This window comes from Pan paniscus, chromosome 10, assembly GCF_029289425.2.
Source record: "Pan paniscus chromosome 10, NHGRI_mPanPan1-v2.0_pri, whole genome shotgun sequence".
NCBI lineage: Eukaryota > Metazoa > Chordata > Mammalia > Primates > Hominidae > Pan > Pan paniscus.
Genome location: NC_073259.2, coordinates 119709178 through 119834725, shown reverse-complemented (window position 1 = coordinate 119834725; position 125548 = coordinate 119709178). Strand labels below are relative to the sequence as shown.

The window sequence follows — 125548 nt, the reverse complement described above, 5'->3', positions numbered from 1 at the left end:
ACTAGCTGCTCATGTCTCTGACTCACTTTTCTATTGGATTGTTGGTCTTTCTGAAATTGATTTGTAGGTGCTTTATATGTATCCAGGCAATTAACATTTTGTCTATCATATATGGCACAAATACATCCTGCCAGTCATCTTTTTACTACTAAGTAACCGTAAGTAGCTATTTCTGAACTACTGTATATTCTGTGTCATTGATCTCTGTATGCGTGTGCCAGTATGACACTGTTTTCATCACTGTAGCTTTCTCCTAAGTCTTCTTGTTTTTTTCCCCAAGACCAGGGTCTCGCTGTCACCCAGGCTGGAGTGCAGTAGCACAATCATGACTCACTGCAGCCTCGACCTCCCAGGCTCAATTGATCCTCCCACCTCAGCCTCCTGAGTAGTTGTGATTACAGGTGCATGCCACCATGCCTGACTGATATGGTTTCACTGCGTCCCTACCCAAATCTCATCTAGAATTGTAACTCCCACAATTCCCACATGTTATGGGAAGAACCTGGTGGGAGGTGACTGAATTATGGGGGCAGGTCTTTACTGCACTGTTCTTTTGATAGTGAATGAGTCTCACAAGATCTGATGGTTTTAAAAACGGGAGTTTCCCTGCACAAGCTCTTTTTCTGCCTGCGGCCATTTATGTAAGACGTGACTTGCTCCTCCTTGCCTTCTGCCATGATTGTGAGGCCTCCCCAGCTATGTGGAACTATAAGTCCATTAAACTTCTTTTCTTTTCTTTTTTTTTGAGACACAGTCTAGCTCTGTCCCTCAGGCTGCAGTGCAGTGGTGCTATCTTGGCTCACTGCAACCTCCGCCTCCCAGATTCAAGCGATTCTCCTTCCTCAGCCTTCCAAGTAGTTAGGATTACAGACGTACCACCAGGACTGGCTAATTTTTGTATTTTTTAGTAGAGATGGGGTTTCAACATGTTGGCCAGGCTAGTCTCGAACTCCTGACCTCAGGTGATCCACCTGCCTTGGCCTCCCAAAGTGCTGGGATTACAGGCATGAGCCACCGCACCTGGCCTAAACCTCTTTTGTAAATTGCCCAGTCTCAGGTATGTCTTTATCAGCAGCATGAAAACGGACTAAGGCACCAACTAATTTTTTTTTTTTTTTTTTTTTTGTAGAGATAGGGTCTCTTTATGTTGCCCATGCTGGTCTTGAACTCCTGGGCTCAAGCAGTCAGCCCACCTTGGCCTCCCAAAATGCTGAGACTACAGGCATGTGCCACCATGCCCGGCCGCCTCCTAAGTCTTAATAGCTTGTACTAATATTTCTCTTAACCAAGATTTTTCAGCCTGGAAGTGATGAGGTTGCACATGTGCCTTCGAGGGACTCCTCTGAGAACTGCATGGAAACTCAGTTGTAGTGGGGAGGCAGGCCAGAGGCAGAGAGATGAGGAGGGCTCAGTTGGCAGAAAGAGTGTGAAGGTGGAATTGACAGGTAGCTGTGTGGAGATGAGGGCGAGAGAGGAGAGGAGGGGGTGCTGAGGTTCTTACCATGTGCTATTCCCCAGGACGGGGAGCCAGGAGCAGCAGTAAACTTGGTTGTGGGGAGGGGAAGGAGAAAATGAGCTGACTTATCCACATTCGCATACATCGATACCATGTGGGCAACGTGCTTCGTCCCTGTTGGTGTGCGTGGTGTGTGTCTCAGTGCAGGACACGCTGGTCCACAGGTTCGTTTATTCTGGTTTGTCTGTAGTCTGTGGTGCTCACCATAATCCTAACCAGCAGCTCTCTCATCCCTGGTGCCCTACTGTTGGTGCACCTGTTCCACCCATGTCCTGCCCTCTCTCCTTATGGAAATCTTCCCTATCAAGATCCAGCCCAAGTCCCATCTTCTGGGAAGTCTTTTGTGACCATAGTAGCCTTCCTTAGCTGCTTTTTTTTTTTTTTTTTTTGAGACGTCAAAAACTCTGTTTTTGACAAAATGCTGGGATTACAGGTGTGAGCCACCACATTCGGCCTCAGCTGCTTTCACACAGTCCTCAACCAAATACTGCAGACCAAGATCACCTGGATGTGCTGAAACGCTATTGTAATTATGGCTCCTTGTGGCTCAGTCTCTCCAAAGCATGAACTAAAACTTAACTCTCAACCTAGATTTCACCCTGACAGTCTGAGGCTTTCCTCTCTTCCACGTTTCTTTCCATCTGTTTCCTGGTTCTTCATCGCCCCTTGTCTGTGGGCTCACTGGCAGGAATGGGGCCGGCAGAAGCAGAGGCATTCTCATGGTGCTGAGAGACCTTCGGTGGAAGCACCTCAAGCCACTTAACTTCCTCTAAGATATTCAAATTCCTAGCTTTCAACTACTCTGAAACCTTTCATTGTTAGGGCACAACTGATGTGCTTTCAGGCTTTAAAAAACCCTAATTCCACTTGCTCTCCAACAAAGGTGGTGACTGAGGTCTCCTTCAGGGTCACTGACTGGTGAGATTCTAGATGTTTGGTTGTTTAGTCCCCGTTCTGGGACACTGACTCTGTCTATGGAAGCTCTTTGTTGCTGTTGTTGCAAACAATGATGTTAGGTGAGGAATTTAAAGCCCCATTTTAACAGGAAGACATCTGGCTGGGGGCAGTGGCTCAGCCTGTAATCCAACACTTTGAGGCCGAGGCGGGCGGATCATCTGAAGTTGGGAGTTCTAGACCAGCCTGACCAACATGGAGAAACCCCATCTCTACTAAAAATACAAAATTAGCCAGGTGTAGTGGTGCATGCCTGTAATCCCAGCTACTTGGGAGGCTGAGGAAGGAGAATCGCTTTAACCCGAGAGGCGGAGGTTGCGGTGAGCTGAGATAATGCCATTGCACTCCAGCCTGGGCAACAAGAGCAAAACTCCGTCTCAAAAGCAAAACAAAACAAAACACAGTAAGACATCTGCCCTCACAGGTAGGAGGAAAAATATGGTCAGCCCTGAGCCCCAGTTCTGCCCTCCTTGTTTGCATATGTACACACACACACACACACACAATCTCTCTCTCTCTCAGACACACAGCTGGCTTGACACTCCACAGGCAGCCAGGGCCACAGGGCAGACACCCCCATCATGGAGCCTGACCCCCTAAGAGGCAGTCGGGGGGGCATCCCGGAGATTATTCTGGAAGCATCAGAAGCTCATGCACTTCTTGAGGGCACAGCACGCTCTCCTTGGTGACATGAGCCTCATCATCTTCCTCCTTTCCTAGGTGAGGAGGCCAGTACCTCACAGAGGTGATCTTAACGATCCATGCCATGGAGTAGAAAGAGCTCTGGGATCTTCTGAATTTAGGTTTGAATTCACTGACAAGCTGTGTGATCTTAAGCAAGTTGCACAACTCCTTTGAACCTCTGTCTCCTCATCTCTAGCAGGGGCAGAATAAAAGGATCTGCCAATTGTTATAGGGTTCAAAATAACTGGCCAGGCGCAGTGGCCATGCCTGTAATCCCAGCACTTTAGGAGGCTGAGGTGGGTCAATCACCTGTCAGGAGTTCAAGACAAGCCTGGCCAACATGGTGAAACCGTCTCTACTAAAATTACAAAAATTAGCCAGGTGTGGTGGTGCGTGCCTGTAGTCCCAGCTACTCAGGAAGCTGAGACAGGAAAATCACTTGAACCCGGGAGGCAGAGGCTGCAGTGAGCTGAGATCGTACCACTGCACTCCAGCCTGCACAACAGAGTGAGACTCTGTCTCAAAAAACAATAATAATAATAATAATAATAATAATAATATACAGATAGTTCTTGGCACCTGGTATGTACTAAATACCCAGTAGCTCTTATGATTCTAGCAAGGCGGTGTCCGCTCATTCTGCCTCCCCTGGGGATCAGGTTAGGGAAGTCAAGCCCTTCTCACCCTCGCTTCTCAAAGTGGGTCCCAAAACAAGGAGCATGACCTGCAAGTGTGTTAGGAAGGCAGGCCCACCACACCACGCTCTGCATTTTAACCCGATCGCAGGGGCATTCCTTTGCTAGTTGAGTGTGAGAAGCATGGCATCTTATGTGGTCCAGGCTAGTCCTCAGCCCAGATGAGGCCCCACATTCTTGCACTCCAATGTGAGCACAGCCGCCTCCTCTTTAGCCGGTCCCGCTCCTGACTCCAGCCACACACGAACAGCTGGTGTGTGCTGTGGCTTATGGTAAGCCACACATCATCCCATTTAATCCTCAGGTGATTCTGGGAGGCAAGGACTGGTCTACTCATTTTTCAAATGAGAAATCTGGCCGGGTGTGGTGGCGCATGCTTATAATCCCAGCACTTTGGGAGGCTGAGGTAGGAGGATTGCTTGAGCTCAGGAGTTTGAGACCAGCCTGGCCAACATGGTGAGACCTCCGTTTCTAAAAAAAATTTAAATAAATAAATAAAACGAGAGGTCTAAGTCTCTAAGATGAAGGAACATTTCCAAAGGTTGCCCAGCTACTCTGTCACAGAGCCAGGATTTAAACCCATTTGAATTTGGGCCATTTGAATCTAGAGCCACAGTCCTGACAAAAATTCTCTCCTTGAGCACACTCTCGCCAGCCTTCCTCTGAGCTCCCATCTCCACTAGACCTCAAACTTGGCATATTAAAACTGCAGACTTTCAGCACAAATGCTTAAGTCCACACCCCCATACTCCCATGAAAAGACTTAACAGTTACATGGTGCCCAACATCTCAAGACCACATCTGTGGGATGCCCGTACCTGCCTGAGAAAGCCCAAAGCTGCTGAAAGAAACTACTGTTTGTTCCAGCAACACTAGAAGATGGACCCTGTCCCCCAGCCTCCGAGGGAGGGCAGGAGCCTAACCCTAAGCGCCAGTTAGCAAACCCAGACGGGTGTCACGCCAACCACGCTCCTTCCTGCTCTCTCTAGTTCCCCTTCCTGACTCTTGAGCCCCACTCCCAACCACCACCCCTCCCATCACCTCCGCACAAATCCAAGTGGAGCTCAGTTCCCACTGGGCCCTGCTCTCTAAAGCAATGGCTTATGACTGATTAAAACCTGTCCCTGCTGGGCACAGTGGCTCACGCCTATAATCCCAGCACTTTGGGAGGTTGAGGCAGGCAGATCACTTGAAATCGGGAGTTCAAGACCAGCCTGGTCAACATGGCAAAACCCTGTCTCTACTAAAAATACAAAAATTAGCCAGGCATGGTGGTGCATGCTTGTAATCCCAGCTACTCGGAAGGCTGAGGTAGGAGAACTGCTTAAACCCGGGAGGTGGAGGTTGCAGTGAGCCAAGATGGCACCAATGCACTCCAGCCTGGGCAACAGAGTGAGACTCTGTCTCAGAAAAATAAATAAAACCTGTCCCTACCACTTTAGTGTCCGCCTTTACCTCTGACAGCTCTTCACCACTGTGTCATCCGTCTAACACTGATAGGACAGAAAATCCCCTGGGCCATTTCTCCACTCAGTCAACTTGATTAAAAGAAACCCTGTCCCAGGTTACTTGCAGGTGTGGGCCCCAGGCTGCTGGAGTCCGGGACTCACCTGTCCCAACGCGCATCCATTTTGGTAAAATGGACGAAGGGGAGAAATTTGTACCTATGTCGCAGCAGGGAGGGCAGCAGAAATACCAACAAGAGGGGTCTCTGAGTGACAGCCTTGGCACGCCCGAGGCATCCCTGGGGAACTCTGAAGCCCTGGGTGGTGACCGACAACCCTGGGGGACTGACAATGGGTGCAAGCAGCAGAGATCACTGGAGCCTGTTCTTTCGGTGTCACTCCCAGCTGCCGTCTTGAAGGGGCCCTGCCCAGACAAGTTGCCTGGAAGTGTCTCTTTGCAGCCTCTGTAGGATTGTTGTGGAATGATCTGACAGTATCTGAAATCAGGCCTTGGCGAGCACAGGTCTTGGCATCCAGACACCATCTGGCCTCCCGAAGTGCTGGCATTATGTGTGTGACCCGCGGCGCCCAGCCTGCCCTTTCTTCTTGTCAGGCAGGTTTGGCTGAGACACCTCTTCTGGAAAGAGTCCTCCCCTCAGCCTCCAGCCCCAGCAGTGCTTGCCCCATCACACACCCAGGCCTCTGGGGCACTAACCGCCATCCCCTACTTGAGATGCAAACCCCCAAAGGCCAGCAGTTGTCCTGTTTTGTTTACTTGCACATTCCCCAAGGCCTGGACTCCTGCTGGGCCCAGAGCTGAGGCTCCCTCGACAGTGGTGGGCAGAATGATCTAGCAGAGGTGGAGGGCCTGGGGGGGACCTGCCTGTCTGCAGGCAGCATTCCTGGGGCCCCCGGGGCCTCTAGCCCTCAAGGCAGAGGATCTGAGGGAGATATGGGGGTACCCACAGCCTGACTCCCATTTTCCTCTCTGCAGCTGCGTTACTGAACAGGCAAGGTTAACCTCAGAGGCCAAGAAAGACATTCTTAGGCCCGTGAGACAGGCCAGGCCACGACCACTTCCTTTTTTTTGAAGAAAACCTCTCCTCCCGGAGCCTGAGGGAGCACTCATCTGCTGCGCTCCTGCCAGCTTGGCAGTGGGCTCCTGGCCAGTGTGGCTGGCATTGTGACAGGCATTTGTTTGGGGTTTAACTTCCTTGAGCAACAAGCAGTTTCTCAAGTGTGGTGAAGGGGGACCTGCCTCCCCAGACCCCTGGGCACGTGGGTCTGAGGAGCCCATTCACGGGCCCCTCGTGGTGCTGATCCTGGCTGGCCATTCTCAGGGAAGGCAGTTCCCACAGGGTCACCTCTGCAAGGTGGCAGCCGGGGGGGATGGTTCCTGCCCGTCTGGTCTAACTTGAGACGAGTTTTGGCTACCCCACCACGAGTTATGAGATGAGCAGGCTGGGTCCTCACTGCCCCTGGCTCACCTCTGCATGTCGCTGGGTTTCTCAAGAAGCTCAGACTGCAAGTGAGTAAGCATTTCCACTCTCCTCAGAGAAGAGAGATTGCGCTCCAAAGTGTAATGGCGAATGGGCCACCACCTCCCCTTCGCCCAGATATTCTGACTATGGAGCAGGTGGAGGCTGCAGGGGCCTCACATGCCAGCTCCTGGGTAAAGTATGTATGAGCACAGAGCCCCGGGCTACATAGTGAGGGAAGGCAGCCAACTCGGGACTTATCGGACCCGTGGCCTCTGTGCTCCCAGCATGTATGGGGCTGAGATGATGGCCTGGACCTCGAGGAAACACAGGCGGGAGGAGGCATGAAGGCGCTGAAGGGAACCTCTCCACTCGATTCTCTTTGTATGACACAGAAAGTCCACAAAGCCTCCGAGATGTGTTTACTTATTCTTCTGTGTCCCCAAAACCCCTTTCCAAAATAACATTTAAATGATTGTTGTGTGTCAAATGGAGATAATCAGATGCCAGTGGCTTTACAATGTGGGTTGCATTCCATTTTCCCAGGCGCCCAGGTCCTGGGTCTCTAGGCCACCGCCCGTCATGGCCGCCCCTCTGCTCACCAGGGAGGCCAGACAGGAACCCTGCAGCTGCCAGAGCAAGCACGTCCCACAGCCTCGGGAGGCCTCCCAAAATGTGTCCAGATTCCCACAGGCAGAGAGAGAGGGACTGAAAGGCTGAAGTGAAGTGACCGTGCCTGCCCAGCCTGGGACTGAGAGCCTGAAGACCAGCTTTCCAGACTCTGACCCAGAACCCCCTTGGCCCTCAGCAAATCCCCTCCTCCTGGCCTGAAACAGACTCCAGGCTTCTTGCAGAGACGTCTTCTGTGGAGAACCAGAAAGCTTGAGTCCACCCTGACTGTCCCGGGACAGAGCTGCTGAGCAGGGTGCAGGAGCCACAAACACCGGATCTTTCGAGGCACAACAGTGACAGATCTGGGCACAGCTGGACCAGCCAGGACATTGAGCCACTGCAGCCCCAAGGCTCTAAATGCGGTGCTTCAGCTCTAGCTTGGCCACCGTGGCCCGGTGCACCTCGTCAGGGCCGTCAGCAAAGCGCAGGGCTCGGGCCCAGGTGAAGAACTGAGCCAGTGGGTAGTCACTGCTCAGGCCTGCTGCTCCAAAGGCCTGGCAGACACAGAGTGGAGGGAGGCGGCCCTGGGTCAGCCCTTGTCTCCGAGAGCCCCAGGAATGATAGCCTGCTCTTGATGGCCCATAACAACCATCTTCCCGGACTTCCCTGTGGCACCTATGTGATACAATCACTAATATTCCAGAGGGCTTCCATGGGGCCACACCTGCCATCCCACGGCCTCCAGACTCCCCAGGCCCACTCTGCAGGTGCCTTCTGCCCTGTGCTGGGGCCGGGGGTTAGGATCTAAGGAGGTGGCCCCCCTGCATGGGAAAGAGCCTGGGCTCTGGGCTTATGAAAACCCAAGTTCATGTGAATTTGAGGTCAGCTACTTGCAAGCTCAGTGACCTGGACAAGTCACTTCACTTTTCTGTGCCTGTTTCCTCACATTCAAAATGGGGGTACGATGGCACCTCCCACCTTGCTGGGTCATTCTGAAGAGGAAAAGGAAAATTGCATGCATGGTGAGTGGGTGACACAGGGCATCTGCCAGGGTCTATGGGAGGCTGGACGGCTGAAGATAGGAGAGTTTGGCATCTGGTTTTGATGGTTCAAATAAGCCAACTGTCTGGTCTGTGCTCACCTGAATCGCACGGTCAATCACTCGGGAGGCCATGGACGGGGCGACCATTTTAATCATGGCTATATCCAAGGCTGCAGCCTGTAAGGAGGAGGAGATGCGATTATAAAAGACCCGAGGGCAGCCTGGGTGGCAGAGTGAGGCCCCCCCGCCCCCCATCTCTACTAAAAATACAAAAACTAGCAGGGTGTGGTAGCATGTGCTTGTAGTCCCAGCTACTCAGGAGGCTGAGGTGAGAGGATTGTTTGAGTCTGGGAAGTTGGGGCTGCGGTAAGCTGAGATTGCAACACTGCACTCAAGCCTGGACAACAGAGTGAGACCCCCTCTCAAAAACAAACAACAGGCCAGGCGCGGTGGTTCAGGCCTGTGATTCCAGCACTTTGGGAGGCCGAGGCGGGCAGATCACCTGAGGTCAGGAGTTTGAGACCAACCTGGCCAACATATAGTGAAACCCAGTCTCTACTAAAAAATACAAAAATTAGCTGGGCATGGTAGTGCACACCTGTAGTCCCAGCTACTTGGGAAACTGAGGCAAGAGAGCTGCTTGAACCCGGGAGGCGGAGGTTGCAGTGAGCCAAGATTGTGCCACTCTACTCCAGCCTGGGCCACCGAGTGAGACTCTCTCTCAAAAACAAAACAAAAAACTAAACCACAAAAAAGACCCGAAGGCAGAAAGCCTGGAAGAATGATCAGATTCCCAGCAGGAAGTCAAACACCACCGTCCAAAACAGAGGCCCCAAGGTCTCGCTGATGTGAGCTGGGTGAGGCTGCCCCTGCCTGGTGTACGGCTTGACAGCACCCAGGGATGAAGGGCGCCATGTTGGCAACTATTATCTTATGTCACAAGATGCGAAGCAAGTGCTGGCAGAATGTGGCTGTCTTCCCAGATGACAGGGAACACAGCCAGCACACACTGAAGGGATAAGGGGAGGGTCCTGTGCTTTGCTCAGGGTCATGGCCAGCTCTGCCTCCAAGCAGCAGTGGACCAAGGCCACTCAGGGCTCTGGGAAACCGAGCTACAGTGATCTGCCCTGGGGCAGGGTGTTCAAGGGAGACACCCAGCAGCCTCCACCATATCTAGCACGCCAGCGTCAAAGAACCAGGAACTGTGAGCGTGGGTTGGTCCCTGACGGTTGAGGGTCTTGGGCGGGGTTGGAGGCTGCCCCACAGAAAGCTGGACAAAGCAAGGTCAACATGGCATTGTGCTTGGTCATCACAGGCACTTAGAAAGAGCCTTAGTTAGCCTGGGCAACATGGTGAGAGCTGGTCTCTACAAAAAATAAAGAATTAGCTGGGCATGGAGGTATGCGCCCGGAGTCCCAGCTACTTGGGAGGCTGAGGCTTCAGTGAGCCATGATGTACCACTGCATTCCAGCCTGGCTACAGAGCAAGGCCCTGTCTCAAAAAATAAATAAATAAAAGGTTAAAAAGAGCCTTAGTGAATGACTAATGTCACACTTGAAAATAAGCTTCTATTTTTGTTAATTCAATATTCAGATGAAGGCCAGCAGAGGGTCCCTTTTCCCTGCCTTACTCTTAGGTTGCCCAACACCTCCACCAATGGCCCTGGGAGTCCAGGGCCACCCAGGGGCCCTGTGGCCCCATCAGACCCACTGCCTTGGACTAAGCAGCTCACCAGGTCAGTAAAACACAAAGGCCAGTCCTCTCTTCTTGTGCCTTTCCAATTTTTGAAAAACTGCCCAAACAGCTCCAAGTAGAGGTGAAATAAAGTTTCTAATGTCAAGAAGCCAGGCTCTCATGCTTTGCTGAGTGAGGAGGAAGAATCTCTGCCCCTGGGAGGCCCCCTCGTGCCCCTGCCCCTACCTTGTTTCCTGCCAGGTCCATGAGGTGGGCAGCTCTCAGCACCAGCAGCCGTGCCTGCTCAATCTCCACGCGCGACTGCGCGATGTCCGCCAGCACTGTGCCCTGCTCCACCAGGGGCTTCCCAAAAGCCACGCGGGACTTCACCTGTCAACACAGGAGATGTGCGGCTGAGGACATGCTGGGCTGGGGGTGGCCACGAGAGGTGGGGGCTGGTGGCCTGCAGAGCTGGGTGGAAGCAGACAGGACAGGGCAGGGGAGGAGAGTGAAAGCAGGACTGTGCATCTTCTCAGCCAAGGTGCCTGTGTGCAGCCATGCGCCATGTCCAGGGAGTAGGTCTGACACACAACCTTCACGTGTGCCACAGCCAGCCACAGCCCACAGGGTGCCTGTAACAAATTGCTTCCAAGAACCCTTTATTCCAGCCATTGCACATCTGGGCAGGCTTGGCTACCAGACAGGAGCAGTTATAGATCTGAGCCAGCATCTGACCCAAGGCTACTCCTGGGAATGAGGGAGTGACTGCAGGCACTGCACACGGCGCAGGCGAAGGGTGCCCTCTGCTGACCGCAGCACCCCTTCCCGCCCTGCAGCTCCAATGGGAGCAAGGTCCCCTCAGCCCCCTGTCTCGCTCCCGGCCTTCCGCCGTGGGTGGCCTTATCTGCAATGGGGATTTTAAATTCTGAAAGTCACAAGGCATCAGAAAAGGTTCTAAGTATTCCTTTTTTTTCTTGTTTTATTTATTCTTTTTCCTTCTTTTTTTTATTTTTTTTTGGAGACAGGGTCTCACTTTGTTGCGCAGGCTGGAGTGCAGTGGCGTGATCTTGGCTCACTGCAACCTCCGCCTTCCGGGCTCAAGCAATCTTCCTACCTCAGCCTCCTGAGTAGCTGGGACCACAGGCAAGAACCACCACATCTAGCTAACTTTCCAATTTTTTGTAGAGACAGGGTCTCACTACATTGCCCAGACTGGTCTCAAACTCTTAGACTCAGGCAATCCTCCTGCCTTGGTCTCCCCAAGTGTTGGGATTACAGGCATGAACCACCACACCCAGCCTAGTTTTTTTTTTTTTTTTTCACTAAAAACAATCTACACAAATAATTTATCTCATGGCAGAAAAACTACCTGTTTTCAGAACAAAAAAAGAGAAGACAGTAAGAGCACCTAGAATCCCACCATCTAGTCACCTCTAGTTAATATTTGGTGGATATTCTCCTCTATCCTTCTATACTTTTTTAATATATACTTATTTTTTCCAAAAACGGGAGCCACACTCTATATATTGTTTTGTAGCCTTTTTGTTTGTTTGTTTGAGACAGAGTTTCGCTTTTGTTGCCCAGGCTGGAGTGCAGTGGCGCGATCTCGGCTCACTGCAACCTCTGCCTCCCGGGTTCAAGTGATTCTCCTGCTTCAGCCTCCCAAGTAGCTGGGATTACAGGCACCTGCCACCACACCTGGCTAATTTTTGTATTTTTTAAATAGAGATGGGGTGTTTCATAATTTTGGCCTGACTGGTCTTGAACTCCTGACCTCAGGTGATCTGCCTGCCTTGGCCTCTCAAAGTGCTGGGATTACAGGCATGAACCACAGCACCCGGCCAGCCTGCTTAAAACAACAACAACAACAACAACAACAACAAAACATTATTTTGCATCAAAGCTAACAGCCTGTTTTTGTTTTGTTTTGTTTTTTTCCCAGACAGGGTATTGCTCTGTTACCCAGGCTGCAGTGCAATGGCACACTCACAGGTCGCTGCAGCCTCGACCTCCCAGGCTCAGGAGATCCTCCCACCTCAGCCTCCTGAGTAGCTAGGACTATAAATGCGTGCCACCACACCTGGCTAATTTTTTTTTTTTTGAGACAGAGTATCGCTCTTGTTGCCCAGGCTGGAGTGCAATGGTGCGATCTCGGCTCACCGCAACCTCCACCTCCCGGGTTCAGGCGATTCTCCTGCCTCAGCCTCCCAAGTAGCTGGGATTACAGGCATGCGCCACCACGTCCAACTAATTTTATATTTTTAGTAGAGACAAGGTTTCTCCATGTTGGTCAGGCTGGACTCAAACTCCCGACCTCAGGTGATCTGCCCACCTCGGCCTCCCAAAGTGCTGGAATTACAGGTATGAGCCACCACACCCAGCCCCACCTGGCTACTATTTTTAATTTTTTAATTTTAATTTTTTTTTTTTGAGATGGAGTCCTGCTTTGTCACTCCGGCTACAGTGCAGTGGTGCAATCTCAGCTCAGTGCAACCTCTGCCTCCTGGATTCAAGTGATCCTCCTGCCTCAGCCTCCCAAGTAGCTGGGATTACAGGCATGTGCCACCATGCCCAGCTAACTTCTGTATTTTTAGTAGAGACGGGGTATCACCATGTTGGCGAGGCTGGTCTTAAACTCCTAACCTGAAGTGATCCGCCCACCTCAGCCTCCCAAAGTGCTGAGATTACAGGCGTTAGCCACCGCGCCCAGCCTTATTTTTTATAGAGATGAGGTTTTGCCGTATTGCCCAGGCTAGTTTCAAATTCCTGGGCTCAAGCAATCTGCCTGCCTCGGCCTCTCAGAGTGCTGGGAGTGTCACCACACCTGGCCACAGTCTTTTTTTTTAAATTTAAGTGTATATAGTGAGCAATTTCTCCATGTTAAGGAATAGATTTCCACAGCATCATTTAAAGTCTCACTGTATGCCATCTTGTGTTTTATTTGGCCAACAGTCATTGTTAGCCTTATAGGTTGTTCAGAATTTTGCTATTTCAATGAGCACTGTGGTGAACCTCCTTGTAGCAAATCTTTTGTAGATTCCTAATTACTCCAACCAAGTCTTCAGTGGAGGTGCCATGTTCATGCTATGCACTTTCTGGAGACTTCTGTCTGACTCATTCAGTCCAATTATTCTGCCAGAAGGCTGAATTTAATTCCATGTGGGGCTGAAGCACCATACCTGAGTCCATAGACAGGAGCGTTTTACTTAGAAAGAAAAAATAACTGGTCAGTCTTAACTCAAAAGGGTGTAAATCACAGGTTTGCTCAGTAATAAAAAATTCAGACTGCCTCTGTTCTTTCAATAGCAGTTCTTGTGAGACACTGGTTTTGGTCTCAGGGTTTGCGTCACCTTTCTGAAAATGATAATCACCAATCTGAATTTCTGTCCTGGAAGCAGCTGTCTTTTAACCTAGGTTTCCAAACTTTGGGGGTGGTGGGATCATGGCCGAATGAAGTTTTCTGGATGTGCTGTGGAGGAGGGTGGTACAGGCCAGATGATGGAAGCCTAGGGACAAAAACAAGCAACATGGGATCTCCCTGGTGTCTGATTTTTATTTATTTATTTATTTTTAAAGAGACAGGGTCTCACTCTGTCACCCAGGCTGGAGTGCAGTGGTGTGATCACTGCTCACTGCAGCCCTAAACTCCTGGGCTCAAGCGATCCTTCTGCCTCAGCCTCCTGAGTAGCTGGGACTAGAGACACATGCTACCATGCCTGGCACTTAAAACTTTTTCTTTTTGGCCAGGCACGGTGGCTCACGCCAGTAATCCCAGCAAATTGGGAGGCTGAGGTGGGCGGATCATGAGGTCAGGAGATCGAGACCATCCTGGCTAACACAGTGAGATCGAAACCATCCTGGCTAACATGGTGAAACCCCATCTCTACTAAAAATACAAAAAATTAGCCAGGCATGGTGGCGGGTGCCTGTAGTCCCAGCTACTCGGGAGGCTGAGGCAAGAGAATGGTGTGAACCCGGTAGGCAGAGGTTGCAGTGAGCCAAGATCGTGCCACTGCACTCCAGCCTAGGCAACAGAGTGAGATTCCGTCTCAAAAAAAAAAAAAATTTTTTTCTTTTTTTTGCCGGGCACGGTGGCTCACACCTGTAATCCCAGCACTTTGGGAGCCCAAGGCAGGCAGATCACGAGGTCAAGGGATCGAGACCTTCCTGGCCAACATGGTGAAACCCTGTCTCTACTAAAAATACAAAAATTAGCTGGGCGTGGTGGCACGTGCCTGTAGTCCCAGCTACTTGGGAGGCTAAGGCAGGAGAATTGCTTGAACCCGGGAGGTGGAGGTTTCAGTGAGCCGAGATCACACCACTGAACTCCAGCCTGGTGACAGAGCAAGACTCCATCTCAAAAAAAAAAAAAAAAAATTTTTTTTTTTGTAGAGACTGAGTCTTTTTCGCCTAGGCTGGTCTCAAATGCTTGGCTTCAAGCAACCCTCCTACCTAGACCTCCCAAAGTACTGGGATTATAGCCGTGAGCCATTGTACCCAGACTGATTTTTAATAATGTGCTAGCAGCATGACCTTTACACCTTGGAACCTTGCCCTCTGCTGCTACAGAGCCTGGCCTTTCCCTTCAGGTCACCTCGACAGAGTGGGGTCCATTCTGCTCTGAATCCAAACTGCAGCAAAGTAGCAGATGCAAAGCAGACAGGAACGCAACTTCTTGGCAAGGACATCACCTTGCTTCACCTGCTAGGACTGCACTCAGAAAACAGGTAGGAATTGAAGTCCGACAGCAAAGCAGAAGGTGGTGGTTCTGAGTCAGTGCTGGGTGCGGGGGAAAGCACTCACGCGGGCCTTCATGAGTGCCAGGGCCCTCTCTGAGAACCCGATCAGCCTCATGCAGTGATGGATCCTGCCGGGGCCCAGTCTGCCCTGGGCGATCTCAAAGCCTCGGCCAGGGCCCAGGACCATGTTCTCTTTGGGCACACGCACGTGCTCAAATCGGACTTCGCCATGGCCACCTGAAAGACCCAAACGATCACCATGAGCAATAGCCATAGTCATTTTCCTTGGATGTGTTTATTCCTCACCTCAGTCTGGGTTATCTGCTGGCAATGTCCCTGCCCTTTATTTAGCCTTCTTACTGGGACATGGTTAAAGGGAAAAGGACGGCAGGAAACAGCCTGTTAAACACAGAAAATAAATCACTGATTTATAATGGCAAATGACTATTCTGTGATTCCTTTTATAAAAACATAAAAATGCCACCTTAAGCTGAAGCTCCTAGTGGTTTGTGACAATGTAGTGATCCTATGAAAACACTGAAAGTAAAAATGTGAACACTATTAGCAGAGAAGCAAACTGGGAGCGGACCAAACCAGGGCTGTGGCCTAGAGGTCAGCTGTTCACACTGGGGCCTGGAAGAGTAGGTTTGGGGTCCACTTCCTGCGTCTGCCCTGTATGGCTTCCTGTGTCACAGACTCCTGATTACTTTCTAAGTTTAGAAGAGGGAAAAAAATCCATAAATGTCTGTCTGAAATCTGCCTGCATGGTTGATATTCATGTATGGAAAGGAAATGCAGGAGCATGTGACTCCAAATGTCATCATACCCTCAGACGTGGGATGTGGCAAGTCCTGAACAAGAGCAGGGGCCCCTCAGTGGTGTTTCCTGGGGACCAGACCCACACCCAGGGGTGACCCGCCCCTGGAGGTCTCACCTGGTGCATCTTCCAGTCCATATACCGTCAGAGGCCGGATGATTTTTATCCCTGGGGTATCCATGGGAACCAAGAGCACAGACTGCTGCCGGTGTCTTGGTGCATGTGGGTCTGTTTTTCCCATAAACACACAGAGTTGGCAACGAGGATCCAGGATGCCTGCCAGGAAAGGAGAGAGACAGATCCCATCATCTGACACCAGGGCCATCAAATCTCTACACACGTGGTCCTGGCCCAAGAAAGGCACAGTAAGGAAGCAGACAGAGCTCTTTAAGGCTCCATGTAATCAGATGAGCATCTGCAGACTGCTGACCAGAAATAAGAGCAAATTGGGTTTTGTCCCAGTGAGGAATGAATCCAACATCATAAGAGCAAGTTTTTAAAAGCATCACATAGAGTAGAAAAGATAATTTAGAGACAAGAGGATGAAAACCGCTACTTGATCTCTGCCAGCTGGCTCGGCTCCCACAGGTGGTGCACACATAACGGCTCTGGGCCCGGGCCTTGGAATCAGGTGAACCTTTGACTCTGGCTTCTCTACTTGCTGGCTGGGGGCTCATACCCCAGGCAAGGGACCTAAGTCTGAGTGCGGTTTCCTCCTTTGCAAAATGGGGATGCTCATTCTTAATGTCCAGGGAGGTATGGGCTCCGGGAGGTAAGCTCCACGGCTACTTGTAGGGGCCCTGCAGAAGTAACACTGGACAATCCCTAAAAGTCAGGATTGTCATTAGCCCTTAGGATGTAACACACCTGATCGAGGAGCCAGGAAGCCACCAAGGAAGGGGAGCTGCCCAAAGCAGAATGAACAGCAGGAAGTGGAGAGATTCCTGGGGTCACATGTGCAGGGAGGCATCCGTCCATGTGTGGGCACCAGGGGACGTCCCTGCCCTGTGAAGCGCCACCTCTGAGAACAGTGTGCTCCACGGAGTACCCTCCTATTCTCCCAGCTGCCTCTGCTGGGGGCGCTAAGTGACAGAATCTCCTTTGTGTCAACTTGAAAAAGCAGAGGCTCCTCCCAGGCATTGAGAGACGCACCTAACAGCACAGACTCCCTGATGTGCATTTGAAAAGTGCATTTTAGGCCAAATACCTGTGATCCACCATTTGTGACCGTTTATGACATAGAAGCTGTCCTCCTCTCTGATGGAAGCCTCAATGTTGGTGGCATCTGAAGAGGCAACCTGAGTGGGGAGCATATTCCAGTCAGAGCCGCCAGCAGACAGCCCGTGTTCCCTGTGGGGCCGACAACAACAGGGCCAGGCAAGTGGGTGGCAGCCCCGGTGAGGTACCTGGGGCTCGGTCATAGCAAAACAGGAGCGGGCTTTCCCCTCCAGCAGAGGAATCAGCCAGCGAGCCTTCTGCGCTTCGGTGCCATACCTCACCAGCAGCTCCATGTTGCCCGTGTCAGGCGCAGAGCAGTTACATACCTGAGAAGGAAAAGGAGCGTGACCATGACTGTCATGTCCTCTTCTAAAAAAAACAGAGTCAAGCTCTGTCACCCAGGCTGGAGTATCGTGGCACGATCATGGCTCACTGCAGCCTCGACTTCCTCAGCTCAAGCCATCCTCCCGTGCCTCAGCTTCCCAAGCAGCTGAGACTACAGGTATGCACCACCACACCCGATTAATTTTTTATTTTTTTGTACATACAGAGTTCTCACTATGTTGCACACGCTGGTGTCGAACTCCTGGCCTCAAGTGATCCCCCACACTTCGGCCTCCAAAAGTACTGGGATTACAGGTGTGAGCCACCATGGCTGGCCTTCTCACATCAATATTTCAAGCTTCAAATTGGATGGGCATGGTGGCTCATGCCTGTAATCCCAGCACTTTGTGGGGCCAGGGTAGGTGGATCACCTGAGGTCAGGAGTTCGAGACCAGTCTGGCCAACATGGTAAAACCCTGTATCTACTAAAAATACAAAAATTAGCCAGGTGTGGTGGCACGTGCCTGTAGTCCCAGCTACTTGGGAAGCTGAGGCAGGAGAACCACTTGAACCCAGGAGGCAGGGGTTGCAGAGCGCCAAGATTTCGCCACTACACTCCAGCCTGGGTGACAGAGCGAGACTCCATCTCAAAAAAAAAAAATTCAAGTTCATGCCAGTGCTTCTGAATCTGGTTTATCTGTTTAGGATTGAGTTCTTATGAAGATCAGGATGTTCCCACACACTGAGGAAAACTTTAAAGAAGGTACCTCGGGGGCATACAGGGACGTGCCCATGAGCTCACACAGATGTGCATATTCCACATTGGTCAGTCCTGCTCCGTATTTTTTCTCGGGATCAGCCTCTAAGGGTAGGAAAAGGTTCCAAAGTCCTTCAGCTTTGGCTTTCTCCTATCATGGGGAAAATAAGTCAGGAAACCACAGTGGAAGATTTCATTTTATTTTGAACCGTGGAAAACAATGAAAGGGATTGGAGGAAACAAGGCAGACAACCAAACATGCACGTGTGCCCAAAAAAATGATATGAGGAGCTGGGCATGGTGGCTGTGCCTGTGGTCCCAGCTACACAGGAGGCTGAGGTGGGAGGATCACATGAGCCCAGGAGGTTGAGACTGCAGTGAGCTATGATCACACCACTGCACTCCACCCTGGGTGACAAAGCGAGACCCTGTCTCAAAAAAAAAAAAAAAAAAGAGAGAGAGATGGTGGCTCACGCCTGTAATCCCAGCACTTTCGGAGGCCGAGGCGGGCGGATCACAAGGTCAGGAGTTCAAGACCAGCCTGAACAACATGGTGAAACCCCATCTCCACTAAAAATACAAAAATTAGCTGGGCATGGTGGCATGTGCCTATAATCCCAGTTACTCGGGAGGCTGAGGCAGGAGAATCGCTTGAACCTGGGAGGCGGAAGTTGCACAGAGCAAGACTCCGTCTCAAAAAAAAAGAGAAAAAAAGAAAAGTAGATGATGATTGCATTATGCTCCTGAAGATCTCAAGTAATTTCAAAACTAACACAATCCAAGGTTCATGTGATAAGGAACAGCGGGTGTTTCTGTTTATCAGCTGAAGTGACAGCACTGGGAGACAACACAGAAACTCAGCTCACAGTGGATCTGGCCCTCTAGCTGTGATATTACGGGTTCTCTAGAGAGAGATTTATTAGCTGATACAGCACTGTTCCAAATTTACATAATTCAAATACCCATCAGATAGGCCTAACCTGCCCTGGCTTTCTAAGGCCAAGCATTCCACTGCCTGGGCTGTGCAGTCACACCTGAGCCATCTGCCTGTGACACAGGCACAGCAAGAGCAAGAGATGGAAACTGAGTCATGAAGAGCTGGCTCTTTCTGAGACGATGGAAGCAAAGATCATTCAACTCGGAGCTCCTGTATCTTCACTGCCTGGGATGGTTCAGGTGAGCCCAGTGGGGTCGGGGAGGGTATGCCATGGTATTGGGGTCTTACCACCTCACCATGGCTGCTTTACCTTGAGGTCTTCGATCAGTGAGGAGGGGCTCCACCTGGCTGCTGAGGCCTGGTGACTCTGCAGCTCTGGCTCTGCAGGGTACACACGTTGCTCCATGAAGTGCTTCAGCCGGTGATACAGCTCTCTGACAGGTGGAGAGAGGCTCTCTGGAGAGATAACCAGACCTCCCCTTGAGGTATGAGCTGGGGAAGCTTCTGGAACGGAGCTATAACTCCTGCTGCCTGTGGGGCACCACTGGGACTGGGGCCTGGCCCACGTGTGGTAGGACCTTGTTAACGGATTTGTGAAGGGCATCTCTTTGAAAACCCGGAACCCTTCTTTGACTGCGAAATCCCACGCCAGGTTAGACACAAATTCGGTCAGCTTTCCAGTTTGTTCCGCATATGTGGAGCTTGCTTGCCCTAAGCAGAATCAAAGAAAAACAGTGATTACTCCCACACAACCCATCATAGGGATGTTAACATGTGATGACACTGTCACTTCAGCAGCTATTGCCATTTGCTGAGCACTTGCTAAGTACCAAACACTGTGCTAAGAGCCACTATAGCTCACTGAATCCCCAAAGCAACACAACTGCTTTCACCTGCACTTTGCAGGCAAGAAAACTGAGTCTTAGAGAAGGAGGTGATTTGGACGAGCTGGAAGTTAGGGGGCTGGGGGCCAGAGTCCAACTTAGGTCTGCCTGCTCCCTGCTCTTGATCTCTGCTTTCCTAAAAGACTACATTTAATCAGTAACACCCCAGATCACCTCTGCCGTTGCCAGTGGGCTATAAGAAGTCCTGCATCCTAGACCACCCTTGCTACAAAATTGATAACAGCAATGCCACAACTGACTAAAGGAAGAGCCAATTTCTAGACACCACTGTCTCTGGAGGGAATCAACACCAGCATCACTCAGCTCACTATTTGGCTCTCACAGCATCTCTTTCTTCTTGTAAAATGTGCATCAAGACTTTTTTTACAAACACATTTTTTCCCCATTAAAAAAAATTAAGGTGGCCAGGTGCGGCGGCTCACACCTGTAACCTCAGCACTTTGGGAGGCTGAGGTGGGCGGATCACTTGAGGTCGGGAGTTCAAGACCAGCCTGGCCAACATGGAGAAACCCCCATCTCTACTAAAAATACAAAAATTAGCCAGGCATGGTGGTGTGTGCCTGTAATCTCAGCTACTCAGGAGGCTAAGGCAGGAGAATCACTTGAACCTGGGAGGCAGAGGTTGCAGTGAGCCGAGATCGTGCCATTGCACTCCAGCCTGGGAGAGAGTGAGGCACCCATCTCAAAAAAATAAATAAATAAAAATAAAAAAATTAAGGAGTGGTGTACATACACCTCCTTAATGTAGAACTCTGCAAGTCTTAACAAATCCATAGTTGGGTAACTACCATTGCCATCAAGATACAGAATACTTCGGCCAGGCGCAATGGCTCACACCTGTAATCTCAGCACTTTGGAGGCTGAGGCTGGTGGATCACCAGAGGTCAGGAGTTTGAGACCAGCCTGGGCAACATGGTGAAACCTGTCTCTACTAAAAATACAAAAATTAGCCAGGCATGGTGGCACATGCCTGTAGTCCCAGCTACTTGGGAGCCTGAGGTAGGAGAATCACTTGAACCCGAGAGGCGGAGGTTGCCTGGGCAACAGAGCAAGACTCCATTTCAAAAAAAAAAAAAAAAAAACCAGAATATTTCCATCATCTGGAAATTTTCCCAGTGTACTTTTGTACTCAACCCCTGCCCCCCTGATCCCCAGCACCCACTGATCTCTGCTCCTGTAGTCTGTCTCTTCCAGGATGTCCCATAAATACATATGTCACTCAGCATGTGGCCTTTTCAGTATGGCCTCCATCACTCAGAGCCCTGCATCTGAGACACATCCAGATTGCTATGTGTACAATGTCTCCTCACAGTGAACTTTTTCACAGCCAGCTCTCCTGGATTACTTCTAGCACTTCCATGTCCCCAAGAGACTGTACCCAATAAATGGATAAACTGATAGTTCTAAAGAGACAGCCGTTTTCTTTTTTTAAATGATTTCATTTTAGGCTGGGTGCTTTGGCTCACGCCTGTAACCCCAGCACTTTGGGAGGCTGAGGCGGGTGGATTACTGGAGGTCAGGAGTTCGAGACCAGCCTGGGCAACATGGTGAAACCCTGTCTCTACTAAAAGTACAAAATTTAGCCAGGTGTGGTGATGCACGCCTGTAATCTTAGCTACCAGGGAGGCTGAGGCAGGAGAATCGCTTGAACCCAGGAGGTGGAGGTTGCCGTGGGCCGAGATCATGCCATTGCACTCCAGCCTGGGTGACAAGAGCAAAATTCTGTCTCAAAAAAATAAATATTTTATTTATTTTTAAATAAGAGATGGGGCCTTACTACGTTGCCCAAACTGGTCTCGAACTTCTGGCCTCAAACAATCCTCCTGTCTCAGTCTACCAAACTGCTGGGATTACAGGCATGAGCCACCATGTCCAGCTGAGACAGCCATTTTCATGCAGCTTTGGTGTTAAAGATAGTTTAAACTATTCCTTACAGAGTTAGGAACAAACTCAGAGCAAATTCTTTGCTACCCTGCAGAGAGTTAGCCTACTGGACCTCAATAGGTCTCTACTGAGGACCTTCTGGGTGCTAGGTATGAACCTAACCCAGGGAAGTCAGTCAGAAACCAGATAGCCCCTTCCCTGCAGACACACAGTGGGGGCTTATTCCTTATTCCTCGGACTGCACACAGCACATTGAAGGGAAAGATACTCCCTTATGTTCCTTATTATTCATAAGGATTTTCTTCTTCTAACAGAGTAAGAGGTGTATTCTTAATTTTCTTCTATTTGGTTGGCTCCCACTCTGAGACTGCTACTTTGTCTCTGAAAAAAGTCACTTGTATAAGCTTGGATTGATTTAGATCTATTGCTTCTGGTATATTTTCCAAATGTAGTTCCAGCAGAAGAGACCACATCACTGGTGTCCACTTAACTTGCAGTCATAAGCACTTTATAGAATTTCAGTGGCCATCTACCAGAAATCTAATTTCTGCACCCACTTATTAAGGAAGGAGAAGGACACATGGGCTGGGCAGGTACATACTGTTAATCTTCTGCTCACTGGGCTCTGGTCTCTCTCATCCCCTTCCCAATCTAATGCTGATTTGAAGTCTTTTGTAAATGACACCATAGAGAGAATATCTTGGAAACAGATACCCCTTCTCTAAGCTCCAGTTTTCCTGGCCAGTACCAAATATCTCAGCTGTTCAAACAAAAATGATTTTAAAGCTAATTGTAGAAGACAAATGTACAGAAGTAATATTTATGTTTGTATAGTTGGTTTTTTCCCCATTCATCATACATTTTTATATTATTCTTTCAAAAAATGGATTTTGTTGTTTTTACGTGAGAAAACTAAGCCATTTCCTCAGTGTGTCTGGCTGGCTTCCCAGAGGGAGGGAAAGGAGTGCACAGTAAGATAAGAGGAATAAAGGCCTGAACAAACAGACATTTTTCTGTCTGGTGGCAAACAGGTGGGGTGTTTTAGCTCTGGGCCGAGAGAAACCAGAAGCCACAACGATGGCTCACAGGATCTTAAAAACATGTCAAAGGGCTTCCTGAGAGACAGGCTGAGGACACTCAGTGTGGAGACTCTAAAATGGGCAGTCTATTAAGCTTTCCCCAGGTCACTGGAGCAGAGCAGGGAGAAAACGTGGCAGCCGGCTAGGAAATATCAGAGGCGACCAGGACTATATCACCATAAGGACTTAGCAGCCATTCTGTTTAAGTAAATATTTCTGGTTAGTGTTTATTGGAAAACTATAAAAAAAATAGGAAATAGTGGCTTACAGCTGATAGTGTATTTTCCTAAAAGAGGGAAAATATTGTTTCCAGAAATTCCTGCTTCCAGCATCCCCTGCTTATCAGACCAGGTACAGTTAAACTAGAAATTCTCTGGGTACTGGTTTTTCTCCGGGCAGTTTTTCTCATGACTGTGTATCTCCAGGACCACCTAGCACAGTGCTGGCTTTTAGTAGAGGCTCATATACTTGGAAATGAATGATCAATTCCCCTACTGCAACTGCTTCTCTCAGAAGACTCTGGCAACCTGGCTGAGAACACAGGCTGCCAGCAAGCTTGGGGTGTCACTGACTGCAAAGCTAAACACTCCATCAGCACTAGCAAATCCCATGATGAATTCCTTTCTCCTTCTTTCTCCTTGCCTTTTGTTTTTAAGTTTTGCTTTTGGAAAATTTCTTTTTCTTTTCTTTTTTTTTTTTTTTGAGATGGAGTCTCGCTCTGTCACCAGGCTGGAGTGAACAGTGGCGCAATCTCGGCTCACTGCAACCTCTGACTCCCTGGTTCAAGCTATTCATCTGCCTCAGCCTCCCTAGTAGCTGGGATTACAGGCACCTAGTAGCTGGGATTACAGGCACACACCACCAAGCCCAGCTAATTTTTGTATTTTTAGTAGAGACGGGGTTTCATCATGTTGGCCAGGATGGTCTTGATCTCCTGACCTCGTGATCCCCCCACCTCGGCCTCTCAAAGTGCTGGGATTACAGGCATGAGCCACCGCACCCGGCCTTTTTTTTTTTTTTTTTTTTTTTGAGATGGAGTCTTGCTCTGTCACCCAGGCTGGAGTGTAGTGGCACGATCTCTGCTCACTGCAACCTCTGCCTCCCGGGTTCAAGTGATTCTCCTGCCTCAGCCTCCCATGTAGCTGGGATTATAGGCGGCATCACCACACCCGGGCAATTTTTGTATTTTTAGTGGAGACGGGGTTTCACCATGTTGGCCAGGGGTCTCAAACTCCCGACCTCAGGTGATCCACCTACTTCGGCCTCCCAATGTGCTAGGATTACCGGCGTGAGCCATCATGACTGGCCTCCTTTTGGAAAATTTCAAAGACACACAGGAGTAGAGAGGAGAGAATAACAAGCCTACGGGTTCTACTGCTCGCCTTCCGCAATGATCGATGCCGGCCCAGTCTGGTTTCATTCCCTGCCATCCCCACTCCCACTGTCCTGGATTTTTTGGAGTAAATCCCAAATATCTCATCTAGGATTCTTTCAAAACTCTAAAAACAAGTACTTTTTTAAAAACCCACAATACTATTATCACCCTTAAAAAATCGTTAACTGTTAACTTCTTCATATCATTGACTATCCACTCAGAATTCAAGTTTCAGTGACTATCATCAAAATTTTTTCCAAATAATTTGTTCAAGAAAGGATCCAAATAAGGTCCCAACACTGTAACTGGCTAACGTATCTTTTAAGTCTCTCCCCGCTCCCCTCACCTTTTTTTTTTCTGAGACAGTCTCACTTTGTTGCCCAGGCTAGACTGCAGTGATGCAATCATGGCTAGCCACAACCTCTGCCTCCTGGGTTCAAGCAATTCTCCTATCTCAGCCTCCCGAGTAGCTGGGATTACAGGTGCCCGCCACCAGGCCTGGCTAATTTTTATATTTTTTAGTAGAGACAGGGTTTCCCCATGTTGGCCAGGCTGGTCTCAAACTCCTGACCTCAGGTGATCCACCCACCTCGGTTTCCCACAGTGCTGGGATTACAGGCGTGAGCCACCACGCCCAGCCTGATGTTTCTTTTAAGTCTCTCTCAATCTACAGGTTCCTTTTTCACCCTTTTCCTCCCCTTGAAATGTAAGTGTTTGAAGAAACTGAGTTGTTTGCCCTGTGATGTTTTCCAGAATCTGGATTTTGTGAGTGCTGTGCCCAGGGTGCTGCTGAACATGTCCCTCTGAACCCTGTGTTTCCCATGAGTTGGCAGCTAGCACTGGAGACCTGGGCAGAGTCGGTGTGACTTTTGAGGGAAGCATCAGGAGGTATATAATGTCTGGCTGTCTGTCTCTCAGTGGTGTTGGCTTTCATTGAAGCTTATTGCCCACATCCATTAATGCATTAGGAGTTGCAAATTGGTGATATGCAAATTCTATATTATTCTGTCCAGGATACTTCTCTAGAGAGAAACATTCCCTCATTGATTATTTGGATAGCCTACAGTATCATTTGTACAGGAAAGACAGGACAAATGCTTGATTCCCCACCCCCCCACTCCATTTTCCAATTTTCAGAATAATAAGTTGCTTTCCTGGCAACCTCTGAGGTCATCAATGAGACTTTGTCTCTTTGTTTTTGTATCACTACTCATGGACTTATTTATTTAATTTTTATTTTTGGGGGGACAGTGTCTTGCTCAGTCACCCAGGCTGCAGTGCACAGGCACGATCTCAGCTCACTGCAACCTCTGCCCCCTGGGTTCAAGTGATTCTCTCTCCTGCCTCAGTCCCCTGAGTAGCTGGGATTTTAGGCGCCCGCCATCACACCTGGCTAATTTTTGTATTTTTAGTAGAGATGTGGTTTCACCATGTTGGCCAGGCTGGTCTTGAATCCCTAACCTCAAGTGATCTGCTCACCTTGGCCTCCCAAAGTGCTGGGATTACAGGCCTGAGCCACCATGCCCGGCTACTACTCATGGATTTAAACATACCTGATGCATTTCATCCATTTCAGCTATCATCCTTGGTGATGCCCAAAGTTTCCTATTGTTAGCAAGTGGAGCCTGTTCAGGTTGGCTCCCAAGTCTTTTTTTTTTTTTTTTTGAGACAGAGTCTCATTCTTGTCGCCCAGGCTGGAGTGTAGTGGCACGATCTTGGCTCACTGCAACCTCCCCGTCCCAGGTTCAAGTGAGTCTCCTGCCTCAGTCTCCCAAGTAGCTGGGATTACAGGCACCCGCCACCATGCCCGGCTAATTTTTGTATTTTTAGTAGAGACACAGTTTCACCATGTTTGGTAGGCTGGATAGACAAGATGAACCTGGAACATTTTGTCATACTAGCGAGCAAGGAAGTTGTCAAAGCCCACAGGGGTTTTACCTAAAGACTTGGGGACTGGCCGGGCTCAGTGGCTCATGCCTGTAATCCCAGCACTTTGGGAGGCCGAGGTGGATGGATCATCTGAGGTCAGGAGTTCGAAACCAGCCTGGTCAACATGGCAAAACCCCATCTCTACTAAAAACAAACAAAAAAATGACCCGGGTATGGTGGCATGTGCCTATAATCCCAGCTTCTTGGGAGGCTGAAGCATGAGAATTGCGAGCTGGTGAGGTGGAGGTTGCAGTGAGCCAAGATCGCACCACTGCACTCCAGCCTGGGCGACAGAGTGAGAAACTGTCTCAACACACACACACACACACACACACACACACACACACCAAGAAATTTGCCTCATATAGTTGTTAAATATGCAAATGGTCACACACATATTTCACAGAAATTCTTAAGCTTACAAAATTTTAAAATCAAAGTACCGAAAAATACACATAGGATGATCACATTTGTGTAAAAGTAGGAGGAGAGAGAGAAGACAGATAAACAGAAAAACTGGAGGGCCCAGGAAACTCTTAACAGTAACATTTATCTTTGAGGAATGGTGTTGAAAAGGGTGAGATACAATTTTACATAATTCTATATGACCAAATTTTGATCATGTGCATGAATGCTTTAACTGGAAAAATTTCTTTGTGCATTACTTTAATAATTAAAAAACAAGTTTAAATATTGTAAAGAGGCTGGGCATGGTGGCTCACACCTGTAATCCCAGCACTTTGGGAGGCCAAGGCAGACGGATCACTTGAGGCCCGGAGTTCGAGACCAGCTTGGCCAACATGGTGAAACTTCATCTCTACTAAAAATACAAAAAAAAATTAGCCAGGCGTGGTGGTGCAGGCCTGTAGTCCCAGCTACCCTGGAGGCTGAGGCAGGAGAATCGCTTGAACCCAGAAGGTAGAGATTACAGTGAGCCAGGATCGAACCACTGGACTCCAGCCAGGGTGACAAAGCAAGACCCTGTCTCAAAAACAAATAATAAATAAATAAATATTGTAAAGAAAATATTTATGGACAAATGGTTAGATTAACTGAACCTCAGAGAATCCTGGCCAAACCGGTCTCTCCAAAGCCTCTGTGGCCCTGAGAGGGTTTCCAGGTGGAGGCACGGTCCTTGCTGTGAGTCACCCAGCAGTGGCTCTTCAGGGCAGCCATCCCATTACCTGTGAGCGATCGCTTGTAGACTCCCTGTAGGATTGCAGCCACACGGAAAAAGGAAAAAGCCATATAGAAGTTCCAGTTCTCAGTGGGAGGGAGCCCCATTTGGAGACAGTACATCCTAAAATACTCCTCTGCAGCAGGGATTCCCAGCTGTGTCAAGTCACAGTCATTAATACCTGCGAGAAAGACAGAGCCATTCATGGGTAGTCACTGACGTGACACGCCCCTGTGGCTGGCAAATATTTAAATTCTGAAAATCGCCATGTCCCTTGCAAATTAGTTTCACGACCAGTTCCATGGGTTAGCTTATTCCTGCATTGGCTCTTGCTCCTTTAGATGGCTGGGGATCCAGGCATGAAGTCATTATTCACAAATTGGCTCTTACAGGTTTCAGACTCGATTGGCAGTAAAGGAAGGAATGGGAGCTTCCAATTCCATCTGGCCACAGTTAAGGGTGGATGCATATTATCTTCAACGAGTCATTTGATCAAAAATGATGTGGAAAGAGTGATCTCAGGTCGAGCACAGTGGCTCATGCCTGTAATCCCAGCACTTTGGGAGGCTGAGTTAGGTGGATCACCTGAGGTCAGGAGTTCAAGACCGGCCTGACCAATATGGTGAAACCCTGTCTCTACTAAAAATACAAAAATTAGCCAGGCATGGTGGCGTGCACCTGTAATCCCAGCTACCTGGGAGGGAGGCTGAGACAGGAGAATTGCATGAATCCAGGAGGCAGAGGTTGCAATGAGCTGAGATCACGCCACTGCACTCCAGCCTGGGTGACAGAGCAAGACTCCATCTCAAAAAAAAAAAAAAAACAAAAAACAATTGGCTGGGTGCAGTGGCTCATGCCTCTAATCCCAGCACTTTAGGAGGCCGAGGAGGGCAGATCATTTGAGGTCAGGAGGTCGACACCAGCCTGGCCAACATGGTGAAAACCCTGTCTCTACTAAAAATATAAAAATTAGCCAGACATTGTGGCACACGCCTGTAATCCCAGCTACTCAGGAGGCCGAGGCCGGAGAATCGCTTGAACCCGGGAGGCAGAGGTTGCAGTGAGCCGAGATTGCGCCACTGTGGTCCAGCCTGGGCGACAGAGTGAGACTCCATCTCAAAAATAAATAAAACGAGTGACAGAGGGAGACTCCATCTCAAAAATAAATAAACAAATAAACAAATAAATAAATAAATATAAAAATAAAAAGATCTCACCAAATTATGAAAATGATAATTATAGCAAATAAAATAATTTCACGGGCCAGGCGCAGTGGCTCACGCCTGTAATCCTAGCACTTTGGGAGGCCGAGGAGGGCGGATCATGAGATCAGGAGATCAAGACCATCCTGGCTAACACGGTGAAACCCCATGTCTACTACAAAAACAAAAATTTAGCCGGGTGTGGTGGTGGGTGCCTGTAGTCCCAGCTACTTAGGAGGCTGAGGCAGGAGAATGGTGTGAACCTGGGAGGTGGAGCTTGCAGTGAGCTGAGATCGCGCCACTGCACTCTAGCCTGGGCAACAGAGTGAGACTCCGTCTAAAAAAAAAAAAAAATTCACTTATTTCCTCCAGTTGTGACATTTTCATGATTTAGAAGCATGTAATATATTCCATTCCTAGGTATTAATCTTAGGAGTATACCTTATATGTAGGCAAATATATTACTACAAGGATGTTCACTGCCTTTTTTTCATGGAAGTAGGGGAAGTAATACTAAAAAATTGGAAACAAATTAAATATCTAAATAGGAATTAACCCAAATGTCTTCCCTTAATGCTTTTTTTTTTTTTTTTTGAGATGGAGTCTCGCTCTGTTGCCTAGGCTCGAGTGCAGTGGCACCATCTCAGCTCATTGCAAGCTCCGCCTCCCGGGTTCACACCATTCTCCTGCCTCAGCCTCCTGAGTAGCTGGGACTACAGGTGCCCACCACCACGCCCAGCTAATTTTTTTGTATTTTTAGTAGAGACGGGGTTTCACCATGTTAGCCAGGATGGTCTCGATCTCCTGACCTCGTGATCCGCCCGTCTTGGCCTCCCAAAGTGCTGGGATTACAGGCGTGGGCCACCGCGCCCGGCTGTCTTCCCTTAATTCTATACAATAAAATTATATGCTCTCATTAAAAATTATGCTATAGAAGAAATACTTAATGTCATGAAAACATGTCTACAGTATACAATGAAGTGAAAAAAAGCATGTCATTAGATCATGTTACATTTTTGTTTTGTTTTAGGAAATGTACATATACACACAGAAGAAAAGATGACATGGATAGATACTGAAATGTCAGCAAATGGTTATCTCTGGGACTACTAATGATTTTAACTGTTTTGTTGTTGTTGCTATCTGTTGGCTCTAGTATTTTCACAATAAATGTGGTTTGTTTTTGTTTTTTTTGAGATGGAGTCTCGCCCTGTTGCCCAGGCTGGAGTGCAATGGCATGATCTCAGCTGACTGCAACCTCTGCCTCCCAGGTTCAAACAATTCTCCTGCCTCAGCCTCCCGAGTAGCTGGGGTTACAGGCACACGCCACCACGTCCAGCTAATTTTGTATTTTTAGTAGAGACAGGGTTCACCATGTTGGCCAGGCTGGTCTGGAACTCCTGACCTTGTGATCCACCCGCCTTGGCCTCCCAAAGTGCTGGGATTACAGGCATGAGACACCACACCCAGCCACAATGAATGTGTTTTTAATTTAAAACCCTAAATAGAAGTTAGCTGTGTAAAAGCATAAGCGGTACCTATACAGGCATACTTTTCACTTAAAACACATCCTATATCCACTTTCCCGTAAATGTGACAGGACTGCATTCCAGTTATGTTTCCCACCAGAACCACCAGGACCTCACTTTCACTTCCCCCGCCCAATCACGGACTACTTCAGCTGAGTTTGCTCCCAAATGCTTTGAGAACTGGCTTGCTCCCCCACTATCCTCCAGCAGCAGTTCCTACCTCTCAGCACGGGAAAACTGGACGGCAGGTAATGAGCCAGGCAGCTGTAGGCCACATCGGCAAGGGGGTCGCCCAAGGTAGAAAGTTCCCAGTCAAGGACAGCAAGCACCTCTGGCTCTTCTGGATGAAACACCAGGTTGTCGAGCCTGAAAAGTCGCAGGAGGAATAGAGACAGCACTAAGAAAACTGCCGGCTAGGGTGGATTCTGCGTGGTCTGTTTGCCCTTCAGGCTTGGCTCCCCACCCTCCCATCCCCTCTGTGCCCGGGTGCCTGAGCTCCCTGGGCTGTGTGCTCCAAAGGCTCCCTTGCCCTCTGGCTTCCAGCTGGACTCAGCCAATCAAAAGCAGGAGATGGGAAGGGGCCTGGTTATTTATTTCCCCAGCTCCTTCTCTGCAGCCTTCCCCAGAGAGCTAGCCTCTCTGGGTTCAGGGAATTACTCCCTCCCTGTGATGGTTTTAAAACAGATCTGTAAATCCTTTGACACTCCTCCCACAAAAGGTAGAGTCTAATGCTTGGCCCAGTGAAGCATCTTGCTTCTAACAGATATAAGACACGTGGAAGTGATGCTGAGGGATTCCTGAAACTAGACTAGGTCAGAAAACGTGATACAGCTTCTGCCCAGCCCTCTGTCTCTTGAAACACACTATTTTGGAGCCCTGAGCCCCCAGGTAAGAAGTCCAGGGCTGAGAGCAATGGTTCATGCCTGTAATCCCCACATTTTCGGAGGACTGCTTAAGCTCAGGAGTTCAAGACCAGCCCGGGCAACATAACAAGATCCTATCTCTACAAAAAAAATTTAAAAATTAGCTGAGCGTGGTAGTGCACGCCCGTAGTCCCAGCTACTCAGGAGGCTAAGGTGGGAGCATCACTGAGCCCAGGAGTTGGTGGCTGCAGTGAGTTATGTTCCAGCCTATGAATTGCCACTACACTCCAGCCTGGGTGACAGTGCAAGATCCTGTCTCAAAAAAAAAAAAAGTCCAGTTACCCAGAAGTTGCCATGCTGGAGAGACCATGTGGGAACCACAAAGAGACAGAAAGAGAGGCCCAAGGAGCCCGGCTGTTCATATCTTCTCTGCCCAGGGCCAGCATGCTAGCAAGTCTTCAGAAGATTCAGCCCCACCCGACAGCCGCCCTACTTTGAAATAAGCTGTCCTGTCCCCAGACTGCAAAGATTCATAAGCAAAATGACTGCTGTCGTTGTTGACAGCCACTCAGTTCTGACAAAGTTTGTTGTGGAGTAGCAATAACCACAGCACATGCTTGCCCTGTCAGACTGACCCCTCACTGTTACCGGCCCCGGGACTCCACGCTGTTCTTCAGCGGTTCCTCTAAACCACGCTATATTGAACTAAATAACCCTATATTGAACTCTCCCCAGATAGCCTCTTTCATGCTTTCTGTTTCCTGCCAGGGCTGTCTGTAATGCATGCTTTATTTAAAAGAAAAAGTAAACATCAAGCATGCAGAAAAATACAGAGAATGACATAATGACAGAACTCATGTGTCCATCTTCCAGATTTAACAGATATTGTATCTGCTTTTTTGTTACATTTGCTTCAGATTTTTAAAAAATGAGATTTACTGCTACCCTGAAGTTGGTACATATCAGTCTCAGACATTTCTATATTTCTCTTATCTATACCTGTACCTATATACTACATATAGTGTTCTTTCAATTATTTTTAAATTTTCATAAATGATATATTACCCTTTTGAAACTTTTTTCTACTTCGATTATCTTTTTTGAGACTTATGACTTATGTACAGCAAATTGGTTTATTTTACTCACTAAATAGAATTCCAACATATGGCCAAACTACACTTTATTTATCATGTATTATAATTACAAGCATGACCAAAACAAACATCTTCGCCTGAGTCTCTTGGTGCAAAGCTGCAGCAGATGCTTCTTTACAAGAAACGATGGGTTGTAGCATATTCCCATCTTCCATGTTACTGCCCATTACTTTTCTTTTTTTGTTGTTTTTTGAGATGGAGTCTCACTCTGTCACCCAGGCTGGAGTGCAGTGGTGCGGTCTTGGCTCACTGCAACCTCTGCCTCCCGGGTTCAAGTGATTCTCCTGCCTCACCCTCCCGAGTAGCTGGGATTACAGGGGCACCACCACACTTGGGTAATTTTTATATTTTTAGTAGACATGGGATTTTGGCATGTTGGCCAGGCTGGTCTTGAACTCCTGACCTCAAGTGATCTGCCTGCTTTGGCCTCCCAAAGTGCTGGGATTACACGCGTGAGTCACCATGCCTGGCCACTGCCTACTACTTTTCAAAGTAGCTGCAGCAGTTTATGCTCCCACCACTGCTGATTCACTCCACTAGCAAGAAATGTTCTTCCATCCATCAAAAGACAGAACTATCTCTGACTGTGTTGATCAATAAGCAGCAGCACGCTCTCTAAAATCAGAGGATGCCTTTCCTGGAGGCAACATCCTAAATGATCATCATACTTCACTATAGCTAGGGGAGGGGGTGCTCAGACTGCACTGGATATCTCCTGCCTGCTGTATACTTGATCACATTCGTGGATTGTTGAGGTGCCAAGAGAAGCAAAGACAAGGTCCACGGAGCAGCTGTTGTGGGCTGGTGACACAAAGGCCACCTGAGGTCTTCCCCGCCAAAGGAAATACATGGCAATGGCTGGCAAGGAAAGTGTTGTCAGGCAAGTGCTCTAGAATCCCAAGTGGAGAAAGAAGATGGAGGAGGGGGTCAAATGCAGCCCAACTGCATGCCAAGTTCAAGGCAGTGTGGGGGAAGCACTTGGCCCCGTCAGTCTCTGATGCAGAAGCAGGTTCCTCAAGCTCCCGTGATGACCACATTACAAAGAAAGCTCAGCTGTCCACTCTCAGACCCAGGGGGATCCCCAAAGGTGGCTGGCTAACGGAAGAAGCTGGGAGCGAGGGACACCGGTCAAGCCAATGAAGAGAGGCCAATCAAATTTGGAAGGCAAAGAAATGTCTTTAAGGCTGGGCATGGTGGCTCATGCCTATAATCCCAGCACTCTGGGAGGCCAAAGTGGGCAGATCACTTGAGGGCAGGAGTTTGAGACCAGCCTGATCAACATGATGAAACCCCATCTCACATTTTTGTATTACTAAAAATGTATTGTATTTTTGGATTACCAAAAATACAAAAGTTAGCCGCACATGGTGGTGCACACCTGTAATCCCAGCTGCTCGGGAGGCTGGGGCGGGAGAATTGCTTGAACCCAGGAGGTGGGGTAGGCAGTGAGCTGAGATCACGCCACTGCACTCCAGCCTGGGCGACTGAGTGAGACGATGTCTAAAAAAAAAAAAAAGAAACAGAAATGTCTTTAAAATTAGCCTTCACTGTCTAGCCTTGTTTAATAAAAGGCCTGAGTCCCCAGATGGGCAAGAAGACAAGCCAAATAAGGCATGCTTGCATCAAAAGCAGGTCTCCAGGTGCTGCGAAGCAGAAAACACTATAAACACTACCCTATAAAAGTACCTAATGGGCAGTTTTCACAGCAAGAGATGATAAGATAAAGCTAGACACTGCCACCAGACGCCAGGCATACTGAAGTTCCCATTTTAGCCGTGCTACAGACTCATCACATACCCCCAGAGACCCTGTCACTCTCTTTCAATCCTTTCACTACACCCAGTGAGAATGTCCATCCCCAGGCCTCTTGGGAGGTGAGTGGCACCCTCGCTCTGCCTTACTTTCAGATGAGATCGGGCCTGTTCAGGGTGGTATGGCCATAGACTCTGCCTTACTTTCAAACAGTGGGTCTCAACAGAGGAATGCTGCCCTCCCTGGGAACACTGGACCAGGTCTGCGAAGATTTTTGGTTGTCACACTCTGTGGGGAGGGGTGCTACTGTCATCGAGTGGGTTGAGGCCAGGGATGATGCCTGACATCCTGCAATGCACAGTAGCTCCCACCACAAAAACTTATCCAATTCAACATGTCACAGTGCCAGAGCTGAGAAACCCTGCCTGAAAAGGCCACACACAGACAGGTGCTTTGTAATAGGAATAATTCCCAGCTGTAAATTGCACCAAGACCAATTGCTCAATTCCCCCTTGGAGCATCCTTGCTGTCATTTTTCAGCTCTCCCTGCCACCACATCTACCTGAAGTCCCCGTGCACCACTGTGGTCCTCTGCTGACGGGGAAGATGGAGGGGCAGCCATTCGATCAGCCTCTCCATGGCTGGGATGGTGCTAGTTTCGGAAGCTCGATACTGCTTAACCCAGGTTCGTACCTGGCGTGGAATATAGTCCCCTGCGGGAAACAGGATTAGAACTTGGTGTGCAATTTCAGCAACCTCTGAAAGTAGTGGAAAAAAAAACCAGTGCAGTGAAACCCTTTGTCATGCTCTGCACTGGGTGGTGCAGTGTCTTTGAACACGTTCCTATGACTGGAGAATTTCCCACATGATGCTCCTGCTGCCCCAAGGTGGAAGTCACCAGCTCTTTGGCTGGATTAGTGTGGTCTGGGTGCTGTTCCTAGCTGTATGGTCTCCAAGAATGATCTCTGGTCCTCTTAAAGACCTTGTGGCCGGGCATGGTGGCTCACACCTGTAATCCCAGCACTTTGGGAGGCCAACGCAGGCAGGAGGTCAGGAGTTCGAGACTGGCCTGTCCAACATGGCGAAAGCGCATCTCTACTGAAAAATACAAAAATTAGCCAGGTGTGGTGGTGGGTGCCTGTGATCCCAGCTACTTGAGAGGCTGAGGCAGGAAAATCGCTTGAACCTGGGAGGCGGAGGTTGAAGTGAGCCGAGATTGTGCCATTGCACTCCGGCCTGGGTGACAAGAGCAAAACTCCATCTCAAAAAAAAAGATCTTCTGTGTTTCCTAATAGCCTTTCATAAATCACTTTTTGGCTAAACAACAGTGGTTAGCTGAGCACATGAACCCTGGAGCCAGACTGCCAGGCTATGAAACCCAGCTCTGTTGTTCTCTAGCTCTGTGATCTCAGGCAGGTTACTTAACATCTCTATGCTTTAGTTTCCTCATCTTGAGATGGTCCTCATAGAGCTGTTGGAAGAATAAAATATGTAAAGCCCTTAGAACTATTCTTGGCATGTGGTAAGAACTACATGAGGGCTGGCTGCAGAGGCTCATGCCTGTAATCCCAACACTTTGGGAGGCCAAATCACTTGAGCGCAGGAGTTTGGGTAGAGCCTGGGCAACGTGGCAAAAACCTGTCTCTGCTAAAAATACAAAAATTAGCTGGGCATGGTGGTGCGTACCTGTAGTCCCAGCTACTCAAGAGGGAGAGGCGGGAGGATTGCTTGAGCCCAAGAGGTTGAGGCTGCAGTGAGCCGAGATCACACCACTACACTCCAGTGTGGGCGACAGAGAGAGACCCTGTCTCAAAAAACAAACAAACAAAAAAACTATCCCTGTTGAAACTGGACACGGTGGCACATGCCCAGAGTCCCAACTACTTGGGAGGCTGAGACAGGAGGATGGCTTGAGCCCAGAAGTTTGAGACCAGCCTGGGCAACACAGTGAGACCCCCATCTCAAAAAATACATATATTCCTGTTGAAAAGAATATTTAGGGGAAAGGGTAAAAAACGGAGAAAAATACATTTTAAATACCTATGGTCAGTATCAGAAAAAAAATTTAAATAGTCTAGTGAGATAAAAGTTGCAGGGAATTGGATAGCAGAATATTTAAGGGAAAAAAAGAAAAAATGAAAAAAAAAGTTGCAGGGAAGAAAGACTGTGTAGTTCATAAAGGGATTTATTGAAGGCCCAAATGCCTAAGTCAGCAACACCTCCATTAAAACTAAACTGGATTTCCAAGGAAGAAGCTAAGTCTGCCTTACGCTTGGTGTGCTAATACTCAAAACGACCCAAAACGATTCAGATCCTAAAAGCAGAAGCACTAGTGATGAAACAACCAGCATGGGAGACGTGGCCTCCTGCTCACCTTGCTTCCCATAGTCTTCAAGTCCCACAGCCTGCAGATCCACACTGTGAATTTTGCACAGGACTGTGTTCATGGCAGTGTATATGGCTCGCCTGTGGCTGGGCTCCAAGCCTGGCAGGGAAGGGTCTTTGTAGATGAGACCTGGGCAGTACTCCATCACATAGAAGGGGGTGCCAATGACACTGGGAGGAACACAGAAGGGGTTTCAGGGATCAGAGTCATAATGTGGCAGGCTGTTAGTCATGACCCTATTCTTTGTCACTTTCCCTGGGTATACAGGTTGAGAGCTGGTGAAGAGTTCAGACCCAGAGCACTGGATACTTCCTTTTTCCTTTCACATAAGCACAGTGCATTAGAAGTATCCTCTCTTGCAATGGATCGATCCACATACATGCACACACACATATACATACACACGTGCACACACATGCACACCCATCTATGCTTCTTGGACAGCATGCTTTTCTCTTCTCCCTGGTTCATTTGTGTAAGCCACAGGAATGGATTCAAAGTGTAATAATGTAGCAAGCAGCAAGGCTCAGAGAAGGACCTCTGGAGTCACACCGAACCAGGTTTTTATTTTTTATTTATTTATTTATTTATTTATTTATTTATTTTTTGAGACGGAGTCTCGCTCTGTCGCCCAGGCTGGAGTGCAGTGGCGCTATCTTGGCTCACTGCAAGCTCCGCCTCCCAGGTTCATACCATTCTCCTGCCTCAGCCTCCTGAGTAGCTGGGACTACAGGCACCCGCCACCACGCCCGGCTAATTTTTTGTATTTTTAGTAGAGACAGGATTTCACCGTGTTAGCCAGGATGGTCTTGATCTCCTGAACTCGTGATCCGCCCGCCTTGGCCTCCCAAAGTGGTGGGAGTATAGGCGTGAGCCACTGCTCCCGGCCTATTTATTTTTTTGAGATGGAGTCTTGCTCTGTCACCCAGGCTGGAGTGCAGTGGCGCGATCTTGGCTTACTGCAACCTCCTTCTCCTGGGTTCAAGCGATTATCCTGCCTCAGCCTCCCAAATAGTTGGGACTCCAGGTGCATGCCACCATGCCTGACTAATTTTTGTATTTTTAGTAGAGATGGGGTTTCACCATATTGGCCAGGCTGGTCTCAAACTCCTGACCTCAGGTAATCTGACTGCCTCAGCCTCCCAAAGTGTTGGGATTATGGGTGTGAGCCACTGCACCTGGTCGGAACCAGGTTTAAATCCCAACTCTGCCCTTACTTGAAGAGTGACCCTGAGAGACTTATTAAACCTTTCTGAGCTTTGTTGTTGAGATGGAGTCTCGCTCTGTCGCCTAAGCTGAAGTGCAGTGGCACGATCTTGGCTCCCTGCAACCTCTGCCTCCCGGGTTCAAGTGATTCTCCTGCCTCAGCATCCCGAATGGCTGGAACTACAGGTATGTGCCACCACAACCAGCTAATTTTTTGTATTTTTAGTACAGACGGTGTTTCACTCTGTTAGCCAGGATGGTCTCAATCTCCTGACCTCGTAATCCACCCGCCTCAGCCTCCTAAAGTGCTGGGATTACAGGCGTGAGCCACTGCACCCAGCCATGTTGTTGTTTTTTAATCTGTAAAACATACACACTTCAAAGGGTAATTGCAAGAATTAAGGGAGCTTCCAGGGTACTTGTTACTTAAAAAAAGAAATGAATTAGGGAACAAACATACAGAGTGCCTGGCATGGTCTCTGGTTCCAATAAGGGTTCAATAAGTATCCCTTCTTGTTATTGAGGTTATTTTTATCATTTTTTGCTGGTATGAGTGGTGTATATACCACCCAGCAGTACTAAGGTGACCCAATGACATGTCACTAATCCATCTTTTGGTCATTACTAGCAATCAGTTTACTACTCTATTTATTTATTTATTTATTTTTGAGATGGAGTCTCACTCTATCACCTAGGCTGGAGTGCAGTGGTGCGATCTCGGCCTACTGCAAACTCTACCTCTCGGGTTCAAACGATTCTCCTGCTTCAGCCTCCCAAGTAGCTGGGACTCCAGGTGCATGCCACCATGCCCAGCTAATTTTTGTATTTTCAGTAGAGACGGGGTTTCACCACGTTGGCCAGGCTGGTCTCAAACTCCTGGCTTCAAGTGATCCATCTGCCTCAGCCTCCAGTTTACTACTCTAAAAAATTGTTTTGAAAATCCTACCATTACAAATGTTTCAAGTTGAAAAACTATTACAAAAGATGTTTTGGATTGGGGAAATTTGAACATGGGTTAGATATTCAGTATTATTATTAAATAATTGTTAGTTAGGTATACTGGTGTTGTGGTTATGAAAGACAATGTCGGCCGGGTGCAGTGGCTCATACCTGTCTGTAATCCAGCACTTTGGGAGGCCGAGGCGGATGGATCACTTGAGGTCAAGAGTTTGAGACCAGCCTGGCCAACAAGGCGAAACCCCATCTCCATTAAAAATACAAAAATTAGCCGGGTGTGGTGGCACATGCCTATAATCCCAGCTACTTGGGAGGCTAAGGCAGGAGAACTGCTTGAATCCAGGAGGCAGAGGTTGCAGTGTGCCCAGACCGCGCCATTTCACTCCAGCCTGGGCAACAGAGTGAGACTCCATCTCAAAAAAAAAAAGAAGAAGAAGAAAAGAAAGGAAAAAAAAAAGAGACAGGGTCTCACTCTATCATCCAGCCTGGAGTGCAGTGATGTGATCACAGCTCACTGCAGCCTCCACCTCCCAGGCTCAGGTGATCCTCCCACCACAATCTTCCGGGTAAGTAGGTAGGACTACAGGTGTGCACCTCCATGCCTGGCTAATTTTTTGTTTGTTTTTGTAGAGATGGGGTTTTGCCATGTTGCCCTGGCTGGTCTCAAACTCCTGGGCTCAAGTGATCTACCTGCCTCAGCCTCCTTAAGTGCTGGGATTACAGGAGTGAGCCACTATGCCCAGTCAATGTCTTTATTCTTGAGAGATGCATGCTGTCTGAAACTTATTTCAAAAGGTTCAGCCAAAAAAAATCATTATCTACATGTTAAAAGTATACATGTATACACACACACATACAGAAAATAAATGTGGCAAAATGTTAACAATGTTTTAATTTTTGATCTAGATGAAGTGTAAACAGGTATTCATTGTATTAGTTTTTCTTCTTTCACCTTTTCTGAAGGTTTCAAATGTTACATAATTAAAACATTAGGAAAGAAGAGACACTCAAAAAGCATGTTACAAAGCTGTTTAAAATAGTTTAGGGCCGGGCACGGTGGCTTACACTTGTAATCCCAGCATCATGGGAGGCCAAAGTGGGTGGATCACCTGAGGTCAGGAGTTGGAGACCAGCATGGCCAACATGGCGAAACCCTGTCTCTACTCAAAAATTACAAAAACTAGCTGGGCATAGTAGGGGGCGCCTGTAATCCCAGCTACTCAGGAGACTGAGGCAGCAGAATCACTTGAACCCAGGAGGCAGAGGTTGCAGTGAACCGAGATTAGGCCACTGGACTCCAGTCTGGGTGACAGAATGAAACTCCAGTCTGGGTGACAGAATGAGACTCCGTCTCAAAAAAACAAAACAAAACAGTTTAGAAAGACTCTGATTAAAAAAATAAATAAATAAAGACAAGCAACATGAAACTAGATTAATATGTATTTTTTGAAAGTTAAAAAAGATGTTTTCTACCAATTATCCCTAAAGCAGGCATATACTTATCTTGCAGGATAACTTAAATATCTGAGAACTTCTGGGAGAGGTTGTGATAAAGTTTCTTTTCCCTCCTACCCAAATTTTATTTGTCTTTAACAAATTGGAATTTGTGTTAGCATATGGGCTTTTCTCTCCTGTAGCTTGAAAGTGCAATAGCAAAAACATCTGAACTTTACCTTGAATCTTCACAGAGATCAAGAACGTTAGGGACAAGTACTCCAGCATTTGCAAGGGCTTTCATAATCCTGCAAGGACAAATGAAAATAAACAAAATTGCTGGCTGAATTGATGAGATTTTCTTGAAGTTACTTTTCTTTGTTTTTTGTTTGTTTGTTTGTTTTGTTTTTTGAGACACAGTCTCGCTCTGTTACCCAGGCTGGAGTGCAGTGGCACGATCTTGGCTCACTGCAACCTCTACTTCCTAGGTTCAAGCCATTCTCAGGCCTCAGCCTCCTGAGTAGCTGGGATTACAGATGTGCACCACCACACCCAGCTAATTTTTATATTTGTAGTAGAGACACGGTTTCGCCATGTTGGCCAGGCTGTTCTCAAATTCCTGACCTCAGGTGATCCACCTGCCTCGGCCTCCCAAAGTCCTGGGATTACAGGCATAAGCCATTGCGCCTGGCCTGAAATTACTTTTCTGAATTAAAAATGGTACATAAATTAAAATGAAATTCTAAAAAATATTCAATTGACCCAAAAGTAGGTAAGAACAAAAAAATGATGGGACAAACAAAAAACCAATGGTGAAATTGTAGACCTAAATCAAACATATCAATAATTACATTAAACTCAAAAGATGAATAGATTCCAATTAAAAGACAGAAGTTAGCCATGCATGGTGGCTCCTGCCTGTAATCCCAGCACTTTGGGAGGCTGAGGGGGAGGACTGCTTGAGCCTAAGAGTTCAAGACCACCCTGGCCAACATGGTAAAACCCTGTCTCAACTAAAAATACAAAAATTAGCCAGGCATGGTGGCGCGTGCCTGTAATCCCAGCTACTTGGGTGGCTGAAGCATGAGAATCGCTTGAACCCAGGAGGCGGAGGTTGCAATGAGCCAAGATCGCTCCACTGTGCTCCGGCCTGGGTGACAGAGCGAGACTCCATCTCAAAAAAAAATAAAATAAAAAAATAAAAGAAATAAAATAAAAATAAAAGACAGATGTTTTCAGCCTGGACAGAAAAACATGACCTAATTATATGATGTCTACAAGAGATATGCGCTGAATATATAAACATAGATAGGCTGCAAAAACAAGGATGGAAATGGAAGCATTATGCAATCACTAAGCATAAGAAAGCTGGTGAGGCTACTTTAATATCAAATAAAGCAGCCTTTACGACAGTGTACCACCAGAGATAAAGAGGGACATTTGAAAATGATACAACTGCAAGTTCATCAGAAAGATATTACAATCATAAGTATGTATGTGCTAAACAACAGAGCTTCGAAATACATCAAGTAAAAATGATCAAAATTAAAGAGAAAAAAATGGAGAAATCCAAAAGTCTTAGTTGAGCTTTTAACACTCCTTTCTCAGTAATGATAGAATTAGACAAAAATAGATTTATCTAAAGACATATATCTGAACCCACTACCAACTTGATCTGATGGACATTTGTATACCACTCACTCAGATATTGCAAAATACACATTATTTCAAGTAAACACAATATGTTCGCCATGTGCTGGTCCATAAAATAAATCTCAAAAAATTTCAATAAAAATTAAAATCTAGCCCAGCACACTAGCTCATGCCTATAATCCCAGCACTTTGGGAGGCCAAGGCGGGCAGATCACCTGAGGTCAGGAGTTCAACACCAGCCTGGCCAATACGGCGAAACCCCATTTCTATTAAAAATACAAAAATTAGGGCCGGGCTTGGTGGCTCATGCCTGCAATCTCAGCACTTTGGGAGGCTGAGGCGGGTGGATCACGAGGTCAGGAGATCGAGACCATCCTAGCTAACATGGTGAAACTCCGTCTCTACTAAAAATACAAAAAATTAGCCAGGAGTGGTGGTGGGCACCTGTAGTCCCATCTACTCGGGAGGCTGAGGCAGGAGAATGGCGTGAACCTGGGAGGCGGAGCTTGCAGTGGGCCGAGATCGTGCCACTGCGCTCCAGCCTGGGCAACAGAGCGAGACTCTGTCTCAAAAAATAATAAAAATAATACAAAAATTAGCCGGGCATGGTGCCTCATGCCTGTAATTGTACCTACTTAGGAGGCTGAGGCAGGAGAATCACTTGAACCCAGGAGGCGGAGGTTGCAATGAACCAAGATCATGCCACTGCACTGCAGCCTGGGCGACAAGAGCAAAACTGCATCTCAAAAAATAACAAACAAAAGGCCGGGCGCAGTGACTCATGCCTGTAATCCCAGCACTTCGGGAGGCCGAGGCAGGTGGATCATGAGGTCAGGAGATTGAGACCATCCTGGCCAACGTGGTGAAACCCCATATCTACTAAAAATACAAAAATTAGCCAGGCATGGTGGTATGTGCCTGTAGTCCGAGCTACTGAGGAGGCTGAGGCAGGAGAATTGCTTGAACCCAGGAGGTGGAGATTTCAGTGAGCCAAGATCGCACCACTGCACTACGGCCTGGGTGACAGACCAAGACCCCATCTCAAAAAAAACCAAAAAATTGAAATCTTGCAGGGTATTTGTCAGACTTCAATGGAATTAAACTAGAATTCATTCACATATAATATCAAGAAAAAAACCCCCAAATATTTGAAAATTAAACAATGCACTTCTTTTTTTCTTTTCTTTTTTTTTTGAGACAGAGTCTCATTATGTTGCCCAGGCTGGAGTGCCATGGCACAAACTTGGCTCACTGCAATCTCCGCTCACTGCAATCTCTGCCTCCTGGGTTCAAGAGATTCTCCTGCCTCAGCCTCGAGATTGGCTGGGACTATAGGTGTGCACCACCACACTTGGCTTACTTTTGTATTTTTAGTAGAGACAGGGTTTCACCATGTTGGCAAGACTGGTCTTGAACTCCTGACCTCAGGTGATCCACCTGGCTCGGCCTCCCAAAGTGCTGGGATTACAAGCGGGAGCCACTGCACCCAGCCTTAAAAGTTATATATTTAAATGCTTGTATTAGAAAAGAAAAACAGGCCAGGCGCAGAGGCTCATACCTGTAGTCCCAGCACTTTGGGAAGCCAAGGCAGGCGGATCACCCGAGGTCAAGAGTTCGGACCAGCCTGACCAACATGGTGAAACCCTATCTCTACTAAAAATACAAAAATTATCTGGGTATGGTGGCGCATGCCTGTAATCCCAGCTACTCAGGAGGCTGAGACAGGAGAATCACTTGAACCTGGGAGGCAGAGGTTGCAGTGAGCCGAGATTGCGCCACTGCACTCCAGCCTGGGTGACAGAGCAAAAACTCCGCCTCAAAACAAAACAAACAATAGAAAAAAGTAACAAAACCAAACTGTGGTTCTCAGATCAATGTAATTGATAAATCCCTAGCTAGACTAACAAGAGAGAGAGAATACAAATTATCAATCAATACCAGCAGTGATAAAGAAAGGATATCACTAGGGTGGGCATAGTGGCTCACGCCTGTAATCCCAGCACTTTGGGAGGCCGAGGCAGGTGAATCACTTGAGATCAGGGGTTGTAGACCAGTCTGGTCAACATGGGGAAACCCCATCTCTACTAAAAATAGTAAATTAGCTGGACATGGTGGCGTGTGACTGTAATCCCTGTTACTTGGGAGGCTAAGGCAGGAGAATCACTTGGACCTGGGAGATGGAGGTGGCAGTGAGCCAAGATCATGCCACTGCACTCCAGCCTGGATGACAGAGCAAGACTCCATTTCAAAAAAAAAAAAAAAAAAGGATATCACTATAGATCCTACGTATATTAAAAGGATAGTAAGGGAATATTATAAATCATAAATTCCACAGCTTAGGTGATATGAACAGACTCCTTAGAAATTACAACTTACCAAATCTAAAACAAGATGAAATAAAATATCTGAGTAACAACATTTTTGTTAAATTGAATTAATAATCAAAAACCTTGGCCAGGCACGCTGGCTCATGCCTGTAATCCCCAATACTTTGGGAGGCCAAGGTGGGAGGATTGCTTGAGGCCAAGAGTTCAGGCAATATAGTGAGGCCCCATCTCCACAAAAAAATTTTTAAAACTAGCCAGGCATGATGGCATGTGCCTGTAGTATTTGGGAGGCTGAGGCGGAGAATCACTTGAGCCCAGGAGTTCGAGATTATAGTGAGGTATCATCACACCACTGTACTCCAGCCTGGGCAATAGTGACACTCTGCCTAAAAAAAAAAAAAAATCAGCGAATACTATATATGCAGTTTGTATCTGCCTTTACTATCTTAAAATTTTATCATACACATTTGTTATTATAGGCATACTTTTATTAGCTGCAATAACAGCATAATCATTAAAGGTGAGCTATGAAATCTCACAGACTGGCTATAAAGCCAGACTCTAGCACTTGCTTACTAGTTTTATGACCCTGGGTATGCTGGTTAATTTTTTTTTTTTTTTTTTTTTGAGACAGGGTCTCACTTTGTGAGTGCAGCGGTACGATCTCAGCTCACTACAACCTCTGCTTCCTGGGTTCAAGTGATTCTCCAGCCTCAGCCTCCCATGTAACTGGGACTACAGGTGCAAGTCACCAACACCCGGCTAATTTTTGTATTTTTTGTAGAGTCAGGGTTTCACCATGTTGCCCAGGCTGGGCTCGAACGCCTGAGCTCAAAGCAAATCTGCCTGCCTTGGTTTCTTTAAGGCTTACTTTTCCCAGTTGTAAATGAGGACTATAATTGTAACATATCATAGAGTTGTGAGGATGCTCTGCAGTAACAGACATTCGAAGCATTTATTTTAGTGCCTGGCACATATTAACCATTTGATAAATGTTAGCTATTACTATTACTGTCATTGCGACAAGTATATATACCAAGGTTTACTTAATTATTTCCTGATTATGGTACAGATTATAGTATATTTAAGTAGTTTCCAAACTCTTTTGTTTGTTTCTTGAGACACAGTCTCGCTCTGTCACCCAGGCTGGAGTGCAGCGGTGCCCACCTCGGCTCAGTGCAGCCTCCACCTCCCAGGTTCAAGAGATCCTCCCACCTCAGCCTCCTGAGTAGATGGAACTACAGGTATGTGCCACCACACCCACCTAATTTTTCGTATTTTTGGTAGAGACAGGTTTTCACTATGTTGTCCAGGCTGGTCTTGAATTCCTGAGTTCAAGTGATCCACCTGCCTCAGCCTCCCAAAGTGCTGGGACTATGTTAGCTACTGCTCTTGGCCTTCCAAATTCTTATTATTAAACAACTTTATGGTGAGCATATTAATACATACAGCTGTTTCCCCCTACTTAGAATTATTTCTTTAAGACAGAGCCCCAGAATTGGAATTATTAGGTCTGAAAGTATGAAAACGCTGAGGCTTTTAATAAATTGTATCATATTGTTTTCCAGAATAGTTCTAATTTACATTTGGCTTTTTGGGGGATTGGAGCAGGGTTTCACAATGTCTCCCAGGTGGGAGTGCAATGATGCCACAGTAACTCACTGTAGCCTTAACCTCCCAGCTCAAGCAATCCTCCCACCTCAGCCTCCTGAGTAGGTGTGACTACAGGTTCATGCCAGCACATCCAGGCTTTTTTCTGGGGGGGATGGGGGGTAGAAACAGGGTCTTGCTGCATTGCCTAGGCTGGTCTTGACCTCTTGGGCTCAATGATCCTCTTGCCTCGGTCTCCCAAGGCACTGGGATTATAGGTGTGACCCACCAAGCCTGGCCCATAATTGTAGTTTTAAATGTCTTGGGGTGTTTTTATGGAGTGCTGACTTTTCAGTTTAGGGCTGAGCTTGTGCACAGTGGAGGCTAGTGGGCAAGTGCTCCCCTGGCCCTGAAAACTTACCTGAACTCCCTCTCTATGGCATGGGCAGATGGAAGGAGTGTCCCTGGGGGCTTCTTCCTCAGAACTAGATCACGATTAGCCAGCCTGATGTAGTAAGTTGGATTTGACTGCCCGTGATCAAACTGAAGTAGTTCCAATGGGCCTGCAAGTTTGAAAACAAAGAAAACTCAAACCAGCCCTGGAGGACAGATCTGAGCAGACATTCTTTCTTTCTAATGAGTTCTGCATTTGGGCTTCAAAATATCCTCATCTGCCATGCAGTGCAAGAAAAGCACCTCTTCTCTGCCTACTAGGAGTGACTGAGTCCCAGGTCTACACTCCGCCAACTCATCAGGTCCAGGATCACATGCCACTACAGTTTGTCAAAGGCCATTCATTTTATACCACAGTAATTTTCTCAGTTTGTGCAGGTGTCCAATTTTGTCCTTCCTGCCAGCTCCTGCTCCATGAATAAAAACATGTTCATTCTGTTTATCAAGCACAAACGCAGCCATGGCAACCCATCTTGCCAAATGGAATGCTTTAAGCCTGAGGATGAAAGGTGCCCTTGCACGTCCCGCTGCCTGACACTGCCGGGACAGCTGAAAGGAGGGACACAGAGGCCTTCGGCCTGACCCAAAGCTGCTTTCATGAGATGCAATTTCCCACTGCACTAGGCTGAATTCTGTGGCTCCCTTGCAGGATCCTGGCTGAGGTGAAACTAATTCATTCTCAGCTCCATAAGAAGACTGAATCCTGGGTATAGACTGATTTCACTTGGTTAGAAGAGTAGGCAAGCAACAGAACTCGGCCTGAGTTCTTCTGGCTGGCCAGAGTGGGCGCCTCAGCTGTGCAGAGGCCACTACCAATAATCCAATTGCTGGAAAACATCCTAACATGAAACTCCATCAATAAAAGCCTTTTTCACGGAGCAAGTGGGTGAAGCCTTTATTACCTGGGAAAAATGTCTTCTTTGGCCAGGTGCGGAGGCTCATGTAATCCCAGCACTTTGGGAGGCCAAGGCGGGTAGATCACCTGAGATTAGGAGTTTGAGACCAGCCTGACCAACGTGGTGAAACCCCGTCTCTACTACTAAAAATACAAAAATTAGCCAGGCATGGTAGTGGGTGCCTGTAATCCCAGCTACTCGGGAGGCTGAGGCAGGAGAATCACTAGAACCCAAGAGGCGGAGGTTGCAGTGAGCTGAGATCATGCCATTGCACTCCAGCCTGGGCAACAAGGGCAAAACTCCATCTCAAAAAAAATTTAATTTAATTTAATTAAAAAAAAATTTTAAGTCTTTTTTGTTTTCTTTTGTTTTTGAGATGGACTCTCCCTCTGTCGTCCAGGCTGGAGTGCAGTGGCGTGATCTCAGCTCACTGCAACCTCTGCTTCCTGGGATCAAGCGATTCTGCCTTAGCCTCCCCAGTAGCTGGGACTACAGGCATGCGCCACCACACTCGGCTAATTTTTGTATTTTTAGTAGAGATGGAGTTTCGCCATGTTGACCAGGCTGGTCTCAAACTCCTGGCCTCAAGTGATCTGCCCACCTCAGCCTCCCAAAGTGGTAGGATTACAGGCATGAGCCACCACCCCTGGCCCAAAAGTGTCCTCTAAAGCACACAAGGCACCTGGTTTTCTGAGGGGGGAATGTGAAGGAGGAAAGAGAAAAACTTGTCTCCAAGAAATGGAGACAATTTGTTGCGTTTTAAAGTCATGCAACTTTTTTTTTTTTTTCCTTTGGAGACAGAGCCTTGCTCTGCTGCCCAGGCTGCAGTGCAGTGGCATGATCTCAGCTCACTGCAACCTCCACCTCCCAGGTTCAAGTGATTCTCCTGTCTTAGCCTCCCAAGTAGCTGGGGCTACAGGCATGTGCCACCATGCCCGGCTAATTTTTGTATTTTTAGTAGAGATGGGGTTTCGCCATATTGGCCAGGCTGCTCTCAAACTCCTGACCTCAGATGATCCGCCCATCTCGGCCTCCCAAAGTACTGGGATTACAGGGGTGAGCTACCACACCCAGCAACATTATTTTTCCTTTTTTGGGGTGGGGGGGGACGGAGTCTTGCTCTGTCGCCCAGGCCTGCAGTGGCACTATCTCAGCTCACCGTAACCTCAGTCTCCCAGGTTCAAGCGATTCTCCTGCTTCAGCCTCCCAAGTAGCTGGGATTACAGGCGCCCGCCAAAACACCTAGCTAATTTTTATATTTTTAGTAGAGATGGGGTTTTGCCATGTTGGCCAGGCTGAACTCGAACTCCTGACTTCAGGTGATCCGCTTGCCTCAGCCTCCCAAAGTGCTGGGATTACAGGCATGAGCCACTGCGCCCAGCCCTTTTTTTTTTTCTTTTCCTTTTTTTTTTTGAGATGGAGTCTCACTCTGTTACCCAGGCTGGAGTGCAGTGGCACAATCTTGGCTCACTGCAACTTCTGCCTCCCAGGTTCAAGCAATTGTTGTGCCTCAGTCTCCAGAGCAGCTGGGACTATAGTTGTGCACCACCACACCCAGCTAATTTTTGTATTTTTAATAGAGTCAAGGTTTCACCATGTTGGTCAGCCTGGTCTCGAACTCCTGGCCTCAAGTGATCCACCTGCCTTGGCCTCCCAAAATGCTGGAATTACAGAAGTGAGCCACTACGCCCCGGTCAGCAATGCAAATTCTTTTTTTTTTCCCCCCCGAGATGGAGTCTTACTCTGTCACCCAGGCTGGAGTGCAGTAGCACGATCTCGGCTGACTGCAACCTCCATCTCCCGGGTTCAAGCAATTCTCCTGCCTCAGCCTCCTGAGTATCTGGGATTACAGGCACCCACCACCACACCCAGCTAATTTTTGTATTTTTAGTAGAGACAGGGTTTCACCAAGTTAGCCAGGCTGGTCTCGAACTCCTGACCTCGCGATCCACCTGTCTTGGCCTCCTAAAGTGCTGGGATTACAAGCGTGAGCCACCGCACCCGCCTGCCGATGTAACTTCTAAGTCGTCTTCACAAAATGGGCTGTCGTCTCAAAGCATTAGAAACTGTAAAATCCTCTGAGCACATACTGCAGTCCCCAAGTTCCTCTCCCTGTTGAAAGCAGGCAACCACTGCCATACCACACTCTCAGGTGTAAGAGTGGGATAGGTACACTTTTGGAGATGCATAAATAGGGAAGTTAATGCTTTTTCCCAAGCAAAACTGAAAGCAGTGCTCCGATGCACCAGGCCCAATGGCTATTTTCCTCACTGTAAAGCTTCTTTGTCTCCAGCCCATTCCATTAGGGTTGAAAAGTGAGAAACAGACCAAAACCTTCGCCTTGGAGAGAGCTACCAAAACATGAAAGAAGCCCACATACCTGTGGTCTGGATACCCAGTAAGTCTTTGAGGTACTTCTGCAAGGAATCTTTCGGAATTTCCATCGTCTTTTTCACAGGTCGAGTGTTTGGAACACCTACTCTCAATGTAAAACCCAAGAGAGCTTCTAATTCCTTTACTGCAGTCTCTGGGTCATTAACCTGGTTTCAGAGAGAATATGTAGATGTATATTTTTTGTTGTTGTTATTTTTCCCTTCCTTTCACAGAATGTTGAGAATATATACACGTATATATTTTTAATTTTACAATTCATGGTAGTACAGGTGCAGAGAATATATATTGAACAGGTGCCAGCAGTCAGTCCTGGCCTCAGGGGCTCCTATCTGTTTCCTAGGAGGTGTCTGAAATGTTTGTTCCCTGGTGCCACAAAGACATAGCACTTGAACATAAATTTAATTTACTCAGCAAGACCATTTTTACTTCCTGCAGAAAGGGTACACTCACCAGCAGTTTTGCCACAACAGTACACCAAACAAAGGAGACAGGGTCATTTATAAGCTGACGCATCCACCCTACTGCTGTGTCCAGTTTCCATTGGCTGGAACAAGACTTTACATTCTGTATTTGTCCTAATTGGCTAGCAACTTAAAACTTTTTAAAAGAGGCAAAGGTAGAGGAAAACAAAGGAAGAAGGAAGTAACTTGTAAAATGCTGAGAAAAATAAAAACACCTTCAAATAAAGAAGAGGAACAAGCTATGACCCAATACTTGCTTGGACCAGTATTAGCAGGCCAAGGCAAATATTTAGACTAAATTGCAGGAACTAAAAACATAAAATACATTAATTTCTTTATCGCAGCTAGCAAATATTTAAAAATGTTAGCATAGCTGGGCGCGGTGGCTCACGCCTGTAATCCCAGCACTTTGGGAGGCCAAGGCGGGTGGATCACAGGGCCAGGAGATCGAGATCATCCTGGCTAACACAGTGAAACCCCGTCTCTACTAAAAATACAAAAAATTAGCCAGGCGCCTGTAGTCCCAGCTACTTGGGAGGCTGAGGCAGGAGAATGGTGTGAACCCAGGAGATGGAGCTTGCAGTGAGCCGAGATAGCACCACTGCAGTCTGGACTGGACGAAAGAGCAAGACTCCATCTCAAAAAAAAAAAAAAATTTTAGCACAGGTCAGCTGGGTGTGGTGGCTCACGCCTGTAATCCCAGTACTTTGGGAGGCCGAGGCAGGCGTATCACGAGGTCAGGAGATCGAGAGATCGAGACCATCCTAGCTAACACAGTGAAACCCTGTCTCTACTAAAAATACAAAAAAATTAGCTGGGCGTGGTAGTGGGTGCCTGTAGTCCCAGCTACTTGGGAGGCTGAGGCAGGAGAATGGCGTGAACCCAGGAGGTGGAGCTTGCAGTGAGCCAAGACTGCACCACTGCACTCCAGCCTGGGCGACAGAATGAGACTCCGTCTCAACAACAACAACAACAACAAAATTTAGCACAGGTCTTTAAATAAATTTTGCTTCTAAAAGAAGTTACTATTTATTCCTAATTAAATAATAAGGAAAGTCTTTAAAGAAGAACCTCTACTTTACTTTTTACAAAGGGTAGTCCTTTAGAGGGAAATTATCAAAGAAGTCAGTACTCTGAGGAAGGCCTTCAAACCCAGGATATTTAGCTAATGAGGGAGCAGTAGAATGCGTTTCCTCTTCCCATTTAACTCCTAACCACACTGAACTTTCTATCCTGCAGAGAGAAGCACTGGTCAACGGTTCACAAAACAGCTAGGCATGATGGTGTGTACCCACAGTTCCAGCCACTTGGGAAGCTTGAGGTGGGAGGACTGCTGGAGTCCAGGAGTTCAAAGCCCTCGGCAACCTAGCAAGACCTCATCTCAAAAAAGATTCACGGCCGGGCGTGGTGAGGCCGTGAATCTTTGGGAGGCGAGGCGGGCAGATTTCCTGAGCTTAGGAGTTTGAGACCAGCTTGGGCAACATGGTGAAACCCTGTCTTTACTAAAATACAAAAAATTAACCAGGCATGGTGGCGTGCGCCTATAGTCCCAGCTACTCAGGGGGCTGACACACGAGAATTGCTTGAACCAGGGAGGCAGAGGTTACAGTGAGCCAAGATCATGCCACTGTATTCCAGCCTGGGTGACAAAGTGAAACTCTGTTTCAAAAAAAAAAAAAAAAAAAATTCACAATACCCTCTTGTGCCAAGAAGAAAGAAGATTATGTTACAATGTTTGCTCTTACCCTACAGGCCCATCAGCTCGATGATGAAAACCCAAACATAGAAGAATAGAAGCCAGGCATGGTGGCTCACACCTGTAATCTCACCACTTTGGGAGGGGAAGGTGGGTAGTTCGCTTGAGCCCAGGAGTTCGAGACCAGCTTGGGCAACACGGCAAAACCCTGTCTCTACAAAAAATAGTGTATGACTCTGGTCAGCTACTCAGGAGACTGAGGTAGGAGGATCACTTAAGCCCAGGAGGTTGAGGCTACAGTGAGCTATGATTGCACCACTGCACTCCAGCCTGGGTGACATAACAAGACCCTGTATGAGAAAAAAAAAAAAAAAAAGAATAGAAAAAAGTTGGCATGAGACCCCCTCACATGGCTTCTCGTGCTTTACAGCAGTGAGCTGCATGGCCTGCATGGCTGGTGGCCGCTGGCTCCCCACTTAAGGCAGCATCACTGGATCATGAGGACAGTGTGAACACCCCCACAAAGGTCTTAAGCCTGCCATTCACCTCCTTTCCCATCTCTTTTCTCAACCTGCCTTCGCACTACCTGTTTGTCTTGCTTCCCATTGAAAATACAAGCAGCTAGTCACATAGATTTCATAATTAACACAAAATAAGATGACTATGGAAACATAGGGGGAAACCCTAAGGAAAGCTAGAGCTACAAATGTAAAAAGATTACAGAGAAACATTGCATTAGTGGCTGGTGCATGGGAGGGAGTTCAAAAATTAGTGACTATTACCTTAATGGTGTGAATACCAAGTCTGGCAGCTTCTTTTAGATTTGGTCCAAGGTCATCAAGAAAGATGGACTCAGAGGGCTGCAGGCCGAGCCGCTCCAAGCACAGCTTGTAGATCCTAGGGTCTGGCTTACAGATCCCTTCCATGCAGGACTCCACGATCTGATGGAGGGACAGGAATGAGAGATGAATGTCCCGAAAGGTGGAGCTCCCACATGCATGCTGGTAAACTTTTTGAGAGGAAAAGCATAAGAAGGACAGTTGAGATTTATTATAACAAGTAATTTAAGAGTGTTATGATATAAAATGATGTTGCCTTCTTACATTGAGTAATTTGACAATACTGGGTTACAACGTGGGGGCAAACTCGAGAAACCAAAGTGTCTGTTTCAGACACTGTGACCCTGTGCAAACGAGCAAAGCCATAATGGGCCTCAGTGCCATCATCAATAAAATGGGAATAATATTAATAGTCATCTTACGTATCTTAGCTCAGTAAGTTGTGAAACTTAAATGAAACTTAAGTGAGTTCCAAAATGACAAAGCATTTGGCTAATGTCACATCTTGGGGCTAAACAGGCAGAAGAAAAGCTGTACATGTCAGTTTGACGGAAAGTATTTCACCATTTTTTTTTTTTTTGGCAGAAAGAAGACACTATTACAGGTATAAAATAAATACGAACTTAGTGTTTATTTCAGAGGTTAAAAACCCATCCATACTCCATTTAGACAGAAATTTCATGGGAGGGCTGACACTGTTCCTGACATGCTAAGAGGCTCCTGTACTCTGACGACCTTGCTTCAGCCACATATCTGATCCGTAATGGGTGGAGGGTGCTGGTGAGAGTTCAGGAGAACACGGGAAAGCCTTCTCAGTGTCAGGCTGTCTCTGATCCACTGATTCCCCGAAAGTCCTTTTACAGTGTCCCCAGGGCTTAATCTCCTATAGAGTGGGCCCAATCTCCTATAGCCACATAGCCTATAACCAATACCCTCTGATCTGCCCTAAGAACAGAACTAAATCTCTGACTTGCCACTTGGAATGACCCAAGCTCTCCAAGGCCAAGGACAAACCCAGTGGCCCCTCTCTCTACCCTACACTTGCATTCTGGGTTGGGTGAGAACTGCCCTTTCAGGTAAATAAATGTCTGGAATAAACTGGACCTTTCTACTTTCTCTTGTCTCCTAAGGACCTGAATGAGCTAAAAAAAAAAAAAAAAAGTCTAAGAAGCTACCCTAAAGAAAACGTCAATAGTGAGAAGTACAGAAGCAGGGTGTTTCAGACACCAGTCGATGTAACGTACCAGATGGAAGTGGCAGAGCTGTACTGGCTGAGACAAGAGCTAGGAGAGTGGAGGGAATTGGGGGGGATGGGGCAAAGTTCCAGGAAGCATTTGGCTCCTCTCACTAGGTGAATTACATCTGGGGGAAGTAAAATAAATTCTTAAGATTTATTTGATAAGATCTCTAGCCTTCTCTTTCTTATTTTGCACATGATGGCATGAACTTATTCAGGGCTTCTATTACTTTCTTGGCAAAGCAGGAACTGTGGGAACAAGGTCAGTGTTTTTCCAAATGTAGATCAGATAAAAATGATTTTATTTATCAAGGCTCTATCCCAGGAAGATGGAGGGGAAGCCTCCTTCTCAAGGTAAGCATGACAGAGGCTGTGTGATAAGAGAAAAGCATGGACAGAATCTGAAGTCCCTCACTGCATCTTGGGGTATCTCACCCCAGCTGCAAGGCAGAATCACCTGTGGAGCTTTTTCGAAATACACATGCCTGGATCCCAACTAGACATACTCAATGAAAGCCTCCAGGGAAACAGACCCAGCATCTTTACAAACTCCCAGGTCATGTGATGTGTAGGCAGAGTTGAAAATCTTTAATCTCACTGGCCCAACGAAGGGTACAAATACACCCAGGCATAGGCAGATGTAGGGCTAAGGTAATATGCCACTTCCTGGAGTCCAGCAAAAGTAGCTCTTCCAAAGATGGAAAGAATCAGAAAGGGGCTCTGGTAGCAAAATGTCCAATACTTGAGTTATCAGAGAAATTTAATCCGATGTGTTCTAGAGGCTACCATGACTCTCACTATATTTCATGAGCTGTTCCCTTTTGCACTGACTCAGAATATCCTTGGAGGAATGGGCCAGGGGAAGCGTCCTTCTGATCCATCACAACTCTAAAAGGTGCTGGAAGATCAACTGCCAATCTGGTTTGGAGTTTCTAAAGGGAATTATCACTGCTGTTGGTTATAAGACAAAAACAAACATTTTTAAAGTATCCAAATAGGGCCAGGCATAGTGGCTCATGCCTGTAATCTCAGCACTTTGGGAGGCTGAGGTGGGTTGGTCACTTGAGGTCTGAAGTTTGAGACCACCCTGGCCAACATGGTGAAACCCAGTCTCTAATATTCATAAAAAACACAAAAACTAGCCAGGCGTGGTGGCATGCACCTGTAGTCTCAGCTACTAGGAGGCTGAGGCACGAGAATTGCTTGAGCCCAGGAGGTGGAGGATGCAATGAGCTGAGATTGCGCCACTGAACTCCAACCTGGGCGACAGACAGAGACCTTCTCTCAAGGAAAAAAAAGAGAGTACCCAAATAGGGGCCAGGCACGATGGTTCATGCCTGTAATCCCAGCACTTTGGGAGGCTGAGGTGGGCAGATCACTTGAGGTCAGGAGTTCGAGACTAGCCTGGCCAACATGGTGAAACCCTGTCTCTACTAAAAATTCAGGGGTGGTGGTGCCAGGGGTGGTGGTGCATGCCTGTAATCACAGCTACTCAGGAGGCTGAGGCAGGAGAACTGCTTGAGCCTGGAAGGTGGAGGCTGCAGTGAGCCGAGATGGTGCCACTGTACTTTAGCCTGGGCAACAGAGCGAGATGGTCTCAAAAAAAAAAAAAAAAAAAAAAAAAAATATATATATATATGTATATATATATATATATATATATATATATATATATATATAAATAAATAGGCCAGGCACGGTGGCTCATACTTGTAATCCCAGCACTTTGAGAGGCTGAGGTGGGTGGATCACTTGAGGTTGGGAGTTCGAGACCAGCCTGGCCAACATGGTGAATCCCCCGTCTCTACTAAAAATATAAAAATTAGCCAGGCATGGTGGCACACATCTGTAATTCCAGCTACTCAGGAGGCTGAGGCATGAGAATCACTTGAACCTGGGAAGCAGAGGTTGCAGTGAGCTGAGATTGTGCCACTGCACTCCAGCCTGGGTTACAGAGCGAGACTCCATCTCAAAATAAAAAAATAAAAATAAATAAATAGGTAAAGTACCCAAATATAGCCAAGCATGTCAAAACGATAGGTTTATCACATGACAGGTTGGGATACACACATGGAGCAGATGGATTTAGTATGGAAGTAAATCAGGCCGAGGAAGGCAGTAAAGTTTTATTGGACAGCGCTGGTCTAGGAACTAACGTCACAGAAATAGAAGGCAACATAGTTGGTCTTAGAAAAGGCCAAAGGATCCATTACGACATGAGGGCTGATAGAGATGCTTGTGTTATATGAAGACTAAGGTTCGAATTTAGAATGTAAAGCTGAAGTGTCAACCAGTAATCAAATGCCATAAATGTCTGACCTTGCTAAGAACACAGTGATATCTTAAAGGGTCTGTTTTCAACATATTGCATTTAAACCTAACTTAGTCAAGTGTCTGAAGGAAAAACTCCCTCACTCAAGACCTGCTGGAAGACAGCATTTAACATTGCACCCTGAAGCGAGGGCACACATTCTGTTCCAATGGTTTTCAATTAGCTCAAGCTTACCACATCAAACTGTTTCCGGTCCAGGGGCAAAAAGCTTTTCTGGTTGGGAAGATAAAAATTATTGCTCAAGACTGCAGTCTGAAGACCTTTCGCCCGAATTTGAGTTATGGCCTCAGTCATCACTGGGAACTGCTTTGCCACTCGCTCACTGGTCAGCAGAGAGAAAAATGAGTCCACAGGCACGGAGGTCTTTAACTAAGAACAGGAGAGGGCACAGGAGAACAGCAATCATTAAGAGTGACAAACACTCATGGCCAACAGAAAAAAAAAAATGCTTATTCCTGGCGTCCTTCTGCTCTCTGCTACAAGAGCCGAGGCTCATAGCTTGCTGCCTGCAGGAACTGTGTTCCTCAGCCCCTGTGCTGAACTCTCATATAAGGTTTTTAAAAGTTATCCAGGACTAGAGTTACAGGCTGGGCACAGTGGCTCACACCTGTAATCCCAGCACTTTGGGAGGCTGAGGTGGGAAGACTGCTTGAGCTCAGGATTTTGACACCAGCCTGGGCAACAAAGTGAGATCTAAAAAAAAATTTTTTTAACTTAGCTAGGCTTAGTGGCACATACCTGTGGTCCCAGCTACTCAGGAGGCTGAGGTGGGAGGATGGCTTGAGCCTGGGAGATTGGAGGTGCAGTGAGCTATGATCAAGCCATTGTACTCTAGCCTGAGCAACACAGTAGGGAATGGAGCTATTTATATCAATATTACAATTAAATGAGTTCTTTATTCTGCTCACGGATTGCTAGTTGAAAAAAAAACAGCATATCGTAAGAGGATACAGTGAAATCTAAAAGTATATGAAGTATATGTAATTTAATTTTTAATGATTGAGAAGTCATTTAATGCTTTTTGTATTGCCTCAGTATCACCATTATGAACTTTAGTTTCTGATCAATTTTTTTCTTGTTTTTAAATTCAATCTGTGTGGGTTTTGAAAACTCTTATAAGGCCGGGCGCAGTGGCTCACACCTGTAATCCCAGCACTTTGGGAGGCTGAGGCAGGCGGATCACGAGGTCAGGAGATCGAGACCATCCTGGCTAACATGGTGAAACCCCATATCTACTAAAAATGCAAAAAATTAGCCAGGTGTGGTGGCACGCACCTGTAGTCCCAGCTACTGGGGAGGCTGAGGCAGGAGAATTGCTTGAACCCAGGAGACGGAGGTTGCAGTGAGCCGAGATCATGCCACTGCACTCCAGCCTGGGCAACAGAGCAAGACTCCGTCTCAAAAAAAAAAAAAAAGAAAGAAAGAAAGAAAGAAAGAAAGAAAACTCTTATATTATCACATTTCAAAATCTGCAAAGGCAAGTCTGCTATTTTATATATACATATACACACACAGATTTTAGAACAGCTTTACTGAACTATAATTCACATGCCATGCAAGTTACCTATTTAAAGAGTACAATTCAATGGTTTTTAATATATTTACAAAGTTGTGCAATCATCACTGCCATCAATTTTAGGACATTTTCATTACTCTAAAGAGCAAACCAGCCAGGCGTGGTGGCTCACGCCTGTAATCCCAGCACTTTGGGAGGCCAAGGTGGGCGGATCACAAGGTCAAGAGATCGAGACCATCCTGGCCAACATGGCGAAACCCCGTCTCTACTAAAAATACAAAAATTAGCTGGAGCTGGTGGCACACGCCTGTAGTCCCAGCTACTCGGGAGGCTGAGGCAGGAGAATCGCTTGAACCCAGGAGGCAGAGGTTGCAGTGAGCCGAGGTTGCTCCACTGCACTCCAGCCTGGGCAACAGAGTGAGACTGTGTCTCAAAAAAAAAATTAAAAAAAAAAAAAAGTAAACTGTACCCATTAACAGTCACTCCTCATTTCCCCCAAAGTTTCCTTGTACTAGAAAACCACCAATCTACTTTCTATCTCTATGGGTTTGCCTATTCTGGACATTTCACACAGATGGAATCATATACCATGCAGTCTTTTTTGACTGGCTTCTTTCACTTTGCATAATGTTTTCAAAGTTTACTATTACATATACACATATATGTTTATATATATATATATATAAATTGTGGAAAATATATGTAACACAAAATTTACCATCTTAACCTTTTTTTGTTTTTGTTTTTGAGATGGAGTCTCACTCTGTCACCCAGGCTGGAGTGCAGTAGTGTGATCTTGATCCCGGCTCACTGTAACCTCTGCCTCCCAGATTCAAGCAATTCTCCTGCCTCAGCCTCCCAAGTAGCTGGGATTACAGATGCCCACCACCATGCCTGGCTAAATTTTGTATTTTTAGTAGAGATGGGGTTTCACCATGTTGGCCGGGCTTGTCTTGAACTCCTGACCTCAGGTGATCCGCCCTCCTTGGCCTCCCAAAATGCTGGGATTACAGGTGTGAGCCACTGCACTCGACCATTTTTAAGTACACAGTGCAGTGGCATTAAGTACAGTCGTGTTGTCGTGCAACCATCACCATCACCACCATCTACCTACAGAACTTTTCTTACTATATTTTAAATTATATTTTAGTAGAGCTATTGCGGTTACATGAGTTATATAAAGAGCTTAGAACAGTGCACAGTACAGAAAAAATGTTCAATATTATTATTGCTTTAAAAAAGCTTTTTTATCAAAGCCATTATGTAGACAGCTCCTGTTTTAGTATCTATTAGAGGGGAGCTTTCAGGTTGCTGAATGCATGGAGGTGCTGGGAGGAGGGTGGCAGGCCTGGAAAGGGCACAGTGGCTCTAAAACCTTTGCCCCCAGGTATCTTGTCATCTGGCTGTTCATTCGTATCCTTCATAACATCCTTTATAATACACCAGAAAACATTGAAAAAATATATGCTGGAGGAACTTAGTAAAGAATTTTTTTTTTTTTTTTTTGAGACAGAGTCTTGTTATGTTGCCCAAGCTGGAGTGCAGTGGCACGGTCATGGTTCACTGAAGTTTCAATCCCTAGGGCTCAAGCCTCAGCCTCCTGAATAGCTGGGACCACAGGTGTGCACCACCATGCCTGGCTAATTTTTTTGATTTTTAGTAGAGACAAGGTCTGGCTACGTTGCCTAAGCTGGTCTCAAACTCCAGAGTTCAAACACTTCTCCTGTCTCAGCCTCCCAAAGTGCTAAAGTTACAGGCGTTAGCCACCACGCCTGGCTAAGAATATTTTTAGTTATTCATATATGAATTGAACATTGAACACCTAGGGGTGAAAGAAATAACTTTATTATTATTATTTTTGAGACAGTTTCGCTCTTGTTGCTCAAGTTGGAGTGCAATGGCATGATCTCAGCTCACTGCAACCTCCACCCCTGAGGTTCAAGCAATTCTCCTGCCTCAGCCTCCCAAATAGCTGGGATTACAGGTGTGCGCCACCACAGCCAGCTAATTTTTTGTATTTTTAGTAGAAACGGGGTTTCACCATGTTAGCCAGGCTGGTCTCGAACTCCTGACCTCAGGTGATCCACCCCCTGGGCCTCCCAAAGTGCTGGGATTATAGGCATGAGCCGCTGCGCCTGGCCTAAGAAATAACTTTAAAACATGTAATGGGTTATTAGGTTTCACTTTATTTTCAGTTTAACTAACTTATACATGAATGTTGCAACCACTACTCAAGGCAAAAAGAAAAATATGGAAATGTAGGTATGTTTACCACTCACCATTTCAGAGCAAAGTCTCCCAAATTCTCGTAAAAAACCCTCTGCTGTTATTTCTGCTCTCATAAATCTCATCCAGGGCCCATTTTCACCACCTTCCATCAAGGCCTTTAATATAGTTCCAGAAGGGATACGATTCTGTACCTCCCATTCTATAGGAAGCAAAATATGCAAAAGTGGAATACATTGACACATGCTGGGGTTTAGGGAGCTCAGGAAAATTACCATACCAGTTCCTACGGCCTCGCTGTACTGCCAGGGTGGATGCTGTTGGAAATTTGCAGACATTCACAAAATGCAAAATCTCAACCTTAGACCCCCAGAGGAAGAGCAATGCTAATGTGTACAACAGAGAGCACACTGCTATGAAGCATCAGATCCTCAGTGGTTGCTTGAGAGGACTCCGGGCACTGCATGATGAATTTTATTCCTTGGTCTCATATTCACTGGACCATATGTTAGGTCACTTACCTGGACCTGGCAGAGACTATGGAAGCACATGAAGGAATAAGCCAGATCCTGGTGGCCCCTAGAACATGCCCTTCCTTCTATAGGCTATAGTAATTCTTCACAGCATGGAGTGAGTACACTGAAATGTTTGCCTGAAATGCTGTCTTTGTGGATAAGGAAGCAAATTTCTTATTTTTTTCAGAAAAAGCCTCACTCAGTCACCCAGGCTAGAGTGCAGTGGTACAATCTCAGCTCATTGCAACCTCCACCTCACAGGTACAACTGATTCTCGTGCCTCAGCCCCCCAAGTAGCTGAGATTATAGGCGTGCGCCACCAAGCCTGGCTAATTTCTGTATTTTCAGTAGAGACAGGGTTTTGCCATGTTGGCCACGCTGATCTCAAACTCCTGACCTCAGGTGATCTGCCTGCCTCGGGCCTCCCAAGGTACTGGGATTACAGGTGTGAGCCACTGTGCCTGGCCAAGAAGGAAATTTCTGTCCACAAAGAGCTAAGGCAGTGGATGGATCAGCATCAGCATCTGTAGAATACTGGGAACATTTGTGCAAGGACTGTTTCTCCTCATCCACAGTTGCTTTTTCTGTCTATAATACAGATGCTGGGGACAAATATATACATACAACATTCATAATTATATATCTAAGACAAAATACACTTTACATATAGCTTTTGTTTTGGAATTAAAACACCTTTGTTGTTTTTTTCTGATAAAGTAGTGTCTGTGCATTGAAAATTTTTCAGACAATATATTTCATAGAAAACTATGCAAAAGAAAGTAGGCTGAGTGCAATGGCTCACACCTATAATCCCGGCACTTTGGGAGGCCAAAATGGGAGGATCGCTTGAGGCTAGGAGTCTGATACCAGCCTGGGCCACATGATTAAACCCTGTCTCTAGAAAAAATTTAAAAATTAGCTTGGCGTGATGGGTTGCACCTGTAATTCTAGCTACTCGGGAAACTGAGGTGGAAGGATCGCTTAAGCCCAGGAGTTTGAGGCTGCAATGAGCTATGATGGTGCCACTGCACTGCAGCCTAGGGACACAGAGCAAGACCCCATGTCTTAAAAAAAAAAAAAAAAAAAAAAGAAGAGGAAGGAAGGAAGGAAGGAAAGTAAAAGGACAAGCAGTCCTATCTTTCAGAAATAACCAATGTTAACAATCTGGTATATGTCCTTTGAAAATAACAAGACTTTTAAAACTCAATCCAAAAAATACTTCTTTAATTTTAGAGCTAAAGCATATAGCATTTTTCACAGTCTCGGAGTTGGCAAGCATGTGAGGAAACCGGCACCATCATATGCTGTTGATGGGAGCGTAAACAAGCACAACCTCTGCAGACAGCAATTTGATAATTTCTGTCAAAATCTGAAATGCACATACATTTGACGTAGTAATTCTACTTTCAGAAATTTCTTCCATATATATTTATGAAAGTAAGCAAAGGTTATGTACAAGGTTGTTTGTGCAGAATTGCTCATAATAAAAAGAACTAGAAAAGTTAAATGTATACTAATAAGGTGTTTATTACATCAATTATGATATATTCATATAACGGAATACCACACAGATGTTAAAACACATAAACTTGCCCAAAGGTCAGCAAAATATGGCTTGGGGCCAAATCTGTCTCCTATCTATTTTTTTAAGAGATGGGGTCTTGCTGTGTTGCCCAGGCTGGCCTCAAACTCCTGGGCTCAAATGAACCTTCACCTCAGCCTCCCTAGTAGCTGGAACTACAGGCACACACCAGCATGCCTGGCTCTACCTATTTTCGTAAATAAAGTCTTATTGGAACACAACCACACTTGTTTACTATTGTCTATTATTGCTTTCTTGCTGCAATGGTAGAAGTGAATAGTTGTGACTGAGAGTATGGCTCACAAAGCCTATCTAGCCCTTCTTTATTTTTGTTTTTTAAGATGGGGTCTTGCTGTTGCCCAGGCTGGGGAGCTGTGGCACAGTCATGGCCCACTGCAGCCTCAAGCTCCCAGGATCAAGTGATCCTTCTGCCTTAGCCTCCTGAGTAGCTGGGATTACAGGTGCGTGCTACCATGCCCAGCTAATTTTTTTATTTTTTGTAGAAATGGGGATCTCACTATGTTGCCCAGGCTAGTCTCAAACTCCTGGCCTCAAACAGTCTCCCACCCCGGCCTCCCAAAGTGCTGGGATCGTAGGCATAAGCTATCACATCCACCATGTCTAGCCCTTTATAGAAAAAGTTTACTAACCTCCAAACTAGATCCTAGACATATGCCAACTGATATGAAAAAGATGGCAAAATATCATACTGAGTAAAAAAAAAGCTATGGAACAGTCTACAGCATATGATCCAATTTGTATATGCCCCCCACACCCCCCCCAACACACACGGGCAATTTTTCAAAAATAAACAAGAAACTTTTCACAATGATAACCACTTAAGTCTGGAACCAACTGGGAAAGGGTCGAGGTGGCAGCAGGAAATTTTCTCTGTATTTTATGCTCTTTTAGCAGTGACTATTCAATAAATGGGGTTGGCATAACTAGGTTTCAATATGGAATAGAAATTAAGTTAAATCATCTTTCAGGCCATCACAAAACAAATTCCCAATACAGTAAATATCCAAGTCAGAAAAACAAAATTCTAAAACTTAGAAAATAATATAGAAGGCTGGGCGTGGTGACTCATGGCTAAAATCCCAGCACTTTGGGAGGCAGAGGCAGAGGTGGGCAGATTGTTTATGCTCCCAAGTTCAAGGCCAGCCTGGGCAACATGGTGAAAACCCATCTCTACAAAAAATACAAAAATTAGCCAGGTGTGGTGGTGCGAGCCTATAGTGCAGCTACCTGTGAGGCTGAGGTGGGAGGATAGCTTGAGCCTGGGAGGCAGAGGTTGCAGTGAGCCGAGGTCACTCCACTGCACTTTAGCCTGAGTGGCAGAGTGAAATTCCGTCTCGAAAAGAAAGGAAGAAAAAGAAAACTTTGGTACAGCTAAAAGCATTATCAATAAAATCAAAAGACAAGGCATAAAAGGGAGAAAATATTTGCAAATCATGTAACAGATAAACGGTTATTACCGGCCGGGCGCAGTGGCTCATGCCTGTAATCCCAGCATTTTGGGAGGCCAAGGTGGGCAATCACCTAAGGTAGGGAGTTCGAGAGCAGCCTGACCAACGTGGAGAAACCCCGTCTCTACTAAAAATACAAAATTAGCCAGGGGTGGTGGTGCATGCCTGTAATCCCAGCTACTCAGGAGGCTGAGGCAGGAGAATCATTTGAACCTGGGAGGCAGAAGTTGTGGTGAGCCAAGATTGCACCATTACATTCCAGCTTGGGCAACAAGAGCAAAAGTCTGTCTCAAAAAAAAAAAGGTTTACTGAAAATCAACAAGAAAAGTGAGCAATTCACGGAAAAACTGAATGACCAATAATATTAAAAAAAAAAAAAAAAAGGCTCACTACTCAGGAGGCGGGAGAATCACTTTAGACTAGGAGTTCGAGATCAGCCTGACAGCCTGGGCCATACAGCAAGATGCTCTCTGAAAAAAAAAAAAAAAAAAAAAGGCCAGATGCAGTGGCTTGTGCCCATAATCCCAGCACTTTGGAACCCTGAGGCAGGCAAGTCACTTCAGGTCAGGAGTTCAAGACCAGCCTGGCCAACATGGTGAAACCCCATCTCTACTAAAAACATATAAAAAATTAGCTAGGTGTGGTGGTGCACACCTGTAGTCCCAGCTACTCGAGAGGCTGAGGAAGGAGAATAGCTTGAACCAGGGAGACAGAGGTTACAGTGAGCCGAGATCACAGCACTGCACTCTAGCCTGGGTGACAGAGTGAGACTCCGACTCAAAAAAAAATAAAAATAAAAATAAAAAAGGGTGCAACCTCAGTTGCAATCAGGCAAATGTGAGACTCCGACTCAAAAAAAAAAAAAAAAAAAAAAGGCGCAACCTCAGTTGCAATCAGGCAAATGAACATTAAAATAACAGAAAAAAAAAAAAAGGCCAGGCCCAGTGGCTTACACCTATAATCCCAGCACTTTGGGAGGCCGAGGCGGGCGGACCACCAGATCAGGAGATTGAGATCATCCTGGCTAACACAGTGAAACCTGTCTCTAATAAAAATACAAAAAATTAGCAGGGCGTGGTGGTGGACGCCTGTAGTCCCAGCTACTTCGGGAGGCTGAGGCAGGAGAATGGTGTGAACCCAGGAGGCGAAGTTTGCAGTGAGCCGAGATAGCATCACTGTACTCCAACCTGGGCGACAGAGCAAGACTCTGTCTCAAAAAAAAAAAAAAAAAAAGAGAGACCAACCTGGTCAACATGGCAAAACCCTGTCTCTACTGAAAATACAAAAATTAGCCGAGCATGGTGGCACACACCTGTAATACCAGCTACTTGGGAGGCTGAGGCACGAGAATTGCTTGAACCTGGGAGATGGAGGTTGCAGTGAGCCAAGATCACGCCACTGCACTTTAGCCTGGGCAATGGAATGATGCTCTGTCTCAAAAAAAAAAAAAAAAAGGAAAAGAAAAGAAACCACAAAGATGGAATTTTCATCTATCACACTAACAAAAATTTTAAAGTCAAACATTTTGAAGTTTCGAAATCATTATACCCTCTGAATTCAATTTTTTTTTTTCTCCCAAGACGGAGTCTTGATCTGTCACCCAGGCTGGAGTGCAGTGGTGCTATCTTGGCTCACTGCAACCTCTGCCTCCCGAGTTCCAGCAATTCTCCTGCCTCAGTCTCCTGAGTATCTGGGATTACAGGCATGGACTACCATGCCCAATTTTTTTTTTTTTTTTTTTGAGATGGAGTCTCGCTGTATCGCCCAGGCTGGAGTGCAGTGGTGCCATCTAGGCTCACTGCAAGCTCTGCCTCCTGGGTGCACGCCATTCTCCTGCCTCAGCCTCCCAAGTAGCTGGGACCACAGGCACCTGCCACCATGCCTGGCTAATTTTTTGTATTTTTAGTAGAGATGGGGTTTCACCATGTTAGCCAGGATGGTTTCAATCTCCTGACCTCATGATCCACCTGCCTTGGCCTCCCAAACTGCTGGGATTACAGGCGTGAGCTACTGTGCCCGGCCTAAATTCAATCTTAAAGTGTTTGAGCTTTGGTCTGAAAATGCATTTTTGGAGAAAAATAAAGTAAAATAAAAAATAAAAAAACTAAAATGTTTGGGCTATACTTTGAATTCTTTGTTGTGCGTACTAATTTTATAGTAAACTAACAGCTTAAATCAAGCTTTTCTGAAAAGGGCCAGATGGTAAATATTTTAGGCTTTGAAAGCATTACGGACCCTGTTGAAATTACTCAACTCTGCCAGTACAGGGTAAAAGCAGTCATGGACAATATGTAAACAAATGGGCAAGATGGTTTTCTAAAAAATTTCATTTTTATGGACATTGAAATATGAACTTCGCATAATTTTCACATGTCACAAAATATTATTCTTGTTTTGATATTTTTCAATTACGTATTTCACAACATAAAAGTCATTCTTGGCTGACAGGCCATACAAAAACAGACAGCAGGTGAGGCATGGTAACTCACGCCTGTAATTCCAATGACTCAAGAGGCCAAGGCAGGAGGATCACTTGAGCCCAGGAGTTCGACACTAGCTTGAGAAACATAGCAAGACCCCATCTCTATAAAAAACAAAAATTAGGCATGGTGGCAAACACCTGTAGTCCCAGCTACTTGGGAGCCTGAGGCAGGATTGCTTGAGCCCAGGAGTTTCAGGATGCAGTGAGCCATGATTGTACCACTGCACTCCAGCCTAAGAAACAGAGTGCGATCCCATCTCAAGAAAAAAAGAATAGTATAGTACAGTAATTCTAGTGTATATATATATATATACTTTTTTTTTTTTGAGACAGTCTTGCTCTGTCTCCCAAGCTGCAGCGCAATGGTATGATCTCAGCTCACTGCAACCTCTGTTTCCCGGGTTCAAGTGGTTCTCCCTGCTCAGCCTCCAGAGTAGCTGCAATTTCAGGTGCCCACCACCATGCCCCGCTTATTTTTGTATTTTTAGTAGAGATTGGATTTTGCCATGTTGGCCAGGCTGGTCTCAAACTCATGACCTCAAGTGATCCGCCCATCTCGTCCTCCCAAAGTGCTGAGATTAAAGGCATGAGCCACCGCACCTGGCCAATTCTAGTATATTCTTATCAAATGACCCTTGATATGGTTCATTTGAAATAAATAACATTAGAAGCTCCAGTCAAGCAAAAGACAAAGTAGAAGGCATCACTATTTTATTCACATCTACCCATCAAACATTTCCTGAATGACTGAGCCAGCCTGCAGAGCTAACACTGCAACAGTGAAGTGAAGAAATCCCAGACCTGGGGTCCTGGAATCCAAGAGCCCCACAGAGGAGACATGAACATATCCCACTGCAAACAAAAATATCTCGGTGAGGGTGAAACTTAATGGGAATTGGCTATCCAGGAACATTCTGCCCAGGTTGCAAATGAGGTTGGAGAAGTCTTGACAGAAGAGGACTCTTGAAGTTAGTAACAACCATGAGATTTACTGAGTGTTCAAAAGATTCCAGTCATTGCTGAATAATATCCCCTTAAATTTGCCATTAAAAGCATCAGTAGGATTTGAACAGGCAGAGGAGGCAGGGAGGAAACACAGCTTGCAAAGGCACAAACATGCAAATGTGCCTGGCATGCCTGGGGAGCATCAGGTAGTCCACAGCAGGAAAGCTAGAACTGAGAGGAGCCCTGAATCCCAGGCGAAAGCTTCTAGACTTAATCTAGGGGACCACATGCAGGCATTCAAGGTTTTCAAGCCAGGGATGAAAGGAACAAGATCTGTGCTTTATTTTTATTTTATTTATTTATTATTTTGTGACAGGGTCTCACTTTGTCACCCAGGCTGGAGTGCAGTGGTGCAATCTCAGCTCACTGCAGCCTCAATCGCCTGGGCTAAAGAGTTCCTCCCACCGCAGCCCCTCAAGTAGCTGGGACTACATCCATGCACCGCCATGCCCAGGTACGCTTTTTGTATTTTTCGTAGAGACGAGGTTTCACCAGGTTGGCCAGGCTGGTCTTGAACTCCTGTGCTCAAGCGATCTGCCCACCTCGGCCTCCTAAAGTGCTGAGATTACAGGTGTGAGCTGCTAAGCGCAGAAGCACGATCCATGTTTTAGAAAGGTAATTCTGGAGCTGGGAGGAGATTTTGTAAAATCCAGAGAGCCAGAGGCAGGGGAAGAGTTAGGAGGCTGATGACATCATTTGGGTGAGAGAAGGCAAGGGTGGAGGCAGTGGCAATGGAGAGAAGTGAATTGGTTCTTAAGATATTCTAGAGAAAGTCAAGAAACTTTCTGTCCAGTGATCTTTATGTTCTTCCCTGCTGCCTTTTTTTTTAGAGACAGGTTCTCTAAAAAAGCCTGTTGTGCCAGTCTGGGGTGCAGTGGTGCAATCCTAGCTCACCATAGGGTCTCACTGTGTTGCTCAGGTTTAGTCTTTATGTTCTTTGTAGAAGAATAGATTCAGCTATCTGCAGAGCAAGAATATTTGGGGGTGGTAAGGAGCAGAGGGAGTGGACAGTCTGGAACAGCCCCTGAGGTAAACATGACAGAGATACGAGTGAAGGAACAGAGAGATAAGAGTGAAGGAACAGAGAGGCTCAGGCATAGCACCAATGGCCCAACTGAGGCTGGAGCTCAGAAACCAGCTTGTGCAGCCAGTTCGCACGGCTGAGTAATTTGGTCAGCAGTGCTGGAAAGCCTAGACACGCAGGCATAGAAAACCTGTGCCTGGGTTGATTTAGGATGGAGAACTGGCCAACCAGCCACCACAGAAGGTCAAAAGGAGAGGGATGGCTGCCTGGCCCTTTGTCCTTCCTGCTGGCTGGCATGAGAATATGATAGCAGGAGGTGACACGGCCAAGACAGACCACAAGGTAAGAGTGGAAATGAAAAGTCACAGCAGAGCAACATGCTATAAAGAGTTGGAGTCCCTGATACCACAGAGTCGCATCACACAGTGCCCCAGACCACATACCTGGGCTTTTATGTGCAAGAGAAAGAAACTTCTAGCTTGTTTCAGTCACTGTTTTGTTAGGTTTTCTACTGCTTGAAGCCAAAACGACTTTAACTAATAAAAACTGAACTGAGTAGAAAAGAAGTAAAACCAGGAAGGGGCTGTTAAAGAGAAGACCAGAGACCAGAGGGCTGACCCTTACCCTGTCAGTCCAGAAGCAGGTTTAGAGGGAGTGGGGTAGAAGGGAGGAAGGCTGTAATCAAAAGGGGAATTTCAGCATTCTAGATTTCAGAAGTAGAACAGTTCCCAAGAAGAAGTGGTTAAATTCTTTGGGATTTTTGGTTGTTTGTTTTTGAGTAAGGGTCTTGCTCTGTTACCCAGGCTGGAGTGCAGTGGCATGATCACGGCTGACTACAGCCTCAACCACCTGGATTCATGTGATCCTCCGACCTCAGCTTCCTGAGTAGCTAGAGCTACAGGTGCCTGTCATCATGCCCAGATAATTTTTAAATTTCTGCAGATACGGGGTCTCACTATGTTGCTCAGGCTGGTCTTGAACTCCTGGGCTCAAACGACCCTTTCACCTCGGCCTCCAAAAGTGCTGGGATTACAGGCTTCAGCCACTGCGCCCTGCCTTGGTGGTTAAATTCTAATCACAGCATTCATGGCAGCTCATCATTGATTGAGAATTTAGGATGCACTGAGCAATCACTGTGCTAAGCAAGTGCTTCCCACGGGTAACTCTCCGCCAAATCCCAAGGAGGAAGGCACTACCATTAGCTCATTTAATGATGAGGAAAGTAAGATTTGGAGAAGCTGAATCATGCGCCCAAGACACTCGGCCCCCTAGTGGTGCTTGGAATTCAACTCGAGAGCCAGAGCATGGCCTGCTGGGACACACTGCTGCCCAAGTGTTCCCCTCTGCCTTCCCGATCACCCTCCATTCTCCCACCACCACTCTAGTCCCACAAAGTGAAACAGAATCAATAGCTCACCTGCAGCGACTCTCCCTGGAGAAGGAATGAGAACTCCGCCCATGTCGAAAATCACCGCTCTGTAGGTGCTGCCTCCAAGGTGCGTCCATCGGTGGGACCCCTGGTGCCTGCGCTGGGTGTGTTTCAGGAAGGCTGTCCTCCACACCCACTGGAGACGGGGGGACTGGAAACAGCTCCTGACACACATGGTGAGGCTGAGGCTGTGTGGGAAGAAGGCACAGGGCGTTACTTGCCTGCACTGCCTCCCAACCAGGCCTCCATCCTGGAGCTCAGAGGGGCCAGCCAGACATCTCTAACCCATCTCCAACAGGCACTTCGAATCACACCCACAACTGACCTCAGTGTCTCCTCCCTCCCTGGCTACTTAGTCAAGGGCTCCATCGCCCACTCGGCTGCCCAAGCTAGAAAGCTGGGACTCGCCTCTGACTTTCTGCAATCTCTACCTCACCTCGCCCTATCTAGTTCTGTGCTGTCAAGTCTTTCTCCTGAAAATCTCATCTACCTCTTTGCATTCTCACTGCCACCATCTTGCCCGTGGATCCTAACTGGCCCCCTTGCCTCTTCTCAGACCTCTCTCCAATTCTTTCTTCACCCTCCAGTCAGAGTATTCTTTAAAAATTGTAAATCTGGGCCAGGTGTGGTGGCTCACTCCTGTAATCCCACCACTATGGGAGGCCGAGGCGGGTGGATCACCTGAGGTTGGGAGTTCGAGACCAGCCTGACCAACATGGAGAAACCCCACCTCTACTAAAAATACAAAATTAGCCGGGCATGGTGGCGCATGCCTGTAATCCCAGCTACTCAGGAGGCTGAGGCAGGAGAATCGCTTGAACCCGGGAGGCAGAGGTTGCAGTGAGCCAAGATCGTGCCATTGCACTCCAGCCTGGGCAACAAGAGCAAAACTCCATCTCAAAAAACAAACAAACAACACCTTCAATGGCTCCCCATTGCCCTTAAAATAAACTCTCAATTCCTAAGCCTGGCTTAAAAGATCTACTCCTGTCAGGCGCAGTGGCACACGCCTGTAATCTCAACACTTAGGGAGGCTGAGATGGGCAGAACACCTGAGGTCAGGAGTTGGGAGACCAGCCTGGCCAACATGGCGAAACCCCATCTCTACTCAAAAACACAAAAATAACCTGGGCATGGTGTTGGGTGCCTGTAATCCAGCTACTTGGGAGGCTGAGGTAGGAGAATTGCTTGAACTTGGGAGGCAGAGGTTGCAGTGAGCCAAGATTGTGCCACTGCACTCCAGCCTGGGTGAGAAAGCCAGAGTCCATCTCAAAAAAAAAAAAAAAAAAAAAAAAATCTCATTCCTTTCTGCAGCATCTCCCCATTTTTTCACCTCAACCTGGAATGATCTGGACATACACATCTACATGCAGTTTCCTCAAATGCATGTTCTCCTCCTCTGCAATGCTCTGTTCCACCTGTTGCCTGGCTAATTCCAAACAGTCCTTTGGGTTGCAGTTTACCAGTCACTGTCTTCATGAAGCCTCTTGGGGATACCAGAAAAGACTCATTAGGAGTCTCTCCTGCGTGCACCTAAGATGTCCTGTACTCGCCTCCTCCTAGCACTTACGATGACACCCTCACACCACAAAACACCATCATTTCCACTTACAGATCACTGCAGCAGCCTGGTAACTGTTCCTCAAACTTACTTTCAAAAGGTTCAGAAAAAAAAAGACACACACAACACACATACATACATGTACACGTATACAGATGCATACCTATATACTCGTGTATAGAGAAAACCAAACATGGCCAGACATTAATAGTGAGTCTAGATGAAAGGTATAACGGGAGATCACTGTAACTTCTTTTGACTTTTCTATAAGCTTGAAATAAAAAGATGGGGAAAAAAAACAAAATAATGAAGGCAAATTCTATTTTCTTCATGAAAATCTTTAAGCTTTTTATGTGATTTCTACAGTTAAAAAGCTTACTAAAAATCAGGAGAGTGCAAAACAGGTTGGTAAGACAGCATCTGAGTTTACAGGAGTCATTCAGTGGGGCCAAAAGGACTCCAAAACTATATAGTTTGAGCATCCCCAATCCAAATATCTGACATCTGAAATGCTCCAAAATCAGAAACTCTTTTTTTTTTTTTTTTTTGAGAGTCTCACTCTGTTGCCCAGGCTGGAGTGTAGTGGCACGAATTTGGCTCACTGCTACCTCTGCCTCCCAGGTTCAAGTGATTCTCCTGCCTCAGCCTCCCGAGTAGCAGGTACTACAGGTACGCACCACCATACCTGGCTAATTTTTGTATTTTTAGTAGAGATGGGGTTTCGCCATGTTGGTGAGGTTGGTATCAAACTCCTGACCTCAGGTGATTCACCTACCTCAGCCTCCCAAAGTGCTGGAATTACAGGTGTGAGTCACGGCACCCAGGTAGGACTCAAAAAACTGTAGAGGTTGAGCATCCCTAATCCAAATATCCGATACCTGAAATGATCCAAAATCCAAAACTTTTTGAACCCCCACACGATGCCACAGTGAAAAATTCCACACGTAAGTACTTAACACAAACTTTGTTTCATGCACAAAATTATTTAAAATATTGTATAAAATTACCATCAGGCTATGTGTACAAGATATATATGAAACATATATATATAAGTGAATTTCATGTTTAGCCTTGGGTCCCAACCCCAAGATATCTCATTATATATACACAGATATATCAAAATCCAAAATCTGAACTACTTCTGGTTCCAAACATTTGGGACAAGGGATACTCAACCTCTAAGCACCTAGAGAAAGGACTCTTAAGTGGTAAATCTTGAATATAATGTGTTTCTCATCTATAGTCAGCCCTCTGTATTTGTGAGTTCCACATCTGCAGATTCAGCCAACTACAATAGAAAATATTCGAAGTAAGGCCGGGTGCAGTGGCTCACGCCTGTAATCCCAGCACTTTGGGAGGCCGAGGTGGGCGGATCACGAAGTCAGGAGATTGAGACCATCCTGGCTAACACGGTGAAACCCCGTCTCTACTAAAAATACAAAAAATTAGCCGGGCGTGGTGGTGGGCACCTGTAGTCCCAGCTACTCAAGAGGCTGAGGCAGGAGAATGGTGTGAACTGGGGAGGCGGAGCTTGCAGTGAGCCGAGATGGTGCCACTGTACTCCAGCCTGGGCAACAGAGTGAGACTCCGTCTCAAAAAAAAAAAAAAAAAAAAAAGAAGAAAATATTCGAAGTAAAACAAAACAAAACAAACACACACAGTAAGGGCACAGTAACTGACGCCTGTAATCCCAGAACTTTGGGATGCTAATGTAGGCGGATCACCTGAGGTCGAGAGTTCGAGACCAACCTGGTCAACATTGTGAAGCCCCGTCTCTACTAAAAACACAGAAAAAAAATTAGCCGGTCGTGGTGGCACACACCTGTAATCCCAGATACTCGGGAGGCTGGGACATGAGAATCACTTGAACCAGGGAAGTGGAGGTTGCAGTGAACCAAGATTGCACCACTGCACTCCACATTCCAGCCGGGGTTATAGAGTGAGACTCCATCTCAAAAACAAACAAACAAAAACCAACAAAAATAACAACACAACAATAAAAAATGCAAACAAAAAATACAGGTTAACAACTATTTATTTACACAGTACTTACACTGTTTTAGGTATACATACATATATATGCATGTATATATATTTATATATTTTGATATGGATATGATTTGATATATATAATATATATTAAATATATATTTTTTTGATATGGAGTCTCCCTCTGTCACCAGGCTGGAATGCGGTGGCATGATCAGAGCTCACTGCAACCTCCACCTCCTGGGTTCAAGCGATTCTCCTGCCTCAGCCTCCCGAGTAGCTGGGATTACAGGTGCGTGCCACCACGCCTGGCTAATTTTTGTGTTTTTACTGGAGACGGGATTTCACCATGTTGGCCAGAATGGTCTCGATCTCTTGACCTCATTATCCACCCACCTCGGCCTCCCTAAGTGCTGGGATTACAGGCGTGAGCCATCGTGCCCAGCCAGTATTATAAGCAATCTAGGGATTACTTAACTCATATCTTGCTTGCCCTGAGAATACTGTGCTGGCAGCGAGCTGCACTTTTTTTGCTTTCTTTTTTTTTTGTTTTGAGACGGAGTCTTGCTCTGTCGCCCAGGCTGGAGTGCAATGGTGTGATCTTGGCTCACTGCAACCGCCTCCCAGGTTCAAGCTATTCTCTTGCCTCAGCCTCCCGAGTAGCTGAGACTACAGGTGCTCGCCACCACATCCAGCTAACTTTTTGCATTTTTATAGTGGAGACGGGTGTTAACCATGTTGGCCAGGCTGGTCTCGAACTCCTGACCTCAAGTGATCCACCGGCCTCGGCCTCCCAAAGTGCTGGGATTGCAGGCGTGAGCCACCACACCAAGTCAAGTACTTTTTTTTCTAAATGGGAAATGGGTTAAAGCATATAGGAGGGTGTGCATAGGTTATAAACAAATGCTACACCATTGTATATCAGGAACTTGAGCATCCACAGATTTTGGCATCTGCAGGGGGTCCTGCACCCATCTGCTGAGGATACCACCATGCAACGACGGTAATTGGAAATTTGCTGAATTTGGGGGCAATATTTGAAACTAAAAATGTCAAGGTTCATTTGCATTTTCAGTTTTACTTACGTTCCTATGCCAAGGCCAATGTTTATGATAGAAAGAGAAATTTACTTACACACTTGTATATTTTGTATGAGGGCGTAGTAGAGATGAAAAATGCCTTTGAGGGGGCCGGGCGCAGTGGCTCACGCCTGTAATCCCAGCACTTTGGGAGGTCGAGGCGGGAGGATCACGAGGTCAGGAGATCGAGACCATCCTGGCTAACATGGTGAAACCCCGTCTCTACTAAAAATACAAAAAAATTAGCCGGGCGTGGTGGTGGGCGCCTGTAGTCCCAGCTACTCGGGAGGCTGAGGCAGGAGAATGGCGTGAACCTGGGAGGCGGAGCTTGCAGTGAGCCGAGATCGCGCCACTGCACTCTAGGCTGGGTGACAGAGGGAGACTCCGTCTCAAAAAAAAAAAAAAAAAAAAAAAAAAAACAGAAAAAAAAAGAAAAATGCCTTCAGGGCCTGAAGGGGCAACCTTAATCCTTATGGAGGACACTGTCCTCCACATAGTCCCACTAATGGACATGTGGGCAATGCTCCCACAAGCAGCCTGCTTATTCCTTCAACTACAGACAACTGTTCTGCTCTAGCCACTTCCCAAGGCAGGAAATGCTGTCATTTCTCATACCTCTAGGCCTTGGTATCTGCTGTGCTCACTGACTGGAACACCTTTCCCTGCTTTATCTGTTAGGTGAATTTCTATTCACTTTGACATCACAACCTCAGTTTTAGCTCCTCTGGGGAGCCTTTTCTTTTCTTTTTCCAGGTAGAGGGTGGGACTTCTTTTTTTCACTCCCATTGCCTCTTCTCCATATCTTCAGCAGAGCACTTACCCCATTACACAGTAACTGTTTTCATTTTTTTTTGAGACAGGAGTGTTGCTCTGATGCCCAGGCTGTAGGGCAGTGGGGCAATCTTGGCTCACTGAAGCCTCTGCTTCCCCGGTTCAAGCAATTCTCCTGCCTCAGCCTCCCGTGTAGCTAGGACTACAGGTGCCTGCCACCACGCCCAGCTAATTTTTTGCATTTTTAGTAGAGATGGGGTTTCACCGTGTTAGCCAGGATGGTCTCGGTCTGCTGACCTTGTGATCCGCCCACCTCGGCCTCCCAAAGTGCTGGGATTACAAGGTTTTGTATTTTTTTTAGTACAGTCGGGATTTCACCATGTTGACCAGGCTGGTCTTGAACCCCTGACCTCAAGTGATCCTCCCATCTCTGCCTCCCAAAGTGCTAGGATTACAGGCAAGAGCCACTGTGCCCGGCCTGTTTTCACGTCTACGTGTTTCTGAACTCATAAGCTCCTTAAGACAAGGACTATCTTATTCATCTTAGTATACATACATCCCCTGGGAGTTAGTACAGGTTTTAGACACATAGCTGGTGCTCCATATGAGTTGGAAGGATGCATAAACTGGAAATATTGGAAAACAGGGAAAAGCTGGGGAAAGGTTTAATCCTTGGCAGCCACAAAGAGCTGTAACATTCCCAACCTGCCCAACTCTGGCTAACAGTTCTAGTTCTGTGTTACTGGTATCTACCATAAAGATTTGTCAGGCTAGGCGCAGTGGCTCACGCCTGTAATCCCAGCACTTTGGGAGACCAAGGAGAGCAGATCACCTAAAGTCAGGAGTTCGAGACCAGCCTGACCAAGAGATGGGCGAAACCCCATCTCTACTAAAAATACAAAAATTAGCCGGGCGTGGTGGCAGGTGCCTGTAATCCCAACTACTCAGGAGGCTGAGGCAGGATAATCGCTTGAACCTGGGAGGTGGAAGTTGCAGTGAGCAAGATCCTGCCATTGCACTCCAGCCTGGGTGACACAGCAAGACTCTGTATCAAAAAAAAAAAAAAAAAAGATTTATCTTCTTCCTGACACTCAAAATGGGATTAGCATGATAATGCAGACTTGCTACCTAAATGATGCTCTCATAAATATACACACACAGTGTGTTGTCATACATTAAGAAGATGCTTGGGGCCAGGTGCAGTGGCTCACGCCTGTCATCCCAGCACTTTGGGAGGCCGAAGTGGGTGGATCACAAGGTCAGGAGTTCCAGACAAGCCTGACCAACATGGTGAAACCCTATCTCTAAAAAAAAATACAAAAATCAGCTGGGTGCAGTGCTGTGTGCCTGTAGTCCCAGCTACTTGGGAGACTGAGGCAGGAAGCTTGAACCCAGGAAGCCGAGGTTGCAGTGAGCCGAGATCGCACCACTGCACTCCAGCCTGGGCGACAGAGTGAGACTCCGTCTCAAAATACAAAAAAAAAAAAAAAGGTTTGTTTGGTAAAGAGATAAAGAATGTTAGTTCTGGATTCAGATTGCCTGGATTTCAGTTCCAGCTCTGCCACTACCACCTGTGAAATCCTGAGCCAGTTACAGTTACTCTTCCTCCAAGCCTCAGGTTACTCCTCTGTAGAATAGGGACATAGTACCAGTTTCATAAAGTTGTTGTGACCATTGCATGACACAAGGTATATGAAACACTCAAATTAGTACCTGGCACATGTTGAAATGTTATCTACTATAGTAATATACTAAAAAAGTTCACAAGAGGTTTTATGCATACAGTATGTGTGTATGGTTTATGCACTTTCACATAACCCTGTGATTCTTCAACAGGGTTTATGTTTTTTAACCCCAAGAAGACATCTGGAAAGGTCCAGAGACATTATTGGTTGTCACCACCTGGGGAGAGGTGCTACTGACATCTAGTGGGTCAGGCCAGGGATGTTTCTAAACACTCTACAATGCTCAGGACACCCCGCCCCCTTGCCAAAAACAAAAAAGAATAATCAGGACCCAAAATGTTAATAGTGCAGAGTTGAGAAACCCTGATTTAAACAGGGCATATGGAAACGTATTTCATAGGATGTAGTCACAAGATCTATATACGCATGTATCTTGTGGTCATGTCATAGTCCACATACACACACATCTAGAACGCACTATGTCCACACACACACTCATCTAGAATGTACTATGTACTTACATATGTATCATTATACAATGTACCTAGAGTAGCATCCTGTCATGTATGTGTCCCATATGCATTGATTGTGTCAGTATCTACATACAAAAGCCACTCTGACATACTGGAAAGAATGCTGAGCCTCAGAAAAGCTAATGTTATCTCCATATACATAATTCCATTTCATCCTCACAACTGCATGAGGACATGATATCATGCCAACTTTACGCAATGACTATACTAGTTCAAGACTGCACAACTGCTGATGTAGGTCAACCTCATAGTACGGACAGGAACTGTGTTTATCTTATACGCCAATGTATCTCAAGCATCCCAAGGGTGTCTAGACTCTCAGTAAACATTTGTGAAGTGACAGGGTGGGGAGGAGGACCCCGGTCTCACTGCAGCACTGTGCTCGTAACCAGCAGATCACCATCTTTTCTCTCTTTTTTTTTGAGACGGAGTTTCGCTCTTGTTGCCCAGGCGGGAGTGCACTAGCACTATCTCGACTCACTGCAACCTCCGCCTCCCGGGTTCAAGCGATTCTCCTGTCTCAGCCTCCCAAGTAGCTTGGACTACAGACGCGCGCCACCAAGCCCGGCTAATTTTTTGTATTTTTAGTAGAGACGAGGTTTCACCATGTTGGCCAGGTTGGTCTCGAACTGCTGACCTGAGGTGATTCGCCCGCCTAAGCCTCTGGGCTGGGATTACAGGCGTGAGCCAGCGCGCCCAGCCAGATCGCTATCTGAACAGCGATCGAGTCTCCACTCTCTACGGCCCCTTAGAAGGAACTTCACCTCTCTGAGCCTCGTTGTACCTATCTGTAAAGTGGGACAGAAACAAAACCATCCAGACTAGGGTTAGACAGGAGTCAAACACAACAAAAGGGGCAAAGTTCTGCATAGCAGATAGCTCGGACAATTCGGAGACCTCGCGGAGCCGGGGATCCCGCGCTGTCAGCCGAGGTGGATTAGGACGAGGCCTCTGGGGCAAGCAGAGGTTAACTCGCGGCTGTGCGAAAACCTGCAGCTCAGCCTAAGAGTGGCACCCCAGCGCGAGCAATCGCCACGACGTCCTTCCGCTCCGACCTCCTCAAAATTGCGTCCGGAAGAGCAGTGGGTGACCCCTGCCACGCCGCCCAATCGCTGTGCGCGGTCATGCGCGCATGCGTAAACCTCAGGTCGGCGACGGCGGCTGGGAGGCGGAAGTGGAGGTTGTTGTGGCTCCGAGGGCTGTTCGAGGAGCTGCTGCTGCTGAGGCGGCGGCAACTGCATTGAGGCGGTGGCGGCGCTGCCGGCCCCGGGCCGCTCGGCCTCTCGGCTCGCCTTCCAGCCTCGCCTGAGCCCGCCGGGGCCCGCGCCGGCCAGCGCCTGCCCTATGAGTGTGTCACTGGTTGTTATCCGATTGGAGCTCGCGGAACACTCGCCTGTCCCCGCCGGCTTCGGCTTCAGCGCCGCGGGTGAGTCCCGCGGCCTCGCCGCATTCCCTGTAGCCGGGTCTGGGCCCGGAGGGCTTCCCTTCCCAAAGCACTGGCTCGGGAAAAGCCCGCGGCGAGGGCTCTTGCCTCAGGAAGACACGGAGAGGTGATCGGGATCCCTCTCTTTCCCATCCGCCTTTGAGAGGCCTTCCCGTTTGTTATCTCAGGGAAGCCCTGCCCCGAACCTCCCTCCCTGTGCCGTCTGAGGGTATTCAGTTTATACCTGGCGCGTCTCCCTCTCGAGATAGTCGAGTGGTGTGTTTGTCTCGCTTGCTTCCCTATGGGCTTCGTAAAGGCAGGTACTGGGTCCCCAGCAACGCTGGACGGTCCCTGGGTTAATTAAATTGTTCCCTTTTGGAACGATATCCATTGAAGTGCCCCCTAACCATAGTCATAACTAAAATTTGGACACTTCCTATATCCCAGCACTGTACTAAGCACCTTTTGTGTATTGTATTCTTTAATTATCTTTGCAACAGCCCTAAGAGGCAGATGGGTGTGACATGTACCTCTTACACATTGGGAAACTGAAGCTTAGTGATTAATTGATTTGCCCAAGGTTATCTGTAATGGGTGAAACTGGGATTCTAACTCAGTGAGCTGGACTTGAGTCTGAGCTTTTTACACCATTAACACAAGTGAGGAAGCTCCTTAGTGGGGAATGCAGCTCTGGCTCTGTTCCTTGGTCCTCAGATAATTAACTAACATTCATTCAAGAAATACTTGGCCGGGCGCGGTGGCTCACGCCTGTAATCCTAACACTTTGGGAGGCCGAGGCGGGCGGGTCACCTGAGGTTGAGAGTTCGAGACCAGCCTGGCCAACATGGTGAAACCCTGTCTGTACTAAAAATACAAAAATTAGCTGGGCGTGGTGACAGGTGCCTGTAATCCCAGCTACTGGGGAGGCTGAGGCAGGAGAATCGCTTGAACCCGGGAGGTGGAGGTTGCGGTGAGCCAAGATTGTGGCACTGCACTCCAGCCTGGGCGACAAGAGATAAAGTCCATTTCAAACAAAAAACAAACTTATGCTCATATCTACTGGAGCTTTCCTTGTGTGCTGAATCAGACAGCGTCTCTGCTTTAATGGCACCAGCAGTTTCATGGAGGAAACAGATGAATTAAATAAGTGCAGAATATGTGTAGAATTACAACTGTGGTAAGTGCGGTGAAGGAAAGGAGAAACAATTTGGGAAAGTATTACAAGAAGATGTGTTTGGTTTGGAGAGAGGGATGGGGGCAGGTAGGGATGGTGTCATTGGGAACTTCCTGAGGACGTGACCTTTGAAGCTGCAAATTAAAGATTGAATATGACTTTATAGCTTATGAGCACCTTTCCAAAGGCTAAAAGTGGCTTCTGAGTTCTGAGAGTCAGCTAAATTGATATTAGCCGCATATAGACATCTGCATGGGTCAGTCATGTAGTCATTTATTCATCAAACATTTAGAGGGCTTCCTCTGTGTGCTCGGCACTGTGGTATAAGGGCTGGGAATACAGTGGTGGGCAAAACAGGCCTTGTCCCTGCCCTGACAGAGCATGTATTAGGGATATTTCAGTTAAGTCTCCAAATTCCGTTTCCCTTTTCATGTGTTTCATTGATTTAAGACAGTAATCACAGATGTTCATGGCTTGGTTCATGGCATGAGCATAAGCCAGGATGTTTAAGACTACCCCTACAAGTTTTTGAAATTTTGTTTTTTTAATGGACTTGATATCTTCATTTTGGGCTGAACACAATTTCATTTTATCAGGTGTTACTAAAATGTTAGCTCATCTGGGCATGATCACTGTTGCATCTTCTCTAAGGCTCCCTCTTTGGCGATTTGCTTTAAAGTGCATGATTTTGGGCCAGGCGCAGTGGCTCAAACCTGTAATTCCAGCACTTTGGGAGGTCAAGGCGGGCGGATCACTTTGAGGCCAGGAGTTCGAGACCAGCCTGTCCAACATGGTGAAGCCCCATCTCTACTGAAAGTACAAAAATTAGCTGGGCGTGGTGGCACGTGCCTGTAATCCCAGCTACTCGGGAGGCTGGGGCAGGAGAATCACTTGAACCTGGGAGGTGGAGGTTGCAGTGAGCCAAGATCACACCACTGCACTCCAGCCTGGGTGACAGAGTGAGACTCTGTCTCAAAAAATAAAAATAAAGTGCATGATTTCAGTAGAACAGCCCTGCATTTCTGAGTATATTGTCCTGGCTGCTTATTGACTCTTTGCTGTGTACTGCAGTGGTCCCAGAGTTGAGTGAGATGGATACTACAAAGGCTTCTTATCATCTTGGCGGAAGGCAGGAGAAAGAAAAGGAAAACCTAATGATAGAGGAATAGAGAACAGAGAGGAGCATGTTTTATTACCTTGTATTAATCATTCATGTGTTCTTTAGCCGGGGAAATGTCTGATGAGGAGATAAAAAAGACGACACTAGCTTCAGCTGTAGCCTGTTTAGAAGGCAAGTCACCAGGAGAGAAAGTAGCGATTATCCATCAGCATCTCGGCCGTCGAGAAATGACAGATGTGATCATTGAGACCATGAAGTCCAACCCAGGTATGCTTTCTAAAACCCTGGACTCTCTTTTGTAATGTGAACACTGGTTGCCTATTTTATACACGGTGTTTGATGAGCCTACAATTTCAACATCTAGCATACTTTCGTCTTTCACTACGTGTGTGCTTTATATGACACTGTTAAGCCACATGTTAGTGTTTCCAAATATTTCTTCCAAATTAATCCTAACAGTTGGAGTTGACAATTCAGTTCAGTGACGGGGGGGACTTTTTTTTTTGAGGCAGGGTCTCTGTTGCCCAGGCTAGAGTGCAGTGGTGCAATGTCGGGTCATTACAACCTCAGCCTCCTGGGCTGAAGCAGTCTTCCTGCCTCAGCCTCCCAAGTAGCTGGGATTACAGATGCCCTCTACCACGCCTGGGCAATTTTTGTATTTTCAGTAGAGACAAGGTTTCTCCATGTTAGCCAGGCTGGTCTCATACTCCTGGTCTCAAGTGATCCGCCCGCCTCGGCCTCCCAAAGTGCTGGAATTACAGGTGTGAGCCACCACACCCAGCTACCAGGGAGAATTTCTTACCACCTAGTTCAGTGGCAGATCATTAATGTGTCCAAATAAACATGTCGTGCCTTCCCCTGCTCTGCCAGCTCATTTTTTCTTTCTTTCTTTTCTTTTTTTTTTTTTGAGACAGTCTCACTTTGTCCCCAGGTGGGAGTGCAGTGGCGCGATCTCGGCTTACTGCAACCTCCACCTCCTGGTTTCAAGCAATTCTCCTTCCTCTCTCAGCCTCCCAAGTAGCTGGGACTACAGGTGCACGCTACTACACCCAGCTAATTTTTGTATTTTTGGTAGAGACAGGGTTTCACCATGTGAGCCAGGATGGTCTCAACCTCTTGACCTCCCAAAGTGCTGGGATTACAGGCATGAGCCACTGCACCCGGCCAGCTAGCTCATTTTATCTGCGGAAGTGGCTGTGTAGATAGTACTACATCTCCAACATGGAGGTGGTCAGAACTGGTAGATTTGGATTTCAAACTTAGTAGCCCTGAATGTTTGTCCCAGTTAGGATTTCGTGATAGAAGATACCTGCTTGCATTATGGTATTGCCAAATGTAATAGCCATCCTTAAGTTTCTGAGGGTGTTAATGAGATTTTTATGGAGCAAAGAGAGCTTTAAAGTATGATGCCCTCATAAACTCAGCTATTCTACAAATAATAGCTGTTAATGCATTACATTGTAATTACTCTATCAAAGTTTATTCCTCCGACTTGAAATTTTAATCTAGTTCAAATCCTTCAGCATATGTCCTATCCATTTATAATCTGCTATTTTTTTTTTTTCTTTCTTTTTTATTGATCATTCTTGGGTGTTTCTCGCAGAGGGGGATTTGGCAGGGTCACAGGACAATAGTGGAGGGAAGGTCAGCAGATAAACAAGTGAACAAAGTTCTCTGGTTTTCCTAGGCAGAGGACCCTGCGGCCTTCCGCAGTGTTTGTGTCCCTGGGTACTTGAGATTAAGGAGTGGTGATGACTCTTAACGAACATGCTGCCTTCAAGCATCTGTTTAACAAAGCACATCTTGCACCGCCCTTAATCCATTCAACCCTGAGTGGATACAGCACATGTTTCAGAGAGCACAGGGTTGGGGGTAAGGTCACAGATCAACAGGATCCCAAGGCAGAATAATTTTTCTTAGTACAGAACAAAATGAAAAGTCTCCCATGTCTACCTCTTTCTACACAGACACAGCAACCATCCGATTTCTCAATCTTTTCCCCACCTTTCCCCCCTTTCTATTCCACAAAACCGCCATTGTCTTCATGGCCCGTTCTCAATGAGCTGTTGAGTACACCTCCCAGATGGGGTGGTGGCCGGGCAGAGGAGCTCCTCACTTCCCAGTAGGGGCGGCCGGGCAGAAGCGCCCCTCACCTCCCGGACGGGGCGGCTGGCCGGGCGGGGGGCTGACCCCCCCCACCTCCCTCCCGGACGGGGCGGCTGGCCGGGCGGGGGGCTGACCCCCCACCTCCCTCCCGGACAGGGCGGCTGGCCGGGCAGAGGGGCTCCTCACTTCCCAGTAGGGGCGGCCGGGCAGAGGTGCCCCTCACTTCCCCGACGGGGCGGCTGGCCCGGCGGGGGGCTGACCCCCCCACCTCCCTCCCGGAGGGGGCGGCTGGCCGGGCAGAGGGGCTCCTCACTTCCCTGTAGGGGCGGCCGGGCAGAGGCGCCCCTCACCTCCCGGACAGGGCGGCTGGCCGGGCGGGGGGCTGATCCCCCCACCTCCCTCCCGGACGGGGCGGCTGGCCGGGCGGGGGGCTGACCCCCCCACCTCCCTCCCGGACGGGGCGGCTGGCCGGGCAGGGGGCTGATCCCCCACCTCCCTCCCGGACGGGGCGGCTGGCCGGGCGGGGGGCTGACCCCCCCACCTCCCTCCCGGACGGGGCGGCTGGCCGGGCGGGGGGCTGACCCCCCCACCTCCCTCCCGGACGGGGCGGCTGGCCGGGCGGGGGGCTGACCCCCCACCTCCCTCCCGGACGGGGCGGCTGGCCGGGCGGGGGGCTGACCCCCCCACCTCCCTCCCGGACGGGGCGGCTGGCCGGGCGGGGGGCTGACCCCCCCACCTCCCTCCCGGACGGGGCGGCTGGCCAGGCAGAGGGGCTCCTCACTTCCCAGAAGGGGCGGCCGGGCAGAGGCGCCCCTCACCTCCCGGATGGGGCGGCTGGCCAGGCGGGGGGCTAACCCCCCCACCTCCCTCCCGGACGGGGCGGCTGGCCGGGCTGGGGGCTGACCCCCCCACCTCCCTCCCAGACAGAGCGGCTGGCCGGGCAGAGGGGCTCCTCACTTCCCAGTAGGGGCGGCCGGGCAGAGGCGCCCCCCCCACCTCCTGGACAGGGCGGCTGGCCGGGCAGGGGGCTGATCCCCCCACCTCCCTCCCGGACAGGGCGGCTGGCCAGGCGGGGGGCTGATCCCCCCACCTCCCTCCCGGACGGGGCGGCTGGCCGGGCGGGGGGCTGACCCCCCCACCTCCCTCCTGGACGGGGCGGCTGGCCGGGCAGAGGGGCTCCTCACTTCCCAGTAGGGGCGGCCGGGCAGAGGCACCCCTCGCCTCCCGGACGGGGCGGCTGGCCAGGCGGGGGGCTGACCCCCCCACCTCCCTCCCGGACGAGGCGGCTGGCCGGGCAGAGGGGCTCCTCACTTCCCGGTAGGGGCAGCCGGGCAGAGGTGCCCCTCACCTCCCGGACGGGGCGGCTGGCCAGGCGGGGGGCTGACCCCCCCACCTCCCTCCCAGATGAGGAGGGAGGACGCTCCTCACTTCTCAGACGGGGTGGCTGCCGGGCGGAGGGGCTCCTCACTTCTCAGACGGGGCGGTTGCCAGGCAGAGGGTCTCCTCACTTCTCAGACAGGGCGGCCGGGCAGAGACACTTCTCACATCCCGGACGGGGCGGCAGGGCAGAGGTGCTCCCCACATCTCAGACGATGGGCGGCCGGGCAGAGACGCTCCTCACTTCCCAGATGTGATGGCGGCCGGGAAGAGGCGCTCCACACTTCCTAGATGGGATGGCGGCCGGGCAGAGACGCTCCTCACTTTCCAGACTGGGCAGCCAGGCAGAGGGGCTCCTCACATCCCAGACGATGGGCAGTCAGGCGGAGACGCTCCTCACTTCCCAGACGGGGTGGCTGCCAGGCAGAGGCTGCAATCTCGGCACTTAGGGAGGCCAAGGCAGGCGGCTGGGAGGTGGTTGTAGCGAGCTGAGATCACGCCACTGCACTCCAGCCTGGGCGCCATTGAGCACTGAGTTAACGAGACTCCGTCTGCAATCCCGGCACCTCGGGAGGCCGAGGCTGGCGGATCACTCGCGGTTAGGAGCTGGAGACCAGCCCAGCTGACACATCGAAACCCCGTCTCCACCAAAAAAATTCGAAAACCAGTCAGGCGTGGCGGCGCACGCCTGCAATCGCAGGCACTCGGCAGGCTGAGGCAGGAGAATCGGGCAGGGAGGTTGCAGTGAGCTGAGATGGCAGCAGTACCGTCCAGCTTCGGCTCGGCATCAGAGGGAGACCGTGGAAAGAGGGGAGAGGGGAGAGGGGAGAGGGGAGACGGGGGAGGGGGGAGGGGAGAGGGGAGAGGGGAGAGGGAGCTCTATCTCAATCTGCTATTTTTTAACTGGTGAAAGATGAACTAAAAACTACAGTGGAAGAAAGGAAGTCTTCAGAAGCCTCCCCCACTGCGCAAAGAAGTAAAGATCACAGTAAGGAATGCATAAACGCTGCCCCAGATTCTCCGTCCAAACAGCTTCCAGACCAGATTTCATTCTTCAGTGGAAATCCATCAGTTGAAATAGTTCATGGTATTATGCACCTATATAAGACAAAGTAAGAAAACCCTCTTTTCTTGGGGGTTAGTCAATTTTTTATTTTTTATTTTTTTTTTGCTTTGCTTTAGCGTAGTCTCTTGTCCTGAAGGAAAGTGGGTATTTTAAGCTTCAAAATAATAATACTTTTGTCTGTTGTATGTTAGAGAATTCTCAGATGTTTTACATTTGATTAATCTTGTGGATTGGGTCAAAGCTTTTCCTTATAAAAGAAATGCTTGTGGATACACTTAAGAGAATATGTGGGAAAAATGTTTTCTTTTTTTTTTTTTGAAATGGAGTTTCGGTCTCGTTGCCCAGGCTGGAGTGCAATGGCGCGATCTCAGATCACTGCATCTTCTGCCTCCTGAGTTCAAGTGATTCTCCTTCCTCAGCCTCCCAAGTAGCTGGGATTACAGGTGCCCACCACCACACCTAGCTAATTTTTTGTATTTTTAGTAGAGATGGGGTTTCACCATGTTGGCCAGGCTGGTCTTGAACTCCGACCTCAGGTTATCCGCCCGCCTCAGCCTCCCAAAGTGCTGGGATTACAGGCGTGAGCCACTGTGCCCTGCCAGGAAAATGTTTTCTTAGCAGATAGGCATGGAAGGTGATGGGGAATTGAAAGGACAAAGAAAATGATCCACAGCATCTTTGTAGTCTCATGTCTCCACCAAATCTTTACTGAAGAGGCTGCTAAGAAGTCAGTTAACTCATTACAATTTTATTACCTCTTTTTTACCATTTTCTGTGGTTCAAACAAAGCTTGCTAGAGCCCCAAGGAAAGGAAGCATTTGGCTAGATAATCCACAAGCCCAGCCACTACCTTCTTGGGTAATGGTAGCTGATACCTTAAGGCCGTTCTTGTGCTAACTCATTTGCCAGATCTCTACTGGGAAAACAGTGACTATTCAGGTAGCCATTTTGTTTTTTGTTTTGTTTTTTTGTTTTTTTTTTGAGACAGGGTCTCACTCCATAACTCAGGCTGGAGTGCAGTGGTGCAATCCTGGCTCACTGCAACCTCCCCTCCCGGGTTCAAGCAATTCTCCTACCTCAGAGTAGCTGGGACCACAGGTGCACACCACCACGCCCAGTTAATTTTTTTTTTTTTTTGGCAGAGATGGGGTTTCATCATGTTGGCTAGGCTGGTCTCGAACTCCTAACCTCAAGTGATCAGCCCACCTCAGCCTCCCAAAGTGTTGGGATTACAGGTGTGAGTCACCGCACCCGGCACAGGTAGCCATTCTGGATCACAGCTGTCAAGTGAGTTTGCAGCATTTCAAAAAACAAATTGCATTGTGGGAGGATTTTCTTTCCTCTCTATTCCAGCCATCTCAACTTGGTAACACTTCCTGTAATCCTCAGTTACATCCTCATGGTTTAGAATTCTCTCTTGCCGGGCGTGGTGGCTCACGCCTGTAATCCCAGTACTTTGCGAGGCCGAGGCGGGGGATCACGAGGTCAGGAGTTCGAAACCAGGCTGGCCAACATAGTGAAACCCCATCTCTACTAAAAATACAAAAATTAGCCCAGCGTGGTGGCACGCGTCTGTAATCCCAGCTACTTGGGAGGCTGAGCAGGAGAATTGCTTGAACCCAGGAGTCAGAGGTTGCAGTGAGCCGAGACCATGCAGCAAGACTCTGAAAGAAAAAAAGACAGAATTCTCTCGTATATTTAGAGCTGTTTTTTTAGGCCTTTTAAGAGAGGTCCATAGCCAGAGTTGTGCTTTTAAGTTAACCAGTGACAGATTTTTTTTTTTTTTTTTTTTGAGATGGAGTCTTGCTCTGTGGCCCAGGCTGGAGTGCAATGGCGCGATATTGGCTCACTGCAAGCTCCGCCTCCCAGGTTCACACCATTCTCCTGCCTCAGCCTCCCAAGTAGCTGGGACTATAAGCACCTGCCACCATGCCCGGCTAATTTTTTTTGTATTTTTAGTAGAGTTGGGGTTTCACTGTGTTAGCCAGGATGGTCTCGATCTCCTGACCTCGTGATCCACCCGCCTCGGCCTGCCAAAGTGCTGGGATTACGAGCATGAGCTACTGTGCCTGGCCACCAGTGACAGATTATTATTCAAACATTGATGAGAGTAAAACACTGCAAATTTGCCGAATGCAGATTTATAACCGTAATAAATGTTGAACTGAAGATTGAAAAGTCCAATAGGGGGTATAATATAGAACAATTCATTAATGAAATATTACAATTTTTATTTTTTCCTGTTTTCTTGGACATAAAAGTTGTCTAGTATTGTTTAAACTAACCATACCTCATCTATTCAAGACACTCTAATTTTTTTTTTGTTAGTAAGATGACCTCCTTAAAAGAAGATGTGCGGCGCAGTGCCATGCTGTGTATTCTCACAGTCCCTGCTGCAATGACCAGTCATGACCTTATGAAGTTTGTTGCCCCATTTAACGAAGTAATTGAACAAATGAAAATCATCAGAGACTCTACTCCCAACCAATATATGGTGCTGATAAAGTTTAGTGCACAGGTAAAAGTTATTAAATTTATTAAAAATCTCTTTGCCTCAGAAACTGTGGTATTCAAACTGATAGTAGCTGTGTGTGATTTACAACATTTTGCACTTAAGATTCTTGAGATGTCTTCTAAGATATAATTGTAATTCTAGATGTATTTCTAAATTCATTAGCATAAATACAATTATAACGTATACACTTTTTTTTTTTCGGTAGAGATGAGATCTTGCTGTGTTTTCCAGGCTACTCTTGGCCTCAAGCAATCCTCCTGCCTTGGCCTCCCAAAGTGCTGGGATTACAGATGCTCTGAGCCACTGCACCTGGCCTCATGCCCATGATTTTTTATAGATCAGATCGAGTATGAAGTTTAGGGTTTTGCAAGGAGGCAGAGGTTGCAGAAAGCTGACATCACACCACTGCACTCCAGCCTGGGTAGCAAGAGTGAGACTCCGTCTCAAAAAAAAAAAAAAAAAAATCTAGTGTTTTTTTTTTGTTTGTTTCTTTTTGAGACGAATTCTCGCTCTGTCGCCCAGGCTGGAGTGCAGTGGTGTGGTATCGGCTCACTGCAACCTCCGCCTCCCGGGTTCAAGCGATTTTCCTGCCTCAACCTCCTGAGTAGCTGGGACTACAGGCATGCACCACCATGCCTGGCTAATTTTTGTATTTTTAGTGGAGACAGAGTTTCACTATGTTGGCCAGGCTGGTTTCGAACTCCTGACCTTGTGATCCACCCGCCTCAGTCTCCCAAAGTGCTAGGATTACAGGCGTGAGCCATCATGCCCGGCCTGTTTGTTTTTTTAAACAAGCAGTAACTATTCCAGAAAAGCAGTGGTTCCCAGACTTTTTGAAGTTAACACCATCTTATTATTTTTCCATTACCCCCACTTCTTTCTTTCTTTTTTTTTTTTTTTTTTTTTGAGACGGAGTTTCACTCTTGTTGCCCAGGCTGGAGTGCAATGGCACGATCTCAGCTCACAGCAACCTCCGCCTCCTGGGTTCAAGCCATTCTGCCTCAGCCTCCGGAGTAGCTGGGATTATAGGCATGCACCACCATGCCTGGCTAATTTTGTATTTTCAGTAGAGGCGGAGTTTCTCCATGTTGGTCAGGCTGGTCTCAAACTCTGGACCTCAGGTGATCTGCCCGCCCCAGCCTCCCAAAGTGCTGGGATTACAGGCGTGAGCCACTGCACCCGGCCTCATTCTCTTTTTAGTGGGGGAAGAGTGTACCTGTTCTGTGATCTCCAGAGAGAAGCTTTAGTGTGGAGTTCTGTCTGCAAGAGAGTACACAGTTATTATGTTTTATGTTTACAAAGTACCCCATCATTTAGGGAGACATTTAAAAGGTTTCCATTATCCTTTGGATTTAAAGTTTACAAGTTGACATTAAGAACAGAAAAGCACTTGAATAGCTCCTTTCACTGTCTGTCAGAAAGCCTTCCAAGAGTGCCAAGGAGCTTTGCAAACCATGGGAAAATCGTGCCTTAAGCCATTTCAGTCTGGTAGCACATGTAATAATAAGGATAATGATGATAATATCCAACGTTTATCGATGGCTTCTGTATCACTCACTGTGCTAAGTGTTCAATACACTTTGTCTCATTTAATCCTCACTACAATCCCTTGCGGAAACTGTGTTGTTATCTTTGTTTTACAGATGAGGAGGGTGCCTGCAGAGGGAGATACGTGGTTTGCCCAGGGTTACATAGCTAGACATAAATGACAAGCAAGAGTGTGGCACCCTCACTTTTAATTCCAGGGACGCGTTCCTCTTCTAGTAGGAGTGGGATGAAGGTGTGGGGAAGGGAGGCGGTTGTTTGTGAGACCTTCTATGACAGCAGTATTGTTACAGTTTCTACTTAACAACTAGGGCAATAAGCAAGTAACAAAGGAAAAGACCCAGAAATAGATTGGGAAAAAAATGTTTAAGAGCACTTAGGCTTTTGAAATAGTCTGAAGTCGTATAAATCCACCACAGTCACCTGTTTAATAAACCCACACAGTTCCCTATAACAAGTATTGCCCTTCATAATGTGCAGGTAGTACTGTGGATATTTACTGTGAATGAATTTTCCTTGTACATCTGCACTATCCTTCCCCTTGTGTCTTTTGATCAAGTGAAGGTTGCTCAAGTTGACATGTTTTTCTGAGACTGCGAAACAGGTTGCTGCATGTTCTTCCCCATGGGGCTAGAACCCTTTATCTTGGTATCATGAGTTGTATTATTTATTGCTAACTCTGGGTCTTAGGGGCTAATCCCTATCATCCTAACAGGGATTTTCTAATACCTAATAATACCCTCTTGGTGTAAGACTGGAAGTTAAACTAATATCGGCTGTAGTGAGAATAATAGGCTCAGTAGCTACCAACTCTGAAGCACTTACTAGAGACCGGACCCTGTGCCAAGTGCTTTCCATGCATTGCCTCCTTGAATCCTCTCAACGATGCCATGTTGGCCAGGTGCAGTGGCTCATGCCTTTAATCCCAGCACTTTGGGAGAGACCAAGGTGGGCGGAACACTTGAGGGCAGTGGTTTGAGACCAGCCTGGCCAACATGGCAAAAGCCTATGTCTACTAAAAATATAAAACTTAGCTGGATGTGGTGGCGCACGCCTGTAATCTCAGCCACTTGAAAGGCTGAGGCAGGAGAAACTATTGAACCTGGGATGTGGAGGTTGCAGTGAGTCAAGATCACACCACTGTACTCCAGCCTGGGCAACAGAGCGAGACTCTGTCTCAAAAAAAAAAAATGTCATGTATTTTACAGTTGAGGAAACAGGCACAGATATGTCACTTGCCTGCAGCCAAACAGCTAGTAGGTGTCAGAGTTAGGGTTCAAACCTAGGCAGCCTGACTCCATAGCCTGGGCACCTAACTACGTTTTTATTCTTTTCCTCACCACAGATTTTTAAATAAGGACTTATAAGCCTTCTCTTTATCTTTGGTAATTTTTGAATTTCTGTTGGCCTTAGCTTTAGCTGGAAGAGTTGTGAGGCCAGGTGTGGTGGCTCATGTCTGTAATCCCAACACCTTGGGAGGCCAAGACAGGAGTATTGCTTAAGGCCAGGGGTTCAAGACCAGCCTGGGCAACATGGCAAGATCCTGTTTCTTAAAAAATTTTTTTAAAAGATCAAAAAAAAAGGGGGGGTGTGCTTACAAATTTGTAGTGTGACCCTTAGGAAACTTGGTCTTTGGGTAGAGAATTTACAGTTCTTCAGGACATAGGAAAAGCAGAAGGAAGTTCAATTTTGTTGTTCTTGGGGGCAGAAAAGGACAGATGACCACTTAATAGAGTATGTTGGCTTTTTTCACCTGCATGCTTAGTTACCACAGCCTTAGCAGACACCTCCTTGGAGAAGTAGAGGTATGTTCTCAACACTGTAGTTGATTCCTGTGACAGCGAAGGAACTTGATCATAATGGATTTGTCTTTTTCTGAGTTAATCCTCAGAAGAGAACAATAAAACCAAAGGACTAGAAGGAAACAAAAGCCAGGTTTATTTAAAGTTTTGGGTCCACACAATGCAAACATTTTCAATAAAAGCTGTTTCTGCAATGTTCTTGGCAGTTAGCTTCAGGCTTTTGTTTAGTGCATTTAGATGGTGAGTTGAAGTAGGAACCATGTGTAGTTTGTTCCCTACTCTCTACCTAGTACATAGCACAGGGCCTGGCACATACTAGATGCTCAGAAAATATGTGAACAGGCGAAGGTGCATTTCTAATACCAAGATTTTAAAGAAGAGATCAATATGTTAATTGGGAAATCTCAGCTGTTTAGTGATGTTGTTGTTACAAAAAAGTACTTTTTCTTTTTACTTTTTTCATTTCTGCCACAATCATCCTAGTGTAGGCCACCATGACAACTCACCTACATGCTTCTTCTCCTTTTTTATTTTATTTTATTTTTTTGGAGACAAGGTCTCACTCTGCTGCATAGGCTGGACTGCAGTGGCACGATCTCGGCTCACTGCAGCTTTCACCTCCTGGGCTCAAGCTATCCTCCCACCTCAGCCTCTCAAATAGCTGGGACTACAGGCTTCCACCCCCATGCCCGGCTAATTTTTGTATTTTTTGTACAGATGGGGTTTCGCCACGTTGCCCAGGCTGGTCTCAAACTCCTGGGCTCAGGTAGCAGAAAGGAATAATTCATTGAATGGTTTTGGTCACATGCCTTATCCTTTCCTGTAGAGGAGGCTGGTCGTTTAGTGAGCATTTGCAGAGCTCTATACCCCAAGAGGGCTCTACCAGCCCCTGGTGGTGCCTGAGGCTCTGAGGAGATGAGAGAAGGCCCTGACTTTCAGGCAGTCCGTTTTCTCCTGGTGAATCCATGTGCTGACTTTGCTGCTTACTCAGCCAAAAGCATTTCAAGAAATCGTTGCTCCTGAAGAATGGGGGAAACCATATTAGGTTGTAACCTCTTAGTATTAAAGAGGCTTCTTCTCCAACAGCTGGCTTTAAACATTTTCAAATTATAATGCACTATGCTCAGTACACGGATTATTTTCTTAAGTAAAGCCTCTCCACCCCGACCTGCTGCCACTCTGCCCCTCCAAAATAAAAGTATGTTCAGAATTGATCATCCTTCCTCAGCTGCTTAGCTCACTTGGTCATGTTAAGAAAGCATAAGTAGCCAGGCGCGGTGGCTTACGCCTGTAATCCTAACACTTTGGGAGACCGAGGTGGGTGGATTGCCAGAGCTCAGGAGTTGGAGACGAGCCTGGGTAACTTGGTGAAACCCTGTGTCTACTAAAATACAAAAAATTAGCTGGGTGTGTTGGCGTATGCCTATAATCCCAGCTACACAGGAGACTGAGACAGGAGAATTGCTTGAACCTGGGAGGCAGAGGTTGCAGTGAGCCGACGTCATGCCATTGCTCTCCAGCCTGGGTGACAGAGCGAGACACCATCTCAAAAAAAAAAGGTGGGGGGGAAGCATAAGTAATCAAGAATTCACAATTACATCATTAGAGGGGAATTAAAAGCTGTCGAGAAGCTTACAGTGTCTGTGAGATTCAGAACCTTGTGAGGGTGGACAGGCAGGACTATTTTTGCCTGGTGCAGCCCTGAATCTCTTCCTTAAGGTTGACGATGCTGCATTTCCTGTTGCAGAATTCCCAGAAGCAGCCTGTCAATGTTGGTAGGGCCAAAGCACATAACTTTCTCTGTTTGGATTAATGCCCGTGTGGGAATAAAATCCAGACAAGCCTTGGCCTCCCCGCTTGCCTCAAAAAATTGGCTGAGTTTAAAAACTGGAATCGTCTCCGTTGCTTGCTACTAAGGCTAGACTAGAAGGTTCTGTTTACCTGTGTCCATTTCATAGACGCACATGTGCCTTTGCAGCTTTGCCTCAAGGGGACTGTTTCTCCACATTTCACCCATTTTCTAATGCTAGGGAATGAGACTGTTAGTATTTTAAAGGCTGGTTCATCTTGGGCCCCTTGACCTTGACCAAGAGCTTTGCTTTTGGTATTGGACACTAGGTGGTGGTTTAAGACCTCCTGATGGGACCCATTAGATGGGATCTAACTATCATATATTATTATTATTATTTGATTTATTAAAGAGTAGTTGGGGCCGGGCGCGGTGGCTCACGCCTGTAATCCCAGCACTTTGGGAGGCCGAGGCGGGCGGATCACGAGGTCAGGAGATCGAGACCATCCTGGCTAACACGGTGAAACCCCGTCTCTACTAAAAATACAAAAAAAAAATTAGCCGGGCGTGGTAGCGGGCACCTGTAGTCCCAGCTACTCGGGAGGCTGAGGCAGGAGAATGGCGTGAACCCGGGAGGCGGAGCTTGCAGTGAGCCGAGATCGCGCCACTGCACTCCAGCCTGGGCGACAGAGCGAGACTCCGTCTCAAAAAAAAAAAAAAAAAAAAAAAAAAAAGAGTAGTTGGTTTTTCATCTCATACCAGTTCCCCTGGTCTTTTATTTTTTTCTAACATAAGTGCTGACATTTTCTTTTTTTTTTTTTTTTTCTTTTTGAGATGAAGTTTCGCTCTTGTTGCCCATGCTAGAGTACAATGGCCCGATCTCAGCTCATCGCAACCTCTGCATCCTGGGTGCAAGCGATTCTCCTGCCTCAGCCTCCCGAGTAGCTGGGATTATAGGCGTGGGCCACCATGCCCGGCTAATTTTGTATTTTTAGTAGAGACAGGGTTTCTCCGTGTTGGTCAGGCTGGTCTCAAACTCCTCACCTTAGGTGATCCGCCCGCCTCGGCCTCCCAAAGCGCTGGGATTACAGGCGTGAGCCACCACGCCCAGCCCAATGCTGACATTTCCTTAAAGAGTTCTTTCATAACAAGCGTCAGTTATTATTTGGTTCCAGGCTTTGCAGAAATGAGTGTTTACTTTCAGCTGCACAAGTGATGACTAGAGGGAAAAAAAACTGCTATTAATGGAAATGTTGACTGTTGCTGGTTGAATATTAACATTGTACCAGCTTTCAGCTTGTTGCACTTCAGTACCTTCTGCCAGTTCAAGTAAAAACTCTGTTGTAGCCCAGGAAATACTGTAAACATGGAATATTGACTTACAGAGTGTGATTAGCCTACCAATCAGCTTCAGTAGATGTGACTTTTGGTGGTTGCTTTCTCTCCTAAGTATAAATTTTAAAAGCTGATGAGAATGAATAAAGCCATGCATATTGAATATAAAGCAGATTTTCAGGGTATCTGTCTTAATTTTTTTCCTTTTCCCCATTGGTGTACATAGGCTGATGCAGATAGTTTTTATATGACATGCAATGGCCGCCAGTTCAACTCAATAGAAGATGACGTTTGCCAGCTAGTGTATGTGGAAAGAGCTGAAGTGCTCAAATCTGAAGATGTAAGTGTGAATTGTTCCTATATTTAATTAAAATATATCAGATTGGTGTAAAATTGAATGCTAAGGTATCTGTGAAATACCCAGAATAGGCCAGTCCATAGACACAGAAAGTAGACTGGTGGTTATCAGGGCAGGAAGAGACGAATGGGGAGTGCCTGCTAACAGGATACAGGCTTTCTTCTGGAAGTGATGGACGTGTTCTAGAATTAGATAGTGATGACAGTTGCACAACCTTGTGAATATACTACAAGCCAATGAACTGTATACTTTAAAATAGAGAATTTTATTGAATTTCTCATTTTCTAAAATTTCAAAAAACGTAAAAAAAAAAAGAAAAAAGATACTGCATTGTTGAAATTGAGTGTTTATCAATTCTAGATCAACGAAGCCTGGAGCTGAAAATAAATGTTTTTGTTTTCAATATTAACCCTTAATTGTCTTCCTAATTCTTGTTTCTGCATTTTTGAGACAGGGTCTCGCTGTGTCACCTAGGCTGGAGCACAGTGGTGTGACCTTGGCTCACTGCAGCCTCTGTCTCTCCAGTTCAAGCATCTGCTAGCCTCAGCCTCCTGGGTAGCTGGGACTACAAGTGTGTACCACCACGCCTGGCTAATTTTTTAAATTTGTTTTAGAGACAAGATCACCCTGGCCGGGCGCAGTGGTTCCTGCCTATAATCCCAGCTCTTTGGGAGGCTGAGGTGACGGATCGCTTGAGCACAGGAGTTGGGAGGCCGAGGTGATGGATTGCTTGAGCGTAGGAATTCGAGACCAGGCTGGGCAACATGATGAAACCCTGTCTCTACAAAAAATACAAAAATTAGCCAGGTGTAATGCTGAGCACCTTTGGTCCCAGCTACTCAGGACCCTGAAGCAGGAAGATCACCTGAGTCGGGGGAGGTCCAGGCTATAGTGAGCCGTGATCTTGCCATTGCACTCTAGCCTGGGCAACAGTGAGACCCTGTCTCAAAAAAAAAAAAAAGTCTCCCTGTTACCCAGACTGTTCTTGAACTCCTCAGCTCAAGCATTTTTCCCACCATGGCTTCCCAAAGTGCTGGGATTACAAGTGTGAGCGACTGTGCCTGGCCTCTTGATTCCGTTTTTTTTGTTTTGTTTTGGAGACAGAGTGTCACTCTGTTGCCCAGGCTGGAGTGCAATGGCACTCTCTTGGCTCACTGCAACCTCCACCTCCCAGGTTCAGGCGATTCTTGTGCCTCACCCTCCTGAGTAGCTGGGATTACAGGCATATGCCACTATGCCGGGCTAATTTTTTTATTTTTAGTGGAGATGGGGTTTCACCACACTGGCCAGGCTAGTCTTGAACTCCTGGCCTCAAGTGATCCGCCCACCTTGGCCTCCCAAAGTGCTGGGATTACAAGCATGAGCCACTGTGCATGGCGTTGATTCTGTTTTGATAGCAATTTGTGATGGCTCTGATCTTTCACTCCCATGGGAACCTTTCCTATATTATGTGGTCACTGGAATCATTTTGTAAAGTAGCAATACAGCTCTTTATTTTAAGATATATTTTAAGATTAAGATTTCTTTTTCCTTTCTTTTTTTTTTTGGAGACATGAGTCTCACTCTGTCACCCAGGCTGGAGTATAGTGGCGTGATCTTGGCTCACTATAACCGCCACCTCCCAGGTTCAGGCAATTCTCGTGCCTCAGAATCCTAAGTGGCTAGGACTATAGGCATGCGCCATCACTCCCGGCTACTTTTTGTATTTTTAGTAGAGATGGGGTTTTGCCATGTTGGCCAGGCTGGTCTCAAACTTCTGATCTCAGGTGATTGGCCCACTTTGGCCTCCCAAAGTGTTAGGATTACAGGCATGAGCCACCGCGCCCGGCCAGATTTCTTTTATTTTAAATTGGACCTGGGCCAGATGCGATGTCTCATGCTTGTAATCCCAGCACTTTAGAAGGCCAAGGCAGGCGGATAACTTGAGGTCAGGAGTTTGAGACCAGCCTGGCCAACATGAGGAAACTCATCTCTACTAAATATACAAAAATTAGCCTGGTGTGGTGGCAGATGCCTGTAGTCTCAGCTACTCCGGAGGCTGAGGCAGAATTGCTTAAACCCCGGAGGCCGAGGTTGCAGTGAGCTGAGATTGCACCACTGCACTCTAGCCTGGGCAACAGAACAAGACTCCCATCTAAAAAATAAAATTAAAAAATTAAGTAGACCTGAAGGTCTTTTTACTTTGAGATCCGCTTGATGGAAGTTAGTTCTGAGTAGATTGTTTTAGCATTTGATTAGGTGAAATCAAAATTTGATAAGTGGGTGGCGGGGGAAAATGGTGGATGGGAGAGAAGAAGGCTGAAAAGTCTCAGCGAGCTGGAGCTGCCAGAGGACCTGAAGAAGAGGCAGAAAAACTTGTGAAAACTAAAACTGTTTCTTCCAGTAATGGAGGGGAAAGTTCCAGTCGCAGCATTGAGAAACGGTCAGCTGAAGAAGAAGCTGCAGACCTCCCAACAAAGCCTACAGTGATCTCCAAGTTTGGATTTGCCTTAGTTGGATGACAAAGAAAGCATCAACAATATCCATCAAACTTGGATCAAATAAGCCAAAAGAAACTGTTCCAACTCTTGCTCCAAACACTTTTTCAGGAGCAGCAGCTTTTAATGAAGATGAAGATAGTGAACCAGAGGAAATCTCCAGAAGCAAAGATGAAGATGAAGAATATTGGAAGGGATACACCAACATCAGCTGGACCAAACTCCTTCAATAAAAGAAAGCATGGGTTTTTTGATAACCAGAAGCTATGGGAGCGAAATATAAAATCTTATGTTGGAAATGTCAATGACCAAGACAATTAAACAATGTTTTGAAATTGGGGTGTGGGGTGGGTGTAAACTTAAAAGGAACAGTTTCCTTTTTTAAAGAATGGTATAGGGCCGGGTGCGGTGGCTCACGCCTGTAATCCCAGCACTTTGGGAGGCCGAGGCGGGCGGATCACGAGGTCAGGAGATCGAGACCATCCTGGCTAACACGGTGAAACCCCGTCTCTACTAAAAATACAAAAAATTAGCCGGGCGTGGTAGCGGGCGCCTGTAGTCCCAGCTACTCGGGAGGCTGAGGCAGGAGAATGGCGTGAACCCGGGAGGCGGAGCTTGCAGTGAGCCGAGATCGCGCCACTGCACTCCAGCCTGGGCGACAGAGCGAGACTCCGTCTCAAAAAAAAAAAAAAAAAAAAAAAGAATGGTATAAGACTATTTTTGGAGCCACTTTTTTTCTCTTTCATTTTTTGTTTAAATATTGAGCTGTACACTAATAAATTAGGGTTCAAAATTAGAGGTAATTTATGTTTTATATACAGATTTCAAGACATTTGCTAATTTTGTAGTTTCATGTGATTAGTTTCCAAAGGTTACAGATAATAAATCAGAAATGGTACCTTTTTAAGGATTGCATATATTTTTAGAGACAACTATTAACACATTAAGAGGGAAGCAAAGCTGGGCATGGTGGCTCACACCTGTAATCCCAGCACTTCGGGAGGCGAAGGCAGGCGGATCACCTGAGGTCGGGAGTTCAAGACCAACCTGACCAACATGAAGAAACCCCGTCTCTACTAAAAATACAAAATTAGCCAGGCATGGTGGCGTATGCCTGTAATCCTAGCTACTCAGGAGGCTGAGGTAGAATCACTTGAACCCAGGAGGCAGAGGTTGCGGTGAGCCAAGATCACACCATTGCACTCCAGCCTGGGCAACAAGAGCGAAACTCCGTCTCAAAAAAAAAAAGAGAGAAGCAAATAGTTATTGTTTGTTTAAAACTGTAAGCAGTTACTCTCTTAACTCCCTTATTACCTAAACTTGTCTGGCTCCCAGGAACAGCCTTCTAGAGACAGGGAGTATTGGGAGGAAAACGTTACTTAACTATTGACTGAACGTAAATTTAGATAAAATTAAAATGCAGCTTTTTTCCTTATAGGCATTTGTTTTGTTTCAAGTCATCATAAAGTAGGTATTGCATTGCTATCAGTGGATACAGATGCTTAGCTCTTAAAAGAATTTTTTTTGGCCAGACGCAGTGGCTCACGCCTGTAATCCCAGCACTTTGGGAGGTTGAGGGTGGATCACGAGGTCAGGAGATCGAGACCATCCTGGTTAACATGGTGAAAACCGATCTCTACTAAAAATACAAAAAATTAGCTAGGCGTTGTGGTGGGCACCTGTAGTCCCAGCTACTCGGGAGGCTGAGGCAGGAGAATGGCGTGAACCCAGGAGGCGGAGCTTGCAGTGAGCCGAGATTGTGCCACTGCACTCCAGCCTGGGCGACAGAGCGAGACTCTGTCTCAAAAAAAAACAAATTAAAAAAAAAAAAAGAATTCTTTTTAATGTAAACTGTTGAATATTTGAAATAGCCCACTTCACCTTAATGGGTCTTGTGTATCTTCATCTGTCTTCAAAGAAAAACCATTTGCTACCAAAGTAAATCAGTATTTCGAATGTGCTTCTCTTGTTTTTTGTTTATTAGCTAGTTGCTGTGAGCATTTCCACCAGAACTTGAGCCAAATCATAAGGAAGCTGTTTCTTTTAAAATACAAACCACCACCAAAAAATTAAATGTACATATTAAGCATTTGACTATTTTTATTTTTTTAAAAAGTATAAACACCAAAAAAAAAAAATTTATCATTGTATGAAGATGGAAAACAAGAAGATACACTTTCTGTAACTTTGTCTAAGGATTTAAATTACTAACTTGTGAATCCAATTTAAATTGAACTTAACTACTGGCTTCCCCCGGGGGCACCACGCCCCGACCCAGACGGAGTCTTGCTCTGTCGCCCAGGCTGGAGTGCATTGGAGCAGTCTCGGCTCACTGCAGCCTATGCCTCCCAGGTTCAAGTGATTCTCCTGCCTCAGCCTCCTGAGTAGCTGGGATTACAGGTACGCACCACCATGCCCAGCTAATTTTTGTATTCTTAGTAGAGACGGGGTTTCACCACGTTGGCCAGGCTGGTCTCAAACTCTTGACCTCGTGATCCACCTGCCTTGGCCTCCCAAAGTGCTGGGATTACGGGTGTGAGCCACCGTGCCAGCTCCAGCTTTCTTACTAGTAAAATTACATGGTTGATTTTAAATGTATACATGTTGACCAATGGCCTCTCAAAAAGCACATTTTAGATACTGGAGTAGAAGGAAAGAAAATGCATCTTCAAACTTTTTTTGGAATCTCACCACATATACTTTGTGAGATTTGTATATTGTAGGGTGTTAGTTTTTGTATTTTTGTATTGTATATGAGCTTTTTTTTTTTTTTTTTTTTTTTTTGAGACGGAGTTTCACTCTGTCTCCCAGGCTGGAGTGCAGTGGTGTGATCTCAGCTTACTGCATCCTCTACCTCCTGGGTTCAAGAAATTCTCTGCCTCATCCTCCCAAGTAACTGGGATTACAGGCACCCACGACCACACCCGGCTAATTTTTTGTGTTTTTAGTGGAGACAGGGTTTCACCCTCTTGGCCAGGCTGATCTTGAACTCCTGACCTTGTGATCCACCCGCCTCGGCCTCCCAAAGTGCTGGACTTAACAGGCGTGAGCCACCCTGCCCGGCATCTTTTTAAATGTGACAGTTAAACACATCTTTAAAAGCATAGTCACAGACAAAAGAAGCATACAGTATAAACATTTCCTTGAAAACTCCTACAATATTATATTTGGAGGCAGCTTCAGACTGTTTTATTGGTGGTAACTGCTCGCTGAGCTCTTTTAGTTGGTAATAACTCCAGAGAAGCATTCTGTGTATATTCCTAACACTTGTTCACTAGCATTTAAGTTTAGAATGAGCCCCAAGTAAAACAATGGAAATGTATATAGAACTCTTAGTTCTTACATGATTTAATTATATCAAAATACATGAATTTAACTTACTTTAATGTAGGCAAACTATCAATTTTTGTCCATTTTCCTGTTTGTTAACATACCTCTCCTAGATATTCTTTTCTTGACCCAAATGAAATATTAACCTAAGGTCAAGCTGGGAGAGAGAAACAACTGAGATGAATGTCTTTACTAAAATACTGATAAATTTGTCAAACTCAAAAAAAAATTGACGTGATAAAATTGGGCATCCTTTGTGCTGGCTGCTGCACAAGGCCTCAGTTTTAGAGATTCCTTTCTTAAATGAACGTGGCTTCTTGAGAGATTTCCTGTAAGTATCTACTCTTCAGGGACTGTAGGTTAATGTGCTTTTTCTCTGTCCATAAGTGTGTGCTCCCTGACCTTTGCCTAAGTAATTCTTTCTCGTCTTCTGGCTGGAAGCGTCAAGTCAAGCACTGTCTTAGGAATGCCTTTCCTGACCATCTAGACTGTCATGCCCCCTAATTCACACCCTGTTGTGGCTTCCTGTACTGTTTGCTTTTTAATTTGATTTTTGTCTCTCCCTCCACTAGATTCTAAACTCTGTGGGGGCAGGAGCTGACTGTTTTTTGGACTTAACGTATCTGTTTTTGCTCACCACTGTTCCACACCTAGAACAGTGTCTGTCTGCTGCACATAGCAGGGGCTCAATCTCTATCTGTACAATGAGGGAATAAAGAAAAATCAGTGTTGTTGGTGCTGTCATCACTGAGTAGAAAGTGTTAAGTTATAACTTACTCTATGGAAAAATCCTTCAGGTCCAGCTATTCTTTTGTTCCTTTGTATTCTATTATAGTCGTAGACACTTAGAGCTTGAGCTAGGAGTCTGGTCACATTTGAGATTTATATGTTGAGGTTTTGACAGCAGTCTCCCTTCCTGGAATGTCAGTTCTGTAAGGGCAGAGATCTTTGTTTTGTTCACTGCTGTACTCCCAGTACCTGGCACAGTGCTGGAACACAGGAGGTACTCCATCCGTGTTTCTTGAATGAATGAATAAATGAATGAAAATATTACCAATTTAAATTATTTGCTTAGAGTAATGATATTGAGGATATCCTGCCAGGAGTCAAAAAAGCAACTAGAAAACTATTATTAAAAGAAGAAAGGCCTGGCACAGTGGCTCATGCCTGTAGTCCCAGCTACTGGGGAGCCTGAGGTGGGCAGATGTCTTGAGCCTGGGAGGTCAAGGCTGTAATGAGCCATGATTGCGCCACTGGGCTCCAGCGTGGGTGACAGAGAGCGAGACCCTGTCTCAGAAAAAAGAAGGAAAAATAAAGTATTGCTGGTAGATGAAGAGTGAGGCTTATGTGAGGTGTTTCCTGTAGGGCGCCAGCCTCCCAGTGATGGACCTGACTGAACTCCCCAAGTGCACGGTGTGTCTGGAGCGCATGGACGAGTCTGTGAATGGCATCCTCACAACGTTATGTAACCACAGCTTCCACAGCCAGTGTCTACAGCGCTGGGACGATACCACGTGAGTGCAGGGGCCGAACCCCTCTGTGTACAAGCCCATTGCAACCCTTCCAGAATTAAAAAGAGCCACCAGCAGAAATGAACCATTCCAAGTATTTGACTTTATTCAAGAGGTCCTTTTTCTCCTTCCCTTTCCTAAGTTCAGGGAATCGGCATTCTGAGATCAAGTCCTTTTTTAGTATGCTGATTCTGAACCCTTGTGGAATTCCCCAAAGCAGCATGAGTTGTTCTTTCCTTCCAAGAGCCAGAGAGTGAAAAAAAAAAGCAAAGCTTAGTTTGAGGCTCTCATGCTGCAATGAAATCTAGGTCTGGAATCTCATGTATCAGCTGCACTTGGTGTCTGCCATTCACTCTGGGCTTCTTATCAACTGGGCTACAGCAGCCTAATATTTTAGCTTTGCTGGGCTGTTGATGGCTTGGTGGCAAGTAGAAATAGCAGTTACTAAGTATGAGATCTACTCTACAGCCTCCTGATTCCCAACATACCAGGTCTTAGTCATAGGTGATGTTGCTACAGACAAAGAACAGGTAAGGCCTGTACCTTTTTTTTACCCCCTAAATCCAGGATGGTTGCTCCCTTTGCAGACTGCACTGTGGGACTTAACCAGAAAGGTGTATCAGATGCTGGCCTTCTGGATTTCCCAGTACAGAGGGGAACCCAGAATGAAATCACACAAGTAAATAAATCACAGCCATAACCAGTGTTACAGAAGAGCAATGTGCAGCATTGGGACTGAGAACTGGGGCCCTAATGAAGCCAGGACCACCTGAGAAGTGGCATCTCCAGGAGGATAATTAGGAGTTAAGCCGGGTAAAGAGCAGAACCCAGAGAAGGCAGTGGGGGAAGGGGAAGATCATGTTCCCAAGCACAGAAGTGAGGAGGGGTGAAAGTCTACAGGAATCTCTGTCCACCCACAAGTGGCCTGGTGGCTGGAAGAAGAATATCAGCTTCACAGAGCGGGGGCCATGCCTGGCTTGCTCACTGCTGTGTCTCTCACACCTGGTGGGGGACGTGGCACACAGGAGGAGCTTGGTAGACACTGAGGAGCACATAAATAAACTGGGTCTCTGCAGCTTATCACTGCCCTGCTTATTTAGCTGGACAGGAGTCTTGCTCCAATTCCGTGGAGTCCTCAGTCAATTCTTAGGTATCATTTGGGAGTTTTCCAAGGAATTGTCCAGTTGCCTTGAACAAAGCCATACTGAGATATGTGCATTCCTTAAAGTGTTTACCTGTATCTTCAGTCCATCTGCTATACCAGTTAAGTTCTAGGCAATTCTTTGTTCCCCGCCACTCCAGTTTTACTTTTTTTTTGAGAAAGGGTCTTGCTCTGTCACCCATGTTGGAGTGCAGTGGTATGATCACAGCTCACTGCCTCCTCAAACTCCTGGGCTCAAGTGATCCTCTCGCCTCAGCTTCCCAAGTAGCTGGGACTACAGGTGTGCACCATCTCACCCAGCTAATTGTTTTTTTTGTTTGTTTTGTAGAGATGGGGTCTCGCTATGTTGTCTAGGCTGGTCTTGAACTCCTGAGCTGAAGCAGTGTTCCTGCCTTGGCCTCGCAAAATGCTGGGATTATAGGCATGAGCCACGATACCCATCCCCAGTATTCCTTTTGATATAAATTAACTGTTACAGAACCATAGCATTTTAAAGTTGGAAGTTTCCTCAGGGACCATTTTTTCCAACAACCTCATTTTATACAGGAGGAGGACACAGGCCCAAAGATAAGAATTTGCAAGCTCAAAGTGTCATGGCCAGAGAATGCCAGAACTGGGACTAGAATTCAACCTGTCATATGGGATGTAAGACATGCCATTTGCCCTCAGAATCATGCAGTTCATTTAATGAGTTTTGAGCCTTGGTACATGCATAGAACTGTGAGAGATGCTGAGACAGAGGAAGCAAATTCAGGTCCTCTTTGGGGTGGTTTGGTCTAAGAGAGTTTATACTTGTACGTAAACACATGTGGTTCAGGGTGGAGATTGGAAGAGAGAATGATGGCATCCCCAACCAGGGGTACTCAGGAAGGGCTGCAGTAGGAGGCAGTGTTGGTCTTTTTGATAGAGAGAGATGTCAGAGAAGGCTTTGGGAAGAGCTCCCAAAGATCTCATCAGGAAAATAGGATAAAATAATTTTTTGCAGAGAAAGGCAGGAAGAATTTAATAAACTGTTAATTATTATTATTATTATTTTTTGAGATGGAGTCTCACTCTGTCACCCAGGCTGGAGTGCAGTAGCGTGATCTCGGCTCACTGCATCCACCTCCCGGGTTCAAGCAGTCCTCGTGCCTCAACCTCCCGAGTAGCTGGGACTATAGGCATGTACCACCACACCTGGCTAGTTTTATATTTTTAGTAGAGATGGGGTTTTGCCATGTTGGCCCAGCTGGTCTCAAACTGCTGACCTCAGGTGATTCACTCACCTCAGCCTCCCAGAGTGCTGGGATTATGGGCGTCAGCCACTGTGCCTGGCCGATAAACTGTTGATTATTTTTTAGTAGACAGATGAGGTAGTATATCATAGAATGCTAATTGTTTGTTTACAAGTTTATTCTTGTAATTTTTTTTTCTTTTCAAGATCAAATTTACATTTCAGAAAGATCGTTTTGATCATTTGGGCATAGTGTAGAGAATTAGATTTCAGAACCAGTTCTGAAATCTAATTCTGTTGTTTTTTGTTTTTTTTTGTTTTGTTTTTTTTTTTAGAAGGGCTTTTGCTACATTGGCCAGGGTAGACTTGGCTTCAAGCCATCCTCCTGCCTCGGCCTCCCAAAGTGCTGGGATTACAGATGTGAGCTACTGCACCTGGCCTGTTTTCTTATTCAACCACTTTCACTGCCACCACACAGACCGAAGGGATGAGACAAAGCCAATTTCTACCTCTAGTAAGACTGCATTCTGCTTTCTGGCTACCATTTCTGTTCTTTCTTTGAGTTTGTCTTCTGTCTTCTCTTTTGATGCTAAAGGAAGAAGTGGACTAGATCCTTTCCTTTCTCTTACACAGATAGAGCTACGTCATCTGTGACACACTTAGTGTTCTTCCTGTTTATTCCATTTTCTTGGTTTTATTTACTTAGTTGGGTAACTGTTACTAGTTATAGCTTTTTTTTTTAGACGGAGTTTCGCTCTTGTTGCCCAGGCTGGAGTGCAATGGCGCAATCTCAGCTCACCACAACCTCTGCCTCCCGGGTTCAAGCGATTCTCCTGCCTCAGCCTCCCAAGTAGCTAGGATTACAGGCATGTGCCACCATGCCCTGCTAATTTTGTATTTTTAGTAGAGACAGGGTTTCTCCATATTGGTCAAGCTGGTCTTAAACTCCCGACCTTAGGTAATCCGCCCGCCTAGGTCTCCCAAAGTGCTGGGATTACAGGTGTGAGCCACTGCGCCTAGCCACTAGTTATATCTTGAGCATTATCTTCCTGGTGCCAGTTCAGTCAGCCTCAGCTATAACCCACTTTCTGTCCTAGTTGCCCATCTAACAAAAATACTCATGACTAGTATTTAGTATTATTTTGTGTGGAGTATAATAGAAAACAGTTAATGGATTTTTTCAACATTGTTTTTATTGGCTTTTTGTAAATTGAGACATGAATGCCTGATAGAGCACTGGTATCTTCCACATGATGTTCACGGTGCAGTGAGATATAATGTGCATTTCAATAAGTACATTAACACCTTTGTGTTTAGCCAGGTGCGGTGGCTCATGCCTGTTATCCCAGTACTTTGGGAGGCCAGCATGGCCAATATGGTGAAACCCCATGCCCACTAAAAATACAAAGATTAGCTGGGCATGGGGGTGCGTGCCTACAATCCCAGCTACTTGGGAGGCTGAGGCAGGAGAATCATTTGAACCTGGGTGGCAGAGGCTGCAGTGAGCTGAGATCACGCCACTGCACTCTAGCCTGAGTGACAGAGCAAGACTCTGTCTCACAAAAAAAAAAAACCTTTGTTTTTTTACTACAGATTTTAAATCCAATTCTAAGGAGCAACCTGGAGAAGAAAGGGTACTTTTTGAATGATTTAAATCTTTGGGAAATGGGGATAAGGCAGGTTGTTTGTTGGAGTAAAAATACATTATAGGCCGAGCACGGTGGCTCACGCCTGTAATCCCAGTACTTTGGGAGGTCAAGGCAGGCAGATCACCTGAGGTTGGGAGTTTGAGACAAGCCTGACCAACAGGGAGAAACCCCGTCTCTACTAAAAATACAAAATTAGCCGGGCGTGGTGGCGCATGCCTGTAGTCCCAGCTACTCAGGAGGCTGAGGCAGGAGAATTGCTTGAACCTAGGAGGCTGAGGTTGCAGTGAGCCGATACTATGCCGTTGCACTCCAGCCTGGGCAACAAAAGCTAAACTCTGTCTCAAAAAAAAAAAAACAAGCTGGGAGCTGTGGCTCACACCTGTAATCCAAGCACTTTGGGAGGCCAAGGCCAGTGGATCATGAAGTCAAGAGATCGAGACCATCCTGGCCAACATGGTGAAGCCCCGTCTCTACCAAAAATACAATAATTAGCTGGGTGTGGTGGTGCATGCCTGTAGTCCCAGCTACTCGGGAGGCTGAGGCAGGAGAATCGCTTGAACCTGGGAGGCAGAGGTTGCAGTGAATTGAGATCGCACCACTGCACTCCAGCCCAGGCAACAGAGCAAGACTCTGTCTCAAAAAAAAAAAAAAAAAAATTATAAATAATCAGACATGAAATGAAGTCCTAATTGTAACCTGTAAATACTTAGCTCTTTGATCATCTAAGCTTTAGACATAAGAGCGGAAAAGGACATGAGGTAGACCCCAATTTCTCTGTTCTCTGTTTTATCAAGATTTTGTATATTTTTATTTTGTATATTTTATTTTAAGTGATATCCTTAGTTATGATAAAAATAGCATATAAGAGGAGGAGGATATAAAATCCAGTGTTTGACTTTTGTGTTCTGTAACAGCTGTCTTTTATATTTAACCTGCACCATTATCTTTTGGTGTCCTGGATAGGTGTCCTGTTTGCCGGTACTGTCAAACACCCGAGCCAGTAGAAGAAAATAAGTGTTTTGAGTGTGGTGTTCAGGAAGTAAGTAATGGGTGATGGAAAAGAACAAAGAATGCAGCTTTAATTGTCATGAGTTTTCTTCTGCCTGGTATGACTTAAGTTCTTTATTTTTAATTTATTTTTTATTTTTTATTTTAAGAGACAGGGCTTACTGTGTTGCCCAGGCTGGTCTCGAACTCCTGGCCTCAAGCGGTCCTTCCACTTCAGCCACCCATAGTGCTGGGATTGCAAGTGTGAGCCACTGCACCCAGCCTAAATTCTTTAAAATTTTTTTTCTTTTTGTCTAGGGTTGGGCAAGACATATGAATACACAAATTATGTTACTCCTGAGCTAAATTTATTCCTTTTTTCTTTGCACTTTTGAAAGGCTTAGACTTTTACTGATGAATTGTGAATTTTTTTCTTGCTGTTCACATAGTGCTCCTTAGAAATCAGCAAAAAAAAATGACCCATAAAAGCATCCCTGATTGTTGGGTTTTAAACATACATTTAATCACTCAGGCTCCTGTAGAAACAGTTTTTTCTTTTTTTTTTTTTTTTGAGACAGGGTATCATTCTGTTACCCAGGCTGGAGTGCAGTGGCATGATCATAGTTCACTGTAACCTCAAATACCTGGGCTCAAGCCTTCCTCCCATCTTATCTCCCCAAGCAGCTGGGACCACAGGTGCATGCCACCATGGCCTAGTAGGTTTTGTTTTGTTTTGTTTTTGTTTTTTCTAAAAAATTTTGTTTTTGTTTTTTCTACAAAAAAAACATTTTGTAGAGTTAGGGTCTTGCTATGTTGCCCAAGCTGGTCTTAAACTGCTAGGCTCAAGCGATACTCCTGCCTCAGCCTCCCAAAATGCTGGGATTACAGGTGTGAGCCACTGTGCCCAACCAACAATTCTGTCTTCTAGTGTCTCAGGTTCCTTCCCACTCTGAGTGAGCTGGATCGATTATTTGTTTGTTTGTTTGTTTTAAGACGGAGTCTTGTTCTTATCACCCAGGCTGGAGTGCAGTGGCACGATTTCGGGTCACTGCAACCTCCACCTCCTGGGTTCAAGCGATTCTCTTGCCTCAGCCTCCTGAGTAGCTGGGATTACAGGCAGCTGCCACCACGCTCAGCTAATATTTGTATTTTTAGTAGAGATGGGGTTTCATCATGTTGGCCAGGCTGGTCTCAAACTCCTGACCTCAGGTGATCCATCTGCCTCGGCCTCCAAGCCATCGCGCCCAGCCAGATCATTTATTTTTATTTAACTAATTAAGATCTTACCTCTTCCGGCAGAATCTTTGGATTTGTTTAATATGCGGCCACATAGGATGTGGACGGTATGTCAGTCGACATGCTTATAAGCACTTTGAGGAAACGCAGCACACGTATGCCATGCAGCTTACCAACCATCGAGTCTGGGACTATGCTGGAGGTGAACACCACTCTCTTTTCTAATTTGGACTCATTCTGTGTGGAAACTTTGCCTTCACAACCTCTTCACTTTCCCTCCCAGCTTGAAATGTCATCTTTTGACAGCTGTTGCAAACCCAAATTCTCAGTTTCCCTGAGGGCACTATTTTTCTAGGAATGTCTTGAATCACACATTATAAAGGGAGTTAATACTTCCATTCTTGCTTTCTCCCTCCCCTCTAAAATTCAAATGATTTGACACTTTTAAAGAAATATTGTAAGGCATTTAAATTAGATCTGAAAAAAAAAATTTTGTCAGAGTTAAAAGTGTACAGAGACCCTTTTCATTCTAAAGAAACACACTTTTGTTGACTCTTTCTTTAGATAACTATGTTCATCGACTGGTTGCAAGTAAAACAGATGGAAAAATAGTACAGTATGAATGTGAGGGGGATACTTGCCAGGAAGAGAAAATAGATGCCTTACAGTTAGAGGTAAGAGATTTAATGAGTTATCACTCTATCTGTTTCTACTGCTCTTTACTATTCTAATTTGAAATATTTGTCATTTACCTGGATGTACATTTTTTTTTTAAAGTTTGGTCATGGCCGGGCGCAGTGGCTTATGCCTGTAATCCCAACACTTTGGGAGGCTGAGGCAGGTGGATCACCTGAGTTCAGGAGTTCAAGACCAGCCTGGCTAACGTGAAACCCTGTTTCTACTAAAAATGCAAAAAATTAGCTGGGCATGGTGGCACACACCTGTAATCCCAGCTCCTCGGGAGGCTGAGGCAGGAGAATCGCTTGAACCCGGGAAGCGGAGAATCGCTTGAACCTGGGAAGCAGAGGTTGCAGTGAGCCGAGATCGGGTCATTGCACTCCAGCTTGGGCAACAAGAGCGAAACTCTGTCTCAAAAAAAAAAAAAAATGTTTGGTCATTGCTGTGAGGTGTTATTAAAATATTTTTATTCTGTTTTTCTTCTTTGAAAGTCTAAATGTCAGCTGGGTGCAGTGGCTCACACCCCTGTAATCCCAGCACTTTGGGAGGCTGAGGCAGGCGAATCACCTGAGATCAGGAGTTCAAGACCAACCTGGCTAACATGGTGAAACCCTGTCCCTACTAAAATTAGCTGGGCGTGGTGGTTCATGTCTGTAATCCCAGCTACTTGGGAGGCTGAGGCACCAGAATTTCTTGAACCTGGGAGGCAGGGGTTGCAGTGAGCTGAGATTGTGCCACTGCATTCTAGCCTGGGCGACAGAGCAAGACCCTGTCTCAAAAAAAAAAAAAAAAGTCTAAGTTTCACTGTGCCTTGTTACTTTCATTGTGATGTCTGTAGTTGTCTCAAGTTCAGTGTTAAGATTTGTTTTCCCGTAGCTACAGGCTAGAGTACAGTGGTGCAATCTTGGCTCACTGCAACCTCTGCCTCCCGGGTTCAAGCGATTCTCCTGCCTCAGCCTTCTGAGTAGCTGGGACTACAGGTGTGTGCCACCATGCCCAGCTAATTTTTTGTATTTTTAGTAGAGACAAGGTTTCACTGTGTTAACCAGGGTGGTCTCGATCTCCTGACCTCGTGGTCTGCCTGCCTCAGCCTCCCAAAGTGCTGGGATTATAGGCATGAGCCACCGTACCCGGCCACGAGTCATGTTTTATATAAATTTCAAAAAATGTTGTTTTAGAACATACCTTAATCTTAGGAGGAAGTGGACATTTGAAAACTTGCTCATTTCAAGACTCTTAAAGGTCTGATAGTAAAATGGCCTAAAATGAGGTTTATATTGTTATTAATAAATCATTGTATTAATAAAAAAAGATCAAACACTTTTAAGTATTTAGAATTAGTAAATCCTCCACATTAAGTATGTACATGCATTCTATTCATACAAGAAATACTGGCCGGGCACAGTGGCTCATGCCTGTAATCCTAGCACTTTGGGAGGCTGAGGTGGGTGGATCACCTGAGGTCAGGAGTTTGAGACCAGCCTGGCCAACATGGTGAAACCCCACTTCTACTAAAAATACAAAAATTAGTTGGGTGTGGTGGTGGGTGCCTGTAATCCCAGATACTTGGGAGGCTGAGGCAGGAGAATCGCTTGAACTTGGGAGGCGGAGGTTGCAGTGAGCCCGGATGGCGCCATTGCACTCCAGCCTGGGCGACAAGAGCGAAACTCCGTCTCCAAAAAGAAAGGAATATTTATTGGCCAGGCATGGTGGCTTATGCCTGTAATCCCACCACTTCAGGAGGGCAAGGCTTGATCGCTTGAGTTCAGGAGTTTGAAACCAGCCTCGGCAACATAACAAGGCCTTGTCTCCACTAAAAATAAATTTAAAAAAAAAATTATCCAGGTGTGGTGGCATGCACCTGTAGTTCCAGCTACTCAGGAGGCTGAGGCAGGAGGATCCCTTGAGCCCAAGAGGTTGAGGTTGCAGTGAGTCGTGATTGCACCACTGCATTCCAACCTGGGCAACAGAATGAGACCCAGTTTTAAACAAAAAAAAAAAGAAAGAAAAATGTTTGCTGTCAGCCACTGGTGCTAGTGCTGCAAACACAGTATTGAACAAACTCCCTGCTCTCATGGAGCTTAGGGTTCAGTAGCATAGATGTTCTTCTCCTTGCCCTCTCTGTAGCCTGCAGACATGTTTATATCTCTTCTAGTCTTCTAGAATGGTTTTTCCAAAATGGAGATGTGACCTTGCCACTCCTTGGCCTTGGGTTCCCCATTGCCCATATTTGTCAATATTATAATACCCCAAAGCCTTCCACTGGCGCCATATCTCCTAACCTGGCACATTAGTGTTACAACAGCCTCATTAGTGTTACTCATTCATTTCTGAAGAGATTCTAATGTCCACAGCTCTGTCTCGGTCAAGTAGTTCTCTGGACTCGGATCTCTGTCTTTATCTGTTCTTCTTCTATCTGTCAGCACCCTCTCAAATCTCGCCTTCTCTCACATCTTACTGTCATACGCCATGTGTCCCTTCCCTGTGGTTACACAGCACTGTTCATTCATTCATGCAGTCATGCAGCAAACAATTCTCGACATCCACCATGTGCCAGGCACTGGAGATACAGCAGTAGAGATATAACCCTTGCTTTCAAAGAGTTCACAGTCCAGTCAGGGAGACAGGCAGGTAAACTGGTGATGAAGTGCTGCTGTCCTGAGTGCTATTACTGATAGGCACAGTGCTATCAGTCAGGGGGTGCCTGACTCAAGTGCTGGGTGGGACAGGATGGGACAGGACTGCTTCATGGGGTCAGGGAGACAGGTAAGTTTATTTGAATTATACATAGATTTAAAACCACTGTGGTTCTTCTTAAAGTCAGCTTGACCAGAATAAAGGTTTTTATAAGTACATTTATTCTGACTAGATTGTAAGCCCCAGGAAGACAGAAGCATAATGTCATTTGTGTCCCCTGGTCCAGTATATATTGAGTAGAGTAGAACCAGGGCGTAAATATACATTCTGTTGGTTAGTTTTAGTTTTCTGTGGATCATTAAATATCAGATTTTTAAATTGGATTTCAGAGGCTGACAACAGTGACTTATATTTTGGTCTTTATTCTCTATGTTTCTAGTATTCATATTTACTAACAAGCCAGCTGGAATCTCAGCGAATCTACTGGGAAAACAAGATAGTTCGGATAGAGAAGGACACAGCAGAGGAAGTAAGTCTGTTTGGTTTGGGTGACTGTGGAAATGACACATGGCAGGGCACTCTGATGGGGGGTGTAGAAGGCAGAGTACAGGGAAAGAGGAATCTTACCATCTTCCCTTCTCAGGCGGGTAATAGGTGGAGAACTGTTTTGCCACTAAAAAGAAACTTTGGATTTAAAGGCTTGACTGTTTTGATATTTTGGGGTCTTAGGGGGTTTTGTTTGCTTTTTTTTTTTTTTTTTTAAACCTCAGTCTGGTTTTCTAGTGCCTTGTGAAGTTCCACTAAAAACATAGAAGTATCTACATGAGGGTTTGTCATTTGAGTCAGGCAGTTGGGAACCGCTGCCTTTGGGAGCTAAACATGAACTTCTAAGGCAATGAAATGGCGCAGAGCCTTTCTAAATGGAAGGAAATAAAATTGGGCAGAGATACTGGCACTTCATTATTCACCCTGAAGGTCTAGGGCAGCAGTTTTCAAATTTTAACAAAATAGTCCTTTAAAAAAGATGCCATTCACTGCTTTAGCAAAATTAAAAAGTGGTATGATTTTGGTGGAAACTCAGATGGAAGGCCCAGAGCTCTGTCTCCAGTATGTGCAAGGAACCCTGTGACTTCCAAAGAAGGTAGTCTGAAAACTAGTAAGCATCTGTGTATAATTGTGTATAATTATGGCTCTAGGAACCTTTCTTTGGACCTAGGGACAGTGTTTGTAATTCAGTGATTCCCTTAGTATGAAATAAAATCTTGTAAAATTTCTCAATGATTACTTTAGTAACCTTGTGAGTCCCCACCTATCCTTGGGCCTTCAGATAGGCAGTACAGAGCTGGGCTTGGGGCCCACCTCTGAGGTGGCTAGGAATATCCTGGAGCTTAGCAGGCAGGGCCATGGGCCCCAGTTTCTGGATATGCCATAAGTGGGCAAAATCAAGGTCTGTAAAAATTAATGCTTAACATCAGCTTTAGGCCAGGTGTAGTGGCTCACACCTGTAATCCCAGCACTTTGGGAGGCCGAGGCAGGCAGATCACTTGAGGTCAGGAGTTTGAGGCCAGCCTGGCCAACATGGCGAAACCCAATCTCTACTGAAAATGCAGAAACTGGTCGGGCGTGGTGGCAGGCGCCTGTAATCCCAGCTACTCAGGAGGCTGAGGCAGGAGAATTGCTGGAGCCCAGGAGGCAGAGGTTGCAGTGAACCAAGCAAGATTGCACCACTGCACTCCAGCCTGAGCAACAGACCGAGACTCTGTCTCCAAAAAAAAAAAAAAAGTCAGTTTTAAAATGATCTGCAGTTAAAAGTTATTGATGAAATTCTTACAAGAGCCTTCTAATCAATGCATGTGCCCTTCCAGTGGCACTCAAGGTCACTTGACTTTACTAGTTCTGAATAGGCCTTGATTAGAGTATGTGCAGGGAGGACCGCCTCCCAATGCTCTTGATGGAGCAGAGCGCAGGTCGCTGCCGCGTACTGTGAAGTTGGCTCACGGGAAGTGCATTGGCAGCTCCACTGCAGCTGCACTCATGGGTTTTTCCACGGGATATACCAGTGTGACTACCTCAAGTGCTTCATCCAGACCCTTGAGAGCTAAGCTCAGGATTCTCTCTGCCCTCTAGGATTCTCTCTGCCCTCTAGGATTGAAAAGCAAGTCAAGGGACAGGAAAACGAAACACTGAAACTTATGTTTGCTTTTAGGTCAGGGTAAAATGGAAGCCAGAGCAGCTCTAAATAAAACGCTTGGGGTGCTTAAAAGGATGCTTTTGTTTTCTAGTAACAAATGTCATTTATCCATAAGTTAATGGATGATGCAAGCCTTTTGTTCTGCCACGGTCCTCCTTTTGGCCAGTCCCTTGTCCGTTAGCACCCCCAGCAGTAGAACATGTTCAGGGAGAAACAGTAACCCGGACCCTGGGTTTCACTGACAGAGATTCTTGTTTGTGGGCCTTCTGTTGATGTGGAGGAGGGGTGTGGATCAAGGTTGAAATTCATTGTGGGCTTCAGTTATAAACACTGTTTCTTTCCCCCAGTGCCTTAGGTAGTGCTGTTATTACAGCATGTGAGCACAGCCTATTCTAGAAGATGAAGCTCACAGACATTCAAAGGTTCTTAGTTTTCATGGCCATGTATGAGGAACACATGGTGGGCAGAGGCAGTCATAAGGTGACCTCCTCTAAAAGTATATCTTTTCTTGTGGATGTCTAGCTCCATTTTAATCAGTATTTTTCCAGCTGTGGATTGTAAAATGAGTTTGGTGGACCACAACTAGCATTTTTATTAGATAAAATAGTGTAAATGTAAATATTAAGGTGTAGTACAATTAATATTGTTTTGTGAAACTCATTTCACTTTTGTGTGTGTCATGGGTGTTTCTTACTGTGGGCTAATGATCAGAATTTTTCATTTGTTTTTTGAGATAAGATCTCACTCTGTTGCCCAGGCTAGAATGTAGTGGCACCATTACAGCTCACTGCAGCCTCAGGCTCAGCCTCTCATGCTCAAGCGATCCTCCCACCTCAGTCTCCCTAGTAGCTGGGACCACAGGAGGGTGCCACTGTGCCTGGCTGATTTAAAAAAAAAATTTTATTCAGATCGGGGGGTCGGCCGGGCACAGTGGATCACGCCTGTAATTCCCAGCACTTTGGGAGACCAAGGCGGGCGGATCATGAGGTCAAGAGATTGAGACCATCCTGGCTAACACGGTGAAATCCCATCTCTACTAAAAATACAAAAAATTAGCCAGGCTTGGTGGCACGTGCCTGTAGTCCCAGCTACTTAGGAGGCTGAGGCAAGAGAATCACTTGAACAGGGAGGCGGAAGTTGCAGTGAGCTGAGATCATGCCACTGCATTCCAGCCTGGGCAACAGAGCGAGACGCCATCTCAAAAAAAAAAAAAAGAGAGAGAGATGGGGGAATCTTACTATGTTGCCCAGGCTGATCTCCAACTCCTGGGCTCAAGCAAACCTTCTGCCACGGCCCTCCCAAAGGGCTGGGATTACAGGCGTGAGCCATGGCACTGGACCAGAAATGTTTTAATAAGCACTAATTTAAATCGTTGTTAACATTTGTCTGTAGCAATATTAAGAACCTTTTTGGCCAGGCGCAGTGGCTAATGCCTGTAACCCCAACACTTTGGGAGGCCGAGGCAGGCAGATCACAAGGTGAGGAGATCGAGACCATCCTGGCTAACACAGCGAAACCCCGTCTGTACTAAAAATACAAAAAATTAGCTGGACGTGGTAGCGGGTGCCCATAGTCCCAGCTACTCAGGTGGCTGAGGCAGGAGAATGGCATGAACCCAGGAGGCGGAGTTTGCAGTGAGCCGAGATTGCACCACTGCACTCCAGCCTGGACGACAGAGTGAGACTCCATCTCAAAAAACAAACCAACCAACCTTTTTAGGGTTACCTTTATATTTTCATCTTGATTTAAATGTGTTTGGCTTAAGTATCTTTACTGTCCAAGACATGTACAGTTTGGTTCCTTAGGATAGTAATTTCTGTCCTTTTCAACTTCCTTAAACTGACAGGAGTCAGTTTAGAAGAAAATTTCAAAAGGATCTAGTGCTCTGTTATTTTAAAATAATATTGAAGAGAAAATTAATACCTAACTAGAATTTGAGCGATTTTAAATCTATTTTGATTTTTATGACAGAGAAGTACATTTAGAAATCTCTCTTCCAGCCAGGCGTGGTGGCTTATGCCTGTAATCCTAGCACTTTGGGAGGCCGAGGCGGGCAGATCATGAGGTCAGGAGTTCAAGACCAGCTTGGCCAATATGGTGAAACCCCGTATCTACTAAAAATACAAAAATTAGCTGGGCGTGGTGGCATGCACCTGTAGTCCCAGCTTCTCAGGAGGCTGAGGCAGGAGAATCGCTTGAACCCGGGAGTTGGAGGTTGCAGTGAGCCAAGATAGCGCCATTGCACTCCAGCCTGGGTGACAGAAGAAGACTCTGTCTCAAAAAAAAAAGAAAAGAAAAGAAAAGAAATCTTTCTTCCATGTTCTTCCAATGGAGGTTGGCTATAAAGTTAATTTGAACAAAACATTTATTTTTATTGTATTGTATTTTTTTTGTGATGGAGTCTTGCTCTGTCTCCCAGGCTAGAGTGCAGTGGTGTGATCTTGGCTCACTGCAATCTCCACCTCCCTGGTTCAAGCCGCTCCCTGCCTCAGCCTCCTGAGTAGCTGGGATTACAGGCGCCTGCCACTGTGCCCGACTAATGTTTGTATTTTTAGTAGAAACGGGCTTTCACCATCTTGGCCAGGCTGGTCTTGAACTCCTGACCTCGTGATCCACCCGTCTCGGCCTCCCAAAGTGCCGGGATTACAGGCGTGAGCCATCATGCCCGGCCTATTATTATTATTATTAATTATTATTATTAAAGCTAGTGCTATTAGAGACTTGCTAGGCAGGCTGTATGGAAAATGATTAAAAAGAAAGGTCTAGCTGATCCCTGGGCTGTATGACTTAAATTCTCAGCCACTTTCACTTCCTGTTATATTGCCTTGTGGTTCACCCAGCCTCCTGACTTTGCCTTCCCACCAAATCTTTTGCTGGTGTCCTTAGACCAGTGGAGTTGAGGAAATTCCCAAGTTCGCAGATCTTCACACAGGAGTGGATCCAGTATCTACCTAGCCAGACTCCAACATACTCTGGGCTAGGATGGCTGCCGTCTGATATGTTATACATCAGAATTTTTTAATTCTCTTATGTTTTTAAGGCTGTGTAATATGAATTAGTCTATGTATATTGTTTTTATAAATAGACTCAAAAGAACATGGACTGCTTATACTCCATGTGGCTTCATGATACATGAAAAAAATATTGTGAATTGGAAAAAATAAACAACTAGAGTCAACTGTCACAAGTTTCTTAGATTACCAATGTTTGTCTCCACAAAAAATACAAAAATTAGGTCAGGCGCAGTGGCTCATGCCTGTAATCCCAGCACTTTGGGAGGCCGAGGCAAGCCTCACTTGAGGTCAGGAGTTTGAGACCAGCCTGGCCAACGTGGCATCTCTACTAAAAAATAGAAAAATTAGGCCGGGCACGGTGGCTCACGCCTGTAATCCCAACATTTTGGGAGGCCGAGGCAGGTGGATCACCTGAGGTCAGGTGTTCGAGACCAGCCTGGCCAACATGATGAAACCCTGTCTCTACTAAAAATACAAAAATTAGCCGGGCGTGGTGGCAGGCACCTGTAGTCCCAGCTACTTGGGAGGCTGAGGCAGGATAATTGCTTGAACCCAAGAGCGGGAGGTTGCAGTGAGCCAAGATCATCCCACTGCACTCCAGCCTGGGCGACAGAGCGAGACTCTGGCTCAAAAAAAGAAAAAAAAGATTTCCCGGCATTTTTAATCCTATTACAGAAATTCTTTCAAATGATTACCTCACCTTTTCTTTATTTTTTTCCCCTGCCTGGAAACTGCCATATCTCACCTTCTCTAATTTTGGTTTGTCAAAGTTATATACAGATAATTGGGGGGAAAAATATGATGTTGGTCCCAAAGAGCACACCACATTACCTTTGTGAAATGAATCTGATTTCTCTTTGCTCTTTCAGATTAACAACATGAAGACCAAGTTTAAAGAAACTATTGAGAAGTGTGATAATCTAGAGCACAAACTAAATGATCTCCTAAAAGAAAAGCAGTCTGTGGAAAGAAAGTAGGTATAATCGGTCTATTCTGTTTTAACAGGCTCTATAAACAGACAGTTTCTTTCATTCCTATGGAAACACCCTCATTTTCAAATATATGTATCACCAGGTTTTCAGGAGTCTCCCTATATATGGAACAGGCTTCTCGTTTATTAAAAAATGCAGGGTTTCATACCAGATGGATGCCATGTGGAATGCAGTGCTCTCTTCTGATGTCTGTGCACTTGCAGTGTGTGCAGATATCTTCCATTTTTGCCTGTGGAAAGCAATTTTCTTCCATCCAGAGCCTTCGGCTTCTTTGAGCCATTGTGGCTGAGAACTGGCAGTTAGGAATGAGACTGTGTCTAAGCTGGAGATGTTCTATGCTGTGGCCTTGGGCAGGAGTTAAAGGCAAGAGAGGTTGAATATGGAGCAAAAAACTCATGAACAGCATGGCGATAACATTCCTTATTTACTGTTATTTGGGAAGATAGTTGCTACTGATTGAAATTACCAGCCAGGCATGGTGGCTTACGCCTGTAATCCCAGCACTTTGGGAGGCTGAGGCAGGCAGGTTGCTTGAGCCCAGGAATTCAAGACCAGCCTGGACAACATGGTAAAACCCCATCTCCACTAAAAATACAAAAATGAGCTGGGCATGGTGGCGCATACCTGTAGTCCCTGCTATTCAGGAGGCTGAAGTAGGAGGATCACATGAGTCTGGGAGGCAGAAGCTGCAGTGAGCCAACATCTCACCACTGCACTGCAGCCTGGGCAACAGCGAGACCCTGTCTCAACAAAAATAAAATTTTGTTAAGCTATTGTAAAAACAACACTACAAAATTAATAGAAGTAAAAATTAAAAATTACCCTATACTTTCAGCACCCTAACAAATTGAACAACTGTGTTAAAGAATACAAAGTAAAAACCGGACGGGTTTTTTTTTTTTTTTTTTTTTTTGGAGACAGGGTCTTTCCCTGTCACCCAGGCTGGAGTACAGTGGCACAACCTTAGCTCACTACATCTTTTTTTTTTTTTTCTTTTTTTTCTTGAAACGGAGTCTCGCTCTGTTGCCCAGGCTGGAGTGCAGTGGCGCGATCTCGGCTCACTGCAAGCTCCGCCTCCCGGGTTCACGCCATTCTCCTGCCTCAGCCTCCCGATAGCTGGGACTACAGGTGCCTGCCACCATGCCCAGCTAATTTTTTTGTATTTTTAGTAGAGATGGGGTTTCACCGTGTTAGCCAGATGGTCTCGATCTCCTGACCTCATGATCCACCCGCTTTGGCCTCCCAAAGTACTTGGATTACAGGCGTGAGCCACCGTGCCCAGCCCATCTTTATTTTTAGACAGAGTCTTGCTCTGTCGCCAGGCTGGAGTGCAGTGGCGCAATAGGCTGGAGTACAGTGGAGCGATCTCAGTTCACTGCAACCTCCGCCTCCCGGATTCAAGTGATTCTCCTGCCTCAGCCTCCCGAGTAGCTAGGACTACAGAAGCACACCACCACACCCAGCTAATTTTTGTATTTTTAGTAGAGACGGGGTTTCACCATGTTGGCCAGGATGGTCTCGATCTCTTGACCTCATGATCCACCCTCCTCAGCCTCCCAAAGTGCTGGGATTACAGGCGTGAGCCACTGTGTTTGGCCAGCTCACTACATCTTCCACCTCCCTAGGCTCAGGTGATCCTCCCACCTCAGCCTCCCAAGTAACTGGACTACAGCTGTGCACCACCACCCCTGGCTAATTTTTTTTTCTTTTTTTCTTTTTTTTTTGAGACAGAGTTTCGCTCTTGTTGCCCAGGCTGCAATGGTGTGATCTCGGCTCACTGCAACCTCTGCCTCTGGGGTTCAAGCAATTCTCCTGCCTCAGCCTCCCAAGTAGCTGGAATTACAGGCATGCACCACCATGCCTGGCTAATTTTGTATTTTTAGTAGAAACAGGGTTTCTCCATGTTGGTCAGTCTGGTCTCAAACTCCCGACCTCAGGTGATCTGCCCGCTAAAGTGCTGGGATTACAGGCGTGAGCCACCGTGCTTGGCCTCTGGCTAATTTTTTGCAGAGACTGTTTTACCATTACAGGCATGGGCCACCACACCCTGCAAAAACTGGAAGTTCTTTTTCACCCTCTAGATCCTGCTATCTAGTGTTAACCATTATTAACCAGTACCAGTGAATATTTCTTCTTCTAGATGTTTAGCTCTGCCCACATAAATATCTCACATGCATAATCTTTTCTCTGCAAAAATAGAATCTAGGTATTCTTTTTGATAAAATATGTTTTTGGATTTTTTTTCATACCAGCACATCTAAATCTATCCTGATCTTTATAACATCTGCATGCTGTTTAATTGTATGGATGTACTATAATGATTTCTGTTGTGGTGGTTGTTGTTGAAATAAGGTCTTGCTGTGTTGCCTAGGCCAGGGTACAGTGGCGTAATCATAGCTCACTGCAACCTCCAGCTACTGGGCTCAAGTGGTCCTCCTAGTCTGAGCTTCCTGAGTAGCTAGGACTACAGGTGTGTGCCACCATGTCTGCCCAATTTAAAATTTTTTTGTAGAGACGGGGTCTTGCCATATTGCCCAGGCTGGTTTTGAACTCTTAGCCTCAAGTGATCCTCCTCCTTGATCCTGTCTTGGCCTCCGAAAATGCTAGGATTATAGGCATGAGCCCTGCACCTGGCCTGCCATAATAATTTTGACCAGGTTCCTATTGATTGTGTCAAGTTGTGTCAAATCTCACACTACTATAAGCAATACTGTAATGAGCATCTTTCTCCATGTCTCTTTTTGCCTAATCCTGAGTATATCTATTCTGTGGTATAAATTCCTAGAAGTAAAATAGCTGTGTCAAAGGGCATGCAAATTTTTTGTTTTTATTTATTTTTGAGACGGAATCTTGCTCTGTCACACAGGCTAGAGTGCAGTGGCACGATCTCGGCTCACTGCAACCTCCGCCTCTAGGGTTCAAGCAGTTCTCCTGCCTCACCCTCCCGAGTAGCTGGGATTACAGGCACACGCTACCACACCCGGCTAATTTTTGTATTTTTAGTAGAAACGGAGCTTCACCATGTTGGCCAGGCTGATGTTGAACTCCTGATCTCGTGATCCACCCTCCTCGGCCTCCCAAAGTGCTGGGATAACAGGCGTGAGCCACCGTGCCTGGCCCAAATTTTTTGTTTTTATAGATATTGCCAAGTTGTCTTCGAAAGAGTTTATACCAGTTCATGCTCCAGTGCTAGTGTGTAAGTGCCGCTTTTCTCATGTCTCAGCTCTTGGGTGTTCTGATGCATAAAAATAGTATCTCAAATAGTGGGGTTTTTTTGTTCGTGGTTTTTGTGTGTGAGTGTTTTTGGTTTTTGTTGTTTTTTTGAGACAGGGTCTTACTCTGTCAGACAGGCTGGAGTGCAGTGATGCAATCACAGCCCACTGCAGGCTCAAATTCCTGGGCTCAAGCAGTCCTCTGCCTCAGCCTCCCAAGTAGCTGGGTCTACAAGTGCACATCACCACACCCAGCTAGTTTTTTAATTTTTCTTTTGTATAGACGGTGTCTCGCTATGTTGACCGGGCTGATTTCAAAGTGACCCTCCCACTTTTGCCTCCCATAGTGCTGGGATTACAGACATGAGCCACTCTGCTGGGTCTCAGATGGTATGGGTTGTTTGTTTGAGACAAGGTCTCGTTCTGTCACTCAGGCTGGAGTGCAGTAGCATGAACACAGCTCACTGCAGCCTTGACCTGCTGGGATCAAGCAATCCTCCAGCTTCAGCCTCCTGTAAATCTGGGACCACAGGTGCACGCCACTGCACCTGGCTAAGTTTTTTGATTTTGTGTAGAGACAGGGTCTTACTTTGTTGCCCAGGCTGGTCTTGAACTCATTTCCTGTTTCATTTACTGAAGCGATCCTCTCGCCTCAGCCTCCCAGAGTGCTGGGATTCCAAGCATGAGCCAATGCACCTGGCCTCAAATGGTGGTTTCATTTGCAATTCTTTACTTATGAGTAAGACTGGACATCAAGAATAGGGCACTCCCAAGTCTAAAGCCCTTTGGTTAGAATAAGTGCCCTTTTTTTCCCCTTCAGCAAATGCAATGAAGTCAGAGTACTTGACTCTCCAAGAATGCCACTTTTCCTCATAACTTCCTTATCACAGCTATCATCTCGAAGGCACCTATTTAACCACTGACTGCAAAACAAAGAAGCAGTAGAATTTTTACCGTCAGTCACAGAATAGTTTCTGCTACTGAAAACTTTCTGATGCTTAAAAAAAAGTGTCTTAAAAGTACATTTGTGGGCTGGACGCTGTGGCTCACACCTGTAATCCCAGCACTTTGGGAGGCCAAGGTGGGTGGATCACAAGGTCAGGAGTTCCAGACCAGCCTGGCCAAGATGGTGAAACCCCATCACTACTAAAAATACAAAAATTAGCTGGGCACAGTGGCAGGCACCTGTAATCCCAGCTACTTAGGAGGCTGAGGCAGGAGAATCGCTTGAACCCAAGCGGCAGAGGTTGCAGTGAGCCAAGATCACGCCACTGCATTCCAGCCTGGGCAACAGAGTGAGACTCCATCTCAATAAATAAATAAATAAATAATACACTTGTGGACTGGCGCAGTGCCTCATGCCTGTAATCCCAGTACTTTGGAAGGCCGAGGCAGGTGGATCACCTGGGGTTGGGAGTTCAAAACCAGCCTGGCCAACATGCCGAACCCCAATATCTACTCAAAATACAAAAATTAGCCAGGCATAGTGGCAGGTGCCTGTAATCCCAGCTACTTGGGAGGCTGAGGCAGGAGAATCGCTTGAACCCAGGAGATGGAGGTTGCAGTGAGCTGAGATCGTGCCATTGCATTCCAGCCTGGGCAACAAGAGCAAAACTCCGTCTCAAAAAAAAATACACTTGTGTTAAGTAGAGCAAAATTCTTGCTTTGCATAGCTGATTGTGATGGCAGAAAACCATTCTCCCTCACCATGGGAGAAAGGGGTCTGTCCTAAAGGGATTCTGAGGTCATGGTTTCTCTGTTCAATCCCAGAGCAGAAAGGGGACTGTGTCAGCAAATGAAAAATGTGCTTTTGTCTTCCTTTGTTTTTCAAAAGGTGCACTCAGCTAAACACAAAAGTGGCCAAACTCACCAACGAGCTCAAAGAGGAGCAGGAAATGAACAAGTGTTTGCGAGCCAACCAAGTCCTCCTGCAGAACAAGCTAAAAGAGGAGGAGAGGGTGCTGAAGGAGACCTGTGACCAAAAAGATCTGCAGATCACCGAGATCCAGGAGCAGCTGCGTGACGTCATGTTCTACCTGGAGACACAGCAGAAGATCAACCATCTGCCTGCCGAGACCCGGCAGGAAATCCAGGAGGGACAGATCAACATTGCCATGGCCTCAGCCTCGAGCCCTGCCTCTTCGGGGGGCAGTGGGAAGTTGCCCTCCAGGAAGGGCCGCAGCAAGAGGGGCAAGTGACCTTCAGAGCAACAGACATCCCTGAGACTGTTCTCCCTGACACTGTGAGAGTGTGCTGGGACCTTCAGCTAAATGTGAGGGTGGGCCCTAATAAGTACAAGTGAGGATCAAGCCACAGTTGTTTGGCTCTTTCATTTGCTAGTGTGTGATGTAGTGAATGTAAAGGGTGCTGACTGGAGAGCTGATAGAAAGGCGCTGCATTCGAAAAGGTCTTAGGAGTTCACTAACCTCACATTCTAATGACCATTTTGCCTTCCTGCTTGGTAGAAGCCCCAACTCTGCTGTGCATTTTTCCATTGTATTTATGGAGTTGGCGTATTTGACATTCAGTTCTGGGGTAGGTTTAAGATGTTAAGTTATTTCTTGTAACCTCAAAGGTAAGGTTATCTAGCACTAAAGCACCAGACCTCTCTGAGGTCATAACAGCTGCTTTAAAGAGAGGTTTTCATTGGCTATTAAGGAGTTATGAAAATTCCCTAGCAATAGTGTCATATCATTATCATCTCCCCCTTCCTTTGGGGAGTGGAAGAATTGCTTGAATGTTATCTGAAAAGAGGCCTGGTAGTAAACCAGGCCCTGGCTCTTTACCAGCAGTCATCTCTTCTTGCTCTGGGGCCAGCCAGGAAAAACAAACAACCCGGGGCACATTGGGTAGACTCAGTGTAGGAAAAATGGTGGCAGCTCCACTGTTTATTTTTGGTGACTTCATACGTCATTATGAACCGCAATTAAGGAGGAGGCTTAATGGCTGTTCCCAAACTCAAATCTCAGAGTGGGTATCCTAGCATCTAGCAAGACTAAGTGGGGAGATTTCTCATCCGTGTGAAAATGTAGAGTGAGGCCTCTGACTAGCTAATTGTGTATTTTGTTGGGTTTAGTATTTTCTAAATGTTTACAAAATATTGGGCTGCATATTCAGGTTGCAGCTAGAGGGAGCTTGGGCAGATTTTCAATTACACTTTCAAGATATAACCAAAAGCTGTTTCTAAATCCTAAAATTAGAATTTCAACAGAGCCCCCTTTAGAACAGTCATATAACGCTTGTGTGGGCCAACAGAGGGGCTGTGTACTCTCTCTGGAACCATAAATGTCAAATAATTCATAACCTGCAGTAATTGAGCAAACTTAAAATAAGACCTGTGTTGGAATTTAGTTTCTTGAAGAGGTAGAGGGATAGGTTAGTAAGATGTATTGTTAAACAGGAGATTTTAGTTTTTGCTTTATAATTAGCCACAGGTTTTCAAATGATCACATTTCAGAATAGGTTTTTAGCCTGTAATTAGGCCTCATCCCCTTTGACCTAAATGTCTTACATGTTACTTGTTAGCACATCAACTGTATCACTAATCACCATCTGTTTTTGTGGGATGTGCTGCAGCATTTCCCAAAAAACTTTACATGTAATGTTGCAAAATGAATGTACTCAGACATTCTTAATTTTTACTTAGGGCAGACCAACTCTTTGAGTCTCTCTTGGACTTATATATACAGATATCTTAAGAGTGGGAATGTAAAGCATAACCTAATTCTCTTTCCTATAGAGATTCTATTTTATTTAAAATCTATTTTTACACTAGTTAGAATCCTGCTGTTTTGGCCAAGTACTTGTCTTGCATGTCTGACCTTGCAGAAGCTGGGGTGGATCATAGCATACTAATGAAGAGAATTAGAAGTAGTTTACAAAGCTCGCTCACTCCTCATTTCTCTGTGATCCCTTCTATCCAGTGGCCCCACCACCACCTGGGAAAACAGATTTTTCAGCACAGGTGGGATAAATGCTCTGAAAGGCTGTGCCCAGAGGAATGAGCAAATAGGCAAGTGTTTCCAAACTACTTGGAGGTTTAAAAAAAATATGTCCCAGAAAAAAAAAAAATCTTACCAAGATACGTAAAGAAAAAAAAAAATTTTTTTTTTTAAACAGTCAAAGAGTCATGTTTGAATTTCACAAAATCACATCAGACAGAAGTTGTTTTCTTCAGGAGGGAAATGAACCACTTAATATACCCATACTACCTTGAACAATGAAATTGAATTAAAATAGCCAAACTTTGAAATTATTCTGCCCCGTGTGAAATGTGTGTCTCTGACTGACATTTGCTTGGGAGCATGTCTCTAATAATCTAAGAAAGTGTTGGCTGGGCACAGTGGCTCAGCGCCTGTAATCCCAGCACTTTGGGAGGCCGAGACGGGCGGATCATGAGGTCAGGAGATCGAGACCATCCTGGCTAACATGGTGAAACTCCATCCCCACTAAAAATACAAAAAAAAAAATTAGCTGGGCATGGTGGCAGGCACCTGTAGTTTCAGCTACTTGGGAGGCTGAGGCAGGAGAATGGCATGAACCCGGGAGGCAGAGCTTGCAGTGAGCCGAGATTGCACCACTGCACTTCAGCCTGGGTGACAGAGCGAGACTCCATCTCAAAAAAAAAAAAAAAAAGTGGCCTTGATTTAAAAAGCAACGTAAAAATCAGCCCCTTGGTTGGGTGCGGTGGCTCACATCTGTAATCCCACCACTTTGGGAGGCTGAGGTGGGAGGAATGCTTGAGGTCAGGAGTTCAAGACCAGCCTGGGCAACATGGCCAGACCCAATCTCTACCAAAAAAAAATAATAATAATAAAAGTTTTTGATTAGCCGGGCATGGTCTTGCACACCTGTAGTCCCAGCTATTTGGGAGGCTGAGGTGGGAGGATCGCTTGAACCCAGGAGTTTGAGACTGCAGTGAGCTGTGATTATACCACTGTACTCCAGCCTGGGCAACAGACCTTGTCTCAAAAAAAAAAAAAAAACCCTCAATAATATAGTGAGCATCTAGATTATTCATCTTTCCACTCCCTTCTTCCAGGTTCCCAAACTAGTGAAAAGTAGCTGAACTGGGCAAGGGAAGTCCTAGGCACACAACTCTTGCAAACTAAAAGCACATTTTTTTATTTTTTATTTTTTTTGAGACAGTCTTGTTCTGTCTCCCAGGCTGGAGTGCAGTGG

At 46.5% G+C, this 125548-nt stretch overlaps 2 protein-coding genes across 9 annotated transcripts; one reads left to right on the top strand and one right to left on the bottom strand.

Moving 5' to 3' along the window:
- Nucleotides 1-7170: 7170 nt before the first annotated feature.
- ACAD10 (acyl-CoA dehydrogenase family member 10) lies at nt 7171-77505 on the bottom strand. 8 transcript variants are annotated; one of them, XM_034934517.3, is made up of 23 exons: nt 77366-77505; nt 71187-71289; nt 70575-70682; nt 68839-69038; nt 59398-59546; nt 55777-55971; nt 51977-52135; nt 49024-49183; nt 45716-45857; nt 39964-40032; nt 36116-36297; nt 34304-34454; nt 30193-30338; nt 27249-27422; nt 19203-19603; nt 17966-18106; nt 17063-17200; nt 16864-16954; nt 15774-15932; nt 14904-15076; nt 10347-10490; nt 8526-8603; nt 7171-7938 (listed from the first exon to the last, which is right to left on the bottom strand). In XM_034934517.3, exons 3-23 carry the CDS (start codon nt 70604-70606, stop codon nt 7798-7800), a joined length of 3225 nt encoding a protein of 1074 aa, XP_034790408.1. In that variant the 5' UTR covers nt 70607-70682; nt 71187-71289; nt 77366-77505; the 3' UTR covers nt 7171-7797. The 8 variants fall into 8 exon arrangements, with proteins under 8 accessions (XP_034790408.1, XP_054952152.1, XP_034790410.1 ...); XM_055096177.2 differs by lacking the exon at nt 77366-77505 and adding an exon at nt 73535-77029; XM_034934519.3 differs by lacking the exon at nt 70575-70682.
- A 25-nt stretch (nt 77506-77530) lies between these two features.
- On the top strand, nt 77531-124619 carry BRAP (BRCA1 associated protein). The gene is made up of 12 exons (XM_003832462.4): nt 77531-77894; nt 80291-80452; nt 84582-84780; nt 87063-87252; nt 93947-94060; nt 101251-101399; nt 106384-106459; nt 107707-107845; nt 108208-108317; nt 111398-111487; nt 117033-117136; nt 122202-124619. The coding sequence occupies exons 1-12, from the start codon at nt 77813-77815 to the stop codon at nt 122563-122565; spliced, it is 1779 nt and encodes a 592-aa protein (XP_003832510.1). The 5' UTR covers nt 77531-77812; the 3' UTR covers nt 122566-124619.
- Nucleotides 124620-125548: the final 929 nt, after the last annotated feature.

Excerpts from the sequence above, each read along its gene's own strand:
- ACAD10 (XM_034934517.3), bottom strand. The coding sequence starts at position 70,606 with ATGTTTGGTTTTCTCTATACACGAGTATATAG. Across the intron at positions 34,455-36,115 it reads TGAAGACTATGGGAAGCAAG|GGGACTATATTCCACGCCAG; the intron begins GTGAGCAGGAGG and ends TGTTTCCCGCAG. Across the intron at positions 15,077-15,773 it reads TGGACTGGAAGATGCACCAG|GTGGCCATGGCGAAGTCCGA; the intron begins GTGAGACCTCCA and ends TGGGTCTTTCAG.
- BRAP (XM_003832462.4), top strand. The coding sequence starts at position 77,813 with ATGAGTGTGTCACTGGTTGTTATCCGATTGGAGCTCGCGGAACACTCG. Across the intron at positions 106,460-107,706 it reads TTGAGTGTGGTGTTCAGGAA|AATCTTTGGATTTGTTTAAT; the intron begins GTAAGTAATGGG and ends CTCTTCCGGCAG. Across the intron at positions 108,318-111,397 it reads TAGATGCCTTACAGTTAGAG|TATTCATATTTACTAACAAG; the intron begins GTAAGAGATTTA and ends CTATGTTTCTAG.